The sequence below is a fragment of the Cervus elaphus genome, chromosome 22, assembly GCF_910594005.1.
Source record: "Cervus elaphus chromosome 22, mCerEla1.1, whole genome shotgun sequence".
NCBI classification, from domain to species: domain Eukaryota; kingdom Metazoa; phylum Chordata; class Mammalia; order Artiodactyla; family Cervidae; genus Cervus; species Cervus elaphus.
The window spans coordinates 7527280-7666580 of record NC_057836.1 but is presented as its reverse complement, the minus strand read 5'-3'; the positions used below and the strand labels follow the sequence as shown (position 1 = coordinate 7666580).

Below are 139301 nucleotides of genomic sequence, written 5' to 3'. Positions count from 1 at the left end.
CACTCAGCCGGGTCCATAAATGGAATAATGAAAAGGCCGGTGGAGCCCAAAGGTTAGGTAAGGCGGGACATGGGGCTAGGCAGGTGAACCAGGGCCCAAATCACCTGCCCCTCCACCCTCCCCGAACTCCAGGAATGGCTGCCCCTCCTGGGTACCACCCACCCAGCTGTGCGAGGGGGGCCGGCAGGCCCACCACAGAGGGAGAGGGCTACCAGGCTGCCCCCTGGTGATGATACAGGCTGGCCTGGCAGCTCTTGGGCAAGGCAGACCGCCCCTTACAGACCTAGATGGGGGGAGGGAGGGGCGTCACCATGGCCCCGTGGGGCAGAATCCCAGGAACCAAGGCCTGAGAACAGCCCACTTTAGCGGAGACGTTCCCAGTGTTCACTGCTGCCACACTTTTATTTGTGAAGCCCCGGGCACAGCCCAGACACACACAGAGCACATGAGGAAAGCACAGAGTGTCCCAGGGTCCCTCTGGCCCAGCCCAGCCCCGACCTCGCCCCGGCCCCAGGTCCTCAGGCCCGAGCAGGCCCTGTCCCTGCCCGTGCAGCTGGAGAACAGGTGTGGGCCTGCCCAGACCCCCCCACCTCTCTGGTGGGGCTCCCAGGCTGCGCCCAGACACCTCAGCGGCCCGAGGAGGTCCCACGGGGTGCAAAGCCAGCGCTGTCCCAGCAAGTCCGGCTCCCAGACCCCCGGCTTCCCTTCCTGTCCACACAGGTGTGGGTGGCCACCCCCACCCCGTGGCCCCAACCAGAGCGGTCCCGGCCCCTTAGGCTGAGGGGTCGCACAGAGCCAGGTGGATGGTAGGGGCAGGGGTGGCCAGAGGAGCCGGGCCTGGTGACAGGAAGCTGAGCAGCCCTGAGCGAGCAGCCCCAGGCAGGACAGGACACACCCGGCCAGCAGCGCCCCAGGCCTGGTGCGCCTACACCAGGGGCAAGGAAGGGCGGGCGGGCAGGGATGGCTGCCAGGGCCTGGCGCCCGCACAGAGAGCAGAGTGTCCTCAGATGGCGGCAGCTTTAATGGCACGGCAGCCTGCGGCCCTGGCGCCTGGGGGCCGTCAGCTCCGCTCCAGCGGGACCAGAGCCAGTCCGGCAAGGAGACAGGAAAAGCTCAGACCCCGACCAGAAGCACACGCCTGCACGTACGCCACACCAACACACACTCAGGAGACACGACACGTGAGACAAGCCCGTCCCTGCCACGGCCAGGGTCCTTCAGCTGAGTCCCTTCCCAAGTCATGGACCAGGCGGGGGACGGGCAGAGGCCAGCTTGGCGTCTAGACCTTGTACAGCGTCTGCAGTAGATTATGGCGGGCAAAGGAGCAGGATTCCAGGGCGCCGTTGGGTCTGCGGGGAGAGAAGGGTCAGCGGGCAGTTCCCTCTGGACCCAGGAAGCTCTGGCTGTGCGGCGCCAGCTTCCCAGCTGTGACGCTACCCAGAACACACACCACACTCGGGTTTTCTAATTTTCCTGACTTTGCAAGGGGGGGGGCGTCAGATCCTGCCTTTGTAGGTGGGGTTGGGGAAGGCACCCGAGGCCACATGGCCCAGAGCTGGTGCAGGGCTGGGGACCCGGCCTCCGCTCTGCCAGACAGGCTCTCCCGGGCCTCTCCAGCGGGCACAGAGCCAGGGAGCCTTCCGCAGCCGCTGGTCCCCATGGGAGTCCCAGCTGGGCCCCTGAGAACCACAGGTAGCCAGCGAGATCGTTAGTTCCACCGCCAAGAAAGAACTGGTGAGGTGCTCAGGGGGGCAGGGAGCCTGGGGAGCAGCAGGACCGGAAGCCACGGACGCCTGGCCTGGTGCAGGCTGAGCCTGGACCCCGGACCCCTGGGCTGGAGCTGAGGGAAGGGGGCACACGTGACCCCACAGTCACGTCAGCCCCGAGCCCCCCTCTTCTCAAGTGGAATACACTGAGGCCTGCACCGGAGGGCCGGCAACAAGCTGGGGGGAGGCAGTCTGTCACTGACCGGCCAGGCAAGGGTGTCTTCTAGGGGTTCGGGGTCCATGCCCAGCTCAAGGGCCAGACAGGAACAACAGGAGAACAGAGACAACAGTCCCGACCAAGGGCTGGAAGGAGACACGGGCAGCCGGGGGTGGCCGTGTGGGGACACGGTGTGGGGACACTCTGGACAGCCTGCGGCGGGACCACGTGCGGGGAGCGCACCTCAGCCTGGCGGAGGGAGGCCGGGCTGCGGCCCGCGTGAGATCCACGCCCAGGGCTGGGACTCGCCCTGGGCTTCAGCGGAGAAGCAGCTGCAGCACGAGGGGAGGTCTGGGGTGGGGCGGGGGGTGGGGGGCCGTGTGTGGTGGCAGGGGCGGGCTCCAAGCGCCCTGACTGATGGCCGGAGACCCCTCCTTTCCCCTTGGCCCCCTCCCACGTTCCCCCAAGGCCCTGGCTTCACCAGAAGTGTGGTGGTCAGAGCCTCGGAGACAACCTCACCCACCCCTCAGTTTGGCAGATGGGGAGACTGAGGCCTGGGGAAGGCAGGGGCTTGGCTGGGGGCCACATGGGGACTCAGTGAGGACCGGGACGAGCTCCCACCCCAACCCACCCCTGCTGGGCCCTGAGGTGGGGAGGCTCCTTGTTCCTCGACTGTGGCCACCACCCTACCAGGCCCAGGACCCTCCAGGACAAGGCCTGGGCCTCCACCTGTCTGGGCCCATGGCATCCCCAGGAGAGGGGCCTGTGGCTGTGGAAGGCCGGGCGAGCAGGCCCCCTTGGCCCAGGCTGCTGAGGGAATGGACACAGAACTGCTCCTGGGATGCTGCTGGGCATGGAGCCTGGATCGGCAGCACGACGTGGGCAGACCCCCTCTGACCCGGTGTTCACTGCCTTGTCTGTAAGACGGGGCCACTGCCGTGTCCCCACTCTCAGAGAAGGATACTGTGCCCGAGCCCTGTGTCCTCAGCTGGCACAGGCCTGGTGAGATGCAGACAGAGATGCCAAGAGCCCGGGAGGCCTGCGTGACCAGGCCGGGGACACGGATGCTGCCCGCGTGAGCCGGCGGGGCACTCACTTGGTCACGAACGCCAGCAGCAGGGGGGCCAGGGCCTTGGGGAAGTAGTCCTGCTGCACCACGTGGTTCAGCGTCATCAGGGGGCCGTACAGGTTGGTGATGGCCTTGATCTTGTCTTCACTCTGCCAGACAGACGCACAGCAGAAGGCTGGGTGAGCATCAAGGTCACCCGGGGGACACCAGGTCCCCAACCCAGCCCCCGCTGAGAGCGCCCCACGGCCGAGGACAAGCTGAATCCCGCATCCCATCACGAAGGCTGAGCCTGCTTAAGCAGACCCAGGCCTGGGGACAGTGGGCGAGCAGCCCCAGCAAGACTCGAGGTGCTGGATGTTGGGGTGCACCCCCCCCACCTGGGCCCACGCTCCTTCTGGCACACCTTGAGCAGCCCCATGTGGATGAGGAGCTGGGTGAGGAAGGCGTTGGAGTTGAAAGCGGATGAGCTGAAGGCCTTCTTCATCAAAGCATCTGCAAGGCAGAAGCAGTCGAGAGGACTAAGGTCATGTGGCCCCCGGGCACACAGGCTGGCTCTGCTCCTATCTCCTCAGGAGGTGGACTTGGCCACGGCAGCCAGACGGAGGGAACAGCCAGCACCAGGGGAAGGGCTCACCTCCCCCGCCAGTGACACCTGGGCCCGGCCTGGCCTCGGGTAGAACAGGCGTGGGCAGAGATGAGGTGAGGCAGGTCACCCTGGGGCGGTTTCAGCTGGTCTGTGGAGGTGGGGGGGTTGGGGAATGGATGGGGGAGCAGGAGGAGGTGTGGCCAAGGCATTGCTCCCGTGTGAGGCTATTCTGGGAAACAGAATTCAGGCAACTTGTCCCCACAAATGCCCCAAGAGGGGCAGGGCTGGGCCTCAGGGAACAGACACGGAGACCCCCGTCTGGCCCTTCCCACCCCTCCCAGCCACCCCTCCACCAGCCCACCAAGTGTCACCCGCTTCTCCCATCGCTTCCAGCCTGTCCTCCCCTCCCTGCCTGGCCCAGTCTAGAGGCTCAAACACTGGCAAGGTGGAAGGTGCGAGGTGCTGTGAGGATAGTAACTGAGAGGATGGGGTGGAGAGAGGGTCCCGACAGTATGAGACCCCCTCGGAAGCCTGGGGAAGGCCTGGGGACCTGCGTGCGGGTGGAGGGGACGCTGTGTGCAGCGGCTCGGAGGCGGGGACAAGGGTTCCGCTCTCATCACCCCTCCTCGGAGAGGTCTGACCTTCCTGCAGAGGGCGCCACCTGGCCCGAGCTCTCACCGTATAGAACTGTATGGCTTTGGGAAGGGCCTCAGGCTCCCCATCTGCAAAAAACAGAGAGGCGAGCACCCCGCCCAAGCTACGCGAGAACCCGACGAAGAGCAGATGGGAGGGCAGCTCTGAGCGGAGCCGGGGCAGTGAAGAGGCCGGAGCTGCCCGGGCCGCCCCCGCACGCACCTACTGCGTCCTGCACAGCCGTCCGCACCGAGGCTTCGTCCTTGAACACGGAGGACACCTTCAGGAAGGCGGAGACCACCTTCTCCGGGTCAGACGTGTCAGTCTGAGGACACAGGAGACGACAGGCTGGTCACCAGGGGCCAGGGGCCTTGGCAGACATGGGCACCTGCCTGTGGCTAGAGGCGGCCTTGGCAGGACACGGGCCTTCACTGGGCAGGGACACACTGTCCCCCCAGAGCCAGCAGGGGCCCGGCCACCACAGGTGCGTAGCACCCACGGAAAGTGTACGTGTTAAAAACCACTGTCTCCAGGGATCCCCTCTTGCAGTCTAACCTGATGAAATAATCCAGAACGCAAACGATGTTCACACGAAAGGAAACGTGCCTCAGCTTAACCAACAACAGAGGAAAAGCGGAAATACTGTGGATCCCCAGAAACTGGATGGTTTAAGTGCTACATCTGCTCACTGACACAAGGGGCGTGAGAAGAGCTGTAGTGACACAGAGAACATGACTGGCGTTCAGGGAAAGGGCGGCCACAAGGTCGTCAGCATCGTACGATCTCATTTACCATGGGGGAAACAAGTCACACACACACAGATTACAGAGACACATAAAAGGGAAATAAAAAGCCAAAATATCAAGCCAGCTCTGCGAGTGGCCCCTTTTATTTCTTATAGACACACCTCAGAGATACTGTGGGCTTGATTCCAGACCACAGCAATAAAGCAAATACCACAGTAAACCAGTCACGTGAACTTCAGGTTGCCCTGCGTGTTAGTCTACGAGGTGTGCAGTAGCATGTCTAAAAAAACAGGTACATTAACTCAGAAACACGCTCTTACTAGAACACGCTGTTATCTGAGCCTTCAGAAAGTCATGATCTTTTGTTGGTGGAGGCTATCAAACACTGTGAGAAATACCAAAATGTGACAGAGACACCGAGCAAGCAAACACAGCTGGGACCACGGCATCAACAGGCTTGCTCACCACGGCTGCCACAAACCTTCCATTTGTGTAAGAAAAAAAAAAAACACATGCAGCCTCAGCTTTCTCATCTGTCAAATGAGAGTAGAGGGTCTACATTCCGAGGTGCCACGAAGGTTAAAATCACATCCAAGTACCCAGAGCGGGGGGGAGCAGACAGGCACTGTGCACTGCTGAGCTCAGGGTGACTGACGATCACCCCAGGAAGAACGGGTCAGCCACCCAACAGTGAGCAAGCGAGCAGGAACACAAGCAGCCGGGGACCTGCTCGGGGGCCGGGGCAGGAGAGCTGCTCTAGAAGCGGCTGGTCCTACAGGACGTGCAGGGGGAAGCCTACTCGTGTGCTCCCATGACAGTCCTGCGAAAACTCCCCAACCCGTTACCACTGAGGTGCCCCAGGCCTACCCGTCCGTGCGGCCCAAGTTGTGTTCACAGTGTGCGCACACCTGTGCCACCACTGGTCACACCCACTTACACGAGTGTGCGTTAGACACAATGCTTGGCAGCCCTGCCCCCACCCAGCCCCGAGCTGTGCCGGCACCTCTGCTCCGGCAGCTCTAGGGCCGAGGCCTGAGCGGGGCTGGCGTCAGTGGCGCTTTTACCTGCTGGGCTATCAGCAGGGAACTCTTGGGCCCGAGGCGCAGCAGCTTCTCCGGGGAGGGGAAGGCCAGGAAGGTGGAGACGTCTGCAGGAGGCGGGGAGGACAGGACAGGAGCTGGTTCCTGGGGGACGGGCGGCACAGGTGGCTCTGGAGAGGTCCACGTCCAAACTCCTTGCCCAGAAGGATGCCCCTCACTTGGGCCGCTCAAGGCTCAGAGTCCAGAATTTCCCCAGGTTCCCCAAGGGTGAGGGGCCTGCAGAGGCTGGCCTTGGTCAGCTCCTCATGTAGGAGCCTCTGAGGTGTGGGCAAGCACTTCCCTCAGACTCCAAGAGCCTGGTGCGGCCAAGGAGATCCTTGTGATGACATGGGGTACTGCACAATGACTCCAGGACTCAAGGGGCCTCGCCAGGAGCTGGAGTCTCAGCCGGGATGACTGTTGCCGGCAGGCGCCAGAGGCACCTGGCCATCAAACTGGACAGTCAGCCACATTCAACACAGCGTAGCCCTCCGTGCCCAACCCGAAGTCCCCCAGAAGCTTTACTTGGGAACCTCTGAGGGAACAGACATGCCTCCCCGCCAGGAAAGGAACACCAAGTATCCAAGCTGGCTCATGACTCGGCCACCGTCTCCAGAACGGGGGCCATCCCTAGGGGTCACCAAGATGGGGAGGAAAACGAATTTCCATTTTTGCCTGTTTTTTACCCTACTCTTTTAGAAGCACTTATATGCCTCCAGCACAACTGAAAACCCAGGTATGACTCTACAGTTGCTCTCTGTCTGAGGTTCTACACCCGCAGATTCAACCAACTGCGGGTCACGGAGCCGCGCTGCAGTCCAGTCACTGCAGACATCCACACGCGAGCGGGCTCGCGCAGGGCACGCCCGTGCTCTCCAGCGGCCTGCTGCCCGTGACGTGGCGGCGCTGTACGTGAGATAACTTATAAATGGACAGACACGTCTGCACTGGGGTTAGGGACAGACAAATGCAGCTGCGCTGGGATGATTACTCTTTTCCACAAGGCAGTGCACAGCAGAGCGAGTCTGCGGTCCTGTGCCCAAGGCACCCCCACCCCCACCCCCCGGGGAGCCGTCTCAGGGCCCCAGGACCCGGGGCGGGGCTCTGACCTGCAGGACTCACCCCACTGTTCGGGCCCGGGACCTTCCTTGAAGGCGTGCTTGACTCCTCGCCCTGTTCTTCCTGCTGTGGCTCCTCCTCCTCATCTTCATCCTCCTCCTCCTCATCCTCGTCCTCTTCTCCTTCCTCCTCCTCCTCCTCCTCCTCCTCGTCCTCGTCCTCGTCATCCTCACCCTCGTCATCACTGTGGAGGGAGACCTGGCTGAAGCAGGCCCCTCCCTGCCTGGTGGCCCACATTGACCCGAGAACCCACAGACCCCAGCCGGGCAGGGAGGGCCGGGTTGCAGCTGCCCCAGACTCGGGACACGGGAGTCGCCAGGAGGCCCGGCCCACAGGGACGCCTATGCTGCAGACAAGAAGAGCTCCATCTTGTCCCTGTCCCAAAGAACCCGCAATCCCACGGGGGAGATGGAGGAAACGAAGAACACCCTGTCACAGCTGGGTCCAGCGCCTGGCGGGAACACTGCCCAGGCTGAGATGCCCAGGACAGTGCCACCCACGTCTTGCCATCCACAGGAAACTACGGTTAAGGGGGAGCGAGGGGGCCGCCCTGCCTCTGAGGAAGGCTGTTCCACTTCCCCCCGAACTGGGGGTCCCTCGAGCCCATCCTGGCCTAGTTCCTGCAGCAGCATGGGGCCTGGGCCTGCAGGGACATGACCGAGGACCTGACACGGGAATGACGCCCATCTAGAGATCAGAGAGGCAGGCGGAGACGGGTGCTGACGGCCGAACCAACTCCCATCCAGACGGAGGAGGCAGCCCCCTGCACCCTCAAACCCAGGAAGACCTCCTTCTCCTCATCAACCTCTTCCTTCTCCAGTCGACCTCCAAGACTGGTCTCAGGAACAGCCCGGGCCCATCCCACGGCCACTGCATCGCACGGCCACTGCATCCCACGTCACTGCTGCCCTGCATACTGGCACTTCAGATCAAAGCGCATCCCTTGGGAGGCCTCCCTGACCTTCCCGCTCTACAGGGTGACTGTTCTCAGCCCCCTCTATGTTCCCGTGATATTTACACGCGATCACTTGATTATCCTTGTCTCATTCCTTGATCCCTCGCCCACGGCAACAAGGGCTTGACTGTCTTGCTGTCGATCCCCTAATGCCCAGCACGGTGCCTGGCACACCACAGGGACTCAACCCATGTTTTCTGAATGAATCAAGGGAGGAGCAAAGGATCCAGTCCCCAGACCCCTACCTGAGGGACGCCAGCACTGCGGCAATGTTGAAGCCTTCCAGCACTTCCTGCAGCTGCTCACAGCCTTCTTCTCCCAGCATGTTGCCTGCTCGCGGGGGAGGGGCCGGGGGTCAGCACAGGGCTGGGCCCTCCCAGCAGGCCGGGACCGAGGCCACCCCACTCCTACCATTGAGGTCCAGTTTCTCCAGTTCCGCCTTGTCTGCCACGGCCTCAGCAACAGACAGAGCAGCCTCTCTCTTGATCTCACCGAATGACAAGTTCAGCTCCTAAAAGATAACGGGAAGGGTTAGAGGCAAGCAGACACAGGAGCCAGGAGACGGGGACAAAGACAGGGGGCCAGGAGACACGGGGACAGGAGACACGGGGGACAGGAGACACGGGGACTGAGACACGGGGGACAGGAGACACGGGGGACAGAGACACGGGGACCGGAGACACGGGGACCAGGAGACACGGGGACTGAGACACAGGGACCAGGAGACACGGGGACCAGGAGACATGGGGACAGAGACACGGGGACAGGAGACATGGGGACAGAGACACGGGGACCAGGAGACACGGGGACAGAGACACGGGGAACAGGAGACACAGGGACAGAGACACGGGGAACAGGAGACATGGGGACAGGAGACACGGGGACCAGGAGACATGGGGACAGAGACACGGGGACAGAGACACGGGGACCAGGAGACATGGGGACAGGAGACACGGGGACCAGGAGACATGGGGACAGAGACACGGGGACAGGAGACACGGGGACAGAGACACGGGGACCAGGAGACATGGGGACAGGAGACACGGGGAACAGGAGACATGGGGACAGGAGACACGGGGACAGAGACACGGGGACAGGAGCCTCCACTCCCCCAGGTGAGGGTCTGAGACGGACTCTGTCCGGCCAGACACAACACCGCCATGACAAAAAGGACACTGTTCACCCAACGACAGGACAGGTTCTGAATGTTCACTCCCACTAAACTGCAATGACCCGAGTCACTCTTCTCTTTGAAAAGTCAGAAACCCTAGCTTGGAGGGGTGAAGAGACTTGCAGAGTCGTCAGGGAAGGAGGATGTGGAAGGGCTGGGCTGTGAACCCAGGCCCACCTGCCTTGAAAGGCCTGAACCCTGCCCCCTGCACAGCTGTCACCCTGAGCGCGGGGGAGCCGGGACCCCACAGGGAGGAGGCAGGGGGTCGGCCAGCACCTTCAGCTTCGGCAGGCCCCCGCGGATGGCGTCTGCGATGGCGACGGCGCCCTTGGAGCGCACCAGGCAGTCCCCGAAATTGATCACCTCCACCTGCCGCAGGGTCGTCAGCGTCTGAGGGAGGAGGTGGGGACCAGGGTGAGGCCCTCCTTGAGTCAGCGTCACACCCCACTGCACCCTGTCCCTCTGCATCCAGTCCAGTCGCCTCATCAGCTCTTCCTATTGCCCCCGGGAGGCCTCCCAGCCTCTGGCTAAGTCCCTTCCAGGGCTCCCTATTACTCACAGGAGAAGGTCTCAAGGAGTCAGCAAGGCCCCCCTCCAACCCCCAGCCCTCAGACACACCTTGACCCCCGGCCTGGTCACACCAGGCCCAATGGAGCAAGGGTCACTCCCGTCTCTGGCCTCCCCGTGGGCTGCTGACCCCGTTGCCCGAAACACCCCTCCTGCCCTCCCTGTCCACACAAAGTTCACTTGTCCTGGAGAACTTGGCCACCACGTGGCCTCTTTCAGGAAGCCTGCCCTGCGTCTGGCTGGAACTCCCTGTGTGCTCCCCAACACTTGCACACGTCTCTGTTAAGACCCCACAGCAGGCCTGTGAGGTGGACGGGAGTGGCGGCGTCTCCCACCCAGTGGTCCCAACGCCTAGCAGCCACTGTGCTCCTGGCCAGCTGGCTCCTTCCTCCCCTCCTTGCCCTCGGGGCTCCCTGAAAGCAGAGTCCTGGACTCCGCTGTGAGGCCTGCACTTGGCAGAGCACTGGGCGCTAGACGGGGCTCAGTAAACAGCTGAGGACACAGTCGACGAGGCTGACAGGCTGCAGCAGCCTCTATGTGGCCCCTGAAGCCAGCACGACAGCTGGGGCTGTGGCACGGAGGCCGCTCAGGATGGGGCAGCGCGGACATGCAGGGCTGCTCCCAGGGCCCAGGCCCCTGGGTGACAGATGCCCCATTCTGGACGCGTGCACGTGGCTGAAGCCACGGGATACATGCCAGGTGGGCGGGCCGCGGGGAGAGCAGCCACCTGCCGACGGGTCCACGGCAAAGACAACCACCAGTGCCGGCCTCCGCAGCCCACCCGGCCCTGCTGCACCCCTCTCACCTTGGCCATGGCCATGGCGCCCTTCTCGGTGAAGGTGTTGTCGTTCAGGTTGATGACCCGCAGCAGGGGGTTGATGGCGAAGGCCTGGGCCAGGGCAGTGACGCCGGGGTGGTTGATTCCGTTCTGGGGCATGTGGACCTCCTCCAGAGTCCCGATGATCTGTGGGGGGGGCAGGAGGGAGAGCAGTGGGCCCTGAGGCCAGGGGCGGAGCCAGGGGACACCCTGCGGGCAGGAGGGCAGCACCACCCACCAGGCATGGGAGGGGCTTGTCCATAAACAGATGGCAAAGCACCTGCTCCTCTCCAGTCTCACGTGGGAGGCGTACTTGGGATTAGGACCAGAGAGATGACTGGGATCAGAGGGGCTAAGTCACTTGCCCAGGGCCACACAGCTGTGAGCACTGGTGTCTGCCTGGCACCTCTGCACTGCGGGGACCCTGGGCTCTGGCCCAGTCAGCCCAGGCCTGCTGTGTCTAACACAGAGCCGCTTGGTCTGTCTTCCGGGGGTCCTGCTGCCTTGCTGGCACAGTGCGATGACGGCCCGTGTTCCGCATCCTTTTCTGGGGGGAGGGGCCTTCCTGAGCCCAGCGAGCCCTCTCACCCCAGCCTCCCCACACCTCCTTTTCTCTGCCTGGAACACTCTGTCTCCTCCTTTGCTGGCATTTTCTTGACAGGCTGACTCCTCATGCGTTCAATAGCTCTCATTTTAGATGCCTCCTCCCCCAGGAAGACTTCCTGGATTACCCTCCCCCAACCCCCCCCCCCCCAGCACAACCCAGCACTCTTCCTCTCTGCCCCCAGAGCACCTCATCCTTCCCCTCTCACAGTGTTCATCCCTCTGAAATGTCAAAGCGACCTTCCTGTCTGCATCCCAACAGCCCCCAAGAGCTCAAGGAGAGGCCAATGTCCCAGTCTCCATCACTACCCTGGAGGGACTGAGGACAGGCCTGGCCTAACTCTGTACCCAGGCACCTTAATGTCTCTGGGCGCCCAGCACAGCGTGGGAGTTCACAAATGAACACAGGCAGCCCAACTGAGGCACATTCCAAGTCAGGGCTCTTAATGTTTTCTATGACACAGACCACCGGGCCATCTGGTAAAACCCAGGGCTCCCCCTCTGGATGTTTTTAAATTTTAAGCTAAATTATACAGAATAACAAATCAATTCAACTGGAAGACAAGTATCAAAGTGTTTAGAAAACTGCTTAAATGTTTGCTGTAGTCATACACATACCTCTTAGGCCAACAAATAAGACGACCTTGGTGTGCCATTAACCTTAATGTATGAGAAACAAATACTTCTGTCTATTCACAACAGCTATCATTTGATGTGAAAATACCTGCGATTTCTCCTGGTAACAAAGCCACAGAAATTTCTAAAGCTGAGGTTTACTGTCCACATTCACCATAGAAGGTAAATGCTGCATTTTATTAGCTCTGGTAGTGAAAACAATCATGCAATATCCCGCTCCCCCACCCCCCACCCCGCCCACATTCAAAACCTCCCTGAACTCTATCCACAGACTAGTGGGATCCCACAGCGTGCATGCTCGGTCGTGTCCAACTCTATGCAACGCCATGAACCGTAGCCACCAGGCTCCTCTGTCCATGGAATTTTTCAGGCAAGAATATTGGCGCAGGTTGCCGTTTCCCACTAAAGGGGATCTTCCTGACCCAGGGATCGAACCCAGTCTCCTGGGTCTCCTGCATTAGTAGGCAGACTCTTTACCACTGAACCACCTGGGAAGTCCACGGACCCAAGTTAAGACACCCTGCCCCGAAGGACACCTGAGAGCACCCCCTCCAGCTGCAGCTCCTGCCCTCCTCCCTGGCTCATGGGCAGGTTTGGTGGGCTCCATCCCAGCGCCCTGCTCACTGGAGACAGGGACTGCGACCCTACAAGCCGGGGTTGGCACTCACGCTGCTGAGGCACCTCCGCCCGTTTCCCAGCCTGGTAGGTCACAAACAGCACTGACAACTCACCCCCAGGAGGCAGATCATGCCACCTTTCAGACCCAAGTGATGGGGATCCTGTCCCGAGAGGATGAGCTAGCAGCCTCGGAGAGGGAGGCAAGCTGCCCGAGGTCTCTTGGCCAAGTTCTAGAGTCGGCCTGCCACGCTCAGCAGGCCCCAGGGCAGGCAGGACAAAAACCACTCACCCCAAAAGCTTCTGCCAAGGCGGTGGCTCCGTCATTCTCCAGACGGTTTCTGCCGGCCACGAAGACCTTCAGTGCCAGCGGCTTGCCTTGGGCACTAGACTTCCGATGACACTCGGTCAGAGCTGCTGCCAGGATCTGGGGGAGGCAGGAGGTCCTGGTCTTCAACGTGCTGCACCAGCCACGGCCCGGGTGGACACGGGCTGAGAGCTACTCAGCAGCAAGGACCTCAGCTGGGCCCAACCTTGCAGGAACATGGGCTTTGACATCCACCTCTGTGTCCGCCTGTCCCATCAGCCTGTGGGGCTTAGCCCCACGGTAGGGACGGGGAGAGGGAGGCACCAACACCGAGTGACGTGGGCCACGGGCTTCATGGTCGGCCCCCTTCATGTCAGGACCCTCTGTCAGGTGGGCACCATCACAACTCCCACGCTCCAGCTGAAGAAACTCGGGCTCAGAAAATGACAGAAACTTTCCTACAGACACCATGCAAGCGGCACACCCTGGACAGAACCCGAACCTTCTGGCATCTCCTCCACGCTCCACAAGGCCTCAGGGGAGCCGGCCAAGGAGGGCAGGGCTCCCCCCACCACGACCCATCTGACACCTGCCCAGGCTCCGACCAGCCACACAGCGGGGGCTCAGCTGCTGGGGGTAAAAACCTAAAACCTGGTTTGCCCTGCCCCTGGGGTGGTGCCAGGAGGTGACCTCTATCTAGTGACACCAACAGAGCAAGAGGTTACGAATACTGGTCGGCTGGTGGGTTGGAAATGGAGACCGCAGTACAGAAGATGTAAATGGTTCTCGGGCAGTGCAGCAGGAGAGACATTTACACGCATCTGCTAGGCCCTGAGCTCTCCTGGCCAAGGCACTTTCACACCTTGTTCAACCTCAAAACCAGGCCGGGAGGCAGAAGGTATTAGTCTTGCTCTACAACGAGGCAGCTGGGTCAGCATGGCTGCACACAGCTCTACTCTGGGGCACATACAGGACCCAGGACGCCGCCAGCCTAACCCTGCAACGGCAGGGGTCGGGCATGTGCTCAGGGCAGAGACCACCGACTCCTGCTGTAGGCCAGCCTGAGGGATCTGCAGAGGTGGCTCTACTCCAGGTTGGGCTGGACTGGTCTCCTGTGCCGAGGCAAACACTGTTGTCTTAACACACAGCTTACTGACCCTAGACCGGAAGCGTGCGGCTGAGACGGCCCAGTGTGAGCCGCCCACCCTTCCACAGGGCGGGAGGCGACAGGCCACATGCAAGGGCAGGCCACCGCGGCTCCTCAGCCTGGGCCACCTTGAGCATACACTGGCACCTCCTGCTGCTCCGACCAGCCACGGGGATGCCGGTTCAAACCCCACATCCATCCCTCGCTAGCTACGTTACCGGAGGCGCACGACCCAAGAGCTCTAAGCTCAAGTGCCGTTCTCTGAAAAGGCAGGGACAGTGTCACCCACCTTTCAGTAAGGGGGGGGAATTAAGGTGACATGTCTCCAAAGAGAAGACGTCCCTGTTCGCTGTCAGTTCCTACGCCCTGGCCCTTTGCTCCTTTTGGTCAGACTGTGAGGGAAAGAGAATGGGAATGCAGACTGGCGCTTGGCCTTTCTAGAAGCTGGGCCAGAAACAGCCAGAATGGGCCAAAAAGAGAATAATCAGGGCTGCCCTCTCCTAGCCCGTCTGCCCTGACCCGCCTGATTGCTGGCAGGACAGGGGAGGCACCCTGGGCAAGGCCCTGACCAGGGACAAAGGTGAGCTGTGCCCGGGTCTCCCTGAGTGGTCCCTCTCTCTGGGCTCCCTCCCCCACGTGCACACGCCAGGCCTCACATGGCTCTGGCAGCCGTTCCGAGGGCACAGCGGGTCTGGTGATGCCCAAACCCTGCACTCTGCAGAGCCAGCAGGTTGGAGCACGTCTGCAGCACTGCCTGTGGGTTGCCAAGGCAACACAGAACTGAGGATGGTTGCTTGGCAACCCCACCCTCACAGATCCATCTCCTCTCCCCGCTGGCCATAGGCTGCTGCCTTTGAGGCCTTTGTCCTTTGAAGAGAAAAACAAGAGGTGAATCATATCAGATGGTGCGTGGCCAAGGGCACATACTCCAGGCGGATGCAAATGTAGCAGGGGACGGGGCAGGGAGGAAGGCGGAGGACACAGGGATGTGGGGAGGGAGTGGCCGCACCCACCTTGCCACCACCGATGCCCATGCCACAGTTGTTGAGCTTGAGTTCATGCAGCGTGAAGCAGGTGGAACTCTTGAGCAGGGCCTCGAAGCCTCGCACGCCGTCGGGCCCGAAGGCGTTGTCACTCAGGTCCAGCTCCACCAGCTGGGCCCCGGCCGTGATGAGTCCCTCCCCGAGAGAGATCTGGGCACAGAGGAGCTCGTGTCAGTTTCATAGACAGGGACCAGGTGCTACTTCTGTGCCAGGCCCTCCCTGCCCTCGGGGGGCATTAGGCAGTTGGGGACCCGGCAGACACAGGCCATTTCAGTACAGAGCTGACCATGTTACATCGGACTGAAAACCCTGCAAAAGACTCTTAATTCAGCTGCGGCCTGGGGCTCAGTACGGTTGTCCGGGAGGCTTCCTCCAGGAGGCTGCCTCTGAACTCAGTCTGGATGAGCAGCAGCCAATCATGGAACATGAGGAGATTCCAGCCAGTAGTAAACCCACGAGCAGAGGGACACAGCACGAAGCAGCAAGCTGTGTGTCTGGGGACAAGCCTCCAGGAGAGGCAGGGGTCAACTCAGGCAGGCGCCAGGCCAAGAACTGTGAACTTGGGCCTGAGCTCAATGGGCTTGGAGGAGCATGAGGGGTACAGAAGACACAGCCCCAAACCTGGGGAGGGCAGACGGACAGGCGGAAGCAGGCTGGAGGCTGAGTCCCACCCGGGGTGTGAGACAGGGCTCCAGGCAACAGAAGGGGCTGCGGGGGCCAGTGTGATGAGAGGTGCTGGGGGGAGACCGAGTCTCGGCGGGGTTCTCAGAGGGAGGGGGGACCTGCAGAGACTGGGGTCCACTGGACGGGGAGGGAAGGAGGTACCACTGATGCCCCAGTATTTCCGGCAGTGACTGAGCACCTAGGGTGGGTGCCCAATTTCCTGCCTCAGCCCAGGACCTGATGTGGCCAGAAGGTGCTGAACGCTCCCAGGAACCTACCAGGCTGGGACACCTAAGTTGCCCAGGACAGTGGGCAGGGAGAGGCGGCTCTGCCAGGGCTGGGCATGGAGGGGGCAGGGGTTCAAGGTGAGAGGCGTGACGAAGACACTGCCCTTGACCCGGCAATGGACAGGGCAGCTGAGGCAGTTTCCATGACCCCCAATCCCAGATTAACAATGTAGGGCCATTCTCTGGTTCCCCCACCTGCTGAAGAAAGCCCAGCCCCAGTGATCAGGCCACAGCTGACCTCAGCCCTTAAGCAGTCAGAGGCTCAAGCCCTCCCTCTACGCCACTCCACCCTCCCTGCATTTCACGCCATTCCCTGACCCCGAATTCGTATGCCTGTTTCCAAGACTTGCTCTCACTGTAAGTTTAGTATGGAGATCATACCTCCTGCAGAACTTGAGAAGATTAAATGCTAAAATGTAGGTAAAACAACAGCGCAGAGGCCCACAGCTAGGATCTCGTAAGTAAGTCTCCAACTTTTCCAACTTGAAGTCCTTTTACACACATTTATATCAATTCACTTAACCTGCGCTCTGAATCCTAGCCGCACCTGGTTCTTGTCCACCCTCTGGGGCTGGTATCCAGCTTGAGCAACTCTGCTGGGGCTCCATCAACCTCCCACCCAGGGAGCCCGCCCTCCAGCGTCCCCATGGGGTCACTTGTCCCATCCTGGATGACCCTTAGCTGTCTGCTGGCCAGAGGTGCTTTAGAGATGAGGCTAGTGCCAGCATCTCAGGAGGGCCAGAGCTGGCTGATCGGAGGCCTGAGAAGATAGCACCAGCACAACACAGACGGACCAGGAACCTTGCCCGGCCCGTGCTGGGAGGCTGCCAGCCCCGCCCCCTCCCCTTGAGCCCCAGGCAAGCCACGTTGGGTCCTGTGACCCTCCAATGCCTCCCACACATGTGCACAGGCTGGGAGCTCCACCCAAGCCAAGCTGAGCCCCAGGAATGGGGAAATGGAAAACAGGCAGAGAGCAGCCACCCAAGATGAGAACCAAAGCAGAAAGAGTGGTATCAGAGAAAGAGACGGGCCGGAGGAAGACAGGGCAGCCTGTGTGCAGACTGAAGTCGAGAGGGACCTCAGGACGCAGAGGAGGAGGGGCTGGGATGAGGGGGTAATCATCTGGGGAGGAGACCCACGCTGCTTGTGGGCGAAACCTCTGCGCTCAGGTCTCTGCTGTACTTCCTGTCACTGGGCCGCCCAGTCTCCCAGGGCCCTCTGAGTCCTCACTTCTGGCTCCCCATCACCACCTGCTTGTCAGGACACAGACAGAGACAGTGCTCGCCTGGCTTCCACAGCAGCATCTCGGCCACCCCCAGGGCATTCTCAGTCTCCACAAAGAGGAGGCTGTGGGGGAAGGTCCCAGGAGGTGCTAAAGGGGTCCCTGAGGCCTGGGGCGCAGGCAGAGGCCGCCTTCACTCACCAGGGCGGGAGGGATCTCCGACCGCAGCCTCCCCGTGAACATGTCGCTCCAGTGGCATCGCTTTGGAAGAAGAAGAGAGTTAGCTGAAACCTTCGGAGGTGGCCTTCAGGCAGCCCTCACCCCCATGGACCAGGGACCAGCTCTGATGGACGCTGACAGGACCTGGAGGCCCCAGAGGAAAGGACCGTGGGGATCAGCAGCAGTGTCAGGAAAACCCTCCACCTGTCCAACCCTCTGTTTCTCAGAGAAAAAAATAATCAGGCTGAGAGGGGAGGAGGGGACTGGCCCCAGGCCCCCTGGCAAGGCAGTGGAAGGACCAGGACCAAGACACCAGACTCCAATTTTCCCCCATGGTGTGGGCCATAGCGACACGGGACGTGATCTGGGAGTGGAGGAATGGAAAGGAGACAATATAGAACCCAGCAGTGAAGAAGTTACTGTCTTTTCAAGTCTCTTTTCAACCCTCCTAACCACCTCCAGAAGACAGATTTGGTTTGGGTTGGTGGGTCTCACCCACGCCTCCACTTCCAGCTCATCTGCCTTTTCAACAAAGGGAGAGAAGACCTCAGGTTCAGACCCTTTAGATGGCAGCAATCTTGAACTAGAATTTAATAACACTCTGATTTCCTTTACAGTAAGGGATGTGATTTTCCAGTTAGAGAAGAGATCATATTTGCTTTTAAATTACTTCCAAGTGAGCTGATTTAAAGGCAATACCAGGTAAATATCACAAAAGCAGTGGCCACGTGGCTGGGTCACATACCATGCTGGGGAGCAGAACTGAGGATCCAGGCACACAGCCCCACCTCTAACGCTGGGTCTGTGTCCGCCTAAAATATCACCTCTGGCAGCTCTGGCCTTTCCTGGCCAACCCTTGGAAAAACGGACACAGGAGAAGCAACTCTCTCCTGAAACCCAGGCCTCAACACGTATGAACTAGACCCAACCTTAAGTACTAGAGAAGTTGGTGTCGACAGAACAACTTTCACATCCTCCAATAAAGCAAATCACTAATAACCCTGCAGACATTCTACACGGGTCGGCTCGGGAAGTTATATCTGTACGCAGGTGTGTGGGTTCAGAACTGGCAGCTCCACCCTAAGCTCCTCCCTATAGACAGTGTTCTCATCTGGAAGCTTCCCCAGCCCAGCTCTGATGGGCTGAGGTCAGCGTGGGGCTCCAGGGCACGCGGTTTCCTTCTAGTTCTGGCTCAGCTGACCCCGGCCTGCTACTCCCTGACTCTGACCCCCGGTGTCTTCTCTCTGAAACAGGCTTTAGGCCTCACTCATCTCCACGCGGGCAGCACAGCAATCAAGAGGCTGGGGTGCTGTCTGGGGTCCAAGTCTGGGCCACACTCTGCTCACCTGGCAAGACCTAACGGGTGAGGTGCTGCAGGAGTGGAACTACCCTCTTATCTCGCCTCAGCGCTGTGCCCACAAGGGCACCGGTGTCGCGGGCACCTCTGCCCTGGCCGCTGCTCCAACACCCCTAGCTCCTTCCTGCAGGCAGGCCAGCTTGAGACGCTGCGGCGGGGCGACTCAGGCCCCGGGTCTGCACGGGGGATGTGAAACAGGCCCTACTCCGGCAGCTCAAGCGCGCTCACTCCAGCCGGCCTGTGGTCACCATGGCAACCACCCAGGCAGGCAAAACTGCATCAAGGAGCCCAGACGCCATGTGAGGCCAGGCAGTGCAGCCAATGAGGTGGTGGCACTGGGGCTCCAACCCAGGCCCTCGGATGTCTAAGCTCAGCTGCTGCAGCCTCCAGGCCCAGGCACGTCTCCTCTGTCCCTGTCCTTTAGGGATCACCCGGGAGAGCCAAGTTCCTTCAGAGGAAAACGTCCCAGCTCATGCGCGGGGAAAGGACAGCCCTGGGCAGGAAGCAGAAGCAGCCCTGCCTTGGCTGTCTATTCACCTGACCGTGATCCTCCTGAGGACACGAACATCAGGGGCCACACCGTCGACCAGCTCGGGGCCTTCTGCTTCCTCTCGCGGCCCTGGCCTCGTCCGCCTTCCCTTTCAGAAAGCCCTCGGGGCCATGGAACGTGCGCTGGACTTGGAAATGTGAACACAGCTCAGCCTCTGACCAGCAGCAGGATCTGGGGAGGCTGACTCAGCCGCCCTGAGCCTATTCCCTTGACTCACAAGATGGAAACACAGCTTTATGACAGCACTTCTCTCAGAGCATGCTGAAGGACCAACATTCAGAGGAACCCGCTCTGAGAAACACCAGAACAGAAGAATCTCTGGGTTGGCCGAGGAAGGGCAGCGCTTGCATCTAACCTTCAAGAAAGGACCAGCCATTCGGCTGTGAGAAGGGCATCTAGAAGGCCCCCAGTGAGCAGCCTTCCAACCACCAGCACCTGAGCTGAGCTGTGGCCATTTCTTTCCCAAACGCGCCTCCTCTGAGGGCAGTCTTTGCTCAGGAGCCACGGGCTGGGCTGAGCACCTGTCAGAACAGCTCCCAGATCTACGTCACGAGCTGCAGGCTCTCTCCAGCTCTGCTCCTTCCTCACGCATGACCCGGTAAACCTCTTACACTCCTGACACCTTCTCTGGGTCTGTGACCGCCGGCCTCAAACAGACACATCACACGGGGAGAGGGGCCCCGGCCAGCGCTGTGCTCCGGGGAGCCCGGAGCAAGAGGGGCTGTCTGAGGTGACCACCCCCCCGGGCCCAGGAGGGACTGGACACAGGTACTTGCCGGTGGGGGGGCGTGTGAGCGGAGGCCTGTCCCCAACCAGGCTGGGCCTGCTCGCCCCCGACCTCACCTTCAGCTCTGACTTCTTCTCCAAGGCCTTGGCGATGACCCTGGCTGCTTCCACGCCCACCGTGTTGCCCTCCAGGCGCAGGGCCTCTAAGCCGTCAAAGTCTTCAATCTCCTTAATCACGTCTTTGGCTGCCCAGGGACCAAAAAAATCAGAATCTTAGACTTCTGGAGTCATGAGCCACAGATGCAGGAGCCGAGGCCCAGTGAACACCTCGTCCCTCACAACTCCAAGGGCTATGGTGCACCTCCTGGGTGCCAGGCCCCGGCTCACCAAGGGGACTCGGACAGGCTCACAGCATAGCAGGGCACGTGGCTACTCGGACAGTTCCTCTGTAGTCGTTGACAGTTAGTCGCTCAGTCGTGTCTGACTCTTTGCACCCCCATGGACTGTGGCCCACCGGGCCCCTCTGTCCATGGGATTCTCCAGGCAAGAATACTGGAGTGGGTAGCCATTCCCTTCTCCAGGGGATCTTCCTGACCCAGGGATCAAACCTGGGTCTCCTGCATTGCAGGCAGATTCTTTACCATCTGAGCTACAATTCCTCTCCAATGAGTGTTAAGTAATGTATGAGAGACTTGGGAACCAGGAAAAGGAGGAACTGGTTGGTGCAGGTGAAGAAGGTGCTCGGGGCACCTTGTGGGTGGTGCGGGGAGAACACCGGCAGGACAGGGAGGCAGCACACACGCATCTAGGGTGAAGTGCCTCAGGCTGGTGCGCGCATTAGCGTGCTGTTTCATTGTGATGAAAAATCCCATACACTCTAAATGCCAATCAACAGAGGGCAGGTTAATTCACTGGGGCGCATGATATAAACTGTTACACTGATGTCACTATGAATGGCCACAGAAGTGTTTACCTGACTTGGAAAATAATCATCTTACAGTAATAAGTGAAAAATGAGGTTATCCAACGCTGTGTGGTCTGACCACTTTTAAAACGTTGTATGAATTCTCCTACACACACACACACAAAGTTTTAAAAACCAGACGTTAAAGCAGTTATCACCAGGTGGTGGGATTCTGGCTAAATCTGTGTTTTCCCAGCATCTGTACAATGTACTCTCAATGTGTCTGGTTAGAAAGCAGCTTTTTAAGTATCTGTAATTATGATCCCAATTACTTAAAAAAAAAAGAGGAACTCAACCATATGTTTTGGGAAAAAAACACAAAACTTGAAAAAAAAATGCATCAACATTAACAGTAGTTACATCCCTGGGCTGTGTTATAATGAAGATAATGTTTTTTTTTTTTTCCCCCTTCTTTCAATGCTTCTGTATGCTACAATGAGCATGTATTAATTTTACAATCTGAAAAAATCACACAGGTTACATGAAAGACAAATCTAGTCTGGCTGGCACAGCATGGATCGGGGTAACATGGTGGGGAAGAGACGGAGAGGAGTGTGACAGAGAAGAGGGAAACACGACCTTCTAGGCTACGACAACCACAGAAGGGTTGTCAGAAAGTCTGTGATATGCCAGGACTTCCCTGGTGGTCCAGTGATTAAGAAACTCCCAATGCAGGGGGCCTGGGTTCAAACCCTGGTCGGGGAACTAGATCCCACAGGCCGCAGGAAGACCCAGTGCAGCCAAACAAACAAATAAACATTTTTAAAAGAGAAAGTTCGTGACCTGCAGCCTCTAAGGGGCTCCCTGAGAAGCTGTCAGAGCTGGGGGAGAGCTGGGGGGTCTCCCCATGCACCTGTCTTCTTCCTCTTCCCCACCCCCCCCCGCCCCCCCACAGCAGCATCTCCTCAGAAACCCTTGCTACCTCCAACCAGGTCAGTTTTTCTTTCGGCCCTGGTGTGCGGTATGCTGGATCTTAGCTGGGATGAACTTAACCCCTAGACCGCCAGGGAGGTCCCTGAATGGTTACTCGATAAACAGACTTTACTAATGCCGGCTTCCTCGCTGGCTCACGAGTTTGTGAAGAAAGGGCCTTTCCTCTTCTCACTTTGCCACTGCTCACTGCCACCACATCTCCTAAGGTCATCACTGACAGGTCTGGTCTCCAGCTGAGTGACCTGAGGTAAGGAAGTGCCTGCGAAGGTCACACAACTAGACAGTAGTGACCAGCATTCACTTTATGACGAGAAAGGCTGGACAGATACGAGCCTCCCATTTCCTAGGAAGGTACACTGAGGCTTCGAAGAACGAAGCCACTCTGCCCAGGAGTTCAGGGAAAACGGCAATGCTGAGCTTCAGACTGGTTTTCCCAAAATGAACGTATGTGCTGCTCCCCAAAGCCTTGCTTCTGTGCACAACCGCGGACTTCACACAGGAGGGCCCCGGCCGAGAAACCCCCGAACCCCTCTCCCCCTTTGGAGCTGCAACTCCAGAGCGCTGGGTGTCCAGCCCGCTTCTGCAGCTGGCACTCAGGGCCAGGGCTGGAGGGGCCTCTCAGCCCTCTCCAACAGGGCGTCACCCTAAGATCCAGGGAAAGGCCAGCTCACCAGGAGGGAAGGTGGCTGCTCACGGGAATGTTTACACCGCACTTAGAAGCGAGGCAACAGAGATGCCAGGGCCCCGGGGGAAGCCGTGTAAGTGACACAGGTACAGAGACCGGAAGTACTGAGCTTGCAGCGAGCTTAGCCGGGGAGTCACAGAGTGAGCGTGCGAGGAAGAGCACCCCAGTGCAAAGAGCAGGGACGGGAGAGGGTGGGTCCACGGCCGGGCTGCCTCTCTCGCTTGACCGGCAACCCAAACAGAGCTACTTTACGCAGAAAAACACAGGCCAGGGATGGGCCCCAACTGTCCCTGACTAACCACCAACCGTCACCAGGCTGGGCAGAAGGGGCTTCCCTTTTCGGCCTCAACTGCCTCACAAAGGAACAAGTCCCAGGGGCTCTGCTACATAAGGCAGCAAGGCCTTACTTTGGTCCTTACATGACTCAGTGAGCAGAGAAAAGGACCTAGTTCTCTGTTTTGTTTTCCACTTTTTGGGGCCGAGTTCTAATCAACAGCTTCATGGCCTTCCCTGGACCTCACCTGCTCACCCCCAGCCAAGACAGGCCCTTTCTGGGCTCACAATCAGACCACCAGGCCCCTCGATACAGCACTCAAGGGCCTCAGCTCAAGGCTCCTTCCAGGATTCTGACTTCTTTTCTCTCAAGCCCACCCTGTGTGTCCCAGCTCCTGGGCCAACTCAGGTGGTTCTCCTGCCTGCAGTGCCCACTCTCCTTCAAGTATCTGCTCATCCTCGGGGATTTTCGGAGCCCTCCTAAGCCTCTCCCTAAGTGGAAAACAAGTGATCCCTTCCCCAACCTTACTTCCCAGAGCTCTTCCATGTCTCTGAGAGCGTGTTTCATCTCTCCTGTTGGCTGTCTGAGGACCTCATTCCTACTCCAGGTCAGGAGCTCCTCAGAGGTTTGGGCTCCAAGCTGCCCACCCCTGGTGACCGCCAAGACGGGAGGCAGCACATCCAGCCTGAGCCAATGAAGTGGTTGTGTGTGGATTTTAGGAGCAGACAATCCTGAATTTTCTTCCCAGCTCCACTGCTTAGGGCTGGGCCTTAGGAAAGTCCTATCACCTCCCTAGGCCTCAACTTCCCAATCTGCACAATGGGGTGAAACCTACCTCCAGACCTTTTGGGGGGGATAAACTGAGACACTCTTTGTACAGCACTGAAGACTAACTGACACAGTGTTAACGACCAGCATTTAATAGCAAATTCACACTTACTGAGCTGGGCTGAATGTACACTGAGACGCACCAGACCAGGGACGCAGCTGGACCTCCGATGGAATCCTGGCTCTGCTATTCTGGGCTACACCACCTTGAGTAAGTTACTGAAGACCAGTAAGTTACTGAGGCTCCCGAGTCCTTTACTCCTCATTTATAAAATGGCAACATGTTTACCTCCCTTTCCCAGGGATGATGCAAGGATCAAAAGTAATAATGCACAGGGAGGAACTCAAAGGTTAAGGCCCTCCAGGGACGTTAGGAATGTGCAAGGACTCAGGCAGTATCTGACCTGGAGGATGGGAGCCAGCCTGCCTGTACACCAGGACAACCAGGCAAGTCCAGACCAGTTTCTCTGGTTGGGCTGGAACCTCAAGAGGCCCCGATGCAGGCGCCTTCACTTCCAGGTGCCCGGGATTCGGGGTGGATCCGTGCCAGCCACTCTCTGGCCACAGAAGCAAAGACAGGGTCTGCATTCTGCTTCTAGTTCTGTCCAGTCCTGATGCCTGTTCAGACAGGTGCATCCATCCCTCCCCTCAGGGGCATTCACTGCGTGTACCAGACTCCCAAGAGGGCCCAGAGTCTCTCTCTTTTTTTTTTGGCCTGCGCTGCACAGCATGTGGGATCTTAGTTCCCTGACCAGGGACTGAACCTATGGCCCCTGCAGTGGAAGTGCAGAGTCTTAACCACTGGACCGCCAGGGAAACCCCTGGACTGTCGTTTTCATGCAGCCTCACTGCTCTCGGGGGTGCAGTGCTCAGAACATTCCCACTCCCAGGAAGGCAACAACTATTCCCAGACCAGCTCTGGCTCATGGGGTGAATGTGGGGGTGGATCTGAAGTAAGAAAGCAGGGCTGGATCCTGGGACTGCTGCTCACTGTGGTCCCTCACTGCCGACTATTCCCCCCAAGAGGTCCTTCCCACCTGCCGGCCTGAGCTGCCATTGGCAGGGATGTCCACCATGTGCTCATGGACAAAACATCGTCAAGCCTCACTGGGTTAGGACAAGTGTGATCATGAAGCTAACCGGGCCTAACAAGTGGGACGAGGAGGTGCTCTCTCGCTTGCTCCCTGTCCCTCTGGGGCCAGTCCACACGAGGACTCACCATCGTCTGCAGTGTTGAGTTTGAGGCTCTTGCCCTTGAAACTCAGCTGTCCCCCGGCCACCTGGGTCTTGGCGAGCGTCTCTGCTAGTTTGGCAATATCTTCAGAGGCCATGGTGGCTGCGTTGGTGGGCTCCCCTGGAAATCTGCAGACTGAGGAGGTCAAAGTGCATTAAGAGAGAGGATCTCTGGGCATCTCCAGGTTGGGGAGAGCCGGGTAGGACCATTTCAGCTGCCTGAGCCCACCTCCCAGGACAAGGAAATCCCAAGCGCTAAACCACTGGGAGAAATAAAAACAACATTGAGGAAGGAAGAGTTCTAAAAAGGCAAAGGTTTCAACCTCTACAGAGTTATCGTCTCACTACAAGCCCTCCTCTGCCCAACTGCCCCAGCTGGGGTACCAAGCAAAGCCATGTGAGTTGACCACTGGGTCCCCAGGGAACGGCAGTCGAGTTCTCGTCTGACAGCTATGAAGAGTCTCCCCAGAACACACACCTGCCTGATCACGTTGGGCGCTCTCTGTTTGAGGGTCCCATTCCTCAAACAGGACACGGATGGCTATGGGATCCAGGTTATCCATCCCAAAGAATGCCCCACTGCCCTCGCTGGCATGACTCTGGGGGTAGGGCACAGGGGTCAGCCCACTGCACAGCTGGTTTCAACCTTGGCCAGGAGACTGGGCAGCCCATGGCAGCCAGACCTCGGGGTTCCTAGGAGACCAGAGGTCTCTACATCACAACCATCACCATCACAATAGACTGATGACAGAGCTGCTGAAAAAAAGGAGCTTCTAGCCTGTAGTTCAGCAGACTGGCAGAAAGGACCAGTACATTTCCCCAAAGAGGAATGGGTGATCAGGAAGAACAAGGTTATTTAGTGTCTCAGACAGTAGGAAGAAGAAAAATAAACAGGAAAAGGGGTAAGAAGCTTTGCTGTTTTCCTTGTTTCTCGGCGGGGGATGGATTTAATCTAAAACAGAGTGGTAGTGGTTGTTCAGTGGCTCAGTCGTGTCCGACTCTTTGCGACCCCGTGGACGGCAGCACACAGGCCTCCCCGTCCTTCACCATCTCCTGCAGCCCCCGTGGCTGCAGCACGCCAGGCCTCCCCGTCCTTCACCATCTCCTGCAGCCTGCTCAAACTCGTGTCCGTTGAGTCGGTGATGCCATCCAGCCATCTTGTCCTCTGTCGTCCCCTTCTCCTGCCTTCAATATTTCCCAGCATCAGGGTCTTTTCCAAGGAGTCAGTTCTTCACATCAGGTGGCCAAAGTACCGGGGCTTCAGCTTCAACCCTTCCAATGAATATTCAGGACTGATTTCCTTTAGGATTGACTGGTTTGATCTCCTTGCAATCCAAGGGGACTCTTAAAGAGTCTTAGAGAAGGTATTATCAAGAAAGAAACAAAGACTTGAAGGATACTGCGGACTGACCCACGCAGATATCTGGGGGAAGAACATTCTTGCAAAGGGTCTTGTGGGGGAAGGGGGGGGTCAGAGGAAGTACAAGGAGGCCAGTGGGGCTGGAACACAGAGAGGGAAGGAGAAAAGAGGTAAGAGATAAAGAAAGAGAATTAACAAGAGGCCCCAGTCACAAAGGCCATTTTAAGAACTGAAGCTTTTACTCTGAATGACAAAGGGAGCCACTGGAGGGTTTCTAGCAGAAGAGGGACTGTGATGTGACGCATGTTCTGACAGGATCACTCTATCTGCTGCGTGAGGCAGGGAATCTCAAAGCTGCTTCAAGAATGAATGAAGGGATGAAATTCAACATAAAATAGCCTGATACCACAACCATCCCACTCCTTGTAATTCTGGTTTGGGACAATTTAAGGCTAGAAAAACGGTGGTGAGGCGTCCAGATGAAATAGGAACACAGAACTTCTCAGCTGGAAGAGAAGTCCAGTACGTACACACACAACACCACCACCACCCCCCCTCCCATCCTATCCACTATAAAGACTAGGCAACACACACACCGTTCACTATAAAGTCTAGGTAACTGGACCACAGAGAGGTGAACTGATTAGTCCAAGGTCTGCAAAGGGCACGCGGCGAAGCAAACACAAACATCTCCTCCCCCTTCCGAGCAGGAGTCTGGCACATTTGCCTCCATGCACATCCACCGCTCCTGCCCAGCGTCGGCAGTGACTCACGCGGGTCCCCGGGGCTGCGGCGGCACCAGCCCAGGTCCTCGGCGGGTGTGGGCCTCTTGGGAGGCGGCGGCGGGAGAGCGACGCGCGAGTTCGAGCCGAGAATGACAGGCGGGGCCGCACCGGAGCCCCATCCGGGATCCCAGGCGAACGTGCACCGCCCCCGGATTGACACCGACGCGAACAGGGGACGCCGCTGCCGGCTGGGCGAGCCGGGTGGGCCTGACGCCCTCTCTTAAGCCTCAGTCTCGCCGCTTGGGAAAAGGGACAGCGCCCCTCCTGGCTTCCCAAACTCCCACCCGCTCGGCGGTCGAGGGCACAGGGGATGAAGGCGGAAGGGGGCACGCAGAAAGCGCCACACCTTCCTTGTCCGGTTCCAGGGCCGCGCCACCCCCGCCTGCATCCCCAGGCAGGTGACAAGAAAAGAAAAGGGATCCCCGACCCTACCGTACACAGGCTGCGCCGCCGCGTGGGGCGACTGGAGTGCGCGCGTGCGTCCGGCGGGAGGGGACGGATTTAGGGTCCGGGTCAGGTCAGGTCAGGTCAGGTCGGGGTCGCCGCCTCCGGTCCGACGCTCCAGATGCTCAGCCCCACCGGGAGATGTCCGTCAGCTTTGCCCAAGCGCTTCTCGCTGCTCGCACCTCAGACACCACCTGCTCCCCGCACGGCGGCAGATGATGGCGGAGGGAGGTGGATTTTGAAAGCCGGCAGTTTCTTTCCTTCGATTTGATTTGTCGGAGGCCCGGTCCGGCTTCCCCTGCCCCCGCGCGCGCGCGGCCTGTCGGGTATAGTGGTCCGCTTATCCTGCGCGGGGCGCGACTGGACGCCGCAGAGTTGCGCCCGCGAACTACCATTCCCATAATACTCGCGCGGCGTCCCAGGGCACCTCCGCTAGGTCCCTCTGTGCCCTCCCTTTTGCGGCTTCTGGCTCTTTCTCCCCGAGACCGCTGGGCGGTGTTGAGCCGCGAACTTCCAGGACGACTACAATTCCCTAAATGCCTTGCGGCCGGGCCGGCTCCGCCCTTCCGGAAAGGTTCACGTTCACGTAACTTTATTGACAAAGGCTGGTGCTGACGGAGACTCGAAGCTGGACCTGTTCCGCAAGCTAAGAGGTGTCTATTTCCTAAAGGGAAAACCTCGCTTTTTTTTTGTCCCATGAAATTGAAAGGACATTCGAGGACTTTCCCCAAAATAGCCACAAATTCCTTGATAATTAAAAGGAGGGGGCGAATAGTAACTCTGTAGCAAAGAAACTCTGCCACACCACCCTTAACCACATTAACGTTCACGTTAACGTCGATAACAGGACTCTGACATTCATCGCACACCTCCCGCAGTGCTGTGCTGAGAAGGACAGCATCACCATCCAGTCCCCGCAACGCATAAAATTAATCTGATCGTGAGGAACCATCGGACGTACCCAACTAAGGAACACGTTACGGAATAACGTGTCTGTACACTTCCAAAAATGTCTGTGTCGTGAAAGACAGAAAAGCTGAGGAACTGTTGCAGATTAAACGTGACTAAAAAGACACGATAATTAAATGCAACACGTGGTCCTGGATTGGATCTTGGGGTACAGAGAATTACTATAAAGGGCAATATTGAGACAGAAAAATTTGTATGTTAGATAATAACATTGTTAAAAAAAGAAGATAATAGCATTGTTTCCATGTTAAACCTGTTGTTTCTTTTAAATTGTACCTGATTATGTAAGACACTGCCCTTGTTCTTGGGTAATATATGCTGAAATAATTACAGGCATGTTTGCAACCTACTCTGGAATGGCTCAAAAAATGTATGCATTCATATGTAGCGAGAGGGGGTGCAAGTATAGCAAAATGTTAACAAGTGAATCTGGGTGAAGGGTCTGTGGGATTTCTTTGAACATTTTTGCTACTTTTCTCTAGGTTTGAATTTTTTAAGTAACAGAACACAAGTAGCTTTTTTTCTTTTCACAAAGAACTTTTTAACCATTATATAAATAAGGTGTTCATTATAAACACTTCAACCAACATCTAACAGGATAGTAACAGAAAAGTAAACATTACCCAAGAAACTCTAGTTCCCGGAGATCAGCACTGTCAATACAAGCAGACTTCTTTTCCAAAGTTACCTCTCACAACTCAGCCCACACGCCCACTTATGCTTTTGCTTTACGTGCAATTCAGAGTTAAATGTAGTATGTGCCAGATTCTTCCACATACAACTAAATTAATCTTTAAAACCACAAAGGAAAAGGGCATCACTGCTACCCTTCCCAGCAGAGATGAGAAAACAGAAGCTCCAGACTCTAGTCCGCACTACTACTGAGTTGTGGATCCTCTCCATGCTCCCTTTCCTCTTCTGCCTGCAAAGCCCATATTAAATGCCACCTCCTCCCAGAGGCTTTCCTTGCCCTGGTGACTCCAACCTGAATGAGTCAGCTTCCTGTGGGCCCCCCAGCAAGCATCAGACCCCTCACAGCAGTGGGTCTGAGAGCTTTTTCAGAGTTAACATTCTACTTGGCAGCTTCCTCCTTCACCTGAAGAGCCTCTGGAAAGGTACTGTTTCTAGCTGGGCAGCATTCTCTGGGCTCCTGGCCTGTCACAGGTACCTCAGTTTAATTCAGTTGCTGAGTCGTGTCCGACTCTTTGCGACCCCATGAACTGCAGCACGCCAGGCCTCCCTATCCGTCACCAACTCCTGAAGTTTACCCAAATTCATGTCCATTAAATCGGTGATGCCATCCAACCATCTCATCCTCTGTCATCCCCTTCTCCTCCTGCCCTCAATTTTTCCAAGCATCAGGGTCTTTTCCAATGAGTCAGCTCTTCGCATCAGGTGGCCAAAGTATTGGAGTTTCAGCTTCAACATCAGTCCTTCCAATGAACACCCAGGACTGATCTCCTTTAGGATGGACTGGTTGGATCTCCTTGCAGTCCAAGGGACTCTCAAGAGTCTTCCCCAACACCACAGTTCAAAAGCATCAATTCTTCTGCACTCAGCTTTCTTTATAGTCCAACTCTCACATCCATACATGACCACTGGAAAAACCATATCCTTGACTAGACGGACTTTTGTTGACAAAGTAATGTCTCTGCTTTTTAATATGCTGTCTAGGTTGGTCATAACTTTCCTTCCAAGGAGCAAGCGTCTTTTATTTTTTTTTTTTTTGCAAGCATCTTTTAATTTCATGGCTACAATCACCATCTGCAGTGATTTTGGAGCCCCAAAAAATAAAGTCAGCCACTGTTTCCACTGTTTGCCCTTCTATTTGCCATGAAGTGATGGGACCGGATGCCATGATCTTAGTCTTCTGAATGTTATTTAAGCCAACTTTTTCACTCTCCTCTTTCATTTTCCTGAGAAGGCAATGGCAATGCACTCCAGTACTCTTGCCTGGAAAATCCCATGGACGGAGGAGCCTGGTAGGTCGCCGTCTATGGGGTCACGAAGAGTCAGACACGACTGAGCAAATTCACTTTCACTTTTCACTTTCATGCATTGGAGAAGGAAATGGCAACCCACTCCAGTGTTCTTGCCTGGAGAATCCCAGGGGCGGCGGAGCCTGGTGGGCTGCCGTCTATGAGGTCGCACAGAGTTGGACACGACTGAAGCAACTTAGCAGCAGCAGCTTTCACTTTCATGAAGAGGCTCTTTAGTTCTTCTTCACTTTCTGCCTTAAGGGTGGTGTCATCTGCATATCTGAGGTTATTGATATTTCTCCCGGCAATCTTGATTCCAGCTTGTGCTTCTTCCAGCCCACAGGTTTCCTCATTTGAACTGGATTTCAGTCAGGGTCATGGGATGTTTCCTTAAAATGAATCATCATCTGAAAAGGCTGAGAAGCTTCCAACTAGGCCTGATGTTATTCCTGAGCTGATTCTGGCTAAGACTGATCAAATCAGTCTGAATTTTCCTTAGGGTGACCCTAAGCCTCCCTCTTCTAGTTTTATTTTTCTGAGACTTTCTTCTGATGGGGACCTCCTGAAGGGAAGAAGGAAGTGGGTGGCAGAACATCTGAGGTAATCTTCCCTTCCTCGTTATTTGGGTGATGGATCACAGGGTTTTTATAACTGCAAGTTTCTTAGCAGAAACTCAATGGCCTTCAAAGCCCAGGGAAGTAACAGGGTCCCATGGGCCTGTGGAGAACCAATGGGTAGGTGTTCTGCCTGAAGGTGTTCACATTCAAAGCTAAAAATCAAATCCAGGCCCTTAGCAACACAGATTCTGTTTGTTACTCCTGAATCTAGATTCTATCTCAAACCCCTTTAAAAGGGGGAGACTATGATTTAAAAGGGAGAAGGGGGTTTGCACACTGAGTCCAAATGTTACGGGAAGCACACTGACTGAAATCGCCCACCCTGGCCAGGCACCTGAGTAACCATTTGCATGAGTTGTTTTAAGACAGGAGCTCCTGGTAAAGAACACGGAACTAATAGGCCACCGCCAATGGAAAGAGTTCTGGAAAGGTCAAAAGGAGACACCTCCCAGAATCCTTCTCGCTGGCATCCATCTTGGCTGAGCGATGCAATGAGTGTGCCATCAGGAAGGACACTGAGTCAGAATCATTGGCTAAAGACAACCCGAAAACTAATCCCATCACCATAAAACCCGAGACTTCAAGCCATGTGGCAGAGCAGTTCTCCTGGGTTCCCTTACCTACTGCGCTCTGCCTGGGTGCCCCTTCCCAATAAAATCTCTTGCTTTGTCAGGACATGTGTCTCCTTGGACAATTCATTTTCGAGTGTTAAACAAGAGCCCATTCTCGGGCCCTGGAAGGGGTCCCACTTCCTGCAACACAGAGTCCTGAAACATCAGTGTTTCCAACAACTCATTTGTCATCTTCTTTCTCTCTCCCCCTCACTTTCTCCAACTCTCTCTTTCAGAGAGACTAGTCTGTTTGCCTGACCCTGAGAAAAGAAATGGAATGGGCAGATGGAACCATCTTAGGCCATCTGCTCACCTCTTTTCTTCTTTTTTAATATTTATTTGGCTGCACCGGGTCTTTTTTTTTTTGCACCGGGTCTTAATTGCAGCATGCAAGAACTTTAGTTGTGGCAATGCGAACTTTTAGTTTCCACATGCAAACTCTCAGTTCGTTGACCAGGGATTGAACCTGGGCCCCCTGAATTGGGAGCACAGCGTCTTAGCAACCGGACAACCAGGGAAGCCCCCCATTCTCTTTTCAGCAAACGGAGAACTAAAGCCCAGAGGTCAAATAACCTGCCTGAATTACACAGTAATTTAGACAAGAAATAGTGGAAGACAGATATCTGGGGTTCTTTTTTTTGGGGGGGGGGGTCTTTTCATTACACATGCAAAACAAGTCACCTTTTGAGTGTGAGGTGGGAATAAGAGGAGAGTGGATGTTCCAGACCCCTTTCTCTATTGTGCAGCAGTTTTTACTGTCTGCTTTCTTTCTTTCTTTCCTTTTTTTTTTTAATGTTTTGAAGAGAAAAGCAGACTGCCTCTGATTAGTTTGGTTTACTTGAACTGAATGTTTTAAATTCCATTCTGGTGCCTGAAAACAAACTTAATTGCCAATTTTGAGTGGAATAAATAACAATATTTATTCTGGTTTCTTGAAGAGCTACCAAGGCTGCAGACTTGCCATTTAGTCAGATCAAAAACAAATGCCTGAACTATGTCAGACACGTGAGGAATGCGGCGAGAAAGTCCCAAGAACCAACTGGGTGCTGGCCTTGGGTTCCTCCTGGAGAGAGGCGAGGGGGGCTGGTTTACCCACATTGCTGGAGAGCCTGCCTCCCTCCCCCAGTGGGAGGGGATTGCTACATTATTTGTTAAAGATAACTCAAACCAGGTTCCCCCCAGGGTTCAAGCCCAGGGCTCCCTTAATGATTTCTTTTTAACCTTAATAAAAAACGATACTCAAAAGAACTCATTCACTCCACAAATAGTTATCTACTACGTGCAAGGCATTATTCCAGAATCCAGTGTTGAGTAAGATGGAAAACACTGTCTGGGGAGGAGCTTAAATTTGGGTCTAATGTGTATAAAGGGTTTCCTGGTATCAAATCCTTTTAGTAGATTATATCCCCTTTTAATAGTTCTTTTGTTTCAAAATGGAAATTATTTCATTTTTAAAATGAAAACTGACAGCAATCTAAAAAATTAGTATAAATGTAAAAGAGCACAGAGGAGAAAGTTAAAAATTACCTATTTTGAAAAAAAAAATTACCTATTTTGTTTTTAACAAAAATATTACATAGACTGATGAGTGGATGGAGGGATGAATATATGATAAAGCAAATACAGAAAAAGTTTAACAGTCATAGCATAATATGGGCTTCCCTGGCGGCTCAGCAGTAAAGAGTCTGCCTTCAGTGCAGGAGACATGGGCTGTATCCCTGAATTGGGAAGACTCCCTGGAAGAGAGCAGGGAAACCCACTCCAGTATTCTTGCTGGGAGAATCCCACGGACAGAGGAGCCTGGAAGGCTACATCCTAGGGGGTCGCCGAGTCGGAAACAACTGGAGCGACTGAGCACAAATAGCATAATATAGGGTGATCTTGTTCTGTCAGTTTTCCGTATGCTTGATCATTTTCAAGCATACTGGGGACAACTGTGAGCATGGTTTATCACCTGAATTTCATTCACTATGTTATAACCTATCTCAGCTTCTAGGTTCATGGGTTCATCCTCACTTCTGAGAACTGGAATTCTATGGACTGTTTCCCAGAAGAATGTGTTATTTATTTAATCACATAGTACTTTGCATGCAGGAACTCAATCTTCATAGTAACCCTATGGGGAATGTACTCATTACCCTCAAACTAAGCCTAAAATTGTGCACTGTACCTTCAAGGTCTTTCCCTAAACCCCAAGTTAAGATCCCTTTCTGGGAAGACTCTCAGTGCATGGCAGTCTTTTTCTTTTTTTTCCACTCTGTGCTGGATCTTTGCAGTTGCCCACTAGCTTCTCTGGGAGCTTCCCCTGTGGCTTGTTGGTAAAGAATCTGCCTTCAATGCAGGAGACCCGGGTTTGATTCCTGGGTCAGGAAGATCCCCTGGAGAAGGAAATGGCAACCCACTCCAGTATTCTTGCCTGGAGAATCCCATGGACTGTAGCCTGCCAGGCTCCTCTGTCCATGGGGTTACAAGAGTCGGACACAACTTAGCAACTAAACCACCACCACGACTGGCTTCTCTAGTTGTGGCACAGAGGCTTAGTTGCCCTGTGGCATGTGGGATCTTACTTCTCCAACCAAGGATTAAACCCGCATCCCCTGCAATGGAAGGTAGATTCCTAACCACTAGATCACCAGAGAAGTTCCTACAGGGCAGCCTTAATTGCAACCATTTATACAGTGTTCATTTACCCACTCAAAAACATTCATTGGCAGGCCTCACTCCTGGGACTGTAAGTAAACCCCTTTCCCCACAGCTCCAGCACAGTCCCCGGGCACAGCCCTCCACCCCGCAAAAAAAAAAAAAAAAAGAATCTCTGAGGTAGCGGTGAGGTGGGGGTGATTAGAGGTCTCCATTTTATTTCATTTAATTTTTTATTTTTGGCCATGCAGCTTGTGGGAATAAACTCGAGCCTCCTGCAGTGAAAGTGTGGAGTCCTAACCACTGGACCACCAGGGAATTCCCTGGAAGTCTTCATTTTAAACAAGCCACAACCCTCCTCTACCCACCACAGTGAGCCTGCGTGGACTTGGCTTTTCCTTTCCGGACATCCCTCTCATGCCAGAGACTGCCTTTCTGTTGTTGTTAATCTTAGAGGAGTGAGGGGAGCAATGGCACCCACAGAAGGAAGAGCTTGAGAAATTCTGATGGTGCAGGTGTACTTCCCCCACCCCTTTTCAAGGCTCCCTTGAGGTAGATAGTGAAAAGCACAGGAGGCCATCTAAAGCATACAGACTGCAGTCAGACTTGCCGCCTTGGACAAGTCACTTAATCCTTAAGGGACTAGATCTGATAGACAGAGTGCCTGATGAACAATGGACGGAGGTTCGTGCCATTATACAGGACACAGGGGTCAAGACCATCCCCAAGAAAAAGAAATGCAAAAAAGCAAAATGGCTGTCTGAGGAGGCCTTACAAATAGCTGTGAAAAGAAGGGGAAGGAAAGCAAAGGAGAAAAGGAGAGATATACCCATTTGAATGCAGAGTTCCAAAGAATAGCAAGGAGAGATAAGAAAGCCTTCCTCAGCGATCAATGCAAACAAATAGAGGAAAACAATAGAATGGGAAAGACTAGAGATCTCTTCAAGAAAATTAGAGATACCAAGAGAACATTTCATGCAAAGCTGGGCTCAATAAAGGACAAAAATGGTAGGGACCTAACAGAAGCAGAAGATATTAAGAAGAGGTAGCAAGAATACACAGAAGAACTGTACAAAAAAGATCTTCATGACCCAGATAATCACGATGGTGTGGTCACTCACCTAGAGCCAGACATCCTGGAATGTGAAGTCAAGTGGGCCTTAGGAAGCATCACTAAGAACAAAGCCAGTGGAGGTGATGGAATTCCAGTTGAGCTATTTCAAATCCTAAAAGATGATGCTGTGAAAGTGCTGCACTCAATATGCCAGCAAATTTGGAAAACTCAGCAGTGGCCACAGGACTGGAAAAGGTCAGTTTTCATTCCAACCCCAAAGAAAGGCAATGCCAAAGAATGTTCAAACTATTGCACAATTGCACTCATCTCACAGGCTAGTAAAGTAATGAATGTTCAAAATTCTCCAAGCCAGGCTTCAGCAATACACAAACCATGAACTTCCAGATGTTCAAGCTGGTTTTAGAAAAGGCAGAGGAACCAGAGATCAAATTGTCAACATCTGCTGGATCATTGAAAAAGCAAGAGAGTTCCAGAAAAACATCTATTTCTGCTTTATTGACCATTCCAAAGCCTTTGACTGTGTGGATCACAATAAACTATGGAAAATTCTGAAAGAGATGGGAATACCAGACCACCTGACCTGCCTCTTGAGAAATTTGTATGCAGGTCAGGAAGTAACAGTTAGAATTGGCCATGGAACAATAGATTGGTTCCAAATAGGAAAAGGGGTACGTCAAGGCTGTATATTGTCACCCTGCTTATTTAACTTATATGCAGAGTACATCATGAGAAACGCTGGGCTGGAGGAAGCTCAAGCTGGAATCAAGATTGCTAGGAGAAATATCAATAACCTCAGATATGCAGGTGAAACCACCCTTATGGCAGAAAGTGAAGAAGAACTAAGGAGCCTCTTAATGAAAGTGAAAGAGGAGAGTGAAAAAGTTGGCTTAAAGCTCAACATTCAGAAAACTAAGATCATGGCATCTGGTCCCATCACTTCATGGAAAATAGATGGGAAAACAGTGGCAGACTTTATTTTTTGGGGCTCCAAAATCACTGAAGATGGTGACTGCAACCATGAAATTAAAAGATGCTTACTCCTTGGAAGGAAAGTTATGACCAACCTAGACAGCATATTAAAAAGCAGAGACATTACTTGGCCAACAAAGGTCCGTCTAGTCAAGGTTATGGTTTTTCCAGTGGTCATGTATGGATGTGAGAGTTGGACTATAAAAAAAGCTGAGTGCTGAAGAATTGATGCTTTTGAACTGTGGTGCTGGAGAAGACTCTTGAGAGTCCCTTGAACTGCAAGGAGATCCAACCAGTCCATCCTAAAGGAGATCAGTCCTGGGTGTTCATTGGAAGGACTGATGTTGAAGCTGAAACTCCAATACTTTGGCCACCTGATGCGAAGAGCTGACTCATTGGAAAAGACCCTGGTGCTGGGAAAGATTGAGGGCAGGAGAAGGGGACGACAGAGGATGAGATGGTGGGATGGCACCACCGACTCAATGGACATGAATTTGGGTAAACTTCAGGAGTTGGTGATGGACAGGGAGGCCTGGCATGCTGTGATTCATGGGGTCACAAAGAGTCAGACACGACTGAGCGACTGAACTGACTCAGTTTTCCATTTGTAAAATGAGCGTGCTAAACCCAATCTTCCAGGAGTATGGTGAGAATTAGGTAAACTGTTTAAGTTTCTTGTGCCTCCCAACATTTGCCACATGTTTAAAATTCATCTCAGCGATGTACCTCCAGTTCCTAAGACTGTATGGCACAAATGTGGAAATGATACATTTATAAAGATAAAATCTTTACAAATCTCACAATTGATCCTCACTAAATAATTTTCTTTTTTTGACCACACTGCACAGCGTGTGAGATCTTAGTTCCCTGTGTGCGTGGATCTCAGTGGTATCTGTCTCTCTGAGACCCCATGGACTGTAGCCCACCAGGCTCGTCTGTGCATGGGATTTTCCCCACAGGAATACTGGAGTGGGTTGCCATTTCCTACTCTAGGGGATCTTCCCAACTTAGAGATAGAACCCACATCTCCTGTGTCTCCTGCATTGCAGGTGGATTCTTTACCACTGATCTGTTGGGACAAGTGCTCAATCATGTTCGACTCTTTGTGACCCGGAAGACTGTAGCCCGCTAGGCTCCTCTGTCTATGGGATTTTCCAGGATTTTCCACTCCAAGAATACTGGAATGGGGTGCCATTTCCTCCTCCAGGAGATCTTCCTGCCCCAGGGATTGAACCCTCATCTCCTGCATCTCCTTCACTGCAAGTGGATTCTTTACCTCAGAGTCACAGAGGAAGCCCCTTAGTTCCTTAACCAAGGATCAAACCTGCACTCCCTGCATTGGAAGTGCAGAATCTTAACCACTGGACCGCCAAGCAAGTCCCCCCTCCATAAAGAAATTTATGTGCATATACATACATGTGTTTAAAATGAAGAGGGAAGAGAACTCTAGGAAGCAATGGTAGGATGGGATGGATGACACGGTGTTTGGATCTGAAGCTCTGGATTCAAATCCAACACGGACCTGGCCAGCTCTGAGGCAGCGCCAGGGCCTCTGACAGCTGGTTTCTTCTTCCGGTGATCTCCCCTGAACTTTTGGGTCTTCTTTGTTCAGTCGTGAAGTCGTGTCCCACTCTTTGCCACCCCATTCACTGGGTCTTCTAAGCGGCCTCACATCCTTTAGGGAAAGATCCTAGACAAACAACAACCTTGGGTCCCCACTCTTGAAAAGGGCACAAGGCTCCTGGGGTTTTGGGGGGAGTCTACACTGAAAGCAGCTGAAACTCGGGGGCGGAGGAAGGGCGGAGGCGTTCAGGGAGACCAGCACCCTCCCAGAAATGCAGAATCGCCAAGAGAAAAGCCCCAAGAGGGCAGGACACTTGCAAAGAAAATAAAGGTGAATTCCAGGCATGAGCTGTCGGCGAGGAAGGGGGACTTCCCCGCCCCCTCCGCCCCCAGGTGCGCGGCCCGCGCCGCCCACCCCCGGCGCCCGGCGAGGGAAGCCGCGCTCTAGGACCCGAGGAGGAGGGACTGCAGGGAGACCGAGCCTCCAGCGGGTGCTGCCGCGAGCGGCCGGCCGGGGGGGCTGGAAATGAAAGTAAAGCGCTCCGGAGCCACATGGACGGAGCTGCCGGGGCGGCGGCGCCGGGAGCAGGATGCGGCTGCCCGTAATTAAATAGCATTTACTCTTATTATTACTAATAATAATAACGTAATCATACCTCTAGTCATAGCATACCATTTATCGGGCTCGGCGCAGGCCCGCGGGGAGCGCAGCCCGGCCGAGGTGAGTGCAGCTCGCGGCCCGAGCCCCGCGGGGCAGAGGCCGGGGGCCCGACCGCGGACGGGCGGCCGGCGCGGGAAGGGCTCGGGGGACCCGGGGGCCGCGCCGGGCCGGGCGGAGGCGCGGAGACCCCTGGCCCGGCCGGAGCTGCACTGGGGACGCCCGGAGAGTGCATGTTGCAAAGATAAAGACACAGCTTTCTCCCCCTCCGCAATCCCCCTTTCCTTCTTTTTGGGGCTCCCCCTCCCGGCCCCCGAGCCCAGCCCCAAAGTTTCAAAGTTATTGTGCGGCCGGGGGCACCTGCCGCTGGGTGATTTGGCCGCCTCTGCAAGCCCCCGGGAGGTGTCTCGGAATTTCTTGCGTGGGGGGCTCTCTCTTGGGCGTCCGGAGCTTTGGGGTGCGCGGAGGCTTTGCGGGTCCCCGCGATGGGGTTCGAGGGGATTGGCGATTGGCGGGGGCGTCGCTGGCAGCGCGCCCCTTCCTTTTGTGTGCGCCTTGGCCCCGCAGCGCCGGGAGTTGGAGGGACCGCAGCGCGGGCGGAGGACAGCGGCCGCCAAAGGGCCGCCCCTGCGGGCTGCGGCGGCCACGCGAGCCCGGGGATCCGGGGCCTGCGGCCCGGCCCGAGGGAGAGGGCGGCAGGAAAGGGGGGTGCGGTCTGGGTAGGGGGGCATTTCCGGTCGTGGGATGGGTCCCAGGACTCGGAGGCCTGCGAGAATTCCGTCGTCTGACCAGGCGCGCGCAGGGGCTGCGGGGGACAGCTCCAGCGCCTGGGGGGCGCCCCCTGAATATTGGTACCCCGGAGCCACCCACCACGGCGGCCTCCGACCCCTCTACTACCCTCCGCGGGCCTCAGAGCCCTTCCCGGCCTGCCCCTTTCTTCCCCTGATTTCCCCTTAAAATCTGACCGGCTAGGACGTTTATAAGGTGCCTGATTTGGGGGTCTTTCACAGAGACAAAGCAGTATTCCCAGGAGAAAAAAAAAATCGGGATTCACTCTGATGGACTCTGATGGGTGTGATGCCTACATGCCATCAGTGGGGAAAAGCAGGGGCTGGAGAAGGGGGCTGAGCCCAGAGTGGGTGACTGGGGGCCCCCAGCAGCTTTGTCAGGGATTTCATTTCCCTGGGGCTGCTTAATGGGACTTTGGTCCTGGGTACAAGACTTTGAACCCCAACTTCTTAGCATTTTCCCTCAGAGCTTGCAGTTCATCAAGTTCCATGAAAATAGCAGAATGCAGATCCTTGAATCCTCACACAAATGCGATAATTATAGTACGTTTAGCAACTGTTGGACACAAAATTCCAGCAGAATCTTTCATTCTGTTACGAAGTCTTCCTCTCCCCTCTCCGCAAATACAACTATACCCACCTTGGTTGTCTTTCCCCATTTTTACTTCCCTTGGAAATTGGACTGCAAGCTAGAAATGATGCCCAGCAGATCACAATTAGAGCAGGTTTGAGGTGTGGGCTTCACTAAGCTGGGAAGGAGAAACCTGTTCCAGAAGGGTTGAGATCTGAGGATGGGAGAGAACTTTTGTGATCCCTGAGCTGGGATGAGGGCTTCCCCAGTGGCTCAGCAGTAAAGAATCTGCCTGCAATGCAGGAGTCGTGGGTTCAATCCCTGGATCAGAAAGATCTCCTGGAGGAGGGCATGGCAACCCACTCCAGTATTCTTGCCTGGAGAAGCCCATGGACAGAGGAGCCTGGTGGGCTGCAATCCACAGGGTCGAAAAGAACCGGACACGACTGAGCATGCGTGCACATTCGTACTGGGATGAGGTTCCATGGATACTGGGAATGACTGCTGGCTTTTTGTTTAGGATGAACAATTAAGAATGTGGGTTTTGGTGGGTTATTTGGGGCTGAGAAGCTCTGTGGGATGATCTGGGCTCTTGAATCTTAAGTATAGGACAGCTGAGGCATCAGTAGGTTTGGATTTGAGAATCCAAACATAATAATCCCTTAAATAGCACTTTTTAGTTTATAACAAAAGGGCTTCCACATATGTTCTCTCATCTGTCCTCCATAGCAACCATGTCAGCTCGACATTTTTCCATCTTAATTTTCCAGATGAGAGATCTGAAGCTTAGAGAGTTGAAGGTCTTCCTGGAAAGTCACACAACAGAGTTAGGATTCCTGCCTCGTTTTCTGCCTCCAAATCTTTACCTTCTCCCAGAGTCCTGCCTACCTTCGCAAATTAGTCTTCAAGAGCCTTTTATGGTGTATATAGTGTGATGCTGTGGAGTAGGGTTGGGTTGAATTTGCCACTTACAGGCTGGCTGGAAAGAGAAAAGTTAACTCTAGTCAACCAATGAGCGAACAAGAAGATGATCAATACTGGGGTCCATGCGGTGGGAATGGAGAGAAGAGAGAGCTCTCAGGGTAACCTGGAAAAGTTAGGGAAGCTTTCCTCCAGCAGGTGGATCTTGAGCCTGAAAGAATGAGGAGGTGTGGCTGGCGTGGAGAAAAGTAGGGGATTCTGGACTCCGCACCACTGCTTCTGTGCCAGGACATTGATGTACATTCCCTCTGATTCTTCCAGTGGCTCTGTGAGGGGTAGGCATTATTATCTCCATTTCACAGATGAAGAAACTGAGGAACACAGCATTTATGTGGCTGGTCATCCAAGGTCACCCGGCTGGATTTGAAGCCAGTCCTGTGTGACAGTTGAGTGGGCTGCATGGTGTCAGAATTAGACCACCTCCATCCCAAATATGGAGAGCAACAACAGGGACCCGGACAGTCTGAACTGGCAAATGCTCTAGGGGTGGGGACCCAAAGCTGAAAGGTCGGCAGGCTCCCCAGGGCCAGAAAGTTTCACTGAACCAGCCTTGTGTCCCACGGCCTCATGGGGCTGGCCCAGTGCGAGACCTCTTGGGCGGCTGCTGGAAGCCTGACTTCAGAAGGCAGACTGGTGGTGGAAGGAGAAGACTGGGTCCCGAGCATGGAGATCCGAGCTCAGTGCCCGGTCCCTGCCAGCGCCTGATTTGATACTGCCGAGGAGCTTGTAGCTTGGAAAGGAGAAGGATACGGATGATTAACCTGAGTCTCCCAAGGACAGAAACCGGTTCTGATTTACCCTCTGTGTCCCAGGCCCCGGTGGAGGTGCCAGGAAGACACGATCAACCATTGTCTTGTCAAATTGAATTATGTCCCAGTGTAGAGGAAGAAGATTTATTTTGCCCTGGGGGTTGGAAGGTCTTCCAAGAAGAAGTGCCATTTAAAACATTGGAAAGGGAAAAAAAAGAATAATGCATTGGAAAGATGGGTTGAGAAAGGGCATTCTGAGGAGAGACGCTGAGCCGGACAAAGGCAGGGCCATGTAAAGTCAGGACGGGCAGGTTGTCTGGAACAGTCCAGAGTGCAGGTGGCAGGTGTGAGTTCAGGTTCAGGTGAGGCTCTGCCACCATGGTCCCTTGGGTTATCCGGGCCCAAGTTTCCTTTTCTGAAAAGGAGCCCTGAGAGTTGATGTTTTATGGTAACCTCTGGGAGAAGCCCAGTGCCCAGGGATTGGGACAGGAGACTCATATGAGAAGAACTTTGTTGTTCAGTGACCCAGTCGTGTATGACTCTTTGCGACCCCATGGACTGCAGCATGCCAGGCTTCCCCATCCTTCACTGTCTCCTGGAGTTTGCTCAAACTCATGTCCATTGAGTCGGTGATGCCATCCAACCATCTCATCCTCTGTCACCCCTTCTCTCCCTGCCCTCAGTCTTTCCCAGCATCAGGGTCTTTTCCAATGAGTTGGCTCTTCGCATTAGGTGGCCAAAGTATTGGAGCTTCAGCATCAGTCCTTCCAATGAATATTCAGGACTGATTTCCTTTAGGATGGACTGGTCTGATCTCCCTGCTGTCCAAGGGACTCTCCAGAGTCTTCTCTAGCACCATAGTTCGAAAGCATCAATTCTTCAGTGCTCAGCTTTCTTTATGAGAGAACTAGGGGAGTTTAAAATTTTTTAGTAACTTCACAAACACCAATCCAATGATTAGCTTGTGGCCAGCTGTTGTGAGTCCTTTCTCCTGGATGAGCTTATTGAATCTTTATAATAGCCGTGTATAGGTGGGTGCTACAATTACCTCCATTTTACAGATGGAGAAACTGTGGCACAGAAAGGTTGAATGTCATCCTGTAAGTGGCAGAGCTGGAGGGCAAACTGGGGCAGTCTGGCTCTTGATTTGGCCCATTGGGGGACCCAGGTGAGGCTAGGCGGGAGGGAGGCAGGAGACTCGTGGGGCTGGTGGTGGTACAATTGAGACAGCAGAGGGTGGAGGTGTCCTTTGAGGAAGTCTGACCACAACTTCAGCTGGGGTTGATGAAGTGACGGCTATGTGTCAGCTCCCTGGAGCCTCCACAGAAGCCAGCTCCTTCCATCACATTTAATGGTCCATAGAAAACGGGCTCGTTTTCCTTTTCTTTGTCATCACCAGCTATGGGTCTCCTTCCCACCTTATTTATTTCTCCTAGTAAGTCTGTTTCTTTGCAAGCGCCCTAATGGCTTCTGCAGGTGTGTTAGCGCCATTTCACCATCAGGCCTTGGAGGCCCAGAGGGAAGGGGAGGCAGCCTTTCTGCATCCAGGAGCTGTCTAGAGTCGACTTCAGTTCAGCGGCAGTTCCTGAGCTCCGGATCAGAGCCTGAGATTCAAGCTCGATGGGCACAGCGGCCACAGCACCAGCAGCCACCACAGCTGGACGCGGCACACAGGACGCGGCTGTGTGCCTGCCATTACCAAATCCACTTAAAGACTCTTTGAGGCAGCAACCACTGTTAACAGCCCCATTTTGCAGATGAGAAGACTAAGGTTCCCAGATCATACGACTGAGGTAGAGCAGGAGGGTCAGAGGGAGCCCGAGACTGAGATCTTAGCTGCCCTGCCAGGGAGATGCTGTCAAGCTGTTTCAGTTTCCAGGGAGCTCTTTGCTTTTTCTTTTTAAAATATTTATTTATCGATGTGGCTGCGTGGGGTTTTAGTTGAAAGATCTTCACTGTGTCATGTGGAATCTTTCCTTGCAGCACGCACGCTCGCTAGTTGTGGCACACAGGCTCCTGAGTGTGCGGTCTTGGTTGCCCTGCAGCATGTGGGATCTTAGTTCCCCAACCAGGGATCGAACCTGTGTCCCTTGCATTGCATGGTGGATTCTCAACCACTGGACCACCAGTAAAGTCCCTTAAGCTCTTTTCTTACCTGCCTGGAAACCCTAGTTATTTAACATTTGTGTCTAGTCTCTCATTCATCCTCATGATAATCCTTCATGATAAGAGAAATCTCTGTTACTCAAAAGAAGCCAAGGGTTGACCCACCCTCCAATTCTTCCTGCTCTGTCCACACTGTGACTTAGAGAGGGAACCAACCGGGTGTCAGATTCCCTGAGACCAAAAGCTAGGGTCAGCCAGCGAGTATCCATCAAGCACTTCCCTGAGGGCTGCAGGCAAAGGTCGAGACTGTGACCCTTTTCAGAGGCTCCTCTAAGCTCTGGAGCATTCCATGTCATACCCTGTCCCTCTGCAGGCAGAGGAATCCAAAGTCCTGGCTTTCATTCCTGGCTCCAGCACACACTAGCTGCGTGAGGGGGGCACCAGCACCTCCTCAATCTTGGCCTCAGTCTTCTGGTCTGTGAAATGGCCTTGCTGATTCAGTGCCATCTGCCTCAGGTTTACTCTGAAACTTAAATGAAGGAACTTGGAAAGTTATAAAGACCACCCAGTGTGATGGCCATAAATACTGAATAACCTCCAGAATGTTCCTGAATCTTCTCCACTGCCCGCCTTGATCTGGGCCTTGACCACCACAGCAGGCAGCCTCCTAACTAACCTTCCACCTTTGCCTCTTAGGACCCACCCCCAAGGCAGCAGCCAAGGTGTCTTCTCAAGATTTAAGGGAGACCCTGTCAGGACTTCCCTGGTGGTCTAGTAGTTAAGACTTGCACTTCCACTGCAGGGGGCACAGGTTCAATCCCTGGTCAGGGAACTAAGATCCTGCATGCCACACAGCCAATATATAAAATAATAATAATAATAAATATTTTTTAAAATAGATGAGATTGTCACTCCTCTGCTGAAAACCTTCCAGTGGTTTCCCAGCGCACGTGGAGCTCAGAGCTGGCTCTCGCACAGAGTGACCCGCGTGTCGCTCTCTGACCAGCCCCAGCCTGTCGCCTGCCCCTTGCTTCCTGCTTGGCCTGCTCTCATTCCAGTCCTGCAACCTCAGCTGGCCTTCTGTCTCTTCCTTGAACATTCTAAGCCTGTTCCCACCTCAGGGCCATTCCCTGAGCTGCACCCGGGCCAGGTGTGCCCTTCCCCACCTCCTGTGTCCCCGTGACTGGCTCCTTGTCTCTTAAATGCCACCTCCTAGGACGGGCCTTCCCTAAGCTCCCAGCCGCCCACACCCCCATCACTCCCTTCCTATTTTAGTTTCTGTGTAACTCTTATCTGTATCTCTGCTTCTCTTGTGCATTTAACACTGACCTTTTTATTTGTTTTTCCACGCTTGAACCGCAAGCTCCCCAAGGCCAGGGACTTCATTAATCTCATTCCCTCAGCTCCGGCAGAGCCCACTGCACACAAAGGTGTTCTGTGGTTATTTGTTGAGTAAATGAACAATAGTAGCAGAGTGGTCCAGAACAGCCCTTGCCCAAAAAGAGTGGCCTAGACAGAAAGTAGGGCTTCCCTGGTGGCTCAGTGGTAAAGAACCCTCCTGCCAATGCAGGAGACGCGCGTTCGATCTGTGGGTTGGGAAGATCCCCTGGAGGAGGAAATGGCAACCCACTCCAGTATTCTTGCCTGGAGAATCCCATGGACAGAGAAGCCTGGTAGGCTACAGTCCTTAGGCTCTCAGGGTCGGACACGATCGAGCACACAGGTGTCATCATTAGTCTTGCAAGGTTGATGTCATTAGCTCCATCCTGTAAAGGACAAACAGAGGTTCAGACTGATTCTGTGAAAGCTGGCATGGGTCAGGGCTATGACAGGAACTCAGCTCAGGGCCCTTTGCACTGCTCTGGCCTCTCTTCAGCCCGTGACGCAGGCAGAGCAGCTCATGAAACTCTTGGTGCTCAGGTGTTAGGACCACAAGGATTTCTTCTCCCGTGAACAGGAGCAGTGACTTCAAATTGCTCAAAAAAATAAAAAAAAAAAAAAGAATAGTAAGCAGTCAGTCGGAGCTCTGGGACCCTGGGTGAGTTTTGTTGTTTTTTTAATGTGTGCATGCCCATAACTCCCAAGAGTAAGCTTCTGTTACTTTTCTATTAAAAAAAGAAAGAAAGAGTTATTATTCAAATGTCTCACTTTAGCAGCATAGCAGGTGGGTCTTGATGGAGAAGCAGGAGTAGAGCGTGGGTCCCCTGGAGAGAGATGTAGGTTTGAGCCCTTCTGTGCAGTTGGGCAGTAGGTTGCTGGGAAGGAAAAAGACAGGTGAAGAAAGTATTGAATCAAAGCCCTTTGGAGCCAGGGTGCTGCGGGAGGGCGGGGATTAGGCCTCGCTGCTGACACTTGCTTTTACTTTGGCTTATGGTGGGGCGCCGGGGGAGGCCTGGGGCAAGTTTCTTGAGCCTTGGTTTCTGTTCACGGTGGCCAATTAAAAGAAACAAACTGCAGGTTGCTGAGGCCTGTGGGTATCATTGCATGTCCATTCCTGAACACACCTGCAGCTGCTTCCCCAGGAGCAGTGTGGCCTTAGACAAGTCACAGAGCCCACCAAGCCTCATTTTTTGTTTTTTTGGCCACTCCACGCTGCACATGGGATCTTAGTTCCCCAGTCAAGGATCGAACCTGCATGCCCTGCATTGGAAGCACAGAGTCTTAACCACTGGACCACAGGGAAGTCCCCAAGCCTCTTTATTTTTTTATAAAAAGACTTTACTTTTGTAGGCCTCGCTTTTGGGTGAAGTGGGGATCATAGCACCTATTTTTGAGATTATTGTAGGGATAAATAACCTGATCCTGAGAGCAGGGCTTCTTAAGCCCCTTTTTTACCGCAGACCTGTTGGCAGCCTGGGGACGTCCATGAATGCCTTCTCAGAATACTCTTTCTAGATGTATACAGTAAAAACACACAGGATTACAAAGGAAATCAATGCTCTTGAACTACAGTTTGGCTCTTTTTTAAATCAATGCACTAAAATATAAGAACTAGCAGTGAGTCTATGTAACTACAATAATTTCGAAGTTGGGTTGAGCGTGAACCAAGATTTTGTTGTGTCTGCAGCAGCTGAAATGTGACAGGGAAAAAGCTGTGATTTCTGTGTCTGGTGCTCCTGGGGTGTTTTGCCTGTGTTCCTAATTGGGGGGATTGGTCATTATCAGGTAGAAGTTTGTGAAAAAAGTTGTGTTTTCCCAGACTCCTGAAGAAAGGTCACAGACCCCTAAATTCTCTCCTTGGGACCCAGGTTCAAAACTCCTGCCATAGAAGTGGCTGGACAACCAGCAGGTGACCTCCAGAAATGACTTCCCTGGAGCAGAGGGTTGTCCAGTGGACAGATGGGGGATGGATGAGGATGCGGGGAAGGGATAAATGCAGACCTGGAGAGCTGATGAGTGAGGTCAGAGACCACGGAATTAAAGCCTTCCCAGTCTCTCTGGGTAGCCGTCGAGGGCCTGGTGAGTCGGGAGAAGTGCCAGGCGTGGAGATGACGTAAGCTTAGATAGTGTTCGTGTGGTGTGTAACCTGTCTGTGCACTGCAGTGGGGGAGGTGAGTGCCAGGGTTGTGGGGGGCAAGTGGAGTGCAGGTCTAGGTTGAAGGCAGCGTGCAGGGGTGGGTAGCACTTTTGAGTTGGGAGGTGATGCTGTCTGGGCCCCAGAACCCAACTGCCAGAGTTCAAAGCCCAGTTCCGTCACTTAGTAACTAACCTTGGCAGGTCACTTCATCTCTTTGTGCCTTGGTTTCCTCATCTGTAAAATGAGGGTGATAGTGGTACACTCCTAAGGAGTGTTATAAGGATTAAGCATTATACTTAATGTTACATATAGTATCTTGTTATATATAGTATCTTATATAGTATCTTACTCTATTGGTATATAGTATCTTTTTCTAAAATTAATTTATTTTAATTGGATAGTATCTTAGTATAGCATTATAGTTAAAGCTCACCAGGGCTTCCCTGGTGGCTCAGTGGTAAAGAATCCCCCTGCTAATACAGGAGATGCAGGTTCAATCCCTGGGTCAGGAGGGAAGATTCCCTGGAGAAGGAAATGGCAACCCACTCCATTATTCTTGCCTGGGAAAACCCATGGACAGAGGAGCCTGGCAGGCTCCAACCCATGGGGTTGCTAAGGAGTCAGACAGGACTTAGCAACTGAACAAACAACTCAGAATAATATCTGGTAAGAGAAAGTGCTCAATAACTGATGACTGAACTCTGCATCTTCACTTTTATTCCAGGTTTCATGAGACACTCAGAGCATATTTTTCTGTGCTGCTCAGAGATAAAGCAGATACAGCTTCTTCCTTCAAGGAGCACCTAGTTTAGGGAGAGAATGGCAACATGAACACACGCTTTCAGTTAACTAGGATCGCTGCCGTGCTTGTGAGCTTGGGGGGCTGTGCTAGGGTGGACTTTGTGGCAGGCAGCCTTCCTGGTAGAAAAGCCACCTCAGCTGAGCTTTGAGAAACACTGGGCATTAATCAGGGTTGTTCTAGAAAGAGCGGGCAGCTTGAACAGGAAGCTGCATGGTCCAGAGTTGCTGGAATGTCACATTCCATACCGGGCCACGGGCACTGTGTGCCCTGATGAACAGCCTGGCCTTTGTCCTCCTGGCAGTGGGTGTCATGGAAGGTTTTGTTTGTTTTTAACTTTTTATTCACAGGAAGTTGCAAAAATGGTAACAAAGGGTTCCCTTTACTCTGCTTCCCTTGATGGTGATATACAGCCAAAATCAAAACCAGAAAAATGACATTGGTACATTACTGGACCACAGAGTTTATTCACGTTTCACCTTTTTTAAAAAAAAATTAATTTATTATTTATTTGGCTGCGATGGGTCTTAGTTGTATGGCGCTCAGTGCTCAGGAGCTTCACACACTTGTGACATGCAAACTCTTAGTTGTGGCATATGGGATCTAGTTCCCTGACCAGGGATTGAACCTGGGCCCCCTGCATTGCAAGGGTCGAATCCTAGCCACTGGAGCACTAGGGACGTCCTCATCTTTTTTTAAACCTACATTCATGTGGGTGTGTGCACGCATCTGGGTTTTGAGCAAGGGAGTGATGCTGACATGTGAGTTAGACAGAGATCCCTGACCAGCAAATGGCAGCAGATTGCAGGGAACACAGTGGTCAGAGGTGATGGAGGGCCTGCTTGTGGAGATGATGGGAGAAGCGTGGACACGCATTTCAGAGGTAAAGCTGGAATTGGAGATTGACCGAGAGCAGGATGATGGTTGGATCTATGACTAGAGTTGAAGAATGATGGAGGAAGGGCAGGATTAGGGGAGAAGCTGCTGAGTTAAGTCTGGAATGTATTGAGTCAGAAGGACACTCAGCTCAACTGAAATGGGCACCAAGGAGGATTTTTCTGGACACGGAGGCATCCATACTGGATGCCTTAAAGAATGAGTGGGCAGTTGGCTGGGGGTGCAGATGGGGAGGGGGAGGGCATTCCAGGTAGAGAGTTTGGGATTAGGAAAGGTACAGAGGTCATAAGCAGCCTGGGTATTGGGCATCTGGGTAGCATTTCCCACAAGGTAAAAGATGTGAATCTGAAATATTGGGGAGGGGGTGAGCCTGGTGGGAGGAATAGATTTGTGAGTCATCGACATGACTCATGAGATCATGAAATGCAAGAGCTCATCTGGGGGGAGCAGGTGGAGTGAGGAGACCAAGAGCACTGTCCCTGAAGCGGAAGACCTGGGCAGAGGAGGACAAGGACCAGCAGATGCAACCGCAGTCCTAGAAAAGGCCGGGAAGAAACTGGCCCCTCCTGGACTCAGCAGGTAGGAGGTCCCTGGGACGGGGAGGCCCCTTGGCAAGCACCCTCAGTGGAGTGAGCGTGGGCTTGTCATGAGTTGGGGAGTGGAGTGGGAAGTGTGGACGTGGAGACAGCATAGACAACTCTTTCACAGAATGTGACCAAGAAAGGGAATCAAGGTTGTGCTCGCCAGAAGGGGATTTGGGATCTGAGGAGGGAATTATTTTGAGGGGTGGGGAAGACTTGAGCGTGATGACAGACGAAGGCTCCTGGAGCTAGGTCTCTTTGCTTAATGGGTGACACTAAAGGAAATGGCCACGTGCGTGGGCTCGGGGGCCAGGCTGCTAGGGTTTGAATCCCAGTTCTGCCTAGTTCCAGCTGTGTGACCTTGGGTAAGTCACTTAACGTCTCTGTGCCCCCTGCTCCTCCACAAATTGGGAATGATAGTAGTCCCGATGTCATAGGATTATGCAAGTCTTAAGAAAGGTATTATGTGGGGTGGGAGGTGGGTAAGTAAGTGTTAGTCGCTCAGTTGTGCCCGATTCTTTGTGACTCCATGGACTGCAGCCCACCAGGCTCCTCTGTCCATGAGATTTTCCAGGCAAGGATACTGGAGTGGGTTGCCATTTCCTTCTCCAGGGGATCTTCCCAACCCAGGGATCAAACCTGGGTCTCCGGCACTGCAGGCAGATTCTTTACTGGCTGAACTACAAGGGAGGGTGGGAGGGAGACTCAAAAGGGAGGGGACATATGTATACCTATGACTGATTCATGCTGATGGATGGCAGAAACCAACACAATATTTTAAAGCAATTATCATCCAATTAAAAATAAATATTAAAAAAAACCAAAAAAAAGAAAGATATTATGTGTATAGGGATCATGACAGTCCCTGGAACATTGTAATCACTCAGGAAATATTAATATTATTACCTGATTGTGAATTTATCTTGGTATCAGTTTTTTCACTCATTTATTCAACACTCATTCATTCTTATCTGTGTAATGCTTGGGTTGAATGAATTGATACTCATTCATCCATTTCTTTTTCATCTAAACCACCATTTCCCGAACACTTGCTCTATGTCAAACATGGGCCAGACGTTGAGATTTTGGAGAACCTGGCATAGTCCCGGCCTGGTCTGATGAAGATCTGAGTCTCTAAAATTCTGTCATCGTCAAACCCTTCTCCAGAGTGAGAAAATATCGTGTTTCCTTTGTGGTTCCCAGGTCAATGGTTTGGTCTTTTTCTTAGGAAAAATGTCCATGGACATTTTGGCAGTCCCAGGGCACTGGGTTTAAAATCAGGCTACTGGTTCCCATTTGGCCCCTGTCCTACTGCTGGCCTCAAGTCAGTCATCTCAGTTTGTATTTTAGATTACAAGGCGAATACTTTCTCCCTGCAAAACGTCCAAAGCCCGCGGAGGCATTTAAAGCAGAAGGGAACGTGGTTGTGTGCTCTTGCCTCTTGGCAGATCCTAGTTCCCAGAAAGAACCAGTGAAACTGGAGAATATTCTCTCAAACGCCTTCTTTATATAAACACACATTACACACAGATGTAATCATACAAACCCAAATGTTCTAAAATCTGTTTCTTTTTTTCCTTTCTCAACCATGTACAGAGGCATCTCCATGACAATACCTATAGATTAAATAGCTGCTTGTATTCCATAATGTAGTGGTTTGATTAAGCCAGTTCTTTACTGATGGACATTAAGGTTGCTTCTAGTTTTTTACTCTTTAAAAAAGTGTATCCCTGTACAAATATAATTTGCGGGCTTTTACAAGGACTGTGTGGATCACAATAAACTGTGGAAAATTCTCAAAGAGATGGGATTACTAGACCACCTGACCTGCCTCTTGAGATACCTGTATGCAGGTCAGGAAGCAACAGTTAGAACTGGACATGGAACAACAAACTGGTTCTAAATAGGAAAAGGAGTACATCAAGGCTGTATATTGTCACCCTGCTTATTTAACTTATATGCAGAATACCTCATGAGAAATGCTGGGCTGGAGGAAGCACAGGCTGGAATCAAGATTGCCGGGAGAAATATCAATAACCTCAGATATGCAGATGACACCACCCTTATGGCAGAAAGTGAAGAGGAGCTAAAGAGCCTCTTGATGAAAGTGAAAGAGGAGAGTGAAAAAGTTGGCTTAAAGCTTAACATTCAGAAAACTAAGATCATGGCATCTGGTCCCATTACTTCAAGGGAAATAGATGGGGAAACAGTGGAAACAGTGTCAGACTTTATTTTGGGGGGCTCTAAAATCACTGCAGATGGTGGTTGCAGCCATGAAATTAAAAGACGCTTACTCCTTGGAAGGAAAGTTATGACCAACCTAGATATCATATTAAAAAGCAGAGACATTACTTTGCCAACAAAGGTCTGTCTAGTCAAGGTTATGGTTTTTCCAGTGGTCATGTATGGATGTGAGAGTTGGACTATAAAAAAAGCTGAGTGCCGAAGAATTGATGCTTTTGAACTGTGGTGCTGGAGAAGACTCTTGAGAGTCCCTTGGACTGCAAGGAGATCTAACCAGTCCATCCTAAAGGAGATCAGTCCTGAATATTCATTGGAAGGACTGATGCTGAAGCTGAAACTCCAATACTTTGGCCACCTGATATGAAGAACTGACCCATTTGAAAAGACCCTGATGCTGGGAGGGATTGGGGGCAGGAGGAGAAGGGGACGACAGAGGATGAGATGGCTAGATGGCATCACCAACTTGATGGACATGAGTTTGAGTAAACTCCAGGAGTTGGTGATGGACAGGGAGGCCTGGCGAGCTGTGATTCATGGGGTCGCAAAGAGTTGGACACGACTAAGTGACTGAACTGAACTGAACTGAACAAGGATTTTGGTAGGTTAAATTCTTGTTAAGAGAAATTTCTGGTTGGAAAGGAAAGGACATTTTCTCATCTGGAAGGGGTTTGGCTGCAAGTAACAATTCTTTCCTCAAAATGGAGTTTATTATTATCTCAAGTGACAAATGAGGTGGAGCAGTTCCAAGGTGAGTTAGTTTATTGTCAGACATGTCATCAAACACCTTCAGTCTGTCTGTCTGCTCTGCCATCTTCGTAACTACACTCTGGTATACAGCACCAGAAAAGGGGATTATCACTGCAGTCCCATTTTATTTTATTTTTTTTAAGTTTAAAAAAAAATTTTTTTTTTAATTGAAGGTTAATTGCTTTACAGAATTTTGTTTTCCGTCAAACCTCAACATGAATCAGCCATAGGTATACATATATCCCCTCCTTTTTGAACCCTCCCTCCCATCTCCCTCCCCTCTAGGTGCAGTCCCATTTTAAGTGTGAAGGAAATCTTTCCCAGAAGCCCCTTGGCTGATTTCCCCTCCTTCCCATTGGCTGGGATGATGTCACATGCCCTTGCCCAAGCCAATCACTGGTAAGGAAAAGAACCATTATGATTGGTTTAGCCCAGTGCAGGTTCACCTGCGGCTGTGTGCAGACAGAGGAAGTGATGCTGGCTGCTGGGTAGGCAGCTTGTTCATTTTGGTAGGTGTTGCTTCACAGAGACCTCACCAGTTCACAGGCTGAGTGTGTTGACGTGTTGGAGAGTGCTCTTTCCTCCACCTCATTGACCAGGCTCTCTTCTTTCATTAGCCTTATAGGTGAAAAGAGTTGTCTTGTTGTTTTAATGTGTTTTTTTTTTTCTTTAAATTTTATTTATTTATTTTGGCTGTGCTGAGTCTTCACTGCAGTGCATGGGCTTTCTCTAGTTGCAGAGAACAGGCTTCTCATTGCAGTGGCTTCTCTTGTGGAGCGCAGGGCTCTGCTGCTGCTGCTGCTGCTAAGTCGCTTCAGTTGTGTCCGACTCTGTGCGACCCCATAGATGGCAGCCCACCAGGCTTCTCCACCCATGGGATTTTCCAGGCAAGAGTACTGGAGTGGGTTGCCATTGCCTTCTCCGCGCAGGGCTCTAGGGCTCAATAATTATGGTGCATGGGCTTAGTTGCCCCGGGGCATGTGGGATCTTCTCAGACCAGGGATAGAACCCGTGTCTTCTACATTGGCAGGTGGATTCTTAACCACTGAACCACTAGGGAGGTCCTCTGAGTATCCTTTCTTGATGGGTTATGTTCCTGTGAATTTCCTGTTTATATTCTTTGCCCATCTGATTTTTTTTATTATCTTTTAATACTCTTATTTATTTATTTTTTGATTGTGCTGGGTCTTTGTTGCCGTGAGGGCTTTTCTCTAGTCGTGACTCTGTAGTTGCAGTGTGCAGGCTTCTTATTGTGATGGCTTCTCTTGTTGCTGAGCACAGGCGTTAGGGCGCTTGGGCTTCAGTAGTTATGGTTCCCTGACTCTAGAGCACACGCTCAGTAGTTGTGGCACATGGGTTTAGCTGCCCCAAGGAATGTGGAATCTTGCCGGATCAGGGATCAAACCTGTGTCCCCTACATGGACTGATGGATTCTTAACCACTGGACCACCAGGAAAGTCCCCTGAGTATCTTTCCTTAATGAATTAGTTTCCTGTGAATTTCCTGTTTTATGTTCTTTGCTCCTCTTTTTAAGTAATCATGATTATAGAATAAAAATAGTTGATACTAAATGCGTATCTTGTGTCAAACATCTCATTGAACTTGCACAACAACCCCTGACAGTAGATACTATTCCTGTTTTAGGGGCGAGGGAAGTGAGACACTGAGAAATTAAGCAGCTTATATGCAGTTAATAGGGAGCAGATCTTGGATTTGAACCAGCATGCCCCTGGGTGTGAGGTCACATACCACGCTGACATATTGATGGAATAATTTTCTGTTGGCTCTTTTAATTCACAGCTGTTATTTCTGAGACGAGCTCATTTGAGTCAGGTCCCGCTTGGAATTCCTAAATTACAAAAATTTGGACCCAGAGCTGGGGGGAGGGGACCACCCTGTCTGGTGGTGGGATTCCGGGGGGATCGGGGCCTTGGTTTTCTCCTTGGGCTTTTTTCTTTAGAAAGAAACAAGATTTATTTGGCTTATGTGCTCCTTGCTCTTCCACCAAGTGCCCTCTCTGAGTTGTGCCTGACCCTCACCGTGGAGGAGCTCACTTCCTCTTTAGCTGAGAACCTTTTAACCACTGTCTGGTCTGCTCTGGCTGCTACAACAAAATATTACAGACTGGGCGGCTTAAACAGCAGACATTTATTTTCTCACAGTTCTGGAGCGTAGATGACCCAGATCAAGGTGCTGGCGGATTTGGTTTCTACTGAGAGCTCTCTTCCTTTTTCCAGACGGCTAGCTGCCTTCTCACTGGCCTCATCTGGCCTTTTCTTGGTGATGCCTGCCTGTAGGGAGAGGAAGGGAGAACTGTATGGTGTCTCTTCTAATAAAGAAATCAATCCTATCAGATCAGGACCCTACCCTTATAGTCTCATTTAACCTTAATGACCTCCTTTGAGGCCCTATTTCCTAACAGTCACATTGGTGGTTAGAGCTTCCAACATGTGGTTTGTGGGGGACACAAACATTCAGTCTATAGATTCTACTCTTCCCACTCCCCCAAAATTCATGGTTTCATCACATGCAAAATAGATTCATTCCATCGCAGTAACCCCCAAACTATCAACTCGTTCCTGCATCAACTCTCAAGTCCAGAGTCTCATCTGAATCAGATATGGTTGAGAGGAGAAGGATGATTCATCCTGAAGCAGAATTCCTCTCTAGCTGTGAACCTGTGAAACCAGACAAGTTACAAGCTTTCAAAGCACAGTGGTGGGACGGGCATGGGACACAGTCTCCTTCTCAAAGGGATTCATGGGAAAGAAGAAAGAGGTCACAGGTTCCAAGTCTGTACAAAGCCCAGTGGGGCAAATTCCATTCGATTTTAAAGCCTGAGAAGCATCTTTGGTTTGATGTTCCTCCTTCCTGGGCCTCTGGGGCGCAGCATCACCCCCACAGCTCTGCCAGCACTTTGCCTCCCAAGACTGGGTTTGTAGAAAAGGAAGCAGTGGCCCCACCCTTTGAAATGGAGCAGGCAGCCCTGATGATCCCTGAATCACCTTAGGGTTATATTTCCTTTTTTTTTTTAAAGGATAGAGCATGTTTGTAGCCAAGTAGCTCTGTTGTCCTGTCCTGTAGAACTTCGGAAGTCCTACAGCCTTCTCTTTACTCTTTTTTCTTTTAAGCTCAAGAAGAAAAATGATCTTTTTTTCTCCCAAACTTTAAGCTTTTTATTTTGTATTGGGGTATAGCCTGTTAACAATGTTGTGGTAGTGTCAGGTGAAGAGTGAAGGCACTCAACCACACACACACACGTATCCTTTCTCCCCCAAACCCCCTGCCATCCAGGCTGGAGCATACCATTGAGCAGAGTTCCATGTGCTATACAGTAGGTCCTTGTTGGTGATCCATTTTAAATAGAGCAGTATGTACATGACCTTGGCGAAGTCCCTACCTATCCCTTCCCCTCTGGCAACCATAAGTTCCTTTTCTCAGTCTGTGAGTCTCTTTCTGTTTTGTGAGTTCATTTGTATCATTTCTTTTTAGATCCCACACATAAGGGATGTCATACAATGTTTCTCCTCTGTCTGACTTACTCCACTCAGGATGACAGTCTCTAGGTCCGTCCATGTTGCTGCAAATGGAATTGTTTCCTTCTTTTTAATGACAGCCTTCCTTCATTCTGTCATTCAGTTTTCTCTGTCCCCTTCAGTTCAGACTGACATTATTTCTCCTGCTATAATCCCATCTCTGTTTCTGATTTCTGCTGATGGCTGGTTTGATCCGTACTAATCTCCTTACCAAACAGTTGTTCAGCCACACACCAAACAGTTGTTCTGGTGTGCTTTTCAGAACACTCCTCATTTTTTTTTTGCAATATGTATGGATACATTATGGGTATAGATATGGATACTTCTGATTCCTTTTGTTAAACAATCCCTTCTTCAATTCATCTCTCTTCTCTGCATTTTAGCAAAAGCAGTAAGGAGGACCCGTGCCAACACGTCTATACTTGGCTTAGACTCAGCTTAGACCCGGGCCACTGCTTCTGTACTCCTCTGCTAAATACCCAGTTTGATCGCTTGCAAAGTTTACCCTCCACCAAACACTGGAACACAGTTCAGCCAAGTACTTTGTCACTTTTTAACAAGGATCACCTTTCCTTCAGTTTCAGGTAACTTATCCTTCATTTTCACCTGAGATCTTACCAGAATTACCTTTTGTGTCCATGTTTTTTACCACTGGAGAGGCAGGAGACTATGGTTCGATCCCTGGGCCGGGAAGATCCCCTGGAAGAGGGCATGGCAACCCACTCCAGTATTCTTGCGTGGAGAATCCCATGGACAGAGGAGCCTGGTGGGCTACAGTCCGTGGGGTTGTAAAGAGTCAGACACAACTGAGCGATTGAGCAGATACACATTTTTACCAGCAGTCCTTTCATGGCAGTCTAGGGGTTTTTGTAGCATGTACCTCAAAACCTTTTCAGTCTCTACTCATCATCTGGCTCCAAAGCCGCATCCATATGTTTAGTGTTTGTTATAGCAACACTCCACTTCACAGTACCAAAATCTATATTCGTCTAGACAGTCTGCCAGAACAAAACACTGGATCAGAACCCTCTGCTCGTGACTACATGAAACCTGAATTCCTTCCTCAGAGGCTGCATCTCCAAGTACAGTCACACTTAGGGCTTCAACATATGCATTTGCCCGGGGACACAAACATTTAATTCATAACAACCACCTGTAAAAATGTTCTTCCCAAGGGAGGGAAACTGAGGAAATGGGAGGCATGTGGGGCGTTCGGTGCCTCCTGGGGCTGGGGGGGCAGTGTGTGTCTTTGCTCACCTGGCATTTGTTATGGAGGCTGTCTGAGGCCCATCTCTCCAGGCCTTTTGACCCAGGCCCCACCATCCCTACATGGTCATGAACAACTTCCCTAGCCTCTTGGAAGCACTATTTTCCTGCCTGATGGGGTCATAGTGAAATTTAAGTAAATCTCATTTGTTTAATGACAACACATTTTCATGTAGGGGAGAGCCTTCCTCCTCACCATGCTCCCCAATACCCACCCCAGTCCATCCACACTGGCCTTCCTGTTCCTCCTCAGATATGCCAACCAGTCTCTATCTCAGGACCTTTGCACTCACTGTTCCTTTTGCCTCAGCACTTTTCCCCAAACATTCACAATGATTTGTACCCTCTGGTCATTGAGGTCTCTGTTCCCGAGTCCCCGATAGAATTATAGCATCCTGTCACCCTATCTCCTTATTCTGTCCATTATTACAATTTAAATCTATTTGTTCCTTTGATTTTTAAAAAATATTTATTAATTTATTTGGGTGCACTGAGTCTTTCAGTAAACTCCGGGAGTTTGTGATGGACAGGGAGGCCTGGCATGCTGCGATTCATGGGGTCCCAAAGAGTCAGACACGACTGAGCGACTGAACTGAACTGAACTGAGTCTTTCATTGGGTACGGTACTCAGGATCTTCGATCTTCACTGTAGCATGTCGGATCTAGTTCCCTGACCAGGGATTGAACCAGGCCCCCTGCGTTGGAAGTCTTAGCCACTGGATTACCAAGCCCCCTAAATCGAAACGTTGTGTCCTTCCTCCCCCAGAACATGTGCTCTATTAAGGAGGGGAGACTTTGTCACCTTTGTTCATTGCTGAATCCTCAACAGGCCTGCAACAGGACGGCATTTCTCCAGCTGATCACAGGTGGCTAGTGGCTCTTCAAAAGCTTCTCTTCTCATCTGCACATAATGGACATACAGCACATGTTGACTTGAATATTCAGCATAGGAATTCTGACCTAACAGTCGTCATTTATTGTCTGCTGTGTACCAGGCCCTGAAATGAGTGCCTTCTATGTATTAAGTCCTGTCGGTGGGCACTAGCTGTAATCTCCGATTTACACGGCAGGAAACTGCCGCTCAGAGGGGATCGGAACCCCTCTGCATAGCCTACGTGTGTGGCTGCACTCCTGCTTTGGGATTTTGGTGGTCAGAGAAACACATTCATGCCCACTGGCTGTGGAGCCTTCATACTGCCTGGGGCAGAGAATAAAGAGAATGTTTACTCCCTGGCATGAGGTTCAGATTTGTCAGGAATTACCACAGTATGCTTACAGGCAGCATTTGTTTCTGTTAAGTCTGTTCAGACCTCAGGGCCTAGAGAACTGACTCAGAGACGTGTCTGTGACCCCCGAGGTTTTCTGAGAAGACCGTGGGCTGAATGGGGCCCAGGGGGGTCGGAGTCGGGGAGCAATAGGGCATGTGTTCCCATGAGGCGTGCACTGGTGTGGGGAAATTGACCAGCAAAGGTCAAGAGAGGCTCTCGGCTGGGGAGGATGGGGTCTGATTTGTGGTTTGAGAGACCCCTGTGATGGCACTGAGGAAGTGGGGGCAGACGACACCCCAGGTGGTGGGGAGGGACAGATGGGGAGACCATGGGTGTGGTGGCCATGGGCGTGGCAGCTTTGGGGGTAGTCACTCTGGCCACACCTGGGTTGCTGGTGGTCCAGGCCTGTCGGGTCCTTCTTCCCTCCCACCCCACACTTTCCCCCAGCTCCCTGGCCAGCGCTGGGCTGCGCTGTTGTCTTTCCACCCAATGAGCCTCTCTTCCAGGGCAAGGTAGGGTCTGACCCCAGGTTCCCAGGAAACAGGGTAACTGAGTGTGTGATGGTGCTGTTGGAGAGAGTAGGAGTGGCTCCAGGGAGGAACCAGGCTTGGAAGGATGGATGGAGTTTCATTAACAAGGATGGATGGAGAAGCATGGCAGCATAGGCGGAAGGAACAGCAAAGGCAAAAGCCTGGAGGCGGGAAACCCCCCAGGCCGTCTGGCTGGAGCCCTGATATGGGGTGTGGGTGTTAAGGAGGATGAGTGCTTGTATCACAGACAGGGACGCCGAGGGCCAGGAGGCCAACCAGGAGGCCTGCTCGGGGAGGCGCGGGCAGCCTGGGGCCACTGCTGCCCGCCTCCTGAAAGAGAACAGGGTCTCCGCGGTTGGGTCCATCCCAGCAAACATGTGCAGCGTCTTTGGCAAGAGGGAGTGGATGGCACACACTCGCACGGTTGTTGGACTGTCGTTCCGAGCCAGGCCTTCCGCACGTGTCATCTTCTGAACCCATGACAGCCAGCGCGTCGGGAGCGCCATCAGCCCCACTTTCCCCGTCCGTCAGGCACATGACCAAGATCCAGAGTCATGTGGTGTGCAAATGCTGGCCCTCACACCCGGGTCTGAGTCCAGAGCGCTGGCCCAAGGCCCTGGCAGGGCCAGCAGACGCATAGTGAATGCTTGCCCGTGGCCCCGGTCCTGCCTGGGGTGGGGAACGGGTGTGAGCAGTGCTGCTCTGGGAGCCTGAAGATGCGGCGTGGCTCCAGCCCTCCTTGGAAGGACCGGCGGGAGGAGCGAGGTTCCCGTGGGCTGAGCCCCTCGCTCTTAATACTCCCACCCCTCTCCTTGGAGCCTCAGGGCCACCCTGCCCGACCTGGGCCGCACGGCATCTCGAGGCTCGGGGTGTGGCGAGGGCTGTGGCCTCTGACGAGCTGGGTTCCAGCCTGGTTTGCCCGCTCACTGGTTAAGTGACCTCGGGAAAGAAACTTCATTTCTTTGTGTCCCATTTTTCTCATCTGGAAAATGGGGATAGTGACCCCCTGCCCGCTTACCTTATGTGAGGACAAGGTGGTCGAACCCAGGATGGGGAATAAAGAACAAGGAAGCAGAGAATTTTTAGAGAGTATCAATTTGGTACACTTGCTGCCTCTCCAAGGTAATTAGGTGTTTTTTATACTTTCTTAGACCTCTTTGCCAGTGAGGCAGTGAGGCCTCTCTCCCTGTGGCTGCATATCAGCCCTCTGAAGATGTTGTGCGGGGCTGAGATATGAAGCCGGAGGGGTCCAGCAGTCCCCGGCTGTCCCATCCCCCAGCCTTGCCTGAATCCTTTCACAGTAATGGTTTGATGGGCAGAACCTGGAAAGAGCCTGGGAGTGGCTGGGGTGGAAAGTGCTGTCCAGCGGGGCAGTGAGTGCCCCAGACTCCGTCTCTCCCCGGGGTAGGCCTGGCCCCCTCGGGGCTGTCACTGGCACTGGACGGGATCAGCTGAGCTCCGAGGTGGCATGGAGGAGGAGCCCGGCGGGCTGTTTGGATCTGGCCAGGAGCTTCCAGCTCCCGGGGGTTGGGGGGCCTCACCCTGGAGGTACCAGGCCCCTAGCTGCTCTGCCTGTGCCTTCCTTCTCCTGAAGCACCCCCGCCTTCCGTTTTCACTCTCTTCATCTCTGGAGCAGATCCCTGCATGAATTCAGCGCCGTTCACTTGCTGTGTGGCCTCAGGCCACCCCTCAGCCTCCCTGAGCCTCGGTCTCCCCTCATCCATAAGGTGGGGAATTCACGCCACCTTGCTGAGATGGTGTGGGTACCAAGCCACCACAGCCTGGTGTGGTGGAGGCCAGCCAGCTTATGATGGGGGCTCCCTGAGCTTCAGTTTCCTGGTAAAATGGGGACAAAATGACACCCACCTCGAGACTTCCCTAGTGGTCCGGTGGTTAAGACTCCGTACTTCCAATGCTGGGGGCATAAGTTCAATCCCTGGTCAAGGAACCAAGATCCCATATGGCACATGATACTGCAAAAAAAAAAAAAAAAAAAATAGATACCCACCTCCTGGCGGATTCAGTGAGAGCCTGATACAGAGTGCCTGGCTCACGTGTGATGCTACATTGTAGCTATAGTCAGGGCCATGCTGGCATTTTCTGTGTTTCTTCTCCCTAAACTGTGCTTGCTGGTAAAGCAAGACTTTTCCCTTGAACTTGAGGGTGTCCTGTGCAGTTTGGCAGCCCCAGCCATGTGTGGGGAAGGGCAGGTGGCCTTCATGAACCCCCCTGCCCATCGAAGGTGCTGTCCAAACTTAGGGTCCAGTGGGGGTGCAGGTGTGGAGGGAGAGCTGTGTGCTGGAGGTCTGTGTGGGCCCCGAGACGGGTCACCGCCCTCAGGGACACCCCGACACCCCATGAGATGGGGTGAGCAGGGAGTGAGGGAGCGCACGGTAGGGAGGTGGGTGTGGACGGTGAACGGCCCCGCTGACTTCCTGATGGACGGCGTTCTCTCTGCAGAGACTGATGGAGAGGCAGAGGCGGAAGGCGGACATCGAGAAGGGGCTGCAGTTCATTCAGTGAGTGTGTGTTTGGGGCGGCGGGGGTCGGGGGTGGCAGGGTGCGGTCCTCTGGGACATCCCAGAGCACGTCTTCTCCAGGGTTCCCTCTCCTCGCTTACTGAGCTTTTGCTGTTCAGGCTGCCCTGTGTGTTGGGAGTGAGAAGGAAGGGCTGGCGGGGCAGGGGCCAGGGGTGCTCCTAACCCTGAGCCGTGATCTCCAGGCACACACACGCTTCCTGACCTGACCCTGGCCACCCTCTGGTCTCGTCCAGCGTATCGTTTTACCTTCCCCCTCCACGCATGCTCCTACGCTCCCTGTTAATTCTCTTGCTTGTCTGTGCACATCCCATAATAAGTCAGTAGTCTTTGCTTGCTGAGCACGTCTTTCTATTCCATGCTGGGCCCTTCACATCCGTCGTCTCTCTCATCTTCACAATGGTTAAGCAGGTGGTTTTATCTCCATTTTGCAGATGAGAAAGCTGAGGCTCAGAGAGGTTAAGAAACTGGTTTACAGTCACACAGCTACTAAGTGACGGAATTCTAACCTGGGTCTCGTGGACTCCAAAACCCAAATTTCTTTCCATTATTTGCCCCTGGTACCCATAAGCCGTGTTGGTTTTTTCATCTTTTTCTTTACACACAAAATATTTTTATTAATTCTTCTCTCTCTGAAATGGACCCTCACAGGCATGTTTATCGTGACTCTGATGAAGCGTAAGCTCCTGTCCCTCATTTGCAAGAGTTCTTTCCAAAACCCTGAAAGACTGTCTAGCAATTCTTTGTGTCTCATTTTGTGTTCTTAAATATGACTCCCTACAAAACTGGAGTTTGCACATACAAACCCTCATTGCTGTTGTTGTTTAGTAGCTCAGTTGTGTCCGACTCTTGCGACCCCGTGGACTGTTAGTCTGCCAGGTTCCTCTGTCCATAGAATTTTCCAGGCAAGAATACTGGAATGGGTTGCCATTTTTTCTTCCAGAGGATCTTCCTGACCCAGGGATCAAACTTGTGTCTCCTGTGTCTCCTGCACTGCAGGCAGATTCTTTACCCCTGAGCCTCCGGAAAAGCCCCACAAACCCTTATATACTCCCTGATTTTGTGCTCACGCAGACCTGCAAAGCACGACCTGCCTTTTAGGCACAGGCTGGGTGTTTTTCCACACACAGACACACATACACATGATCTGCTGTGTGTTTATATTCTCACAACACGTTCTCCTTCCTCAACTTGCAAAACGGCCACTTTTCCTGGCTTCTGCCAGCTCAGAGCTGTGGCCTCACCCTTTTTCACAGGGGGCTCGTCTTCCATCTGGGGGAGAGTGTTGATCTTGGTCAAATGCCCCAGTTTTGCTCAGAGGCCATTCTGGAGAGCAAGGCAGGCCTTGGGGATCCTGTCTCGTAAGAATCTATCTTCTAGTCACTGATTTCTGCGGAACTGGACCTCCAAGATCCAGGTTTCAACCCCCATCCTGGTGCCCCTGCTTCCTGTGGTCACAGTGTCTGCGAAACGGAGAGAATGCCCCTTTCCACTCCGGATCGTCGCACTTGGGGGTGAATGTTGGCTGGGTGTCCTCCTTCCCCTTCCCAAAGGGGAGCTCTGAGGAGGTTTAGCAGTGGGACACCCTCCCAGGAAACCACACGTTGGTCTCCTGAGGGACTACAGGATACACAGTCAGGCCTGCTCCTTTAAAAATCGCTGTTTCCTCACGTGCCGACTTCGTGTGCTTAGCTGGGCGCCGAGCACCGCAGGAGCCGTGAAGTGATGCAGACAGGTGGGTGACAGGCTTATGTAGAGCCTTAAACACCAGGATAAGGTGACCTTGAGGACAGGGTGTGACCTATTGAAGATGAAGCTGAGGGTGGAGGAAGAGAGGCTGGAGGTGAAAGATGAGTTAGGAGGAGAGTGGCGGGCGGCCAGGGCTGAGCGAGGAGGGACAGGCCCTGGTTTCTGATGGTGGGTGGCGAGTGGGAGGGTGGGTGGCCGGCCCCACCGTCACAGTCAGGGACACCTCCCCCTCCTCAGGGGACCTCCGGGGTCTCCGCTCACCACTTTTCACTCACCAGCTTAGGCTGCCTTTTTTTTTTTTTTTGACTGCTCCATGACATGTGACATACTTGCCCAACCAGGAGTTGAACCCGTGCCCCCTGCATTGGAAACACAGAGTCTTAACCACTGGACTACCAAGGAGATCCCTGGGTTAGTCCCTCAGTCGTGTCCAACTCTTTGCGACCCCATGACTATAGACCACCAGGCTTCTCTGTCCATGGATTTCTCTAGGCAAGAATACTGGAGTGTGTTGCCATTTCCTTCTCCAGGGGATCTTCCCAACCCAGGGTTCAAACCCACATCTCCTGCATTGGCAGGCGGATTCTTTACCATCTGGGCCACCAGGGAAGTCTCTAAGCTGTTCTTTTTTGCCCAGGTGTTCACAGTGGCTCCAGGCAATAGAACGAGCCCCAGCCTTGCTCTCTGGCCCTGGCTTGGACCTGCTGTGTGACCTTGGGCCTGTCACTGCCCCTCTCTGAATGTCTGATTTCCCCTCTGTGACATGACAGACCAGAAGACAAACCCCAGCTTCCCTTCCAGTGCTGCCTTGCAGGCTCACAAATGTGCCTTGGGCTCTTGCTTTCTTTCTCCTTTCTCCCTGAGGGCCCTTCCCCTCCCTCCCTTTCTTTCGCACTGCGCTGGCATTGTTTCCGCGGCTCACAGACAGGAGAGGGTGCCTAAGGACCCACCTACTTTGCTGAGTCTGGCAGGAAGGGTTAGGTTCTACATGCTGGGCATTGGCTGGGGTCATCTGTGTCTCGTGGGCAGGGACAGAAAAAGTGCAGCGACTCCCAAAACAAATGGCCCCCGAGGTAGACTTTGGGTGCTGCCCATGAATCTGAAGTTGCAAGTTTGGTTTGGGGGGACATGGTCCCAGGGACCATTTCCAGGAACTGGTTTCTTAGGCAGAGGACAGCCAGCCAGAGCTCCTTCTCAGAAATGTGCATCCGGAAAGGTCTGTACAGTCAAAGTTATGGTTTTTCCAGTAGTCATGTGTGGGTGTGAGAATTGGACCATAAAGAAGGCTGAGTGCCGAAGAATTGATGCTTTCAAATTGTGGTGATGAAGAAGACTCTTGTGAGTCCCTTGGACTGCAAGGAGATCCAACCAGTCAATCCCAAAGGAAATCAACCCTGAATATTCATTGGAAGGACAGATGCTGAAGCTGAAGCTCCAATACTTTGGCCACCTGATGCAAAGAGCCGACTCATTGGGAAAGACCCTGATGCTGAGAAAGAGTGAAGGCAACAGGAGAAGGGGGTGGCAGCGGATGAGATGGTTAGATAGCATCATCGACTCAGTGGACATGAATTTGAGCAAGTGCGGGGAGATAGAGGACGACAGAGAAGCCTGGTGTGCTACAGTCCATGGGGCTCCAAAGAGTCGGACATGACTTAGCAATGGAACAACAGCAGCAGCACCTGGGAAAGCCTGGCTGCCGGGCCCTGGGGCAGGACCTTCCACCATCCTTTTGTAGGAAAGAGAGGGCCAGCATGGTGTTGATTTAGGGGAAAAAAAAAAACAAAACTACTGTCCCCTCATCCCAATCCACAAGGTGATATCTGAGATCTGAGCTGGGGGAACCAGCTCCCAGGCACAGTCTCTAACCTGTGGCTCTGGCTCCTGGGCCTCCGGGAAGCTGAGAACCCTGGGCCCACCCAGACCTTGTGTCCTTCTCCTTTTCCCATAGGTCGACCCTACCCTTAAAGCAAGAAGAATATGAGGTGAGCATCAGGGGCTGGGCTGGGGGAAGGCAAAGGGCAGGGTGTCCCCTGTGGGGGACACGGGACTTGGGTGGCAGGGCCAGAGCTGGGTGCAAAAGACCCCCTGAGTACCCCAATCCTCACACCCTGCCCGGCAGGCCTTTCTGCTCAAGCTGGTGCAGAACCTGTTCGCTGAGGGCAATGACCTGTTCCGGGAGAAGGACTACAAGCAGGCGCTGGTGCAGTACATGGAGGGGCTGAACGTGGCCGACTACGCTGCCTCCGACCAGGTGGCCCTGCCCCGGGAACTGCTGTGTAAGCTCCACGTCAACCGGGCCGCCTGCTACTTCACCATGGTGAGCTCCCCCCACCGCCTGGTCCCACCCAGATGCCCCCATGCCCCCTCAGCCTTCATGTCCCTCGCCCCCGCCCTCTCCTCCCAGGGCTCTCAACCCCAGCGCACAATGGACTCACCTGGAGAGCTTTTAAAGGACTAATACATAATAAAAAGTGGTGTCATGATATGGAGCCCAAGCCCTGCCCCAGATGAGTTAAGTTAGGTTCTCGGGGGATGGCCTGGACCCTGGCAGGAGTCTGTGGGCCATCAGGGCTGAGGACCGCCGTCCTTATCACCGTCTCTTTCTGCAAACCCCGTCCTCATCCTTCCCTACCTTCCTCCTTTCTCCAGACTTCAGGTTCTGTCTTTCCCTCATTCTTGCAGCTCCAGCCTTCTCCTCTTCCCTGTCCTCGCTCAGGGCTTCAGTCATCCCCCAGAACCTATGGGGCTCTGCAGTGGGCTCTGCCAATGGTTATGGTTAGGGGAGTCGGGTCTGGATGAACGGGTCTAGCAGATGTCTGTTCACATTATGTTCTGTGTGCTGAGCCACCTTCCTGGTGTCGCCTCCTCTGGAGATGGCTTTGTTACTCACAGTCCGTGATCTTCTGAGTGGCCGGGCTCATGACTGTAGAATTCGAAGGCCCTTCCCCTCCATGTCCTGCCAGTGCTCCTTGGCTGGACACACAAACGCCCTGGATTGGGACTGAACACCAGAGCTGTTTCCTGGAGCCCTCGCCCCCGCCCCGTCTGCGAGGAAGGGAGGAGGTTGGTCCTCTGTCCCGGTGCAGGCAGGAGGCTGGGGGAGGGAGGGTCTCAGGCTGACGGGCGGCCCCCTGCTCCTCTCTGGCAGGGCCTGTACGAGAAGGCGCTGGAGGACAGCGAGAAGGCGCTGGGCTTGGACAGCGAGAACATCCGGGCGCTGTTCCGCAAGGCGCGGGCCCTGACCGAGCTGGGGCGCCACAAGGAGGCCTACGCGTGCAGCAGCCGCTGCTCCCTGGCCCTGCCCCACGTGAGTGCCGCCTTGCTCGCGGAGGCCAGGCTCCCTGTCCTCTCTGGGCCCAAGCGCCTCACCCCTCTGAGCCTTGCTTTCCTCCACTGAAATGCTGATATTAACACCAGGCACTGCTAAACATATACTGTGTATTAACTTACCTAACCCTTGAGAGAGTCCTGTGAGATAGACACTATCATTATCCCCATTTTAAAGATGAGGAGACAGAGGCATGGAGAGGAGGGAACTTACTGAAGATCCCAGTGAGGGGTGGGAGGGTCAAGACTTGAACCCAGTAGTCTGATTCCTTTTGTGTATATATATGTAATTTTGGGGGGCTTCCCTCATGGCTCAGCTGGTAAAGAATCTGCCTGCAATGCCGGAGACCTGGGTTCAATCTCTGGGTTGGGAAGATGCCCTGGAGAAGGGAACAGCTACCCACTCCAGTATTCTGGCCTAGAGAATTCCAAGGACTGTAGAGTCCGTGGGGTCACAAAGACTGGGACAGGACTGAGCGACTTTCACTTTCACTTTTATTTGTTTTTGGCTGCGCTGGGTCTTCGTTGCTGAGTAGGCTTTCCTAGTTGCGGCAAGTTGGGGCTACTCAAGTTGGGAGCACAGGCTCTAGAACACAGGCTCAGTAGTCGTGGCTCATGGGCTCAGCTGCCCCGGGGCATGTCGGATCTTCCCGGATCAGGGACTGAACCCACGTCTCCTGCATTGGCACTGAGCTACCAGGGAAGCCTGAGCAATCTGACTGTTAATCTCCACCAGTCTCTGAGAGTCCAGGGCTGCGGGGAGCATCTAATGGGGTGCCATGTGTGCGGGATCCTGACGTCCAGGGTATCATTAGGTGGGGAAGGTCAATGGGAAAATCCAGTCGAAGGTCTTGCTTGCCCCAGCTCATGCACAGCTAGGCACATGTCCCCTCCCCATTTATCCATCAACTTAACAAATGTTTACGAAGCACCCACAGAGTGTCCAGATCTGTGCCTTTCAGGGACCCACGGTCTGGAGGGAGACACGTGGAGACAGCCCTGAGGTCTAGGCCTGGCTGCACGGAGCCATGATCCTGGTGAAGCCCCTCCTCCCCTCTCTGCAGATCAGCTCCTTGTCTATGTAGTGCCCTTCCCACTTTGTCTCTGGAACTGCGGGTGTGAAAGGGCTTGGAAAAGGGTAAAAGCTGCCCAGGAAGGACTGAGAGAGCTCTCAGGAGTGGTCCAGATCCTGGAGGGCTCCCTGGAGGAGGCAGGGCTTGATTGAGGCTGGAAGAAGCAAGAAAGATTTGAGTGTGCAGAGCAGAGGCGAGGCTATAGGCAGGGTGATCAGGAATGTCAGTGCCAGAGAACTGGTCTGGGTTTGGGTTATAATCTTGGGTCTCCTATCTACAAGCTCTGTGCCATTGGACACAGGGCTTAGCCCCTCTGAGTCTTGGTTTGCACCCCTGTAAAGTGGGGGCGATGACATGAAGCGGGGGTGATGGTATACCATGCACCATGGGGCCATGCTGAGGATGGAATCAGAAAGTCATACAGGGCATGGGCATAGTGGCTGGACACAGTAAGAGTTCAGAACATTCACTGTTGTTACACTTTCTGTTTATTATTCTTGCTTCTCCAATTCAGTTTATTCTACCATTGAGAAGCTCTCTTATGACCTAGTCCCCGACCTCCACCGAGTTCTTCAGCATCTGCAGCAGGTCCATATCTGGGTCCCGGGCCTGCCCTCTTACAAGAGGAGAGGGTGGCTCTCACCTCTCTGTACAGGCCAGGGAGCCAGACCTGTGAGGGCTGGCAGCTCCCTGGAGGGACGTACCCACACAGGACTTCTGCCTTTGAGTCAGGGAATTCCCCTGTTTTCCCGGGCAAACACTGACCAGGCCCTGCTCTGCGCTGGGCGTCAGGACCAGAGGTGACCCAGACCCTGGGCTCTAGGAGTTGTCAGTGAGGTGGGGGGTGGATGAACGCACAGCGTCCCCACTGCCCATCTGAAGCCAGGACTGCAGTCGCTGTTTCTCTGTTTCCTGACTGGCCTCCCCACTGGACTGGAGCTTCTGGGAGGCCTGGGCCCCGCCTGCTCTGTGACTGGTGTCCCTGGCCTCCAGCTTGTGCCTGGCACACAGATGGTGGTACAGACTGGGAGGGTGGAAGGAATGCTGGGTGCCATTACTGAGCACAACCGTGGGCCAGGCACCTTCTAGACTTCACCCAGCCTCATTCCTTGGTGCCCATGCTCCATCTGTTTGTCCTCACTTGCAGAGAGTTCCAAGACATTGTTTGATAAAAGAAGCCCATTGTAGAACAAGCAATAGGTATAATATAATCTCACTTATATACAAAAAGAAAGAGAAAATCCCCACAAAGCGAAACTAAACATCCTTTGTCATCCACGTGTGTGTGAGTCCCTAGCTGAGATCTGTAGGAACACACAGCACCCTTGTTGGCTAAGCTCCCTCTGGGTTGGGTGGGAGTCTAGGGTGATGGTCCAGGGGAGTCCTTGCTCCCTCTCTGACATTTCTGCTTTCTGCAGTGACTGTTACTTGATGAATTGTGGAAACAAAAAGATAATATTGAAATGAAACCCAAAACGTATTCCTTTCTACTCCCCACAATAAAGGGAACAGTAGAAGCACGGGTTCCTGGCCCCAGCCCCCCACGCACTGGCCATGTGACCTGGGCAGCTAGCGTCCCCTCCCAGGATCTCACTTCCTTATCCATAACCTTGGATAATGGGGACCCTGTCCCCCCTTGCTGGGCTGCACAAGCATTTGGAGCACAACTTCGCAAGTCAGAGCAAACTAACCCACCCTTACCCTGTGTCTTGCCTTCTCAGGATGAAAGTGTAACTCAGCTTGGTCAGGAGCTGGCTCAGAAGCTTGGGCTTCGAGTTCGGAAGGCATATAAGAGGCCCCAGGTAGGTGGGCCCTGGGCACTGGGGCTTGGGTGGGGCTGGGGTTTGGGAGACATGTAGAGGGGGGTCAGGCAGCTTTGAGAGATGTAGGTGAGGGGGGCTGGGGCCAGGCCAGGACAGAGTGGGTGATAGCAGGTAATCTTCCCTGTCTGTTGGCTGAAAGCCCTGGGACAACTTCCAGAGCCTCTTGGAAGAGGAAAGAACAGCCAAAGCTCCCAGCTCGCCTTAGACACCAGCTGTTAAAGCCCACTCCGTCCCCTGCCCTGGCCGACCTTAACACCCCAGAGATGGCGTCAGTTGACACTGGCGTCCTTCAGCCTCCTGTTCTCAGATAACCCCCGTGTGGTACATGTTTGAATTGTCGGTATCTATTTGGCTCGTTCACATCCGTGTGTATTCATTTGGCTCCTACTTTGGGCCAGGAAACCACATGCAGCAGAGGGTACAGCTCTAGAGTCTCTGCTGTGACCTGGAGCAAGTTAGTTCCTCTCTCCCCCGTCTTTTCCACATCTGGGATGTGGGGATAATCGTATCCCCTCTTAGAGGGCTCAGCGATGCTGAAGCTGACTCCAGAACTTTGGCCACCTGATGTGAAGCGCCGACTCCTTGGAAAGACCCGAATGCTGGGAGAGATCGGGGGCAGGAGGAGAAGAGGGTGACAGAGGATGAAATGGTTGGATGGCATTACCAACTCATTGGACTCAAGTTTAAGCAAACTCTGGGAGATAGTGAAGGGCAGGGAAGCCTGGTGTGCTGCAGTCCATGGGGTCACAAAGAGTCAGACACAACTTAGCAAGTAAACAACAACAACAACAATAGAGGACTCATGGGAGGATCACAGGGAGAGAGTGTTTGAGACTGTGCCGGGCACCCACAGAAGTGTGTACCTAGAAGTCCTCTGCCCTGGTCATGGTTGCAGGAAGAAAACACCCAAATGGGACTCAGAGAGACAGGGCAGGTGACTCCCTGCAAGCCTGGGGGCAGGGAGCTTGGGGGGGCACTGCAGACCCCACCTGCCTGGTTGGGGCTCCTTTGCAGCCCCAGCTGGTGGGACCCTGGGCACCTTTGCAGAATCACCATCTCTTCCCATCTCTCTCCAATCTCTGGCAGGAATTGGAAACCTTTTCTCTGCTCAGTAATGGCACTGCGGCTGGTGTGGCAGATCAGGTAGGATGGGGCAGGACCCCGAGCAGGTCCCCCCAACCTGTACCACCACCCCTCACCCCACCCCCTGCCCAGGACCAGCCTATCTTGGTTCATCCATCATAAGAGCTTTGGGTTTGTTCTCGGATATAAACGACCTCAAGCAGCAGAGCCAGAGGCATCACACTGAAGGGTTGGGCTCAATCTGTCCCCATTCTCACGCTGCAGCCAGTCTCCTGCCTCTTGAAGAGAGGTGATGACAGCTTGGGCCTGAACCAGGCTCTTGAGAGCAGCCCAGAGACTCAGAGCACCTCCCCCTTCCAGGAGGGGCCTCCTGGGACCACAGGGGCAGAGTAGGGGGGTGGAGTGTGGCTCCGGTGCTGCGAGTGGTCCCTGCACCTTAGAGTCAGGTTTAGGTCACTGCAGGGGGACCATCGGGGGTACCCTCACTCGTGGACCCCGAGAAAGAAGCCAATGGCAACAAGAAGAGTGGGAGTAGGACTGAGGAAGAAAGGCAGTTGAGATCAGACCACCAGGCCTTGTCTATGGGGCATGGTAGGGCCCTGCACACATCAGACCCCCCACCACCCACCACACAGGAACTGCTCAGGAGGGCTTGGGGAAGGGGACGGCTGGAAGAGCTGACCGTGGCTGGCGTCCCGCCTCCTTGTTGTACACAAGGGGGAAAGTGAGCACAAGAGTGACGAGGGGACTTGGCCAGTGTCACACGGTAGGACAGCTCATTCATTCATTCACTCCACAGACTCCCAGGGAACCCCTTCTGGGCCCTGGACTGCTGCTGGGCCAGAGCTGAGTCAGGCGTGTCCTCGCCCTTGGGGGCCTGCCAGGCTGCAGGCAAGGCACATGTGGATCTGCCTGTGTAGCACTTGGGATGGTTTGTAATCACAATTGCTAGGCCTGGTGCATACTGGGTCCTTAAAAACAATTAAATTAAGGGAATGTCCTAGTCTGTTCAGGCCACTGTAACAGAATGCTGGGAATTTCCTGGTGGTCCCCTGGCTAGGACTTAGCAGTCTTATTGCTGGGGCCCCAGGTTCCATCCCTGGTCAGGGAACTAAGATCCTACATGCCACGTGGTATGACAAAATTTTAAAAAAGGCCAGGTACTGGGTGACTTACAAATAAGAAACTTATTACTCATAGTTTTGGAGACTGGAGGGTCTCCTGCTGTCACGGGTGGCATGACCTAGAGGAAATGGCATCATGTCCTGGCCTTAGGTTCCCTCTGTAAAGTGGAGAAGACACTGGTGCCCAGGTCCCCGGGTGGGTGTGTGGCTGGCATAAAGGAGTGCAGTGCCCGGGGTAGGGCTGGGCCTCGTGCGTCTTTCCAGGGCAGGGTTGGGGAGCCGCTGCAGGTCCTCGGGGCCCATGAGGGGATATGTCTGCTCATCACAGCAGGCAGAGCAGCATTGGGCAGGCGCAGCAGGTGCTGAGAAGACATTTGTTGAATGACTGAATGATCATGGCCAAAGGGTCACAGCAAATACAGGTGGGATGCCCAGCTCCACAAGGGCCAACCCTCGGTGTCCACTGAGTCTGCAGCCCGGGGGGCTACAAATGGTGCTGTGTGGGGCAGTGGGCACCCCAGCCCCTGCCAAGCCAGCCACTCATCCCTGCAACCTTATGGATCCCCCACTACATGTTGGTCACAGGGATGAGAGTCTTTAAGAAGCCCAGGCAGAGAGGACCAGGTCAGACCCTGCCTCACTGTGCTAGCATGGGGCCATGTGTGTGTACACATGTGCACACCCCCCCCAACATCCACCACACACTCCCACACCTACATACCACCCCTCACACAGTGGCCTACGGACACACGTGGGATGGGAGGACAGGGGGAGAGTCCCAGCCGGATCCCTTGACCTTGACCTTCTGGAGGTCTGACTCAGATGCTGCATCTGAGCCTGGCCGCTGGGCTCCCCACCAGATTCTCCAGTGTGGAGGTGCCAGCCAGGCAGTCATTCCCCGCGTGCCTGGGAGCAGAGATGGCATGAGCTGTGCCCACAGGGCACTCCCTGTGCTCTGGAGACAGCGAGGCCCCGGGGCACTCTTGGCAGCATGGGGAGCCAGACGCAAGGAGGACTGTGAGACCCAGGACCAGACAGAGCCTGAGGCAGCCTTGGCCTCCTGCTCACCTTGGACTTCGCAGAGCAGCCAGGCTGCGGGATGTGGGCAGGTGGAGAGGAGAGAGCCGCTCGCTTGAGGGCCTGGAGGCAGGTGGGGTAAGACAGGCCACGGCCCAGAGCTGGACGCAAGCCAGGCGAGTCCACTTGGGCCAGTCATGGAGGCCAGTGGACGAGAACGCCAGCTTCCCCAGGCCAATCTTCTGGTGGCCTGGATTTAAAAGTTGATGTTTCACGTTCAACAGACACATGCAGCACTTCCTGTGTGTCGGGCTCTGTTCTAAGCTCTGTACAAACGTCAAGTGATCTCATCCTTTTAACAGCCCGGGGAGGAGGGTGACTGTGCTGTCCTCATTTTACAGATGAGGAAGGTGGCCCAGAGAGGGCGGGGTACTTGGCCAAGCCCACAGGGCAGGCTTGGGCCCAGCTTTTCCTCCAGTGGGAGGTCCGCAGGTGGCAGGGCAGTCCCACCTGGCCCGGTTGGGCCTGGGACTATAACTGGGTGAGGGGACACTGGTCAATCAGGAGACTGGTGCTTTTGGCTTTGAGTTGTGACCTGTCCACACCTGGCATGAACATGGAGGGCTTGGTAAAACACCTCCCTGTGACAGGCAAGGAACCGGCTCAGAGGTTGTGTCTCCTCCCCCCGAGGACACTCCAGTGAGAGGCAGACACAAGGCCCCTGCCCAGGCGGCCTGGTGGTTAACACCAGCGGTGGTCACTCAGGGAGGGGGCCCTCCCAGCCTGTGTCTGTCTGACCCACCCCGTCCCCCTTCTCTACAGGGAACTTCCAATGGATTGGGGTCCATAGATGACATCGAAACAGGTAGTGTCTCTGATGCCAGATGACAGGGTGGAGATGCGCCCTGGGGAGAACTCAGCCCCTCCCCCCCCACGACCTCGGGAGGTCAGCTGGGTCAAGCCCCTGCAGATCCCTGGCCCTGCAGACAGGGCTCCTGGGGGCTCCCTGCTCTGGGGACTGCCTGAAGCATGGAAGAAAAGAGTGGGTGCAGGAAAACAGACTCCCCTGCAGGGCGAGTCTCCAGCCTAGGAGGTACGGGGCCACCTCCATGGGACTCAGTTGGGGGTCCACCTTTTCAAAGTCCTCCTCTCCTTTTCTCTTCCTCACTGGCTTCCAGGAGAGGGTCACGGTTACATAGTGTCCTTGAGAGGGGGCGTTGCATACCCCAGAGGTGGGTACTGACCTGGCCCGTCTAGAGACGCTGCAGGACTGGAGGCTCCTCCCCTGGCCCGTGGGGCCTGCCTTCACTCCAGCTGAGCCTCCCCGTGGGGTCAGGCCACAGGGCAGGCAGGGCTCCAGGCTCCGGGGAGGCAGGAGAGGAGGACAGGTGGTGGGTGAGGAGCCCCGGGCCCCGGGCCAGCTCCCCCATTCCCACCAGATGGGACCCCCTGCAGTTACTGAGCCCACCCCCATCCACAGACTGCTACGTGGACCTGCGAGGCTCCCCAGCCCCCCTCCCCTCCACCCCCATGATGCCCCTCTTCCCTCACGTTCTGGACCTGCTGGCCCCCCTGGACAGCAGCAGCAGGGCCCTCCCCGGCACCGAGAGCCTGGATGACTTCTCCGACGGGGACGTCTTTGGTCCAGAGCTGGATACCCTCCTGGACTCGCTGGTGAGCAGGGCTGTCCCCTCCTGTTCCTGGAACCCCTCATCCCCCTCCCCACTGGGACCCCATCACATCCTCACATCCCAGGTGAGGTGGAGGGAAGGCCCCACATCTGTGTCGCAGTGGGGAGGCTGAGGCCTCGGGGAGGGCAGCTTGAGCTGGATGGAACATGAAAAGTACAGAACATGCGTCCAGGAGGGAGACTGAAGGTCCCTGGCTCCACCCTGCGGAACAGGCCTGGGCACTCAGGTCCTCACTCATGTTCTCCTCTAACCCCTCCCTCTGTTCCCACCTCGCAGTCCCTGGTGCAAGGTGGCCTGCCTGGCGGCGGTGTGCCCAGTGAGCTGCCCCAGCTGATCCCCGTGTTCCCCGGTGGGACCCCGCTGCTGCCCCCCGTGGTGGGGGGCTCCATCCCCGTGTCCAGCCCCCTGCCCCCTGCCTCCTTCGGCCTCGTCGTGGACCCCTCCAAGAAGCTGGCAGCCTCCGTGCTGGATGCCCTGGAGCCCCCGGGCTCGGGGCTGGACTCCCTGGACCTGCTGCCATACTCGGAGACCCGATTGGACGCCCTTGACAGCTTTGGGTCGCCCCGTGGTTCCCTGGACAAGCCCAGCTCCTTCCTGGGTGAGGCCTCCCGCCACCCCCTGAAAGCTGGCCGAGTGCCGACTGTCTCTAGTCTCTGGAGAGTGCAGCTAGGATGGCAACTCTCTCCTGGTCTGGGGCCCCCGGCTTTGCATCTCCTGTGATGCTCACCACAGCGTGGGCCCGAGACCTCAGGGACATGTTTAAGATCAAGAGCAGGGCTGGGATATAGTCTGGTGCTCTCTGCCCAGCCTCCTGGGACCCTGGGGTCGCCAGACTGGTGGGAGGATGATCCTGGGGCTGGGGGCAGGATGTAAGGCCATGGGCTCCTCCAGCACCACTCTGACCTTGGACCCTGCAAGGAAACAGACATGCCTGGGCCTCTATGGGACCGGTTTCCCAACAGACCTAGCCTAGAGTGCTCACTGTTGATGGGGATTCCCGGGGGGCACAGATGGGCTTTATGGAGACTTCCTGGAGGAGATGACAGCTAGCAGGATCCCCTGCCAGCTGAGGGAGCGATGCTACACGGCCTGGTGTTGGAGGGTCTGTTGGATGAGCAGGGGAGTCGGCCATAGGGTGGGCAGGTAAGGGGGCCTTGAAGGCCTGAGGCTGGTCTCAGAGGACCATGAGCCAAGCTGAGGAGCTCAGGCTTTCTCCCGGGGGGCCATTAGGGCATAGAAGGTGTAAGCAGGGGGTGGATGTGCCCAAGCGGGGAGGCTTCTCTGTCCCTGGGCGATGGCCCACATAGGAGAGCATGTGTGGCCTGGATGGCTTCTCCAAGTTAGAAATACAGAAATACAGAGGGCCCCTTACACCCCTCAGGGCAGGTGACCCCTGCGTCTTCTCGCCCAGAGGACGCCAACTCACAGGACCATCGTCCCCCGAGTGGTACTCAGAAGCCAGCCCCCTCGGTGAGTGACTCGGCGAGGATGGGTGCCCAGGTACCTCATGTTCTCTGGGAGGTGGAGGCAAAGCACTGTGGGCTCCAGAGTGGGGGTGAGCCCTCAACGTGGGATAAGGTACAGCATCTCTCGAGCAGGCGGGCCAGATACGGTTTCTTCCCGGCCCTTCCAGACCCTTCCTGGCCTGGTGGCATGCTGGGAGCAAGTAGAGGGCTTGGCCCTTGCTTTTCTGACCAGAGAGGGCATCGAGGCTCAGAGGATTGAGTGATCTCTCCAGGGTCATTAACATCCCTGATCTCAGGATTCAGACAGGTGTGAGTTGAGGAGAACATCTGCCCAGGTCTCAAGTGACCTGGACTCTGGCCTCAGCCAAGACAGTAGCTGTGTGGCCCTGGGGAAGCCACCCAACCTCTCTGAGTTTTGCCTTCCTCCCATCTAGTGAGGCCGTGGGGGCTTGGGAGAGAGGATGGGTTGGGTGGGGGGTGGTGGGCTGTCCTAAGGCCCCAGTCAGGGCCACTCCTGTTTCACTCCTTTCACGTTGGACTTTGACTCAAGGAAAGGTTCTGGGCCAAGGTCACTGTCACCAGGCACCTCGACTAGGCTGAAGTAGCCCTGTTGGATTCTTGGATCATGTAACAAGGACCTCCCCGTCTGGGAGGCTGGGGGAAGAAGGAGAGTCCCGGGCTGCGGTTCAGCACTTGGGTGGGGTTGGGGGGGAGTGTCGCACTTCTGGTGCCCAGGCTGGCCCTGGTGGCTCTGGCCACCGTCCAGCACCTAAAATGGTCAACCTCCTCCTGTTACAGCCAGAGCCTTCCATGCCCAACACCGCCTTGCTCATCAAGAACCCCTTGGCTGCCACCCACGAGTTTAAGCAGGCCTGTCAGCTCTGCTACCCCAAAACAGGTAAGGCCACACCTCTGTGCTCCGCCCCTCTGCCCAGAGGTGCCAGGGATCTCAGGAGCGTAGAATCCCAGAATGAGGGAAGCCCAGTGCACCCGTCAGAGAGAAGTCTGGGAAGACAGAAGCCCTGCTGGCTATTTAGAGTAGCCCGGGATGTCAGGGAGGGCAGGACTTTCAAAACTGCCAGAGGCTGGAGGAGTGGAAGCCAGGAGACACCATCAGGCCTGTGGGCTACTTTTCCACAAGCTGAGGCCCAGAAGTGGGGTACGCTGCTCACACAGAGCTCCTCTCTCAGGGGGCTGCCGGCCAGTATCACGGCTACCCCATAGCCCAGAGGCTGGCTCCTGGCTGTGGAAGGCAGGGTCTAGCTAGCTGCCGCAAACCTATCTGCTGAGAAAGTGCAGCCTGCATCCCTGTCCACACTCACCTCTCCATCCACCTCTCACTGGGTGAATTCAAACCTTGCCTAGAATCTAGGGGACAGAGGAGCTTGGAAAAGGTTATTTCCTGGGCTCCCCACCCCCAAACCCAAAGGAGACTGTAGGAGCAATTCCAGATAGGTGCCTGGCCTTGGTAAACAATTTTCAACACACCTAGAATTTCAGATTTCTAGACTCACATCATTTCATGTGCTAGAATTCCACAGTCCTGATGTTTCAGAATAGTACTCTCTGGGTATCTCAGGGTTACAAATCTTCCCAGCCTGGAAATCTCCATCTCAGAGGGGCTGGAGTTGACAGGACCTCAGAGGTCCTCTGTTGCTGTCGTCCACCCCCCTCCCCGTCACATTCATGTCGTGACTGCCAGAGTCATCTTGTGAAGCCCATGGCCCTGCGGGGCCAGGGGGCAGAACACCGTCTTGCTGGGTGTCTGTGCCCATAAGGAGGTTTTTTCCTTGTACGGAGCGCATCCTCTCCCCGATCCGCAGCCCCCTGCTAGGAAAGCAGAGCTGTTGCCCACCAAGTGCTGGCCAGCCACGTCACGTGGGTCCCCACGAGGGATCTTGGTTCTCCGTCTCTTTGGGGAGACTCGCCTCACTCCGTTGTTGTGGGAGGGGAGTCCCTTGGTCAGAAGATTTGGGAGGACCAGGATAAAAAGGAAAAGGAGCAGGGGAGGGAGGCTAAGGAAGGCTGGCCGCACCTCCCTGGGGCAGGAAAAGAAGGAGATGGAGCCTGCTCTCTGCTCGGCTGTCTTCATCATTTGTTCCAAGGAGACACTGACATGGTCAGGCTCTCTGACTGGAGAGTCAGGGCAGTGGTGGAAAGGGGGCGGGCGCTGAGAAGGGGCTCCTCGGAGGGTATTCTCCAGCCAGCCCCGCCACCCTGTCCACAGGGAGCACAGGCAAGGAACTGGTGGGAGGCCCAGAGGAAGGAAGTGGGCTTCTAGGCGGCAGAGGGGTGGGGTGGCCAGTCCCCCGTCCCCCTTCAGTTCTGCCTCCGGAACCACAGTCCTGGTCCTCCCTGCCCCCACAGGCCCCAGAGCGGGCGACTACACCTACCGCGAGGGCCTTGAGCACAAGTGCAAGAGGGACACGCTGCTCGGCCGGCTCCGGAGCGCCGAGGACCAGACATGGAAGCGGATCCGGCCCCGGCCCACCAAGACCAGCTTCGTGGGCTCCTACTACCTGTGCAAAGGTGGGTGGGCCGCCACAGGGGCGGGTGGCACGGCCAAGGGCCCAGCTGCCCACAGCCAGCTCTGGCTCTGCGCCTTACCGCAGGCAGACAGGCAGACAGACAGGGGTGGTCCAGAGAGGATGGAGTCCACGTGAGGACAAGCAGCTCCAGCCCTGACCAGCTCTGCAGACAGACGAGAGCCTCCGCGTGTCACACTCAAGCTGGGGCCTCAGCAGCTCCTGGGTGTGAGGGTCAGACAGTTCTGATACACTGCTGGGCCCCAAAGGGCTATGGGAAGGATGTGGAGAGAAACCATGTAAAGCACTGGAGACTGGGCCATAGTAAGGGCTTGACAGACACTAGCTTTTAAAAATTCACGTGTTGTCATCATCCTCCCTTCTGGCTCATGTCGGGTTGACATGTTGTGGATATTCGACAGGTACCTCATTTGCTTTCTTCTTCTTCCCAACCAAGCCTCTGGGTGCCATCTGGGTGCAAGACCTGAACAGTCTTAATAGTGTTCAAAGCTTTAGAGTGTCACCCTTTTGTTCCCACCATCACACATCCTCACGACAACTCTGAGTGAAAAAACTGAGACTTTGGGAGCCTGCCCCAGGCTCCGCCTTTTTCCCCCAACCCAGCCCGTGGCAGTAGCCCACCCAGGCTTTCTGGATCAGTTCGTCTTCCCGGCTGGATCTTTTAAGAGCTAGCTTTATTTTTTTTAATATTTACTTACTTATTTTTGGCTGTGTCGGTTGCGGGATCTTCCTTTGCAGTATGTGGGCTTTTCTCTCGAGTTGCAGCCACAGGTTCAGTTGCTCCACCACATGTGGGATCTTAAGTTCCCTGACCAGGGATCAAACCTGTGCCTCTTGCATTGAAAGGCGGATTCTTAGCCACTGGACCACCAGGGAAGTCCCCCAGCTGGATCTTAAAGACTTGTCATTTCTGAGCTTGAAGGTCTCCTCCAGTCATGCCCCAGCCAGTGTGGATGAAGTCCCGATTCCATGAGGCCTACAAGTCCCCCATTGGCCCTAGCAGTCACCATATACACTGAACCCTGACTCTTGCACACGTTGTACCCTGGGAACCTGGTCATCCTCTGCTCCTCCTTCAAGCAGTGCCCAGATCTTGGGACCCACCCTCCTAGGGCTCCCCGATGGATGCAGAGTTGGTCACAGTGCAGAGCCCACTGTCTGTGGGGTCACTTGGCCACCAGCCTGCTCATCCCTGTGTGCCAGCAAGCCTGGCTGGGGGCCAGGGCCGACTTAGAGTGTGAAGGAGGGGGACGAAGAAAGAAAAGCAGTTCCCACTCCCAGGGAATGGCTGGTCTCTAGATTATAAACCTGCTGCCTTCCCAGCTCCCTGGCCCCCAGGAGTTTGTTTATTATTATTTTGTTTACTATCATTACTTATTATTTTATGTATTATTTCACTTAATTCCTACAACAACCGTGTTCTCGTTTCATGGACAGCTGAGGCTCAGGAATAACAGGGAATCCCCAGCCCACATCTGCGAGACCCCAAGGCCTGTGCTTTCCGTCACCAGTGGTATTTTTCCAGTGACTAATAATAATAATAATAATAATAATAAAACCTCCCGTGTTTATTTAGAGGCTTATATATGTCTGGGCTTCCCTGGTGGTTCAGACGGTAAATAATCTGTCCAAAATGCGAGAGACCCCGATCCCTAGGTTGGGAAGATCGCTCGGAGGAAGGGCATGGCAACCCACTCCAGTATTCTTGCCTGGGGAATTCCATGGACAGAGAAGCCTGGTGGGCTACAGTCCGTGGGGTTGCAAAGAGTTGGACACAACTGAGCGACTAACACTTTCACTTTCGCTATGTCTACAAAGCCCACTGGTGCCTGCCGTCTTCCTGGCCCGTACACAGCAGCTCTGTGCAGCGGAGGAGCGGGGATGAACGCAAACTCCCCCAAGCCCCGCTGGGTGGCTGCCTGCCCGTCCGGCCGCGGCAGTGGCTGCGAGGGCGCTGCGGTGCCGTCCGCCTGGCGGAACGTGTGTCCTGTTGCCTCTTTGCAGACATGATTAACAAGCAGGACTGTAAGTACGGGGATAACTGCACCTTCGCCTACCATCAGGAGGAGATCGACGTGTGGACGGAGGAGCGGAAGGGCACCCTTAACCGCGACCTGCTCTTCGACCCGCTGGGGGGCGTCAAGCGCGGCAGCCTCACCATCGCCAAGCTCCTCAAGGAGCACCAGGGCATCTTCACTTTCCTCTGTGAGGTACCAGCCCCTCCCCAGTCCATGCACAGACAGTGGGGGGCTCCACAGTGGGCGATGAGCCCGGGGACCTGAGGGTTTTGGAGGCCTGCCCTTACAATGAGTAGGTCCTGGGACTGTCAGAAAGTTAGGCCCCTAGGACCCTATGGCACTAGAGCCAAGATCCTATCCAGTCCCCTCATTTTGCGGAGGTGGAAACTGAAGCCGGAAAGAGAAGGAACCACACCTGGCTCTTGACTTCCAGCCACCATAGGCCCAACTCAGGTGTCCTAGGAACTCATGCTAAGCCCCCCACACTTCCTCATCCAGCTGTGCTGGCTTCAATGCCCATGGTGCCTTCCTGCCCACTTCTCTGCCTGTGTCCAGGCCAGGCCCTCTCCCCGGGGTGCCCTCTCTGTGTTTCTGTGTCTTGGACCCTCTGAGTCTCAAGGGTGATGCCAGCAGCCCCACCAAGCTGATCATTTCCTTCCCAGAGCTGTCACAGGAGACCCTGCTGGCCCCTGCCTCCCCACCAGGCATCACGTGATGCGGGCAGGGACAGGCTCCATCTCTGGGAAGTGAGGGCGCTGGGTCTTGGTTGCCAGCAGAGTGTGGTGCTGTTCGGCCAGCCCCCATCCCTCACACAGCCAACCCTTTCCTCTGACTCTTAGAGCAGGTGGGGTTCCCACTCCCTTCAGGGGACCACAGTCCGCAGCCTAGTGGTTGCATAGACTTCACAAAACACCTGCAGTTCCGTTAGATCCTTCTTTGGCTTCACAGTGAACCCGTGGGACAGAGCAGGTGTGGTTTTTCCCCTGGGTTACAGCTGAGGAAACGAAGGCTCAGAGATAAGGAGTAATCCCTGCCCCAGGCATTTGGAGTGGTGGGATCAGAGAGGCGGGGGCCACAGACCCTGGGGTTCCCTTCCTCACCCCTCTGACTCAGGGCAGAGCTTGCAGGGACCCAGTCTGTCCCTCTGGGGTGGCCATGCTGGGTCCCAGCCCACCCCCTCCCCGGGCAGATCTGCTTTGACAGTAAACCCCGGATCATCAGCAAAGGCACCAAGGACTCTCCGTCTGTCTGCTCCAACCTGGCTGCCAAGCACAGCTTCTACAACAACAAGTGAGTGAGGCCCACAGCCAGACCCACGGCCTGGATCAGGGAGAGGGCAGGTGGAGAGGCCCCCTGGGGCAGCTTAGATGTCTGGGGAGCAGTTGTGGCCATAGGGTGGGCCTAGGGTGTCAAGGCAAGGGGCAGGATTTGAGACTCAGATCCAGCATCCACCTGCAAAGGACAGAATCACATGTACTGAGCATCTACTATAGGCCAAGCATTTTCTTACATCTTTTAATGATCTCTGCAGTCATTAAAGTCCTCCTGTGTGGAGGAGTGAGTGTCTCTGATACATAGTTGACAAAGCTGAGGCTCAGAAGCTGCTTACTCAGACAGCAGGTGAGGGCCACATCCCTGACTCCCATCCAGCGTCCTCCACTGTCCTGACACAGGCATCGGACAGTGAGTGTGAGAGGCTTGTGGGATCCAGCACCCACCTATGCTCCCTCTGACTCCTCTTGGCTGTGCCCCAGTCTGGGTTGATGGAATCAGAGTTGGGTCCAAACCCCAGCTCCGACACTGGTCTGTTTTATATCCTCTGGCCTCTCTTGGTGTCCTCATCTATAAAGCGGATGTTGATCCCCATCTCCCAGGGTTACTGGGAAGGTAGTTAAAATTCCCAGCCCAGAGGAGATGCTCAGGCGTCATCCCTCCGGGTGCAGAACCAGCTCTGGGGCATCAAGCTGGGGAACCCCAGGGAGATGCCCTTTTTGGGGGTCTGGGGCAGCTCCGTCCTAAGCCGTCTCCAGGGTGAGGCTGGGAGAGGGGCACACCGCTGGGGTTCGCAGCAGACCTGCCCAAGCATAGGACCACCGCCCCTTCCCTCCCCTGCCAGTGGTGAATAGGGGGAGGCGCCCGGGTAGGAGACCCTCATCAGGTGTCCGGCGTGGATCCCAGGGAGGGGGCCTCAACCAGGGATGGGGGGCTGCAGACTGCATCATACCCCCCCATCCTGCCCGCCAGGTGCCTGGTGCACATCGTCCGCTCCACCTCCCTCAAGTACTCCAAGGTTCGCCAGTTCCAGGAGCACTTCCAGTTCGACGTGTGCCGCCACGAGGTGCGATACGGCTGCCTGCGCGAGGACAGCTGCCACTTCGCCCACAGCTTCATCGAGCTCAAGGTCTGGCTCCTGCAGCAGTACTCAGGTGAGGCTCAGGTGGGGCTCAGGTGGGGCTCAGGTGAGGATTCAGGTGAGGCTCAGATGGGGCTCAGGTGGGGGATCAGGTGGGGCTCAGGTGAGGATTCAGGTGAGGCTCAGATGGGGCTCAGGTGAGGATTCAGGTGAGGATTCAGGTGGGGCTCAGGTGAGGATTCAGGTGGGGGCTCAGGTGGGGGCTCAGGTGAGGCTCAGGTGAGGATTCAGGTGAGGGCTCAGGTGAGGATTAAGGTGAGGATTCAGGTGGGGGATCAGGTGGGGACTCAGGTGAGGATTCAGGTGGGGGCTCAGGTGAGGGCTCAGGTAGGGGCTCAGGTGAGGATTCAGGTGAGGATTCAGGTGGGGCTCAGGTGAGGGCTCAGGTAGGGGCTCAGGTGAGGATTCAGGTGGGCCTCAGGTGAGGATTCAGGTGAGGATTCAGGTGAGGATTCAGGTGGGCCTCAGGTGAGGATTCAGGTGAGGATTCAGGTGGGGGCTCAGGTGGGGGCTCAGGTGAGGATTCAGGTGGGGACTCAGGTGAGGATTCAGGTGAGGGCTCAGGTGAGGATTCAGGTGGGGACTCAGGTGGGGGCTCAGATGAGGGCTCAGGTGAGGATTAAGGTGAGGATTCAGGTGGGGGCTCAGGTGAGGATTAAGGTGAGGATTCAGGTGGGGGATCAGGTGAGGATTCAGGTGGGGGCTCAGGTGAGGATTCAGGTGGGGGCTCAGGTGAGGATTCAGGTGGGGGCTCAGGTGAGGATTCAGGTGAGGGCTCAGGTGGGGACTCAGGTGAGGATTCAGGTGGGGCTCAGGTGAGGATTCAGGTGAGGATTCAGGTGGGGGCTCAGGTGAGGATTCAGGTGGGGCCTCAGGTGAGGGCTCAGGTGGGGGCTCAGGTGAGGATTCAGGTGGGGGCTCAGGTGAGGATTCAGGTGAGGATTCAGGTGGGGCTCAGGTGAGGATTCAGGTGAGGATTCAGGTGGGGACTCAGGTGAGGATTCAGGTGGGGCTCAGGTGAGGATTCAGGTGAGGGCTCAGGTGAGGATTCAGGTGAGGATTCAGGTGGGGACTCAGGTGAGGGCTAAGGTAGGGGCTCAGGTGAGGATTCAGGTGGGGCTCAGGTGAGGATTCAGGTGAGGATTCAGGTGGGGCTCAGTGAGGATTCAGGTGGGGACTCAGGTGAGGATTCAGGTGAGGGCTCAGGTGAGGAGTCAGGTGAGGATTCAGGTGAGGGCTCAGGTGGGGGCTCAGGTGAGGATTCAGGTGAGGGCTCAGGTGAGGATTCAGGTGAGGATTCAGGTGGGGGCTCAGATGAGGGCTCAGGTGAGGGCTCAGATGAGGGCTCAGGTGAGGATTCAGGTGGGGGCTCAGGTAAGGGCTCAGGTGGGGGCTCAAGTGAGGGAGAGGACTGCAGGGCTCAGAGGAGGACAGTGATGTTGTGGTGGGGGGCTGCAGAGAAACCAGTACTTCCTGGACACCCCAGGACTCAAAGGCTCTGCATTATGGGGCTTCCAGGCCCAGAAGACCCTGGGTTTATCCCTGCGTGGGCACTGCCAGGGGAGCCAGTGCAGAGGAGCCAGGAGGCAGAGCTCCATGGGCCACCCGGGTGGTCTGGTCACCAGCGGCCCCTCACCAAGCCCCAGTGCTCCTCTGTGAGGCGGTGATGTCAGCTCCACCTCAGCGATGAGGAAGTTAAAAGCCATTCACTTGCTCACTGGCTCACCTGATGGGATTCCTTGAGCACCTACTCTGTCAGGGTCCTGAGTGAGCATGTGGAGGTCCCCAGCCTCAGGGCCCTGGGATGTACATGAAAGCAAGGGAGACAGTCGAACAGGGAGGTAAAGGACCCTCCATCCTTCTGCTCCAGGAGGCGTACTGTCCCCTGCTGCCTGTCATCGTTCACTTAACAACATTTTTGTTGTGTGTGTGGAACATAAAATAATGGTGCATCTAATAAGCCTTATCTTCTGAGAATTGATGGAATAGGGTGATAGAGTTTCAGATGTACATCAGTAACATGAGGAAAGGAAAGCAGAGCAGGAGGACGGAGAGGGACTCGGGATGGGGCATTTGGGATTAGGAAGTCTGAGAGGGCTTCTCAGAGTAGGTGGCATTTGAGCAAGGAAGGGCAGAGAGAGCATTCCAGGCAGAGGGAACAGCAAGGCTGGCAGCCCTGAAGTAGGAGCAAGCTTGGTACAGAAGGAAGGATGTCTGAGGGCAGAGCAGCTTCGTGCTGGGGGAGGGGCAGTGTCAGAAATGAGGCCTAAGAGGTGAAAAAGTCTCGAGATCATAAATAGAGATAGAAATAGTTGCGTACATGTTTGCATGCTAAGTCGCTTTAGTCATGTCTGACTGTGATAACCCGCCGGGCTCCTCTGTCCGTGGGGTTCTCCCAGGCATGAATACTGGAGTGGGTTGTCAGGCCTTCCTCCCGGGGCTCTTCCCGACAGGGATTAAACACCGGTCTCTTATGTCTCCTGTATTGGCACGCAGGTTCTTTACCACTAGCGCCACCTGTGATTGTTCTAAATATAATGTGCAGAGGTCGGGGGTCGGGGGTCAGGGGTTGAGCGGGTAGAGTTGTATGACCTGATCAGTGTTTTTAAGAATTCGCTCTAGCTACTGGGTGGAGAACAGACGGGCCAAGGGCAGATGGAAGGGGGCCCGGGGGGTGTGGCTCAGGCCCGGGTGGCAGCGGCGGAGGTGGTAGAAGTGATCGGTGTATTGATGGTGGAGCCAGTGGGAGCTGATGAACCAGACATGATGTAGGAGACAAAGAAGGGCATCAGGTTGACCCCAGTGGGGACACCGTGTGCTGAGACGGGGAGGAGCAGGTCAGGGGATCACATCTAGGCTCATTTGGGATGTGGGGCAGTCTGAGCTGCCTGTTGGACTTCAGGTGGAAAGGTCGAGCAGGCAGCCAGATATGGGGGTCTGGAAGGTCCCAGGAGAGCTCTGGGCTGGAGATTCATCTAGCAGCAAGAAGATGGGTGCCAAGCAGATGCCTGGCCAAGTAAGCCCCTACTGGCGAGCCGCCGTGGGGACGCGGTATCCACAGGGCCAGACTGCAAATAAAGTGGGTCTGCAGAAGGAACTAGAAGACCGGAGCGGGGTTGGGAGGAGGGCGCACCTCGTGGAAGAGGCTGTGAGCTGCCCCTCAGAGGTGCGCTGTGTCCACAGTCAGATTAGGAGGGTCTGGGCCACCAGGCTTGGGTATCTGCCCTTTGCCAACTGGCAGTGAAGTCCTGGCCCCTTGGTGACTGGGCAGCCGGGCTGGGCCAGACATGAAGCCCTAAGAACCTGCGGGCTAGAGGCCACCGAGCAGGGGTCAGACTTGAGGCCCCCACCCCCGAGGGAGGCAGGGGACAGGGGAGGGACAGGGACGCTGGCGTGGGTACAGGGAGGCCTCTGTCATCCTGCAGAGCCCACATCTTGCTCCTGCATCTTATTCTCTGTGGGTCCTGGAACAATGCCTGGAATCAGGCCTCTGTCTCCAGCTGCAGATGAACTAATGGGCCTAGAGAGCATGCAGGCTGTCCCTGCTCCCCTCGTCTTTCCCCAGCCTAACTGGGAAGTGGGGCTCCTCCCTGGGCCTGGGGTGGCATCAACTCCTCTCGGACTCCCCACCTTTCTCCCCACTGAGCTCCAGGGACTCCGTGTCTGTCCCACCCCCCTCCCCAGGCATGACCCACGAAGACATCGTCCAGGAATCCAAGAAATACTGGCAGCAGATGGAAGCTCACACAGGGAAGGCCAGCAGCAGCTTGGTAAGACCCTGGGCTGGCGTATGGGGTGCGGTCAGCCCCCACGAGGGGCAGCCCCCATTCCCCATCCCTTTGGTTTATCTTTACGTAATGCAGAGTCTGACTCTTTGCAGTTTCATGGACTGGAGCCCGCCAGGCTCCCCTGTCCATGGGATTCTCCAGGCAAGAATACTGGAGTGGGTTGCCATTCCCTTCTCCAGGGGATCTTCCTGACCCAGGGGTCAAACCCAGGTCTCCCACATTGCAGGCAGATTCTTTACCATCTGAGCCACCAGGGAAGCCCCCATCTCTTTACCTAGTCATCATTTATTTAACAGAATATTGTAAGAAGAGCACAAAGAATTTGTGTATAGCTTTTTTTAGATTCCCCATGTGTTAACATTTTACAGCTGTCCACCCTCACTTTGTGCTGTGTGTGTGTGTACATACACACATACGCATTTATTTACAGAAACACACACTTTTCTGAACCATTAGAGAGTAAGTTGTAGACATGATGCCCCGTTACCCCAAAATACTTCAGTGTAAAAATAAGGACGCTGTCTTCCATAATGACCACAGTATAGTCACCAACATCACCAAATTCACGTTGGGGTGATTATCCGGATTGTGCTGTACCGTACACGTGTGCTTAGTTGCTCAGTCATGTCCGACTCTTTGTGACCCCGTGGACTGTAGCCCGCCAGGCTCCTCTGTCCATGGGATTCTCCAGGCAAGAACACTGGAGTGGGTTGCTGTTTCCTCCTCCAGTGATGTACTATTATTCAGATTTTTGTGACTCCTCCCCAGATCCCAGCAACACATTGTATTCCTGTATTGTCTTTCTGTATGTGTGTGTGTGCCTTTAATCTAAAGCAGTTCCTCGGAGTCTTTGTCTTTCATGACATTGACTTTTTTTTTTTAATATTTATTCTTTATTTATTTGGCTATGCCAGGTTTTAGTTATGGCACCTGGGGGTTTAGTTATGGCTTTAGTTATAGGATCTAGTTCCCTGACTAGGGATCCAGGTCCCCTGCATTGGGAGCACAGGGTCTTTAGCCACTGGACCACCAAGGAAGTCCTGACATTGACATTTTTAAAGAGCCAGATGCTTTGTAAAAGGCCCATCTGTTTGGGATTGTCTGATTGGAGACATGTCACGTCCATTTGTCCCTTCCCCGGTAATTTGATTAAAGGTGCCTCCACTGGAAAGCTTTCTCTGTTGTGAAGTTAATCTCTCCTCCTTTGTAATGAATGACTGTCTTCCTGGAAGTCCTCTGAGACCATGTAAACGTCCTGGTGTCCTTCAGCCTTTCCCTCCACTGTTCATATCACTTCCTATCCCTCTGGATCCTCACCCGGGTCCCCCGCCATGAACTGGGGCATGGTGGTGTTTTCGGGAGGGGAGACTGAGGCTCAGGACGCACGAGAGACTTGCCCGGGGCACACGCAGCAGAGGAGGAGCAGAGGTGGTCTCGGGTTCGCTGAAGGCTTGTCTAGAGTCCGCTCTGCTCCCTCCCCAGCCGCTCCATCCCCGTCAGCCTGAGGGCCCCTCATTCATAAACTGCGGATCAGAGCCCTGCCTGCCATCTCCAGGGCCAGTGTGAGGCTCACAGGAGCTGACCATGTCCCTGCTCCCTGTGGGGACCCCATCACCCCTGAAGCTCACACCCTCCCCAAGAGGCAGGAGTCATTGTAACTCTATCTGATAGAGGGGGGAGAGGGGTGGTCCCAGGGCCCAGGAGACAGTCACATGGGGGATGACTCCCTCTCCATTCCTGGCCCACCCACTGGTCACCTAGGGAGGACCCTGGGCCCCAGGCCCCTCTTAAGGCCGGCCTGGGTGTGGCTGGGAGCCAGGGAGCAGGGCAGGCTGGCCAGTGGGGTATGCCTGGGCCAGGCTGGCTGACCCTCTCGGCCTTCGCTCTCCTGGCCTACCCGCTCCTTCCTGGTCCTTTTTCTTTCTCTCTCCTCTTCCTAGTTGTCTGTCCTCCGCCTCTCTCCCATTTAGTCCTCTTCCCCACCCGCCACGCAGTTTATTTTTGCTCCTGGGCAGGAGCCCGGCTGGGAAGCAGTGCAGGACTCAGGCTGGACCTGCAGCGTCATCTGCTAGAGAGAGAACACTGAGTCTGCACCACTGCCGTTCCCCTGACCCCCCTGCATCCTGACCACCCGAGATGCCACTCTCGGGCCTGGCTCAGGAACAGGCCTTCTGTGCCAGGCCTGGCTGTGGCCCGGGCATGAGATGTCTCGCTTGGCATCAGTGGGTGGGGCCAGTGGCAGCTTGAGGTCAAGGACAGGATGCCAGGGTAGAAGCTGCTCGGGCCTGGTGCCCCTGGTGCAGTTGTGGCCACTGTACAGGGCAGAGGGGGCACCTGCCTCACACCAGATCTCTGTCCTCAGGCCACTTACCCGCGGCAGGGTTAGGGACCGCTCTGAGCCTCTGCTTCCGCTCAGTCCAGTGGGAATGACCCCTACCCCCAGGTCTGCTGCAAGAAGCTGCTGAGTCTGCAGTTCTGAAAAGGAAGCTCCCTGGGCCAGCATGGCCGTTTCTTAGAGCAGTGGCTAAGCCACGGGACCCCCTGGACTCCACTTACCTCACCTGTGAGATGGCCCTCTCACACTTCTGTGAGGAATCAGTGGGACGTCTCGAAATCACCGGTGACATGTAAACCTGCCAGCTATAGCCAGGCCGTGGGATCTGAACCACCTCGTGTTGACTGACTCATCTAGTTATGAGGGCCAGGCCCGATGGAGAGCAGGGCCTAGAGGGTGGGGATAGAGGGGCCTGCCACGTAGCTTTAGCCAGGTTACAAAAGCAGGATTTTACCTTGCTGTTGGGATGTGTGTTATCCTGGGGCTGGGCCAGGCAGCATGTCTCCCAGCAAGCGGGTCAGTCAACACCCAGGAGGGACTTTCTTGGCAACCTAGCACTTAAGACTCTGCACTTATGACATAGGAGACATGGGTTCAATCCCTGGTTAGAGAACTAGGCTCCCAAATACTGGGTGGCATGACCAAAAAAAAAAAAAATCCAACAAAGTGAGAGCCCCCTCCTGCTCAGGGGAGGCTCTGGTCTAGGCAGTGCCAGGGACAGAGGGTCCTCCCGTGGCAAGAGAGGAGAAGAGGACTGCCTGGAGGGGTGACCCCACATCTGAGGCCCCAGGGAGCGTGGGGAGGTCTAACTGACAGGAGGGCAGTCAGGGTGGCCAGCACAGCTGGGCGAGGTGTTGCAGGTGGTGGAGACAAAGCTGGTGGGCACACCTTCCACCTCTTGCCCACCCCCCGACCCTGCCCCAGGCAGGAATGCAGAAGAGCATGCCCTTCTGCCTGCAAAGGAAAGGCTGAGACAGGGAATGGGAAGGAACATGGTGGGGCTTCAGAGAGTCCAGGGCTGGGACTTCCCAGTGCTCCAGTGGCTAAGACTCCATGCTCCCAATTCAGCGGGTCCCGGGTTCGATCCCTGGTTGGGGAACTTGATCCCATATGCTGTAACTAAAAGATCTCGCAGGCCATAATGAAGATGGATGATCCTGCATGCCGCAACTGAGACCTGACACACACACACAAAAATAAATATTAAAAAAAAAAAAGAGTCCAGGGTTGCTCAGAAGTCTGTCCCACAGTCAGGCTGGCAGGCTCCTCCAGCCCCACCCTCTAGGCCCTGCTCTCCACCAGGCCTGGCCCTTGTAACTAGATGAGGCAGTCAACATGAGGTGGTTCAGGTACTATGGCAGCCTGTAGGATGGCCAGCTGCCACCTAGGAGAACTTCAGGGAAGGCTTCCTGAAGGAGGTGGTGTTTAAGCTGGATTTCAAAAGTTTCCAGAACAAGCCTGATAGAGAGGGGCATTCCAGGCATGTGCAAAAGTAGGGAGCTAAGAGGTCACAAGCCATGCCCAGGGACATGCCAGTAGTTCCATAGAGCAGGCCTGTGGGGACTAGCCAGATAAGGCGACAAGCACTCCTTCAGGAGACCAGAGCCCTGTCCCAGGCCTGGCCCCCACGCTGAGAGGCCGTGGAGCTGGAGTTAGGGGGTCAGTTCAGTCCAGTCACTCAGTCGTGTCTGACTCTTGGTGACCCCAGGGACTGCAGCACGCCAGGCCTCCCTGTCCATCACCAACTCCCAGTTTGCTCAAACTCACGTCCATCCTGTCAGTGATACCATCCACCCATCTCATCCTCTGTCGTCTCCTTCTCCTGCCTTCAATCTTTCCCAGCATCAGGGTCTTTTCCAATGAGTCAGTTCTTCGCATCAGGTGGCCAAAGTATTGGAGCTTCAGTTCCGGCATCAGTCTTTCCAACGAATATTCAGGGCTGATTTCCTTTAGGATTGATTGGTTTGATCTCCTTGCAGTCCAAGGGACTCTCAAGAGTCTTCTCCAACACCCCAGTTCAAAAGCATCAATTCTTCAGAACTCAGCTTTCCTTAAGGTCCAACTCTCATATCCGTACATGACTACTGGAAAAACCATAGCTTTGAATAGATGGACCTTTGTCGGCAAAGTAATGTCTCTGCTCTTTAATATGCCGTCTAGGTTGGTCACAGCTTTTCTTCCAAGAAGCAAGTGTCTTTTAATTTCATGACTGCACTCACCATCTGCAGTGATTTTGGAGCCCCCAAAACTAAAGTCTGTCACTGTTTCCATCATTTCCCCATCTATTTGCCATGAAGTGATGGGACTGGATGCCGTGATCTTAGTTTTTTGAATGTTGAGTTTTAAGCCAGCTTTTTCACTCCTCTTTCACTTCCCACCAGTAAGTGGGAATGGACCTGCTGACTCCAAGGCTCCAGGCAGCCTATGTGTCAGACCCCAGGGCCTCAGCCTGGTCCTGTGGCTTCACCAGCCCCTCTTGCCAGCAGGGTGCCCCGCGGACCCATGGGCCTAGCACCTTTGACCTGCAGATGAAGTTTGTGTGTGGCCAGTGCTGGAGGAACGGGCAGGTGGTGGAGCCCGACAAGGACCTCAAGTACTGCAGCGCCAAGGCGCGGCACTGGTGAGCTGGGCGCCAGGCAGGGGCATGGGCGGTGGGGGTGAGAAAGCCGGGCTCTCCGTGGAGGTCACACAGCCTGCTGTGTCCTGCAGCTGGACCAAGGAGCGGCGGGTCCTCCTGGTGATGTCCAAGGCCAAGAGGAAGTGGGTGTCAGTGCGGCCACTGCCGTCCATTCGCAACTTCCCACAGCAATACGATGTGAGCGCCAGGGCGGGGTACAGGGTGGCATCAGGGCTTCGGATGTAGGGCCATGGGGCCCAGGAGGGCTTGCCTGCTTTCTGGGACCATGACACCATCCAGCAGGACTCAGCAAACTCTCCCCATGCCCCCCCCTACAGCTCTGCATCCACGCACAGAATGGCCGCAAGTGCCAGTACGTGGGGAACTGCTCCTTCGCACACAGCCCGGAGGAGAGGGACATGTGGACATTCATGAAGGAGAACAAGAGTGAGTGCGCGGGGTGGGGGGGCGGGGCTGACCCTGACACCCCCACTCAGCAGGCCCCAGGGCACCCACTGAACCTCACTTTGCTGCCAGGACCCACATGTCCCGGGCCATGCCCTCTCTGGGTCTCCAGTGGACCAGTCAGCCCCACAGCTGGGGTCCTGCAGGGGTCGTGGGACAGAGTGGAGGCAGGATCCGTGCTCACCAGGCCCTCCGTCCCCTGTTGCCCATCAGTCCTGGACATGCAGCAGACCTATGACATGTGGCTGAAGAAACACAACCCTGGGAAGCCAGGGGAAGGGACACCCGTCGGTTCACGGGAAGGGGAGAAGCAGATCCAGATGCCCACGGACTACGCCGACATCATGGTAACTCCCGCCTGCAGGCTGGTCCCAGCCTGACCTGGCAGGGCCGAGGGGAGGGCTTCAGTCGCCCTGGGGAAGCGGTCTGGGCAGATGGGCAGGGAGTGGGCACCCACGGTGGCCGTGTTGCCAGATGGGGTACCACTGCTGGCTCTGCGGCAAGAACAGCAACAGCAAGAAGCAGTGGCAGCAGCACATCCAGTCTGAGAAGCATAAGGAAAAAGTGTTCACGTCCGACAGTGACGCCAGCGGCTGGGCCTACCGCTTCCCCATGGGCGAGTTCCGGCTCTGCGACAGGTGCCCCCTGGGGAAGGGCTGGGCCGGGGGGCGGGGGTGGCAGGGCCTGGCAGGCTGTGGGGTGGCCGGCTCTGATTCTGCTTGGCCGGGAGGTGGGCATGTCCAGAAATAGCCGCTCCTGGCGTGAGGACCACGGCGGCATTGGAGGCAGGGACCGCTCCTCCCGGTGTGAGATCCTCAGGAAGGCTGGGCCAGGCCCACTGTCCTGGGGCTGACCCTGCTGGGTGGCAGGGGAATGGGGACTTCCAGCCCCAGGCCGGGCAGCCTGTGGAGACCAGGGCACGGGGCTTGGGCAGTGAGCCTCCTGCTGCCCGCAGGCTCCAGAAGGGCAAGGCCTGCCCGGACGGGGACAAGTGCCGCTGCGCTCACGGGCAGGAGGAGCTCAACGAGTGGCTGGACCGGCGTGAGGTGCTGAAGCAGAAGCTGGCCAAGGCCCGCAAGGACATGCTCCTGTGCCCGCGGGACGACGACTTCGGCAAATACAACTTCCTGCTGCAGGAGGACGGGAACACCCCTGGTGCCGCCCCGGAGGCCCCCGCCACTGCCGCCAGCACCGGGGACTAGGCCAGCTCTCAACCACGGGTGAAGTCCTAGGATCAGGGGCCAGGGGTGGGAACAGAGCACCTGTTAGGAGGACTGGGGCCAGCCAGGGCTGGGGGTGGGGGGCATTGGGCAGCCCCCCACCCTGGGGCCCCATCCATCCTCCCTGCCCCCACCCCCACCACTGCCCCAGTGCATACCCAGGTGCACGAGCTGCAGCCTGCCCCCCTACCCCTTGGTCCCAGGGTTCTCATCCTACCGAAGCCCTGGGCAGTGCCTCCCTTCCCCAACCCCAGCTCTCCTGGTTGTGGAGGGAGGGGTCTGGCTGACCCCTCCAGCTTCAGCCTACAGCTTTAACTTCTGTCTGCTCCTCAAGGGGGCCCAATGCTCAGGGCTGGGGAGCCTGGGGTCCCCCACTTGAATCTGCAGCAGGAGGGTCCTTCTCCCTGCCCCACTCCCACCCCACCCTCCCCACCCTGGGGGCAGATCAGGACACAACAAGGGCAGGAGGCCCCCAACTAGCTTTAAAACCCAGCCCCAGGACAGGACTGGAGACACTGCACAGGTCACTTAACCCTCTGGGGCCTCAGTTTCCCCTCTGGTTGGAAGAATGGGAGCTGCTGGACTTCATGGTCTCTGCAGCCTGACTGGGGAGCCTGGCTCTCTGCTCAGGCCATCCTCCCAGCCCTTCTTCTCTGTGGGCCACCGAACGTAGATTGTAGATCATCGGAGCCTTCAGAGATAACACATCCCCAACCCCCATTTTGCAGATAGAAAAACTGAGGCCTCAGAGAGGGGAGTGATCTGCCCAGCATCCCCAGCACACGGCATGGCACAGCTGGGAAGCACATGTGGTCACAAGACTCAGGGCCCGTTACCAGCTGGAGCCTCCAGGCTCTCGGCAGGGATGTGACAGTCTCTGAATCAGCAGCTGGGATCCCAGGCAGCCCCACCCAGGGGTGGGTCATGTCCACGCCCTGTAGAGGGACAGTTCCCTCTGAGGATGGTCGGAAGGACTGTAGCAGTGAAGGTCACTTCCCTATGGCCTGCTCCAGAGAGGCGGTACCTGTCAGGGCGCACGTGGGCTCAGGTTCTGCAGAAGGTCCTGGGGGGAGAGGACGGGGAGGGTGGGCAGTCATGGGGTGTGGGGAGAAGGGAGACTTGACCGTGGGCACCATGGGCTGCTGCAGGATCGGACACAGCCCCTCTTTCTTAGGGACTCAGCAGAGTCCTTCCACCTTCTCCCCTCGACCCAGACATACAGTTAGGACCGTCCATCCCAGCCGCTCCCTGATCCTGGCCCTGCCAGCTGCCTGGGACCCCAGCTGACCCCCAACTCCCACCTGCCCCCCCCACCCCACCAAGTCCTCTCCCATCCCTCCTGTCTGATGTGTCTGCGTGCACCCCCTCCTCTCCATCCCACCCCCCTGTGGGCAGACCCAGCCTCCCCCGGTTCCCTAGACATTCCAGAACGCCCCACACCATTGGCACAAGAGGTGGGGTCCCCGGAAGGAGCCGAGAACCAAGGCTGGAGTCAGTGGCGGGGGGTGGGGGGTGAGACAGAGAGAATGGAATACCCTTTATTTCCCCTCAAACAAGAATTTCGAGTGTGCGATGATATGATGACGGGCACCCTGGGCCGCAGAGAACCTCGTTCTCGCTGCCACTGCCCGACCTCTTCCTGATAATTGTGGCATGCATCTTTCCTCTCCCCGCCCCTCCCCCCGGCAGGCCAGCACTGCGGAGTCTGGGTGCTGGTGGCACGGCTGGAGGGGGAGGAGAGACCCGAGGTGGGGGCCGTGGCCGTGAATGTTGATGACACTTGTTTTCCCTGATCCGTGCCGTTGCAGTCTGTCGTCACCAGCCTTGTTTTTAGTGTGTATATATGTCGCCCCCGTGATGCATATATACACAGGTATTAAATATATCGCTCTATATAATATTATATATGTGTGTGGTATCCGAGGAATCACTTCTAATGATAAAGAATGAGGGCTAAAGATAAAGCATTTGGCCAGAAAACGCAGCCATCCTGGCATAATGAGGAGGGCTTTTCAGGGTCAGCAAGCCTTTTGCAAGGACTGAGGGACTGGAGTGGGGTGAGGGGGCAGGTAATTTGGGCAGCAGGGGCAGAAGTGGTCCCTGCCTGGGCTCAGCTCTGCCTCAGAGCTTCCAGACCACCTCAGCTGAGTGGGGAGGGAGCATGCGTGCTCAGGGAAAGAAAAGGACTTGGTGTCTGTCTCCCACCTGAAGGAATAGGATTAGAATCCAGATTTTTCTTCTTCTCCAACCTGTTATCCATGCAGAGGCCCCTGGGATGTTGGGGGCACCCTGGCCTGGCCAGAGCTGGATTCCCCCACGGGGTTGGAAGCGAACCAGAGGCAGGCAGGGAGCAGGAGGTGGGTGTGGGAGACAGGCGCGCACTCTGAATGATGAGTGTGTTTATTTCAGTTGTGAACCGGACCGAGAGGCTCAGAGAGTTGGAGCGGGCTTGTGTCCCCCCCGCCAGCAGGCAGGGACTAGACATCATGGCAGATATGGCAAAGGGGGGACAGGCACCCCTGATGTGAGGGTCCCTTAGGGATGGGGCCGGGAGGGAGGCTGCGTTTCTCAGGTGGGCAGTAATCAACTTAATGGTCCTTTAAAAATGTCTGTGTATTAAAAATTTAAGAATACCACACTTTAATATTAAATATTCATAAGGTCTAGTATCTTGATAATAATGTAGATGTTTTAATAACAATTTTTGTCCTTCTTAAAATAAAATGAAAGAAACTTGCTTCTTTTAGCCTTTGTTCTAGAAAATAAACACGTGCACTTTGACCTCTGTCCCCAAGGTGTCACTCCTGTTCCTCCCTTCCTAGGCTTGTGCCAGGGGGGCCTTGTGGGGCGGAGCTGGCCGGCTGGCTGGCACAGGGCATGACCCAAGGCAGACATTCCGAGGGGTGAGGGGCAGAAGGTCTGTGTCCTCATGCAAACAGGGCAGCCCGGCTGACCCCGGCTCACACAGAGCCTCGCTGGCGGGGACAAACTATGCTCGGTTTAAGTGGCCCCACAGGCCACCCTTTGCTGGCTCTTCTGCAGCCTGTCTGCTCGTGGCCTCGGTGTGGGGACTCCAGCGGTACCCACACTTCCCTGCTTTTACCCTGTGCTATCTCTGTGCCCTTTCTGGGGGTGGCTTATTCCAGAAAGGTAAGGGGCTCTGACGCACTTTGGGACATGAGCCTGTGTGCAGCCTGGACTCCTTGGGGCCTGAGGGAGGTCTGAGTCACATGGGACCAGCTTCCTCATCTTTAAGAGACAGCAGACCGGATCAGGGATTCTCAGTCGGAGACCCCTGTATCTGCCTGAGGCCCTTTTGCGAATCTCCTGGGTTGTGTGTGGCTGCAGGTGATGGAAGGGGTCCTGACGGGAGCGGCTATATACAATTGAGAGTAAGCTCTCACCAGACAATTTCAAACTACAGGGTGCAGTGGCTCCAGGGACAGAGGTCGAAGGTCTGTGAATCCTCTGAGGACAGGAATCTTCTGGGCTGAGTACTCAGGAGGGGCTCAGATGCTTGATAAATGACCAGATGAATAACAGGAGCAGCTGACTTGATGGAGCACCTTCTGCATGCCAGGCACCGTGGATACAGCAAGTCTGTCTCTATAGCAACCTCCACATTTGGAGTCCACATCTCAGCTCACAGAGGTTCCGTGAAGGGTTCCAAGGACCCTCACAAAAGAGACCAAAAAAATGGAGGACCAGTGGCAACTGGGTGATCAGCAAGGTCCCTTCAGCACTGGTGTTCTGGGGTTCTCAGGACCCCTGGCTGCACTGTGAAAAACCAGAGGGGTATGGCAAGGTCCAGCTCCCAGGAGAAAATGCAGACCCGTCCTCAGGCTGAAGACATCGTTAACGTGCATCGGAACCTCCCTTAAACTTAGAAAGTCGAAGAATAAGATAAGCAGTACTTCAGTGAACCTAGTGGACTAAATTCTTAAATTCTCATAAATTCCCCTAAATTCTCATCCAGTTCTCTCTTAGCTCAGGTAGATATTAGCTGAACACTTGTCCCATCTCAGATCTTACAGATACAAGATGATAGACAAAATGTGGCCTTCCGGGAATCCAGTCTGTGGGGAGAGATGGGCCTGTAGGGAAGAGTGTAGGATGATGTGACAGACACAGTGGTGGGAGACACCAGGTGACACGGAAGATACCATGTCCACGCTGGGGAGCTGGGGAGGGCTCCTGGGGGGAGGTGAGCCTGGACTTGAGCCTTAAAAATGTTAGATCATCGTAATCAATGTGTACTTATTGCTCTGCATCTTCCCTTTTTTTGGTTGCATTTCACACGTGCATCGCCACGTGTGACATGTAACCTAGAAATGCCCGATGTAACCTAGATATTTATGGTCAGTGGCTTCATTCATCAAGGTGCCCGAGCAGGCTTGAGCTAACTAATCCAGATATTGAATGTAGGCCCATTTCTGGCCTTTGGTCCTGTGATTAGGGGCCACCGTGCGTACCGCCATCACCACGATTCCCCAACTCCTCCTTCCTGCCTCCGGGGAAGCTGATTATGAGAGGCTGCCTGGGCACCTAGGGGACTCTGCCCAAATGGCATGCACATACAGCCCCCACCGGGACAGCCACCAGACCTCTGAGCCAGGAGACCCAAGGCATGCCAGGACCCAGGAGATCCCAGTGTGCCTGCCATGCGGGCCCCTCGTGTCCAGGTTTCCGTGTGCTGCCCCTCCTCTGCCTCTGCCCCCCCGACCCAGCCGCCTGACCCAGCATCCTGCTGATGTGGCCCCTGTGTGAGCCATGGGTGATGCTGCCATCTGGACACCCTGGCTGTGAGTGGGGGTGCCACGTGAACTGACTTTCCATGACATGAAAATTCCCTAAGGGCAGGGCCTTGCCTGGCCCGGTCTGTTATTTAGCTCTGAATTCCTTACAAGATCTAGGCTGGTGCCAGGTATGCAGTGAGCAATCATTCACAGTCTTAGAGGCTTCACACATTTGTGCATTGGAAGGGGTCTGACAGGAGCGAACTTCCAAGAATGAAATAACATGTAGCAGGCGGGCACATTTGAGACACGTAGGGACTTCCCGCTGCTTCCCAAATCACACTCTGTGGGCACCTGCCCACTCACTGTTGGAATAAAGCCAGTCTGGCACATGAAAGTGTTCGTGGGCCAAGAGACGGTAAATGCACCAACTTAGCCCCAGCCCCAGCCTGCGAGTCACAGGTCAAACTGAGGCAACCCGCACACCAGGTCCTCCACACTCTTCACCCCTACCCCTCCGGGGTCACAGAGGCAAGCGGAACTGGGAGGATAAATAAGAAACTAAATCTGTTATGAGGAAGGGGAACAGGGATGGAAATGAGATTCCTGAAGTGCACCTTTATCAAAAGCTTTGAGCCACATACTGTTTTTCGTATTCAATAATGGAAATTAATTTTTAACTTGGGGAAGGAACAAATGGTTTGGGGAGGGCTATTAGGGTGAAAAGGGCTTCCCAGTGGCTCAGCAGTAAAGAATCCGCCAGCACAGGAGATGTGCTGGATCAGGAAGATCCCCTGGAGGAGGAAATGGCAACCCAATCCAGTATTCTTGCCTGGGAAATCCCATGGACAGAGGAGCCTGGCGGACTACAGTCCACGGAGTCATGAGAGTTGGACACAAATGAGTACCATGCATGCACGCACACGTTGGGGTGGAAAACAGGGTAATTGGGGAATAAGCTGGGGGCTGCTGGGAAAAGGAGAGGCTCAAAGGCATCCTGACATATCTGCTATTTGGGCAAAATGGGATTTTGGAAAGTGGGGAAAGATGACAGAAATCAGCTACAAGTGCAGGGAACCAAAGGCTTATTGCACCCAAACTGGAGTGTCAGAGACAGAACCAAGCTGAAAGGAGCTGTGAAGGTCGCCACATTTGGTGGTTTTGGAGCTGAGACTCCAAAGAGCAACACAGCTTGTTCAAGATGCTACATCAGTGTGTGGAGGGGAAGAGCCCGATGACCCCCCACCCCACCTCCCCTGCTCCGGCAAGGCTGGCGTCGGTCTTTGTGGAGACTGCCATACGGAATCATGGCTTCAACCTCACATTCAAGTAAGTGGCCCAGGGACCACAGAGGCCAGTGTCCTGGTGAGAGGGCCAGGGAGGGGGCTGGGGCAAACAGCCAATTGCTGCCCAGGCCCCCAGGCTGGGGCAGAGGCTGAGAAGCAGGACGGTGTCCCAGGAAGAGCCTGAGCCAGTCTGCAGGGCCGCTCCCCTTAAGTGGCGCCTACTCTGCCTGCCTGCCAGTACCTGTCCGCTGGGCACCTGCCTCATCTCCCCCACCCCTCTGTCCCCGAAGGTCAAAGGGATCTCAGGCTGCAGGTCCCCTTAGAAAAGCAGGCTTCAGGCTCTGCAGATAGCGTAAAGCCCCAATTACCCATGCCACCCGCATACCATGTGCCTTGCAGGGCACGTGTGCATGTACACAGCCTATAGACCAGCATCGAAACACACCAACACCCCCTCGAGACTCACAAGCTCGCAGGTAAGTGCATGACGCCCACTCGTGGGCCTGTGCTCGCCAACACAGTACATCCTCTGTGCCCAGCTGCCTGCGGCCAGGGTCTCGGGTCCCCGCAGGGCCTGGCCTCTGGAGCGTCTCTGCCGAGTGGGCCTGAGTGTGCGGTGCACGCTTGCTGTGGGCGGGCAGCCAGCTCACTGTTCTCACCCGGCAGGCCCGGCTCTGGCTCCCAGCCTGGGGGAGAACTTCCCTTTGCAAAGTTAGATAACACCAGGCTCTCTGTCAGAGGATTGGTGCTGTGGCTCCACGTGCTGATGCTGGCACTGGGCCAGGCCCGCCCTGCCAGGCAGCGGGAAGGGAAGGCCTGGCTGCAGCCGGAGCTGGCAGGTGGCCGAGCCGGGGGTGGACGGGCGGGCCGGGGCCCGTGCTGCCCATTGGCTGCCTCGGGCTCCCGCCCCGCCTGCCTCCAGAGCCTGCAGCTCTCCCTGGGCCCGAGCCTGCCTCTCCAGCTGCTTCTAAACTCCCCCAGCGAGCACCTCCCGCCGGGCCATGTCGAGCTGTGACCGGATCGGAGTGGCCCCTGCCATGGACATGCCGGAGGTCCTCAAGTCCCTGCTCGAGCACTCTTTGCCTTGGCCAGAGAAGAGGACAGGTAGGAGCGGAGGTGGCCTGCAATGGCCGGCCGCCCAGGTGCCCGAGGGGTGGGGGCCGCTACGGGCAGTGTGGCCGGACAGGCATCTCCAGACTAGGGAGGGTCATCAGCAGGGGTCTGCCCTTGGCTTCTTCCCCGGGCGAGGAAGGGCCGGGGTGCAGAGAGGGTCATGGTGGGGAGGGCCTCTGCCTCTCCAGGGCTGCCCCCCCAGGTCTGCTAGCCCTGGGAAGCTGCAGCCAGCATGTGGCCACTGACAGGTGAGGGGCTCACGCGGGACCGGGACAGGACCAGAGGGCCCTGCTGAGGGAACGCACCAGATGCTGACAGCTTATTACGTTCCCCACTCCGCATGTCGGGGTGCAGGGGACCAGCAGAAGCTGTGGGTTCAGGCGGCCGGCCGCCTGTGTCCCCGGGGAGAGGTTGGCCTCCGGGCGCCTGCTTCAGCTCCTGCTCGCCGGAGGTGCTGGACCCGGCGACGGGATGGAAGCTGTTATGTAACAGGACCACAGGCTGAAAGCCCCGGTTCCTAGGATACCACAGGCAAACACGGGGCGAAGGAGCCTGTGGAGGAGGGTGTGGACGAGGGGCAGAGCCGGCAGCCAGCACCAGGTGTCTCCTGAGCCCCTCCTGAGAAACCCCGGGGCCACGAGAACTCTGGGGGCCAGCCTGCTCGGGGCTCTCCCTCCCAACAAATATTTCCCCACATCTATTCTGTTCTGAGACGTCAGGTCCTCATTGCTCAAACCCCAGGGGTGCCTTTCATGGAGCCCAGCTCCCCTCGGCTGCCAGGGCCTGACCTGAGTGCCAGGTGGCCCCTCAGGGGACCTTTCTCAGGCCTCTCCCTTCCCTCCCCACACCTCACCACCCCTGAGGGTACCTGATCCACCTCATCACCAGGTAGCCCCTTCCACGGGACCCTTAGCCCACTCCCAAATTCTGAAGCCTGAGGACGCACACCACAGTCCCTGCCTGGACATGCCTCTCAGGGAGCCGGGCTCAGGAAAGGAGGGTGGCAGGCTCTGAGCATGGAGACACCGCCTGAGGGAGGAAGTCAGCGCCCAGAGCTCTTGGCAGGGTCCCCTATGCGCTCTCTCTCATGGAGCTCTGGGCCCCTCGGACCTCATCTGCGGACAGTCTCTGCCCTCCCAGCACTCAGAGTCCTGGCTGCTCCCTGGGAGAAGCCCATCCCCTCTGGAAACTTGGCCTGGAAAAGAACCACGGCTGACTTTTTCTTGCCATCCCTGAAGGTCTCGTGTGGGGAGGTGAGGCGGGACGTTTGGATGTGAAGGGCTCCCTTCTTGGTCTGAGCGCTAGAGAAGGCTGGGTGGCCCTGTGGCCCAGGGCGGGCACAGGGGGCAGCTGGGCTGCTGGTGGGTCTGCGGGGACAGCTCCCACCTGGGCAGGGAAGGGTTCCTGGGGGCGACTCAGGGTGCAGCTCCTCAGACCAGGGCAACAAGGCTTATGAAGTGTGGCAGCAGCTGCTGGTTGCTGGCTCCCACCTGGTCCCCAGAGCCCTGTGGAAAGCCCCCATCAGTCACTGTGGGTGGCAAAGTCCAGGCCCAGCATAGGGGAAACCCGCCCCCCAACCAGGGTCTCAGGCAGAGCTTTGTCAAGAGCTGGCAGACTGACAGAGGACGGTGAGTCTGGTACACTGGGCTGGTCCATGGGAGACGGACCAGTCTCAGGCCACCTCCTGTCTCTACTCTATGTGGCCTCTCACTGGGGGTCCGAAGCATGAGACCCTGACAGGTTGGGAGATGCCGACGGGTGGATAAAATGAGGGGGCGAGGGTTGGAGACTCAAGGGAGCCAGTACACCCCACAAAGACCTCACTCTTAATACTGCCTTCCATCTGACGTCGCCACTTTCCAAAGCGCCCAGACTCTCCAAATGTTTCATGAAAGTATCCACCTGGAGGCAGTGTACCTTGGTGAAGACAGGGCACAGGCCATCAAAGCAGGAATTCCCAGCCGGCATGGAAAAGGTGTACTTGACTCTGACACAACTCAGGGGTTAGGGCCCAACCCCCTTCGCAGTTGAAAACCTGCCTGTAACTTTATGGTCGCCCCCAGATCCATGGTTCCACATCCTCAGATTCAGTCAACCACAGATTGGGTCGTACTGTATGCGTTTAGTGAAAAAACTCCACGTATAAGTGACACCCGCATGGTTCAAACCTGTGCTGTTCGAGGAACAACCTGTGCTTTAAAAATTCTTGGTGAAGGGGCTTCTCTCCCCACATGCATTCCTCACTCTGGCTTCAATCCCCCTGGGAGGAGGATGACAGTGGTCCGGTTGCCTCTTGTGCTTCAGCTCACATGGGGGTCAGGGGTCACGTGCAGAGCACACCTGGGGTCCAGCGGGAGGAGACATCCAAGGAGAGTCCTGAGGATGGTGAGACCATGCTCTCACAAGATCCTGCTCTCCCTGCAGGCTTTCTGCTTTCTGGTTCAACGATGCTCCTTGAACCCCGACTGTGGGGCCTCTGGCTCTTGCTGCCCCCGGGCCTCCCTTCCCAGGCTGTGCAGACCGCCTCTCCAACTTCCTGGGGGAGCAGACTTTCTCCAGACTCCAGATTCCTTGTCTTTAGGCTACAACCACCACCCGGTAGCCCCTCACTCTGGGCCACCCAGAAAACCAGCTTTCTTGTGGGTAGAGAAATCTCTGTCCAGCAAGAGAGTGGGTCTGTGCCCCAAGCCTTGACTCAGTTTCCCCTCTGTCTGTGGGCCCTGATCCCGAAGGACCGTTCTTCCTGCTCTCCTGCCTGACTTTTCTCCTGTGGATCCTCTCCCAGGAGGCATTCCGTTCCAGACTGCTCACCCTCCACTTTCTTCTCCAGCTTCCAGAAAGATGCGGCTTCTCAAACCACATCGTTAGCACTTTTAGTCCCCAACTCCTTGGCTGTGCTCAGAGGTTGGCATCTCATCTTTCTGCCAGCTTTGGTCACTCAGGGAACCACGGCGCGTGAAAGCACAGCAGAGGTGGAACAAGGCCTTCACTTTGAGCTGGGAAGGTAGGGTCCCTAGGTCAGGAGCTCCTAACTGCAATCACTGTGGGCTACCCAGCAGGTATCCCTGACATGCCTCTCTCCATCCCCATTCTGTGAAAAGAATACCTGATTCACAGGCTTGTGGCCAGGAATAAATGACACATCCCAGATGAAAGTGTTTGCAAACTGTGAAATGCCATGCTGTTTTCTCTGCAAAAGACAAACAGCAGCTGGGCCTGGTTAGGCTCCTTCCGTGGACATCACATCTGCTGTCTGACCCTCGCTCCCTCCTTTCTGTGGATAATCTCCTGGAAATAAGTGGATGTGGCAAGGCTGTGGGCACACACGCAGGGCTGTCTCCATGGAAACACATGCTGAGGCTCCTAGGGTCATGGTGCCATCAGCCCTGTGCCAAGCAGGACAGCCCAGCTGAGCTGGCTTGGTGGGACCTGCTGGGGCAGAAGCAGGGCTCTGGGTAACCTCCCCTTGGGGAATTGAGGTGAGCAGGAGAGAGGGTGGACTCAGAGCAGCCTGGGCTGTCCTGAGCTTGGCCTCAGTGACGGTCTATGCAGTAGCCTCCACTCCCAGCCTGGGGGAACCAGAGCAAGAAGTCACAAAATTTGCTTCCATGGAAGAAGAGGGAGAAGTGGCCATACATGCATTGCACGTGTTATCTCTAATCCTCATTGTGCTCTGCTGTGCTCAGTTGCTCAGTCGCGTCTGACCCTTGGCGACCTGATGGACTGTAGCCCAACAGGCTCCTCTGTCCATGGAATTTTCCAGGCAAGAATGCCGGAATGGGTCGCCATTTCTTTCCCCAGGGGATCTTCCCAACCCAGGGATCAAACCCGTGTCCCTTGTGTCTTCTACATTGGCAGGCGGATTCTTTACCACCACGCCACTTGGGAAGCCTCTAATCCTCGCTACCATCTCCTAATGGTGAGGAAACACACTCAGAGGAACTGGCTACCCTCAGGGCCAGTACACAGGCCAGCTTCTTCTTCACCTCCTGTGTCAGGGGCTTACCTTTCTTCTCTACCTGTCCCCCCACCCAACACCCATCACCAATCAGAGAAATGTGAGAAACTCATTCTCATCTAGTGCCAGACACTGCCAGCAATCCAGATGGCTTCTGCATCCTAACAGGCCTGTCCCAAGGCTAGGTTATTAAGGGAATGAATCCTGGTTCTAACGGCCCTTGTTTCCCAGGTGTGGCTGGGAACTATGCTCAGTGCTTTTACATTACCATCTGTGAAACGGCTTTGCAAGAGAGGTATGATTATCCATTCTACAGACCAGGAGACTGACTCTCAGAGATGGGAAGGTTACACAGTTGTCGAGGGGCTCCAACCCAGCTTGGCCTGCTTCCAGGCTCTTCCCTACCCACAGGTTTCCCTGGGGTTTCTAGAACCACGTCTCAGGGCAGTACCTCCGCCGTCATCGAAACATTCATCATGCTGAGTGCTTGCTAACATGTGGCACAGGAGCGAGTGAGACAAACACTGCCCTGCTCGCCTGCTGTTTGCATTCCCGTGGGGAGAGAGACAGCAATCCGGAGGGTCAGGGCCGGCCTCTCTGAGAGGGGGACATTTGAGCCAAAGCCTGGAGGGTGAGGAAGGGCCAGTTACACCAAGAACTTTCAGGCTGGGGGGACAGCACCTGCAAAGGCCCTGTTTGGGTCAAGAATGATACGTGTCTGAAGAAAAAAAGGCCACTGTGGCTGCAGAAGGTGAATAAGTGGGAAAGAAGGAAGAGTGAGGTTAGAGAGACTCTCAAGGGGAAAGCCTGCAGGGCCTTGAAGGTCATAAAGAAGAGTGAGGCCATCTTCTCCCTGACTACAAGGCCCCACCCTCCCCCCAACTATTCTTGGGGCAATGGCCAGTTGGGAGGAATGGGGTGTTTCCAGGACAACCCAACATGGGATTGTAGTAAGAGCTAAACTTCAGGTGAGCGCGTGTTATGCTCCCAAGTGCTATTCTCAGCAGTGTGCCTGAACTGCTCCCTTCTGTCTCAGGCTCAGAGAGGTTAAGTAACTTGCCCAAGGTCATACAGGAAGTAGTCCAAGCAGGAATCAAACCTACATGTTCCAGCTCCAGAGCCCACTCCCTACCAACACCGCCTCCACTGGAGAACCCTTAGCTTTCAGAAAGTGGCTGTTGAGACATTGCAGAGCCTGGAGGTAAGGGCTTCTCTCTAGAAATAGTACTCTTGGGGTGGATATCATTCTATATTTCTAAGCTGGGCAGTGGACAAAATGCAAGCCAAACAGGAAACTAAGTACTCTTGAGAGTATTGAGAGATGGGCAAGAGTTGAAGGGCCTCCACCCACCACCTCTCCCCAGAACACACTGAGACCAACGTACAAACCGCAGCCCAGAACTATGCAGCCACAGGTATGTGGGCTCAAGAGGAGCAGTCGTTGGCAAGGCCAGCAGTGGAGGACTTGCCGTAAGGGTGGCCTTTATTTACTATTCTAGGTTTGATTGTGAATTAAACACGAGTGTTATTTAATGTTAATAATGTTCCAAATGTGCATGACCTAGCTCTGGAAAGTTTTTGTTAGCCCTCCTACCGGCACCAACAACAAAGTGAACCAACAAATATTTACTGAGTGACTACCCTGAACAAAGCTTTGTGTTCTCCTGCATTTGAGATCTCAAAGCACACAGATAACTGGGCTTTGTCAGTGCTCAGTGGAAGCCTTCTCATTGTCCTGCTCTTGCAGACACCAGGCTCATGTCACATTTTGCAGTAAGTCAGGAGATAGGGTCATACCGTCCTGCAAGATACTGACTATGACGCCAAAGAGGTCATTATGGGGCCAAAGGCTCCCGTGCTGGAGTTTTAGCCCCTCTCAGCTTCAAGTTTAAATAACCCAAATTGGTATAATAGCTTTATGAAAGGCCCTTGTTCTGCATATGTTCAATTGAATTAAAATTTTAACTTGGGGTGGTCAGCAAGTTTCTGGAACACTAAAGAGTAGAATTTAAAGCCAGACCAACTCTGGAAAATGGACATTTCACATCCCTTCTCTGCTGTAGCTTAGACTCTAGAACCCACCTTGTTCCCCCCACCCCAAAAAATCCTACTCCTCACCCAACACAACCTGAATGAAGGCGAAGCATGGAGGCCCACGCAATCCATGCCATACACCGTTCAGGCTGGCACTTGACATTGCTTCCCACACGTAATCCTCATAACCACCCTGTGAGGTAGGCAGATCCATTTCTGTTTCCAAGAGAAAAATACCTGAGACTTAGGCAGCAGAAGTCACTTGTCCAAGGACAAGGAGTCAGGCAGCCGCTGAGGAGAGTATCTACCCAGGCCTGCATCTCATCCCGACAGTCAGTGCTGCCCCAGGACCCCCACCTCCCTCAAGAAGCTGCTGCATTGAAACCCTAATACTTTAGAATACAAAGGTGCTACTTCACAGTTTTAAGTTCTTAACCATGTAACAACATGTTATTTTCATAGAGTTTCTTTCTTTGTCAGGGCTCTCTATGGAAATTACATTATGAAACACTATGAAACACTGTGGAAATTAGCTAACCGCTTCTGACAGGTTTTCCTCCACTAAGAAGAGGGGCTGCAATGTTATTCCCACTTTACTGATAAGAGACAGAGGCAGAGAGAGGACTCTGTGGGTCTTTTCCCATCCGCCAGAGAATGAAGACAAGAACACAATGGCACCCGCCTCCTGGATGGTGCTGTTGAACGCTGCCAATCGGCAGCATGGCTAACCCCCCAGCCTGCAAGTAAGCACGAGAGAGAACATGTTTATGACGTTCCTGCGGTGTCTGTGACACACCATTTACCCTGCGGTTATCCAGGGGAAAAAACCCTTTTTGGGGAGTGTTAGTACATGAACAGAGGACTAAATCAGAACAAAGTTTTAAAGCCCTAACCTGTTTACCCAGCTTCTTAACCTGCTTACCAGTGCCACTTGCCTGTTGCTCCAGGCTGGGTGGTAAATGAAGTGTATATTATCCCTTTTGAATAACTGTAGATTTAAATATTTTTAAACCTTTTTTAATCTTTAAAAAAAACTAAATCTAAAATCTCATACTACATACCACCTTTGTCATAAACAAATGTTACAACTTTCCACTGTTTTGTTACTATAAATCCTCCCCTAATACCTTGAGAATTTTTTTTCCGTCAATAATGTCATATTAGCTATGAAAATATACATTTAACAGTAATCCAGTAAGTCTCTCCCTGGCCAAACTAGCTATTGTCTTTTTAAAACTCATACATTTTTTTCCCCCTATGTTTTAATCAATTTCCCTGGACTGTCCTTTGAAATTCGTTTCTAAAAACCTCTAGGTCAGTTTATCCTAAAGATATCTTAGTTTAGCCACATACAGAATTCCCACTAATAACAACTCTGCAACATAACTCTGCAACAACTCTGCAAAAACACTGCAACATAACTCTGCAACAACTCTGCAACAACTCTGTACATAATTTAGTACTTTCACTAAATAGAGACTGACATGGTCACTGTACCTGCTTCTAGGATAATGGATACATCAAGCAGTGGATTTGTACCCATCAACAGTAGCAAAGCTATGAAAATGACTTGTTTACTGCAGGTTTGCAACTGTGCATTTTAGGGCTTCCCTGGTGGCTCAGTGATAAAGAATCCACCTGCCAATGTAGGAGACATGTGTTCAATCCCCGTATTGGGAAGATCCCCTGGAGAAGGATTCTTGCCTGGGACACCCCATGGACAGAGGAGCCTGGCAGGCTACAGTCCATGGGGTCACAAGAGTCACCACTTAGCCACTAAACAACAAAACAAAAACAATTGTGTATTTTACACGAACTGGCTTATGCTAGCCTCACAAGATCAGTTCTTCCCCATCTCTCTCAGACATAGAATAGGAAAGGTAGCCTGGAGAGATGAAGCAATAGGCTGGAGATATCAGACTCAGAAAGTGATTATAGTTTAAGGAGTGAGGCTATGAGAACTTGAATTTTGGAGTCAGACTCCATCACCTGTCCTCTGCCACCATCCAGAGTTCCTTCAAATCTTTTGCTTTCCAGGTTTGCTCAGGCGCCCAGCCTCTTTCTTTAACTCTCAGTACCGATTGTATCAGCCTGACAACTTTCAGCTACCTGGGTGTCATGGTCACACACCTACTCTATGAATCAAGGACTGCGCCCTGCATTCCCCCAGCCTCGCTCCTGGGAGGCAAGAGTCACTGGTCTCATAGGGACAAATAAGCCAAAGTCCCTGCCCTCTCAGGCAGGGAATACCTAGTATTGTTTGGGTTCAAGGCAGGGTATGATTCCTGCTATCAAGAGGTACAAAGTTCGGGTGACCTGTAGGAACAGGTTCCTAGAAGGAGTCCGCATGTGTGTCCCCCCCAACCCCACCCCCCGCTCATGTTCGACATTTATACGCGCCATTTCCTGATGAACTCCTAGGAAGCATTTGCATATATTATGAGAGGGAGGAATTTTGGTTTTCCTCACCCTAGGAAAAAGGGACGATCCTAGACAGGAACAGAATTTCAGAGCTGTTTAGGACTTGAGATTTATCCAGCCCAACCCCTACATTTTATGTACGAGGAAACAGGCTCGAGCGAAGCAACTGGACTTTCCCAAGGTCACAGGCTAGTTAAGCGCGAGGACGGAAGCGCGTACTCCCGCCCTGGCTCGGGGCCCGGGCACTCTCTCTCCACCCGCGGCCTCAAGAATGCGCCTTCCACGCTAGTGTTTATCTGGCCGCCACGCCCGCACCAGAAAGCCGGGATCAGGGGGTAGAATCTGACACCATCTTCAGCGGCAGCCAAGCCTGCTCCAGCCGTCCCTACGGGCGGGCAGGTCGCCGTCCCCAACCCTGCCCTCAGCCAACCTCTGGGTCGCAGGGTGGGGGCGAGGCGGGGTGAAGGCTGCGCTGTGAGTCCGGGTACCACGACCCTGGGCAGAGTTCCCCAGAACAGAAAGGCCCGCCCCTTCCCTCCCCGCCGCAGCCCCGCACGTGCTGCGCCTCGTGCACCGCCCAGGGCCCCGCCCCCAGCCCTCCATTGGCTGCTCCGCGCCTTCCTCCTCTTCCCCCCCTCCCCACGCGGCGGGACTCGGCTGCAGCTCCACGTGACCCGCGGGGCGGGGCGCGGCGAGGAGGAGGGAAACGGCCGCGAGGACCCCAGGGGTCTCTCTGATAGGCTACCCCCGCCGGCATGGCCACTGCCAGCCCCGCCTCCTCTAGGTGGCGCGTCCGGAAGGTGGCGAGACTGGGATGCGAGGGGAGAGCGGTTACAGTGGTCCAAGAGAGGGGCAGGGGTTACGGCGAAGGCGAAAGCGCGGGTTGAGGGGCAGGGGCTGTCGCCGGATAGGGCCCCCCAGACCCAGGCCCCGGCAGGCGCCAATCAGGTGACAGCGAGGAGGACGGGGCGGGGCCTGCGGCCCTGCTTCTCACCTGGCGCCGCACGTGTGGCGTTTACGCAGGGGCGGCCTAGCCAATCATAATCCGGAAGGCTGCGCCTGTCCCCGCCCCCCCTCGCGGGATGGGCCAATCCAAGGCCGCCATCCGGGGAAGCTGGCCTGGCCTTATGAAAAATTAATAAGCCAGAGCCTGTCCGCCCGCGGGGTAGGGATGGAAGGAGGGAGGCGGGGGGTGGGGGCGCCGCTGCGCGCCTGCGCAGTAGCTGCCCGTGTCGGCAGCTGCGGCGGGTCGCACGGCTCCGTCCCATCTCGGGGGGCGGGCAGGCGGGCGGGGGAGGCGAGGCGAGGCGAGGCGCGCGCGAGCCGAGCGCGGGGCACGATGTCCGACGCGGGCGGCGGAAAGAAGCCGCCTGTAGAGCCGCAGGCGGGGCCTGGCCCGGGGCTGGGGCGCGCAGCCGGGGAAAGGGGCCTGCCGGGCTCCTTCCCTCTGGTCCTCAAGAAGCTGATGGAGAACCCCCCACGCGAGACGCGCCTCGGTGAGGGGAGGCAGCGGGGGGTGGGGTAGGGTGGGGTGGGGGTGGGGGTCCGCGCGCTTCTGGGGGCGGGGTTTCTGCAAGGGCGGGGCCTTGTGAGGGCGGGGCTGGGGAGGTCGGAGGTCTGGTTGAAGTGGTCCAGCCTGGGGGATGGGGCCAGGAAGGATTGGGGACGGGAGGGCGAGGCGAAAGCGGGTAGGAAGGGGTAGCGGATGAGCTGAGAGGCGGAGTCACATGGGGGTTGGTGGGGAAGGGTGGGGGAGGGAGGCAGTCGGGTGGGGGTCGCGGGGAGGAGGTTCATCGGGGAGGGTCCGAAGCACGCGCAACGTGAAGGGGTTATCGAGGAGGCTGATGGGGGTCGCAGCAGCTACTTCAGTGACGCTCCAGGGCGCCTGCCCTGGGGACCCCTGCATCAGAATCACCTGGGATGCTTGTTTAAAATGCCCATTTCTGGGCCCCACCCTTCACCCTTCACTGGATCTGCGGCTTCAGAGACAGGACTCTGTATTTTAAGGGGCACCACCCCACTTCCGTGATTCCACAGTCCGCTAAAGTTTGAGATGCCCTGATATAACGTAGCGAACTGCTTTCGTTTATGGCCGTCCTCCTCCCAGCGGGGAGGAGGACCTGCCTTCTTCCCTGCGTGTGAGTATCCCCAGGTTCTGGTTCCTCACTGGAGATTTCCTGGAAATGAGTTTCAGGGCTGCTGCTGAGGTGGAGAGGGGTGTCAGGAGAAGAGCCGGGAGGTGCCTTCTGAGGGGCAGGTTGGGAAGAAGGTAGAGGGATGAGGGTCAGAAAGAGGCCATCGAGGCCCTTTACCTGGTTGTTTGGGGCTGACCCTAGACTTTGAGGCCACAGGGCTGGTCTTTGTCCTGTTTGCTGTTATGTGTGCTCGGTCAAGTCACCACTCTTTGGAATCACGTGGACTGTAGCCCACCAGGCTCCTCTGTCCATGGGATTTTCCAGGCAAGAATACTGGAGTGGGTTGCCATTTCCTCCTCCAGGGGATCTTCTCGACCCAGGGATCGGACCGGGTCTCCAGTGTCTCCTGCAGTGGCAGGCAGATTCTTACCATTGGGCCACCTGGGAAGCCCTTGTCTTGTTTCCTAGGCCACAAAGGTCCCTGGGCTTTTGTGGAAAGCAAGTTTGGCCTTGTTTTTGGTCTGAGAGCATGGGGTTCAGGGAGCAGCAGGAATACCACCTATAGTGGAGTTTCAGGTGCACTGAGGTATGCTTTCAATCTTCTGAGATTTCATTTTCCAAGAACCACTGGTGTCGTTCAGGGATTGGGGAAGGCATGGGCCTTCTGTGAATTACCGCTCTTGGGGAATTCATTTTCTTTTTAAAAATGCCATTTCTCTTCCTTTCTTGAGTGTGTTCTGAGACTCCCATCCCTATGGCTGTCATGGTCTGGTTATAAATAGCTTCAGCACATTAGGTGAGGCCAGGCTCTCTCCTTCCGCTTCAGGACCTCATATGCACAGACCCTTTTATTTTTAAGGCAATGCTTTGTTCCAAATCTGGGGCTGAGGCAAGCTGCCCCAGGACAGGTGTGCACATCTGTCAGGTTCTGTCAGATTACCAAATAATAACCATCCATAATAATAGTTCCACCTTACATTTGCAGAATTCTTCCAGAGCGCCTTGACATAATCTTATTTAGTCTTCTGCAGCCGTCCTATAGGGTATTACCCCACTTCTCTGATGAAAAAAGCAGAGGCTCAGAGCGGTGAGGATGTTTCCTTAAGGTCACATCACCAGTCCTTACACTGTATCACTGGTAACCACTGATGAACATCTGCTACAATTAAAATTTCATCTTATAAAAACACTGATTAACAATGTGCTAATTGCTTAGGCCAGACAAACCCTGGAACTTGGTGCTAGTCCTCCAGTATGGCTGTCTTTCTGTCTCCTCCCTTCTGCCTCCTTTAATCCCCACGACCCCCACCCAACAGAAATCTCAGTCATTTCTGAACAGAATGTAGAGTCAGTGTCTCAGGGAAGGAGAACAGGGAAGCCATCTGGCCCACCCAGCCCACCAAAGCTTGGCTTTCTTACTTCCCGTTTGGTTTTAAACCAAAGCCTGGTACAGAAGGCAGTTGCAAGAATTCGAGTTACTTTGTATTAGTAGCCATGACCAAATTCTGTTTGTCAAAACCTCCACCTTCTTAACTCACTGGGTGTGTCCATTTTTATTGAACCAACAGGCTGCTTTTTGGCTGTCTGAGGTCTAGGAGTCCATACATGACTGGTTTACTTCCAACATAATCGTATTTGATTTCTGTTTCATTTCAGAAACCAGGGTTCAAAGTTGCCGCCCTCAATTTGAAAACCCATTATGAGCTTGTCATGATCTTATCTCCCACTTCTGTCATTTGCCTCCCTGTCACTCTGATTTTCTTCCAACCTTGTCACATTTTTCTGTTTTTTTTCTCAATTTGCCCTTTCTTGGATATCCATCCACGTGTGTAACTTTTGGGCTGAGACAGTTAGGTGGGTTCATGTCCCCACTGATTGATTAGTTTTGCTTTGAATGGGAGCATGCTTGCTTTCTTCTACAGCTCCATGCATCTCTTTCTTCCCAGAAAACCTGCCTTAAGTCTTCTCTGCTCAATGAGGGATAAGCAGATGGTCTCTGGAAATGGTTGCTCTGAAAAAGGTCCTGAAAAGACAGCTCCAGGCCCTCTCTATTTACAAACCCAGCCTTCTTCATTCAGTATACTCATCTTCCTGGGGTCTGCTGTCTTGCCTGGTCCTGTATTGGTCCCCACAATGTAGAAATGAATCAAACACAATCCCTTCCTTGCGCAAGCTCACTGTAATAATGAATGCCTGGGGTGTGCCAGGAGCTCTACAAGGCACTTTCAGATGTCACCTCTAGTCTTCACTGAAGAGGGGAGCTTTATCCTTACTTACAGTGGAGGACACTGAAGCTGGGAGAGGTTAAATGACATTGCTAAGGTCACACATCACTGCAGTGGGTGGCAGGCAGGGTGGGGACAGGACAGAAGAAAAAGCAAGTGCTTGGCCTGAAGAGTCAGCCCTTTCCTGAGGTAGCAGGGTCAGAAACCCCGTTCCCCACCCCCCAACCCCCACCGGTAGCCTCTCTCCAGCAGATGCTAATCCTACAGCCCATTCTGAATTAACCCTGGGACTACATCAGGCCTCAGAGCTAATGGCGAGCATCCTAGGAAGCCCAGGCATGGATGTGCATCACATGAGGGTGTGCCGCCATCTCTAAAGGAGACCAGTGGTCCTCGTTCAAACACCAGGTTATAACTCGAGAATAGTGTGGGCTCTTGTAAATGCATGCATGGATGGATCAGGACTCCGAGAGAGGTGGCTCTGCCCTGCGAGGCTCACCATGTGCCTCCTGGGGTTGAGTTACTCTCTCAAGAGATGTCTCACCACAGGTTTTGTGTCTGCAGATAAGGAAAAGGGGAAGGAAAAGCTGGAGGAAGACGAAGCCACAGCAGCCAGCACCATGGCCGTCTCGGCCTCCCTCATGCCGCCCATCTGGGACAAAACCATCCCGTACGATGGCGAGTCTTTCCACCTGGAGTACATGGACCTGGATGAGTTCCTGCTGGAGAATGGCATCCCCGCCAGCCCCACCCACCTGGTGCAGAACCTGCTGCTGCCGGTGGCTGAGCTAGAAGGGAAGGAGTCAGCCAGCTCCTCCACGGCATCCCCACCATCCTCCTCCACCGCCGTCTTTCAGCCCTCGGAAACCGTGTCCAGCACAGGTTGGTGATGAACCTTCGGGCAGGGCCACCTGCCTCATCCAAGGAGATCCACTTCCCAGGGGGCTGCGTGGTCCCATTGGACCTACTGTGAGCAGAAGCCCTCTGCTCCCCCACCTTTCAGCACAGTCCCCCAAGGCTGGAGATAAAAATAGCCATCCCCTCAGCGGCAGCCGGAGCCTTCCTGTTGGTTGATTGCTGCAGATGGTCAGCCCAGTGGAGTGAGCAATCCCAGTCGGAGGCTTCGCAGGATAGCAGTGCCATCCTGCCTTTCCACAGTACTGCTCTCTACTGCCATGTGCACTTTGCCTGCGATTCATAGGAAGCTCAGGCAATAATAATAACAATAGCAAACATTTATTTAACATGTATTCTGTGCCAGGCACTAACACACAATCCTCACAAAACCTCCTTACGAGATTGATACTTTTATCCCCATTTTATTTATTTAGCTGCACTGGGTCTTGGTTGTGGCATGTGAACTCTTAATTACAGCATGTGGGATCTAGTTCCCTGACCAGGGATCAAATCCAGGCATTGACAGTGTAGAGTCTTAGCCACTGGACCACCAGGGAAGTCTCCTGTTATCCCCATTTTATAGGTGAGGAAACTCAGAAGTTAGGTTGCTTGCCCAGGGTAACACAGCTGATGGGAAGTGGAGGCAGCACTTGAACCCAGGATGTCTGACTTTTTAGCCAGGTATTTCTCAGGCACTGCCACGAAGAAGGCATTTTCACTGCCAGGACCAATACCATCTTTGGGATTCCTGCTTTATCCTCTTGTCCTTTTTCTGTTTTACCTCCAGTTGGTTGGTTTTCATGCCCCTGGGTCATGAACCCATCAGAGGAGGCATGGTCCCTGTTTCAGGGGCTTTGCGAAGCTTTCCACAGACTCAGTTCAAGGCGTATAAGCTGATGTCTCCTGGGAAAGACCCCAGGAGCTGGTGTGGCACCCAGGGAACCTGGACCCAAGGAATTCTCATGCTCTATTTTTTTTTCTTTTTATTGTAGAAAAATGTTCAAATATGAAAGTGAAGGGCTGCTATAAAGAACCTCCAGTAACCATCACTCCGCTTCCGTAGTGATTAGCTCATAACCAGTCTTGTTTTCTATAACCTCCTGCATTCCCCTAATCTGATTATTTTCAATCAAATGTATATGTAAACTATAAGGATTTTTTTAAGAAACGGAACAGAAATACCAGTTTTACATCTGAAATTGACAGTAAATCCACCAGCATTCAAATTTCCAAAAACTTGTCTTATAAATGTTACTGTTTTACAGTTTGCTTGAATCAGGAGCCAAATGAGACCCACACATTTCAGTTAGTTATGTGTCTTAAATCTCTTGTAGTCTGTGGGGTCTTCCTTCCTTTTTATTTCTCTGCAGTTTGTTTGTTGAGGAAGCTGAATTGTTTGACCTATAGAGTTTCACACATGCTGGATTTTCTGGTTATATCCCTCTATTGCCTTTTAACACGCTCCTCTGTCCCTCGTTTCTTTGCTGTAAATGGTTCAGCTTCAGAGGCTTCAGCTGATTCCAGCTGAATTCTTGTTTGAAGGCAGCTCATTTTGGTGCTGGTCAGGTTGTCCTGAAAGGCTGCTTCCGTGTGTGGGTAGGGGACAGAGCTGGAAATGAACCCTCTTCTTATACCTGACTGAGGCCACCTAGGTGGAATTTCCCTCTGATTTTGTATTTAAGTAAACCTTCTTAATGAAGTATGGTGTCTAGAGGTGCTCATATCATAGGTGTACCGCTTGATGAATCTTCAGAGTGAGCCCACCCATCTAACTACCCCCCGATCAGGGCAGAGAACACTGTCGGTGTTCTGGAAGTTCCTCCTGACCCCACTCAGTCCTCACTCCCCAGAGGTAATCACCATCCATATTTCCATCACCAGAGATTCATTTTGTTTATAGATGAACGTCTGTAAGTGAAACTGTATATTACGTTCTCTTCTTTTTTAAGTAATTATAAGTTAATTACATTTACACTTCCACATTAATAGCTTCCTATAGCTAGCTTTATAGTAATATATAAATCATGTGGGCATCAGTGACTAAAAATAGATTTATGGAACATACTTATGAACTACTCCTGTGACAGAAAAACCATGATATAAATAAAGTAAGATTTATGCTGAAGAGTTATACATGTGGTAGAAATGAAACAGTTCATTTTTCAGTTCCTCTGTAGAAAGGACATAAGTAGTATGTATTCTTTTGTGACTAGCTTCTTTCCACAAGTCTGTGAAAATCATCCATGTTAATGCCTGTGGCAAAGCTGTGTTCATTTTTTGTTGCTGAATGGTATTCCATGTTTTATTTTGCCGCACTATGCGGCATTTGGGATGTTAGTTTCCACGCCAGGGACTGAACCTGTGCCCCCTGCAGTGGAAGCACAGAGTCTTAACCACTGGACAACCAGGGAAGTCCCTCCAAGTTGTATTGCATGACCACACCACAGTTTTTACCTACTCTTCAGCGGATGGACACGAGATGTTTCCAGGTCCGGGTTATGCCTAATAGCACTGCCATGAACATTTGTGTGTGAGTCTTTTTTTTTTTTTCCCTCATTTTTTTTCTTTTTTAAAAAATTCTTATTTTGTGAGTCTTTGTATGCATTTTCTGTTGGGCATTTTCCAAGGAGTAGAGCAGCTGAGTCATCGGATACCCAGTGTTTGATGGGAAGGATTCTGACTTGCACCTAGACTCCTCTAGATTGTTTCAGGACCACCTGCCTCTCTGTCTTTCAGAATACTCCCTGGAAGGGAAGCTGAGTTGCACCAGGTCAGTTTTTTGTAGATGTTGCCAAATAGGATACAAAGTGGCTGTTGCCATTTATACTCCCACCAGCAGGACAGGGGAGGTCTGGTTGCCAGGCTTTGTTACTTTGGCTGTTGGTTGTTTATTCCTATAGTTACCATGTTGATCCCTGGCCATTCACTCCTCTGATACTCAGCCCTGTTTGTAATTAACCCGTCTGATAAGATATAAGTAGTTTACATGCATGATACAGTTAAAACCTATGTCTGATCATGTCACACCTCTGCTCAGAACCCTCCAGTGACTTCTTTCACCTCAAGGGGAAAGTCAAAATCAGTGGCACTGTTGACATCCAGACCAGATAGTTTTTGTTGGGCTTGGGGAAAGGGCTGTCCTTGCACCGCAGCATGTTTAGCAGTATCCTTGGCCTCTACCCACTAGATGCCCCTCCACCCTAACAGGGTCACATGTCCCCTGCAGAACAAACTTGTTCCCGACTGAAAACCACTGATTTATTGGGATTAAAGGTCCTATGCTTTCTGTTCCCATCCTGTTTCTCCTCCCTCTTAGTCACTCCAGCCCAATGGCCTCTGCTCTTCTCGTCTCCCAGTACTTGCCTGTGCACAGACCATGCACTTGGTGTTCACTCTTTCTGAAATGTTCTTCTCCCAAATATCCACATGGCATCCAACACTTGTGTATGGATATTTGTAATTTATCTTCTGTAACGTCATCCTTTCCCATAGGATGACTTTCCATGAAGGTAAGGATTTTTGTTTTGTTCACTGCTTTGTCTTTGCCAGGACAGTGCTTGGCATATAGTAGGTGTTTAATAATGTATCTATTGACTGAATAATTATTTTGTGTCCTCTTATAAGTAGCATTGAGCAAGTAGGCCAAAGGTATAGATTTTTAAAAAATAACATCCCCAATAACACAGAAGATTTGAACAGGGTTTTTGCTTTTTGTTTTTTTGGCCAGACTTAAATTTTAGTTTACCATCCATGTGACCCTAGGAAAACCTTGTCATTTCTCCAAGCCTCAGTTTCCTCATCTGTAAAATAAGGTTAACACCCATCTCCCTTTCAGAGTTGTCATGAGACTGAATGAGCACAGCCACTGATTGGTCTCAAGGGATTCAGCAATGGAAGCCATTTCGTTATTCAGTCTGTGTCCCTAAACCATTATAGTTCCTGGTGAGATTCAGCTGTTTCTCATTACTTGAGAACTTGAAACCACAGGAAGTTAAGGGGGTATAATGATTTAATGTTTTGCTTAACATTTCTGGGGGGAAAAAACAATCGGAAAATCTTGTCTTTTTCGAAGGCCCTGTTTCCTTTTGAGCATTTTGTTCCTAAAGGGAAGAATTCTTTCCATGTTTGCGTTGTTGAATTGAATCACACATGCCAGTCTGGCTTGTGGGGGGCAGGTGCTCTTACAGTTTTTCTTCCCTCCAAGCAGCAGTAGTTTGTGCGACCTTGAGAGTCAAGTAGGTGTCTGGGTATGTGACGTGAGCCTTCACTGTTCAGTGAGTCTAGGCTTTTCCAGGACCACCTGCCTCTCTGTCTTTCAGAATCCTCCCTGGAAAAGGAGAGGGAGACCCCCAGTCCCATCGACCCCAACTGCGTGGAGGTAGACGTGAACTTCAATCCTGACCCTGCTGACCTGGTCCTGTCGAGTGTGCCCGGCGGGGAGCTCTTCAACCCTCGGAAGCACAAGTTTGCCGAGGAGGACCTGAAGCCCCAGCCCATGATCAAAAAGGCCAAGAAGGTCTTTGTCCCCGATGAGCAGAAGGTAACTTGGTACATCTGCAGTAGTGAATTTGCAGCATGGGCTCAGGGGTCAAAGGGCTTTCCCCAATTTCCATTCGATTTCTCCAGGAGGACCCACCCTCCTTGGGGACACATCGAGAAAGGCGTGCATTCAGAGCTTTGGGCCACATCCCGCTGCGGTTGAAAAAAAGGCATTTGGGTGGCGTTTGGCCCCAGCTTGACTCCCCGCAACTTCTCTTTCCATTCTGGTTCCCAGCTGTGCCCATGCTCCCACTTCCCTGGCATCAGCCCAGCCCTTGGGCAAGAGCTCACTCGGCCACAGAAACCGGGATTGAACAAGCCCTCACTTTGAAGGACAAAAGATAGCTGTACATTGCCATCCCAGGGATGAGCCAGCAGCCTTGAAGCTGATGGTTTTATAGATAGGAGCTGGGCTGAGGGTTGTTCAGTCACTAAGTCGTGTCTGACTTGTGGCAACCCCATGGACACCAGGCTTCCCTATCCTTCACCAACTCCCGGAGTTTGCTCAAACTCAGGTCCTTTGAGTCGATGATGCCATCCAACCATCTCATCCTGTTGTCCCCTTCTCCTCTGCCCTCCACCTTTCCCAGCATCAGGGTCTTTTCCATTGAGTCGGCTCTTCACAACTGGATTGGGGAGGAGAGGAGGATTTTGTAGTTTTTCCTTTCCCCACTGTGAAAAACTCAGAAAAGGGACTTTTCACCTAAACTTTGGAGTCAGGCAGACCTCAGGTTCCTCATCTGTAAAATGGGAATAAACATACCTGCCTCTTGAGAGGTTTCTGAGGCTTTTAGATTAGTAACGATGAAAATGATAAACCTTTATGGCATCCTTACTGTAAGCCAGGCATTGGTATAAGCACCTTGTACATATTAACTCTTCTAATTCTCAGGCAACTCTGTGAGGTAGTTACTGTAATTACCCCCCATTGCAAAGACGAGGTGGGGAGATACTGTGAGGTTAAGGAACTCACTTGGTTCCACTGCTAGAAAGTGGCAGAACCAAGATGTGAACTCCGGGGACTGGAGCCAGGGTGCAGACCCTCAGCCACAGCCTGAGTGAGGCAGGAGTACAGACAGTGCTGTATGTCGGAGCAGCAGAGAGAAACCACTGGTAAGAGGAAGGCCCGTCCTTCCGCCAGTGGTCCCACTCGGAGTCTGTGGGGTCTGTGGATGGCGCTCGCTGGGTGTAAGGGCGGGGCCCCTAGGGGTCCCCAGGTCCCAGCTGCACCATGGGGGTTAAAAGAGGAATCAGTGTGGGTGGGGTGGAGTGCTGGCTGGAGGGGAGGGGTGGGTTCTCATGGGAAAGAGGAGAGACCCACCAAAAACCCTTCCCCACAGGACGAGAAGTACTGGACGAGACGCAAGAAGAACAACGTGGCGGCCAAGCGGTCCCGGGACGCCCGGCGCCTGAAGGAGAACCAGATCACCATCCGGGCGGCCTTCCTGGAGAAGGAGAACACGGCCCTGCGGACGGAGGTGGCGGAGCTGCGCAAGGAGGTGGGCAAGTGCAAGACCATCGTGTCGAAGTATGAGACCAAGTACGGGCCCTTGTAACCCCGCCCCGCCGGGGCGCTGCCTCACTTCAGACCTCTGCCCGGGGCCCCCGAAACCCACCCCTGCGTGGAGACTTACGACTCGTCGTGGGCGCATGGTGGCGCACCTGCCCCGGAGCCTTCACGTTCAAGCTTCATTATCACACACGACCAGTGCGGCGACTTCCCTGGGGGCCGGCCTCCTCCCTGCAGGACTTGAGAGAACCTACAAGGCGGTGAATCAGCCTTCGTCTCTGTCCTTGGCTGTCGCAGCTGGCCCAGAAGGGGACCTCTGGAGCACGGGCTCTCCTCTCCCAGGGTGCCCGGGCTTCCCTGACTCTCCCTCTTCTCCAGCCTGGGCCAGGCCAGGCCCGTCTCTGCAGAATGAGTGGTGATGGCTGTCGCCCTTACATCTTCTCAGGCAGCTGGGCGCATTTCCAGGCAGGGTGGGTCTGTCATCCTCCCCAGAAAGTCTTAGAGAGAGAAGCCTCTGTTCCCATCTTCCTCAGAGGTAGAAAGACACGCCAGCTCCTCTGTAGCGTCTGGTGTGGGCACCAGGCCATGGGGGTGTGGTCTCTGCGCAGCCGGGGATGACCTTTGCATCTGGGCCTACAGCAGAAGGTCACCCAACTGCTCCTGGCTCCCTCACCCCTTTTCTCTGTGGCTCGAGGCCTGGGAGGTGGAGGCCCTGGCGAGGGGCTCCCTGTGTGTTCCATCCACTGCTGGGAGAGACTCCCAAAGCGGTGGTCTCCGCGCCCTGGTCACCGTGCTCATCGACTCTTCTCCGGGGCACTCGTGGAGGCTGCCTGAGTCTCCTTTGTCCCACCAGACTGGGCCTCTGGGCCTGCTGTTTTTCTTCACCCAGTGACCAAGCTCAGATCTTGGATTTTAACAGAAAAGTCCCCTCATCCTGGAAGCTTAACTTCCTGGAGCCGGGATGCACCTTCTGCATGGTGTTCAGATAACTGGCCTCCACAGCCCCCTCCCACCCTCCCCCAGTGCCTCGGGTGGAGAGCCGGGCATGTTTCTCGAGAAGCTCCCGTTCTTTCTTGCTCTGCTTTCTCGTGCGGGCCATGCCCGAGCCCGCTCTCCCCGAAAAGCAGAAGAGGGCTTCCTGGTTCTCACTTCAGGATCCACCCATGTGTGAGCGGCCTGGAGGGCGTCCCTGGGCAGGGCCCCCGGGTCCCACCCAGCTCATGCGGAAGAATAGGCTCCTGGGACTTGGACACAGGCTAGAAACCCCTTGATCTGGGTCCCAGGAGACAGCCACCTATGCAGGCCCGGCCAAGGCGTGGGTGGAGGGGTCCACCTCGCAGCTGCTCCTTCCTTTCATGGCTGGCTGGACTCGTCCTTCGGTTCTGCCTAGAAGACTAGTTACGGACATCCGTGGAACCCTCTGCTCGCTGTGGTCAGCTGGGCACCTGGAGATGGGTGTATTTATTTGCTCAGGGCGGGCAGCCTGTGGTAAGGAGGGGTCAGAGGTGACAGGCACACATTTGTCGCGTTCACCACTGGTTTCATTTAAAGTGGTGGCTCCGCATCCTGGGCCTTGACCCCTAAAGACTTTTCATAACAGATGTTAAAAGCAGGGGAAGCCATCCACTGGCCGTGGACCACACCCAGGGGAGCACACGGCCCTCCAGGGACCTGCACCCCCGCCTCTCCGGGGACTTGACAAGGGTCCCTGAGGTCGAGGGACGTTGGTGCCCCTCACCCCCCCCCCCCCCGACTTTGACTTCGTGGTTCTATGAAAACCATGTTAACACTTTCCACTCTTGTAACCACAACAGGGCAGTTGCATCCAGCATGTCCGTGTCCTGCCCTGGGCAGCTCGCCCGCCCGGGCACACTCTCTCTGGTCTGGCCACTCACCAAGAGGGCACTTCTTATTTTGTTATTGGGAGAAGAGCCACCAGCTTAAAAGCTCTTCATTTTCTTTGGCCAGAAAGTGTATGGTTTGTGTTTTCTCGGTTCCCACCCCCCCTCCAAGGGATGGATATTTAGTCTCTGGGTGGCGTCCACTCTCTGACCCAGCAGGTGGGGTGATGGCCTGCTGTCTCTTCTCTCTGTCACACCTCCTGCCTGTCTGGGTGCCCACCCCTTGCACTGCCCCCAGCACCCCCCCCCACCCCCCCAGGCAGTGGGTGTCTGGTTCCTTCCCAAAGTGCTCACTTGGAAAGAGCGTGGCTGCTGGCCTCTTCTAGAAGAGCCCCTTTGAGTCAGGAGTCCGGCAGGGACAGGAAGGAGAGGTCTGTGGAGTTTGACATGCTGGGGAAAAGGGTGCTCAGGTAAGCATGTCTTCTTAGTCCTTGCAGGAGAGGTGGTGCCTCCTCAGTTTCCATTATGGAGTTGGGAGTCTCTTTGACTCCCTGCCGGGCCCTCTCCATCTTAGGGCTGACGGCCAAAAACTGAGGCTCCTGTCCTCATGTCTTTGACATCCTCTGCAAAGCACCAGACGTGAGAGATGCCAGTGTAAGTGGGTTTCCCTGGGCTTGCAGTGGGCTGGGACGGGCCATCCCTTCCTGAGCGCCCCCTTTCGCCTCAGTTGCAACCTCCGAACAGGCAAATCATGAATGAGCTGGAATGTTGCAAGAATATGCATATAATAAGCATATATCTAGACATAGAATATATATCTATTTAGGGAGAGCTTTCACAGTGGCCAGCAGTCTTGTGGAGGACCTGGGTAACTCTTACCCTTGACCCAAGGCAAAGGGTTTGCCTGTCTGGAGCCTGAGGTTGGGGAAGGCACGTAGCAGTGACCCTTGACTCTGGGTAAGCGTCGCCCTGGTTGGGGGGACCTCCTGTGGCCCTGGCAGGCAGTGTCTGCAGTTCTCCAGGCGGAGGTGGGGTAGCAGGCGTGGGGGCCAGCTGACAAGGGCCGCTCTGTGCTGGGCAGCTCTCCATCCGGGACCCTGGGAGCAAAGGGCTCAAAGCCCCCTGGTTTTCATGGCACAGCCCCACCGCCCCAGAGCTCCTTTAACATCTGTTAATTAAGTGCAATAAATTTTTCTAGAAAATGGCAAAGATGACTTCCAGGTGGATATTGCTGTCTTACAGTGTTGGGGACGCCAGAGCACCACTTGGTTTTATTTTTCTAAGTGCATGTGATGTGACAGAGTGTGTGGGGCTCTGCGCCCTCCCCCGGGAGCTGGCATTCCAGCAGGCCCCTCTCTCCTTCACCCATGCCGGGGAAGGAGGCACGGCGCAAACCCCTTCTCCCCAGCCGGCGGGGGGCAGATGCGGAGCGTAGCCCACTGGCCTTATGTGCGTGTGTGCGTGCGAGTGTGCCACTGCTGGTGGGCCCAAGCGACGTGGCGGGAGGGAAGCCGGGAATGTATCCTTTTCAAACGAAATTAAATATTTTGAGACGAGAATCGCGGGGCTGTCTTTTCTGTCCTCCTTCCCACGTCAGGGCCAAGCCACCCTACCCAGTCTGTGCCCGTTTCCTCACGTGTCAGGTGGAAGTAATCCCTGCCCCCTTAACCACACCGTTCAGTGAGAAGGGACACATACCGGGCCCCAGTGTCGTCCTCAGCCGTTAGAACACGTGAAAGCGCAGCACAGCTGGTTGGAACGCCGGGGAACTGCTCATGAGACGTGTCCCCAGACAGGGACCCTCAACGGCCATGCGTAAACAGTGCTCACAGGGGGATTCTCGAGGTTTTCCTTGTTTCCTCTTGCCACATTTTCTGTCTACACCATGAGACCGTCACAGTTAAAAGACAAGGTTAAACACAGGGTGCAGTTGTCTGCTGGGCACCGGGACTGTCGGGCCGAGCCACTCAGCATTGGCGTCCCGGGCCCCCTGCTCAGGACAGGCCCAGGCTCCTGGGGTGGGGGCAGAACAGGGTGTCCCACCCTTGGCCGTGCCCACTGCCAACTCCACCCCTTCCCGCATCTGCACCCACTCTGCATGCTGCGTCGGCTCCGTCCGTGTGTGCGTGCCTGGAGCTGGTGCTACCTGTGTGCGGCCATGGCCGTTCTCCCCTGCTTCCCACGCTGCAGGCCGTTGGTGCTCCTGTGGTTTGAGGGACCAGTAACTGTTTGGTTTCTAAGAGGATAAAACCTGCATTTGGAATTTCGGGATGGGCCGGCAAGGTGGACTTTTTTAAAATAGCCATTTTTCAAGAAACACTGAAGCTCAGAAAAGCAAAGTGATATGCCCCCAAACCAAAGCAGCAGGGCTAAAGTTCAAGCTTCAAGCCCAGAGTAGGTCTCAACTTTTCAGATTCAGCTTCCTAGACTGTCCTTGGCCTTGGCCTCAGGGCAGTGTCACTTACTCCCATCTTTCCACCAGCTGCACCCTCGGGTCTTCCCATTTCTGACGGCTTACAGAACCTTTCAGCTCAGCCTTCCCCTCCTCCCTGCTCCCAGGACTGGGAGCCTGGGCTGGGAGCTTTGAGGCGCTATCTTATTTAAACTTCACAGCGGGAATGTTGTTCCCCACCCCCCACTCCCTGCACAGATGTGGAAACCAAAGTTTAGAGAGACGTCATTCAGCAAATATTTATTAAATGTCTATTTTGTGTCAGCCCTACCTCCAGCCAGCAAATATTTATTAAATGTCTATTTTGTGTCAGCCCTACCTCCAGCCTTCACAATCTGCTTGGAAAGACAAACATTACACAGAAAGAAAGAAGAGAATGACGGATTGTGTTAAGTGGTGTGGCTGAGAAGACTGGGGAATCTGGGAGAAACCATTTATATGGGAGGGTCAGGGAGGATCTCTTTGTGGGTGGCATTTAAGCTAAGACCAGAGGATAAAGGGATGTGACCTGCCCCCAAAGCTGCCACACAAGTTGGGCACAGAGCCAAGTCCACGGGCAGCCTCTGACCCCATCCATACACCTCAGTTCCCTGGACAGATGTGACCCAACCAGCTGGCCAAAGCGGTGGACACAGGAAAGCAATTACAAGAAGGCCCAGGGTGCATGAAAGCCTGACACTCCAGCCTCCTGTCACTGAGGTTGGGAATAAGATGCCAAGAGGCCCAGGGAGGCAGATGTAACTCAAACAGATCCTTTGGCCCAGGGGGTCACATCTTTAGGTAAAGGCCTTGTGCAGGCCTGCCCCACCCCTGAGCCGCCTTGTGGTCTCCAGGGGCTGCCTACCTGGTTAGCTGACCCAGGTGGCGCTAGTGGTAAAGAATCCACCTGCCAGTGCAGGAGACAGACCTAAGATCTCTGGGTGGAGATTCCCTGGAGGAGAGCATGGCAACCCACTCCAGTGTTCTTGCCTGGAGAATCCCATGGACAGAGGAGCCTGGGCCCATAGGGTTGCAAAGAGTCAGACACAACTTAGCAACTAAGTACACATGCAGCCCTGGGCACAACTGATTGGTCAAGGAATGAACATGTGACCCAGCCGGGCCTATGAGGCCCTTCCCTGAGATTTGTGCCCTTGAGGTCTCTGGAGAAGATCTGTTGTGATGGCTGTGTTTTCTACTCTGGGTACAGATGCTCTCACCCAGAGTGGAGATTCATGCGGCCTCAAGAAGCACAGGGGCTGTGGACTTGGAATAGGTCACAGCTGGGAGATCTCTGGTGAGCATGTGGCAGGTAAGAACACAGGCTTGGGATAGTCCCAGGTTCAAGTCCGCCTCCATCACCAATTTGGGATGTGACCTTGGGCAAGTCACTTCCCCTGTCTGGGTTTCTGGTTTTTTTATCAGAATGGGCCCCAGCCTCACAGGCAGCTCGCACAGAGCTGGTGCTCCCCACGTGGCAGCTGCCATTGTGGCGATGCTGCAGAGGGTACTGACCGACAGGGACGTGAGTCCTCGGACCTGACAGCCGTCAGCCATGGTGCAGCGGGCAGCGTGGGGGTGAGGGGGCGTCCACCGGCTGGTGTGGGGTGCAGCCAGCGTTCCCAGGCCCCACCCTCTGAGCTATTTCCCTCTCTGTACAGCGAGGACGTGCCGCACAGATAACGTTTGAGTGCCTGACACCGGGCTCCCTCCTGCGTGCCTGCCTGGAGGACAAATCCCCCAAAGCTGGACACATGCCCCCTTGCTTGATTATACCCAGTGACCAGACAGCGCCACACAGCTCCCGGTGGCCGCGCCACAGGGGCCCAGCTGGCAGCTCCTGACGTCAGCACCTAATCCAGGAAAGCTGCCAGCCAGAGATGGGGCTGAGCAGCAGAGGAAATGGAAGACAGGTTTGAAGGTGGGTGCCCACAGCCTCCCAGCCAGCCCTCCCTGCACTCTCCTCAGCTTCTCGCTTCAGCAAAGCCTCCCAGCCAAGCTGGCCGACGCCTGGACCCAGAGGGGCAAGGGGCTGTTGTACGGTGCACCAGGCTCAGCCTCCTTCAGCTCCCAGGCTGCAGGGGTCTCCAAGTTGGGGAGAGGGCAGCCACTCCCGCCTATATTCCAGGCTGACGCCAAGTCCCGGTGGGGCAGGGGCTTGAGAGTTGTGGGGAGCAGAAGGGGCTGTAAGTCAGCAGGGCCATGTCGCTCAGGGCTGAAGAACATGTCTGTTTTCTTGGGGTCTGACCCAGGTCTATTGAAGACTGGAGCATGTGCCTGAGTCCAGGTCTCTGAAGAACTGCTAGACGGAGCTCAGATTGCTCTAGGAGCCCACCCTAGAGCCTTCCAAGGCCTCTTGGGTGTGGCTAGAGCAAGTGGTGGTGCCCAAAGCTGGGGTCATAGTTTTGAGCCAGGAGCCAGTGCCAAACCCACCAAACTTGCTGGGCTCCTCCTTGCTTGGGGCCTCAGTTTCCCCATCTGCTCAGAACACCAGACTTGTGGATCTCAGTACTGATATCCAGACTGGGGAACACCCAAGGCCTTTGCCTGAGGTGTTTGGGTAAGCCAAGCCTTACCTTTCTTCTCTGCCTCACAAACTCCTCTCCATCCCTCCAGGCCCCAGTCAGCTGTCACCTCCACCAGGAAGGCTTCACCAGCACTTCTGAGAACCAGTTGGTCCTTCTGCATGGTCCCACACCACACCTTCTTTGGCAGGTCCCCCCAGCTAGGCCCAGTCCCTCCCTTACCCTGAGGTGAAGATACTATGAGTTAAAACTTGTGAAATGTTTAGGATAGTGCCTGGCATGGAGCAAACAGCCGTGAAAAGTGAAGTGAAAGTCGCTCAGTTGTGTCCACTCTTTGTGACCCCATGGGCTATACAGTCCATGGAATTCTCCAGGCCGGAATACTGGAGTGGGTAGCCTTTCCCTTCTCCAGGGGATCTTCCCAACCCAGGGAACGAGCTCAGGTCTCCCGCATTGCAGGCAGATTCTTTACCAGCTGAGCCACCAGGGAAGCCAGCTGCCATAGGTGCCAGCTATTACTCTCATCACCACCTGTATCTTACATGTGAGAAAGCCGAGGTTCAGAAAGCAGAAACGACTTGTTCTAATTCCACATCTTGTCAGTGGTAGAGCTAAGATTTAGACCCAGACAGCCCAACTCCAGGGCCCTCTCTCTCAGCCTCCCTGCCTCCAGTAACCCAATCCCTCCCCGAGGGTACCCATCCTGTCCCCATGCACCTGGGAAATGCCCCTGAGATTCTCTCTCTCCTGGGTCATCAGTCCCTCTCCACAAGATCATTCTGTCAGCCCAAAACATACTATAAGACCGTCCATCCTAAAAATTGAATAACTGAGTCCCATGGCTCCCCAGCTACCACCATTCAGCTGCTCGCTGTATAGTGAACCGCCATGGGCCCCCCAGACGTCCACCACCCACTGAAGCCACCTTCGCAGGGTCACCCTGAAGACTCCCTTGGTGTGGGCACATCAGCCTGGGTCAGTCTCAAACTCATCTTTCTCGACTTTCCAGCAGCATTCGGTCCAGTTGCCCACTCCGGCCTTCTTGAAACCCTCTCCACACCAGCTCCAGGTTCACCTTCCTCCCTGGCTGCTCCTCCTGTCCCCCGAACTCTAAATATCAGAAGCCCCAGGGTCAGCAGGTGCCCTGCTCCCCAGGTCATTTGCTCAGCTCCAGGCCTGGAGCGCCATCCATACCCCAGCAACTTCCTCCGGTGTCTTCAGCCTCACCCTCTCCCCTGAGCTCCAGACTCAGTACCTCCACCTGCTCCTTCAGCAGCTCTACCTTGACTTGCCCAGAGTCTCCTGGTCTCTCTACACCTGCTTCTCCTCAGTCTTCCCTTCAAAAGAAAGGACCCCACCATCCCTCAGGTGCTCATAACAGAGCCCTGGGGTAATCCTAGATCACCTGCTTTATCTTACAGCCCAATCCAATCTGTCCACCGTTCTTGTCAGTTCTAGAATCCAGCCACGTCTTCCCACCCCCAAACACACCCCATGGTGAATAAGCCATCATATGTCCTGCCTGGATTCTAGCAGCCTCCTCTGGCTTGCCTGTTTTCACCCTGAAGCCTGTCCTCCTCACAGCTGCCTACAACCATATCATATCCCGTGGTTCCCAGCATGCTCAGAAACAAACTCAAACTTGTCAGCATGGCCTAAAAGCCCCCTTGAGACCTGGCCACCTACCCCATGCACTTCCCCTCCCCTCCACCCCTTTTGACACTTTTGCTCCTCCTGGGTCACGGCCAAACCCTTCCCATCTCAGAGCCTTTGCACTTGGCATTCCATCTGCATGGAGTGCTGTCCCCTGGATCTTCTTAGCCCAACTGCATTCTCAGTGCCTGGCCCGCCTGGGGCTTGGTACCTAGTTGTTCCATTGCTAAGTCGTGTCCGACTTTGTGACCCCACGGACTGCAGCACGCCAGGCTTCCCTGTCCTTCACTGTCTCCTGGCGTTTGCTCAGACTCATGCCCATTGAGTTGGTGGTGCCATCCATACATCACAGTACCTGCTCACTAAGCTCGTCTGGTGAACCTACAGGGAAAGGATGACCTCACCAGGGACAGTGTAGCAGAGTGCCTTTCTCACCACCAGGTGGCGCTGCAGGCACGTCCCTGGGCCGTGACCTCTGGTCCAGCCTCCAGATTTGTCCTCTCAGCAAACCTCGCATGGCCTCTGGTGCCAGGCAGTGCTGAGAGGCACCAGCTGCCCCGGCCCCGCCCAGCCTGCCCTCCAGTTGCTACTGGCGGACACCGTCTGGGAGTATCCAAAGAGTCTTGGAAGGAAGGGAAAGCTGTCTGCCTCCCAGGGCCTGGACTTCTAGGCTCTCTCTGGGGAGGGAGTGGATGTGTAAGCCTGAGATGGTGGGGTAGAGAGAATGGGGGCTCAACCAGAGCAAGGTGTCTGGGATGAGGAGTTCTGGGGAGTCTGCCCATCGAGCCAGGGTTTGCATCCCAGCTTCCTCTGTCTTCTGTATGACTTTTTGACAAGCCCCAAAGAGGACATCAGCCCTTGCCCAGCCTTCCAGGCCAGCTGTGAGGAGTCAGTTCAGTTCAGTCGCTCAGTCGTGTCCATTTCTCTGCGACCCCCATGGACTTCAGCACACCAGGTTTCCCTGTTCATCACCACTGGAGAAGGGAATGGCAAAGCACTTCAGTATTCTTGCCTGGAGAACCCCATGAACAGTGTGAGGAATCAAGGCTGCCATTTTCAAATGGACTTTTCAAGTAGACTCTCATTTTCAGCCACAGTCTTCTCCAGGAGGCCAGCATATGAAACTGATAAAAGAGGTGTTTCATCAGCATATGTTTCCAAGCTCAGGGTGCTGACAGGTCCTCAGTGTAAAGTCACTTGAGAGGGTGAGTGTGTGACAACTGTGACGGACACGCACCCTGCCCAGGGTGTGGGTGAGGGCCGTGGTGCCTCTGGGAACTGCCCCAGCACCCAGTCTATTTCTGCAGCTTGTCTGAGCTGCACGGCATTCAGAAAGCCTCGAAGCCCACAGGCAACAAGCTGTTTTTAAAAATGAATCCAAATCAATCCTCAGTGACAACCCCAAGGCCCAGTCAAGGATTTCAGGTGTCTATAGAGCCTAATGACCTTCCAGCCCTGGCAGCGGGACCCTGGCAAGCCCCTTACCCTCTCTGGGCTCCAGGAGGCACAAGGGGCTGTGATCCACCTCCAGGGGCCCATCTGATTACTCTGGCAGGTCTGAATTTGGTGGTCAGAGATATTTGGCCAAGGGCCTGGCTCCCTGTGTCCCTCAGAAGCCTGGTGGATGCGGTCAGACAGCAGAGCATGTGTGGAGAGAACTTTCAAGGAAGGGCTGCGGACTCAGCAGGGCTGTGGGAGACAGGTTAGGCAGGGTGAGGTGGGGTGGGGTCGGAGGGGGCAGGAGCTGACTAAGCCCTGAGAGTTTAAAAATAAACCCTGAGTGCTGTCAGCCACAGCCGGCCACGGCTCTCAGGCCCTGGTGACTTCACCGGGGCACAGGATGTCCCTGGCAGGGGCTGGAGGTGGGGACACGGCGGGGCCGAGGGGTCCTCATCTGCCCTTTCTGCACCTGGGTGCTGTTTGCATTTGGGAGAGCCAGCCTAGGTTGTCACCATCCAGCGGGGCTGCCCGGGGCCCCTTCTCCCCCAACACTCAGGAGTATTTCATTTTGCATTTGAGAAAACTGAGGCCCAGAGGGAACTTGTGACTTGCCTGAGGCCCCCTCCTTTGAGGGATTTGGCAGCTCCAGAACTGGGAGCTAGCAGTGCTGGCCCTCAAGTAGTGACACTTGAAGTCTGGTGAGCATGGGGTGGGGAACCATTTGGGGAGAAGGCTCACTTGGACGAGGGCAGGGGGAGGCACCATGTGAGCAAATGCCTAGGACCAGGCCTGTGCTCAACACTGTTCAGAACAAACATGCTCTGATCTGGAGGAGGGGCTGGCGGGGATCAGTGCTGCCCCCATTTTCCAGATGAGGAAACTGAAATGCAGGAGCACAAAATGACCTAATCCAGGCCTCACAGCACATCACGCCTGGTGGGGATGGGGTCCCGTCTCTCCTGGCAGTCCCATTTGAGCTTCTGAAGCTGGGTGGGGGCGGGATGGATGGCCGCCATGGGGATACAGGGAAGAGGCGGGAGGGAAGCCCTTCCACCGCTGCTGGCAGGGTGTCCGGTTCTGCCTCCCTCCCATCCCTCCTCCATGGGCTCCAAGCCCCCACTCAGGACCACATCTGTCCTCTCGGCCTGGCCAAGGGTCTCCCTGAGCATCCAGCCTCATCTCTCACCATATTCCTGACACTCAGACCTGCTGAACTGCTCATAGATACCTTTAGAAATTGCTATTTCAGGCCTCTGAGCAGTTGAACAAGATGTTCCCGCTGCTGGAATGCCCCCTCCCGTATCGTATCTTCGTGGGGAACTCGTATTCATCCTTCACAACTCTGCTGTGAGCCATCATTGCTCCATCGGATCACAGTTATCATTGTGACGGTAATTGCTATGTTTGCCACCTGCCTCTCTGACTGGACTGGCAAGTCTTAAGGCCGAGCACTACTCCAAACCCAGGGCTTGGATGAACAAATTAGATTGAGCCTTATAAGGTGGGGGCAAGGCCGATTTTGCAGAATGGTGGAATCTGTTGTATCCCTTAGTTGGCTTTTCTGATGGGGTTGGGAATGTTGCATGAAGGCCACAACTCATTATCTGGCCAAGTCCCCCGGGCTACCCTCCCCCCAGTCCCTTAATTGCTCTGCCCTAACCTCTCTGATGGATCATCGAAAAAGCAAGAGAGTTCCAAAAAAACATCTATTTCTGCTTTATTGACTATGCCAAAGCCTTTGACTGTGTGGATCATAATAAACTGGAAAAGATGGGAATACCAGACCACCTGACCTGCCTCTTGAGAAACCTGTATGCAGGTCAGGAAGCAACAGTTAGAACTGGACATGGAATAACAGACTGGTTCCAAATAGGAGAAGGAGTACGTCAAGGCTGTATATTGTCACCCTGCTTATTTAACTTACATGCAGAGTATATCATGAGAAACGCTGGGCTGGAGGAAGCACAAGCTGGAAAAAAGATTGCTCGGAGAAATATCAATAACCTCAGATATGCAGATGACACCACCCTCATGTCAGAAAGTGAAGAAGAACTAAAGAGCCTCTTGATGAAAGTGAAAGAGGAGAGTGAAAAAGTTGGCTTAAAGCTCAACATTCAGAAAACTAAGCTCATGGCATCCGATCCCATCACTTCATGGCAAATAGACGGGGAAACAGTGGAAACAGTGGCTGACTATTTTTCTGGGCTCCAAAATCACTGCAGATAGTGATTGCAGCCATGAAATTAAAAGACGCTTACTCAAAAAAAAAAAAAAAAAGATGCTTACTCCTTGGAAGGAGAGTTATGACCAACCTAGACAGCATTTAAAAAGCAGAGACATTACTTTGCCAACAAAGGCCCGTCTAGTCAAGGCTATGGTTTTTCCAGTGGTCATGTATGGATGTGAGAGTTGGACTATAAAGAAAGCTGAGCGCCGAAGAATTGATGCTTTTGAACTGTGGTGTTGGAGAAGACTCTTGAGAGTCCCTTGGGCTGCAAGGAGATACAACCAGTCCATCCTAAAGGAGATCAGTCCTGGGTGTTCATTGGAAGGACTGATGTTGAAGCTGAAACTCCGATAATTTGGCCACCTGATGTGAAGAGCTGACTCATTGGAAAAGACCCTGATGCTGGGAGGGATTGGGGGCAGGAGGAGAAGGGGACGACAGAGGATGAGATGGTTGGATGGCATCACCGACTGGATGGACATGGGTTTGGGTGGACTCCGGGAGTTGGTGATGGACAGGGAGGCCTGGCGTGCTGCCATTCATGGGATCACAAAGAGTCGGACACGACTGACCAGCTGAACTGACCTGAACCTCTCCTCTCCATCCTGCTCCATCAAACCAAAGCAGGGGCAGTTCCTACCTGCCACCCTCCTGCTGTCTGCTTTCTTCCTTCCCCAAAAGCAACCACAGGACAGATCTTTCCCAAATCTTAGAAAGCTCAGGATTCTCCTAGGGAACGTGCTTCAAATGCAGAATCCCAGGCGTCATTCCTGGAAGGCCCACACAAAGGGACCTGGAGCAGAACTCCAGAACCCGCATTGCAAGAAGCCTTCCAGTGGCCCCAACAATCCTACTTTTGGAGCTTCCTGGGATGCCACGACCACCAGGGAGGGAGGGCCAGTGACCTCCAGGAGGGACCCGGGGCTGGGGATGACCTCCGATGGTAGTTGCCAGGCTTAGAAGCACGGCTTCCTCCATCTACGGGGCCAAAGGGGGGCCCAGAGGCCCGCATTTGCTGCGCCAGGTGCGTGTGCAGGCCTCAGCGCTGGGGAGACAGAGGCGGTTATAAATAACAGCGAGGCCGGGCGGATGAAGTAAGTGCGAGCAGGGAGGCAGGAACCGCCGCCGGGGAGCGGGGGAGGCGGAGGCGCTCCAGAGGGCCGGGAGCTCCCTTGGGTCCTGGGTGACCTTAGGGACGGTTGGGGGGGCGGGGGGCGGGGGAACCTCCGGGCCTCGAGGCGGGGCCGAGGCGCTGCCGAACTTTCAAGCCAGGCCCAAGCGAGGGGAGTGACCAGGCCGGTTCAGGCGCTGGAAAGGAGGCTGCGCGGCGCCAAGGCCGGGCACTGGGGAGCCAGCGAGGGGCTCTCAGTACAGGGTTCCCCCAGCCCCGGTGAGCGGCCTCGGCCCCTCCGCACGCCCAGCCCCAGCCTCGGCGACTTCGCCGATTCTGCTTTGGGCCTTGGTCTCCCCAGGTATCAGGCCCGCCTGGTCCCCCAACTCTCGGGGGCCGAGGACAGGGTTGCGGGAGGTGGAGAGGTGGAGGGGCGCGGAGGGGGCTGCCCTGGTGCGGAGAAGCCGGAACAGCCGGGCTCTTCCTCCAGGGGCTCCCCTCCCCTTCCCCACCAGCACTGACGCTCGCCCCACTCCGCCCTGACGTTCGCCTCGCCCCGCCCTGACGTTCGCCTCGCCCCGCCCCGGCGCTTGCCCCACCCTGCACTGGCTCTCGCCCCGCCCCGCCTCGCGCCACTGGTTATGTAACCCCGCCCCGCCCCGCCCTCTTCCCGCCCCGCCCCCTCCCTCTCGCTCTCTGCTGGGGTGGGGGTCTAGCAAAGGATCGGCCTGGGCCCTGTCTCTCGGCGTCACTTTTCCTCTCCCAGCAATTTCCCCTTCTACTTAGCGCCAGAGGGGAAACTGAGGCAGCTGTCCAGCAGGGCACAGCGAGCGGGGCGGTGCACGGGGGGATGGGAGTGACCGCTCTCGCCCGGATCTTGGGGCCCCCGGGGGAGCCTAGATTGCGGTGAGAGCCCCAGCTCCGGGTGGAGCCCGCGGCTTCCTCCTCTGAACAAAAGTTCCTTCCCTGGCCTTGATCCTGGGGGCTCTGGAGGTCCCCTGGTGAGGAAACTTCCTCACTGTGCGTGGGCCACCAGTATCTTGAATTCTAAAGTCAGGCAGTGAAGCCCAGTGGTGACTGATCCCTCCGCCCACCCTCTGAGTGACCTTGGGTAAACTGCCTCTGAGTCTCAGTGTCCCCACCTAGGAAGTGGGGATGCCCACAGGCCCTCCTTTTCATGTCCTAGGGAAGAACCCTGCATGTCAGCACCTGCTGGGTACTTAACTGTCCTTCTCCTCCCCTCTCCCCTCCCAGGACATGACACAGTGCAGGGCCTGGACCTGGCGTTGGTTGGGCTGGTAGGCGGTACCCCCGCCAGGCCAGTCAGCTCCCAGTGGACCTTGGCTTTTGCCCAGGGAGCACATGGTCCTGGTCTGCCCTGTGGCCTGGCTGGCAGCTGCAGGTGGGGCTGATCCTGCAGGGGCTGCTGGTGACTCACAGCAGACCCTGCCCAGTTGCCCTCCCACAAGACCCCTGGGAGCACCCTGGGGTCCCCTGCAGTGCCACCCTTGTTTGCACTTTCTGAAGTAGCCCACCCAACACGTTTTGAGCACCTTCTACAAGCAGGCTTTGGGATGAGAGAGATATCTGCCCAGACCTTTATGGTGCTTATACACAATGAGAGCCTCAGTCTCTTTCATCTGCAACATGGGGATAATCACACCTCCCTTCCCTCTTGCTTAGCCTCTGCCGGGATGAGATGAAATGCCTCTAGCCCTGCTTCCCTTTATCGGGCCTGGAGTGTGAGCCCAGGGCTGTATGTTCATTTTACCTTCAAACAGCAACTTGAGGTGAGAACTGGTGCCCTTTTACAGTTGACAGCAAGAGGTGGAGTAACTCCTCCAGGCAGGTGATCAAAAGTCCTGGTCTGCCCAGGCGCAAAGGCACTTTCAATGGGAAAACCAGAAGTCACCAGGCCACACTCATCTCACAGGTGACAGTGTCTGAGTGCAAAGTCTGGCAGTCTGGCTCCAGAGGCGCATACAACAGCACCAGACTGTCTTTCCCTCCATCCATATTTGCTGAATGAGCGAAAACATCTCTCCCCTGACCTGCCCCCAAACCTTGCTGAGCACCTTGGCTCACAGTCTAGCCTGCTCTCCGCCAAGAGAGTCCTAAGGGAAGCAAGCGTGATCTCTGGGTTCTGCAGCTGAGTGTCTAGGACCCCCTTGCCCCCTCCCTCATTCTTCTCTGCAAAGGGAACCCCCGGGGTCCACCCATCAGGCTCCTCCCTGTTGGGGGAAGCTGGGTTCTCTTGGGGGGGCCAAGCTCCTTGATATCAGCTGTGTCCCTTTGTTCTACAGCTCAGTTTCCTCACCTGTAAAAGGAGGGTGATAAAGCCTGCTTTCCCGGCACCCAGGAGGCCCTCAATATATTGATATAAATGTTGTTATAATGTGGTGATTATAGCAAACTGTTCTATCAGTGGTTCCCTCTGTGGGGGTGACTATCCTGAATGCTTTCAGTCCGCGCCTGTGTGTGTGTGCACACATGTGTGCCCACTCACTCAGCCGTGTCTGACTCGTGACCCCATTGACCATAGCCCATTAGACTCCTCTGCTCATGGGATTTTTGAAGCAAGAATACTGGAGTGGGTTGCCATTCCCCCCTTCCCCGCCCAGGGGATCTTCCCCACCCAGGGATCAAACCCTTGTCTCCTGCGTCTCCAGCATTATCCAATTATAGCAAACTAGTCCATTAAGGGCTTCCTCTGTGAGGGTAACTATCCTAAATGCTTTCAAGTACTAAAGCCCAAGGAAGTCGACGCCATTTTCCAAGTGGAATTCTGTGTCTCATGAAGGTTGTGAACTGCCTCAGGCCACAGCAGTGAGGGACAGGACCTTGGTTTTCAGGGTTCTATATTCTTGGCGAACTTAGCTCAAGTGACAGCGGCTGCGGGTGACATGGAGCCATTAAGGCCCAGGGTAGGGAGGGATTGCTGAGGTCCCCACAGGGCGCCAGGCCCCCTGCCTGCCTCCCGGATAAGCTGGTCCGCTCCTTGCCCAAGGTGGCAGGACAGGTTGTAAGAACCAGCCTTCGCTCAGGCCAGGCTGCTCCCCCCACATTGGGCTGCCTGCCAGAACCCTCTGCCAGCCACTGTTCCCTGTCCACCAGCCAAGCTGTGGAGCAGTCCAGGACATTGTGTCCAGAGAGAGGGCCAAGTGGGCCCCTCGCCCCTGGCCGATGAACCCCTGCCCCACCCCTCTGGGCCTCTGGCCAGCCTTGCCTGTCCCCGGGCCTGGCACGCCTCGGCTCCTCCTGCCTCTCTGCAAGCCCTGCCAAGGAGGGGTGCCCGCTGCTCCAAACCATGCCCGCTCCCCAGAAGATGACCCCACTCCAGAGAGAAAGGCTTCCTGGTGTGCCTTTCCGACGAAGCCAGCTGGAGTCCTGAGAAGCATGTTTTCCTGCCCCTGGCAGTTTTGCTCTGCCTGTCCTTGTCCACACATCCAGCCAGGCCCAGGTGAGAGGCCCCCGCCTTGAGAGGCCAAGGCCTTGTCTCCCCGCCCCTCGCGGCCCAGGGCTAAGAAAGCCGAGCTGCAGAGAGAGGCGGGAATTTGGGCAAAGCCCTGCAGTTGAGGGTTGAGAGTTCAGTGGGGCAGGCAGGGGGAGGCGGCCTTGGGGAGTGGGGCCCAGAGAAGTGAGGAGCACAGAGGCTCCCTCCCCACAGCTCCCTGCTTCCCCCTCTGCCAGGTTCTCGCCATGTGGTTTTGTTTCCCTGAGGGTATTTTTCTCATTTGTTTATCAGGTTTCCTATTTATCTTGCCCACTGGACCATGAGCCCAGTGCGGGCAGGGACTATGACTTGTCTCACAGCTTTATCGAGGAATAATTGATAAACAGTGATGATGGTTTCATAGTATGTCAAAACATGAAATTTCAGTCACCCCCCAAAATTCCTATGTTCCCCTCTTTAATCCCTCCCTCCTGCCCCTTCCCCTCCTCCTCCTGTCCCCAAGCAACCACTTACCTGCTTTCTTTTTTCGACCTGATTAGTTTACGTTTTCTAGAATTTTCCATAAGTGGATTCAAACAGTATTTTTTTTTTTCTCTTTCACTCAGCATTAATGTTTTGAGCTTCATTCATGTATCAGTACATTTTTTAAAAAAATTGCTGAGTAGTTTTCCGTAGTGTGAATTACCAGGGTATGTTCAGCCATTCACCTCCTGAAGGACATTTGGGTTGTTTACAGTTTAGGGATAACACATAAAGCTGCTATGAACATTTGTATACAAGTCTTTGTATGGACATTTATTTCCTTTTCTTCTGGGTGAATAGAATGGAATGAGGGGGGGATCATGTTGTAGATAAATGCTTAACTTTTAAAGAAGCTTCTAAATTATTTTCCAAAGTGGTTGTGCCATTTTCCATTCACACCAGCAGTGTATCAGTTCAGTTCAGTTCAGTCGCTCAGTTGTGTCCGACTCTTTGCGACCCCATGAATTGCAGCACGCCAGGCCTCCCTGTCCATCACCAACTCCCGGAGTTTACTCAAACTCATGTCCATCGAGTCGGTGATGCCATTCAGCCATCTCATCTTCTGTCGTCCCCTTCTCCTCCTGCCCCCAATCCCTCCCAGCATCAGGGTCTTTTCCAATGAGTCAACTCTTTGCATCAGGTGGCCAGCAGTGTATAAAGGTTACTAATTCCTCAAACCTATGTCTCCTGGCATTGGCGTGCAGATTCTTAACCACCAGACCACCCGGGCAGTCGGAAATTGCCCTGATAACTGACTTGTAACATTGTATTAGTTTCAGGTGTGCAACATAATGATTTGATACTTGTATATACTGTGACCTAGTATAGTTGCCTTTTGAAAGTTCCTCATGGATTCTCTATGAAAACTCTTACAAAAACTGTTTTGCAAATGTCTTCTTCCAGTCTGTAGCTTGTCTTTTTATTCTCTTAATAGTATCTAAGAGAAGTTTTTTATTTTGATAAAGTCCAACTTATTAATCTTTTATGGATCATTCTTTTGGAGTCCTATGAAATCTTTGTATAACTTAAGATCACAAAGATTTTCTCTTCTCTTTCCTTAAAAAATTTTATTGCATAGAGTCTTCGTTGCAGCACGCAGGCTTTCTCTAATGTGGCACAAGGTCTTCTTGTGGCGGTGAACAGGCTTCTCTTGTCGCAGGCCACGGGCTTTAGGGCCGGGGGCTCGGTAGTTGTGCTGCACAGGCTTAGTTGTCCTGCAGCATGTGGATCTTGGTTCCCCGACCAGGGATGGAACCCGAGTCCCCTGCATTGGAAGGCGGATTCTCAACCACTGGACCTGGACCGCCAAGAAAGTTTCTCTTCTGTTTTCATTTAGACGTCTTATAATTTTAGTTTTACATTTCCACCCTCTGGATATCTCTGTCGCTTCGTGAAGGAGGTCATCTGCAGTTACTGTGCACACAGCTTTACTCCCTCGTTTCTCTGCTTTCGAGTCTTGTTCCTTTTCCTGCCTCTCTGCCCGCTGCGTGGAGCCCCTCAGTGCTGAGTCCAGGTGCCATTGTACTTGGCATGTGTGCTGAGCCATTGCTACTCCCCCATGACCTTCTATCAACCCTCTGAAGAGCCTTTAGGCTGGAAAGGAGCCTCCTCTGGGGGCGCTTAGGGCTCCCTGAGCATCCTTCTCTGCCCTGGATCTGAGCCTGTAATGGAAGCGCAGAGTCTTAATCACTGGACCACCAGGGAAGTGCTTTCATTCCACCAGCAGTCCCCCTGTCCTCCA

At 54.6% G+C, this 139301-nt stretch overlaps 3 protein-coding genes and 1 long non-coding RNA gene across 16 annotated transcripts; 2 read left to right on the top strand and 2 right to left on the bottom strand.

The window, feature by feature from the left end:
• Positions 1–383: 383 nt before the first annotated feature.
• On the bottom strand, positions 384–27808 carry RANGAP1 (Ran GTPase activating protein 1). Of its 4 annotated transcripts, none has more exons than XM_043881153.1 (16): positions 27535–27806; positions 24944–25093; positions 20158–20285; positions 17390–17449; positions 14987–15166; positions 12812–12946; positions 10654–10812; positions 9558–9671; positions 8522–8621; positions 8356–8440; positions 7159–7339; positions 6022–6141; positions 4434–4536; positions 3396–3484; positions 3020–3141; positions 384–1349 (listed from the first exon to the last, which is right to left on the bottom strand). In XM_043881153.1, the coding sequence occupies exons 2-16, from the start codon at positions 25053–25055 to the stop codon at positions 1280–1282; spliced, it is 1758 nt and encodes a 585-aa protein (XP_043737088.1). In that variant the 5' UTR covers positions 25056–25093; positions 27535–27806; the 3' UTR covers positions 384–1279. The 4 variants fall into 4 exon arrangements, with proteins under 4 accessions (XP_043737088.1, XP_043737089.1, XP_043737092.1 ...); XM_043881154.1 differs by lacking the exon at positions 27535–27806 and adding an exon at positions 27091–27461; XM_043881157.1 differs by lacking the exon at positions 6022–6141 and having other exon boundaries at positions 27535–27808.
• A 10588-nt stretch (positions 27809–38396) lies between these two features.
• On the top strand, positions 38397–96239 carry ZC3H7B (zinc finger CCCH-type containing 7B). 7 transcript variants are annotated; one of them, XM_043881194.1, is made up of 24 exons: positions 38402–38690; positions 56527–56727; positions 61668–61726; positions 65445–65478; positions 65616–65813; positions 66645–66803; positions 69618–69698; positions 70806–70862; positions 73766–73808; positions 74424–74617; positions 74911–75232; positions 76016–76104; positions 76899–76998; positions 78468–78629; positions 80651–80856; positions 81854–81954; positions 82909–83090; positions 86762–86847; positions 91684–91820; positions 91910–92015; positions 92156–92264; positions 92496–92629; positions 92757–92920; positions 93238–96239. In XM_043881194.1, the coding sequence occupies exons 3-24, from the start codon at positions 61674–61676 to the stop codon at positions 93482–93484; spliced, it is 2964 nt and encodes a 987-aa protein (XP_043737129.1). In that variant the 5' UTR covers positions 38402–38690; positions 56527–56727; positions 61668–61673; the 3' UTR covers positions 93485–96239. The 7 variants fall into 7 exon arrangements, with proteins under 7 accessions (XP_043737134.1, XP_043737132.1, XP_043737133.1 ...); XM_043881195.1 differs by lacking the exon at positions 56527–56727 and adding an exon at positions 49486–49614; XM_043881199.1 differs by lacking the exon at positions 56527–56727 and having other exon boundaries at positions 38397–38690; positions 93296–93483.
• LOC122680159 lies at positions 54793–61122 on the bottom strand. The gene is made up of 3 exons (XR_006336648.1): positions 61074–61122; positions 58212–58310; positions 54793–54898 (listed from the first exon to the last, which is right to left on the bottom strand). It is a non-coding gene; the product is annotated as an uncharacterized LOC122680159 (long non-coding RNA).
• A 4212-nt stretch (positions 96240–100451) lies between the features above and the next one.
• On the top strand, positions 100452–123756 carry TEF (TEF transcription factor, PAR bZIP family member). 4 transcript variants are annotated; one of them, XM_043881517.1, is made up of 4 exons: positions 100452–100628; positions 113960–114292; positions 118627–118847; positions 120187–123756. In XM_043881517.1, exons 1-4 carry the CDS (start codon positions 100526–100528, stop codon positions 120400–120402), a joined length of 873 nt encoding a protein of 290 aa, XP_043737452.1. In that variant the 5' UTR covers positions 100452–100525; the 3' UTR covers positions 120403–123756. The 4 variants fall into 4 exon arrangements, with proteins under 4 accessions (XP_043737452.1, XP_043737454.1, XP_043737450.1 ...); XM_043881519.1 differs by having other exon boundaries at positions 100454–100628; positions 113975–114292; XM_043881515.1 differs by lacking the exon at positions 100452–100628 and adding an exon at positions 110230–110546.
• Positions 123757–139301: the final 15545 nt, after the last annotated feature.

Excerpts from the sequence above, each read along its gene's own strand:
- ZC3H7B (XM_043881194.1), top strand. The coding sequence starts at position 61,674 with ATGGAGAGGCAGAGGCGGAAGGCGGACATCGAGAAGGGGCTGCAGTTC. Across the intron at positions 65,814-66,644 it reads CCGCCTGCTACTTCACCATG|GGCCTGTACGAGAAGGCGCT; the intron begins GTGAGCTCCCCC and ends CCTCTCTGGCAG. Across the intron at positions 78,630-80,650 it reads CTCCTACTACCTGTGCAAAG|ACATGATTAACAAGCAGGAC; the intron begins GTGGGTGGGCCG and ends GCCTCTTTGCAG.
- TEF (XM_043881515.1), top strand. The coding sequence starts at position 110,390 with ATGTCCGACGCGGGCGGCGGAAAGAAGCCGCCTGTAGAGCCGCAGGCG. Across the intron at positions 110,547-113,959 it reads CCCACGCGAGACGCGCCTCG|GTTTTGTGTCTGCAGATAAG; the intron begins GTGAGGGGAGGC and ends GTCTCACCACAG. Across the intron at positions 118,848-120,186 it reads TTGTCCCCGATGAGCAGAAG|GACGAGAAGTACTGGACGAG; the intron begins GTAACTTGGTAC and ends CCTTCCCCACAG.
- RANGAP1 (XM_043881153.1), bottom strand. The coding sequence starts at position 25,055 with ATGGCCTCTGAAGATATTGCCAAACTAGCAGAGACGCTCGCCAAGACC. Across the intron at positions 17,450-20,157 it reads AGAAGAAGTCAGAGCTGAAG|CGATGCCACTGGAGCGACAT; the intron begins GTGAGGTCGGGG and ends CTTCTTCCAAAG. Across the intron at positions 1,350-3,019 it reads CTGCTGGCGTTCGTGACCAA|ACCCAACGGCGCCCTGGAAT; the intron begins GTGAGTGCCCCG and ends CTCTCCCCGCAG.